Here is a 134,222-nt window from a genome sequence, read left to right on the forward strand (position 1 = left end):
CATTCAGTTTAGAATCTAAATAATGCTGAAAAGAAAAGGAGAGGACCCATTCCGTCACACCCCGCCCCCCATTCCTTCCCTCCCTGGTGCATCCTCACTCCTTAACTTGGAGGCAGTCAGCCCCAGCAGCTGTCCACCTACGCCCTGACCCTGTATAAGCACATGGCCACGGTGGACAGCAGGACGGTGCTTGTGGGTGAGTGGCAAGGCCGGTTCCTCTGATGCTCAGGTGGGGGGCGGGGCTGGAAGGGAGGACGCTGAGGGCCTGGAGGCCTGGCGGGGCAGGCAGCACGGGGCCCGTTCCTGTGCTCCAGCCTGGGGTTCCAAGCTGGCCCGTGTGCAGAAAGAGCAGCATGGTCTCCGTATCATCTTCCCCAAAGGGTTCCAACTGTCAGTGAGGTGACAGCCCTGCCCCTGGCCAGGCCTCACATCCCACCCAGCTGTGGCCACCATCTGCGGTCATCCCACGGGGACGTCGGCCTGGTTTTAGCCTTGGAGGGCCCTGCATCTTGGGGGATGGAGCAGGGGGGCGTCTGCCTTCTCCCTCTTGGGCTTCCTGTCTGCATTCTCCGTCCCTCTGGCCCGTGTCTCCTCTCACCCGCCCACATGCACACAGCGGTGCGCAGGCCTGGCGGGCCATATGCAGGCTGCCCGGGTCCTGACAACTCTCACCTGCATGCTGCGGGGTCCCCGTGACTCTGCACAGAGACCTGCGTGGAGATGCACGGCGTCTCTGCCCTCCAGCGCCCATCAGGCGGTCAGAGCTGTGTTCACGTTGCAGACTTTTGGGACACAGCGGGCCAGGAGCGGTTCCAGAGCATGCACGCCTCCTACTACCACAAGGCCCACGCCTGCATCATGGTACGAGCCCAGCTGGGAGGCAGGCAGAGGCTCAGGGAAAGTCTGGCCTGAGGGCTGGGGGAACAGGGGCCCAGCAGTGCTGAGGGGGCTCCCAAGGCCTCCCATGACCACCACCTGGTGCTCTCGCTAGGGGCAGACGCTGGGGCTGAGAGGACCCTCCCTCCCCAGCCAGCCACTTCCTCTCCCTCCCAGCCTTCACTTTCTGTGCAGAACACAGCCTTCCGCCAGGTGCCCTCGGCCAGGGAACAGTGTCACAACAGGACAGGACTCAGCCGTGGGAAGAGCCAGCACAGGGGGAAAGATTCGTGTCAACCTGTGTCCTTTAGGGCCTGCCCCTGAACTCAGTTCTCAGTAGGGCTCCGTTCTCAGGCCCTACTATCCCTTAAGCACAAAAGCCCTTGAAATCTTCCAAACTTTTAACTAGCCCGTGTAAGGGGACAAAACCAAAGAGGATGACAGGGCGAGGCAGTGAGGGCAGCGTCGTGCCAGAAGCCAGGCTTGGAGGCTTGGGTTCCCAGCATCGGGGGCTGGGGGAGCTGGGAGGCGTCCTGGCCATCCCAGGTCAGTTCTGCGCTGGCCTTCAGTGCTTTGTGCTCACTCCCCCCTTCCCCCGGGGAGTGACCTCCTCCTGCCTCTGACGTGTCTCCAGGGACTTCTCTTGGACCCTCTTCTGAGGCTGGGGGTGCCCCAGCCTGCTGCATGGGACCTGCCTCTGATAGCCCCAGAGGGAGTTGGGGTCCCGCCCTCCCCCTGAAACCCCTACAGGGGCAAGCAGCATGGTCACCCCCAGAGCCCAGCCCCCTCCTGAGTCCCAGAAGGAGGCCTCTCCTACCCTCCAGCCTGATACCGACCCTTCCACCATGGGCCCCTCTAGTACTTCGGGCTAGGAGGGGCCAGCCCCAGCAAGCACCCTTGACAAAGGGAAGAGGTCCACCCCAGGCCTTGAGGCAGAATGAGGGACTGGCCCCGCCCAGCAGGGTCTACCCTGAAGAGCACAGGGGGCGTGATTGGTGTGTGTCTCAGATAAAAGGAGACGTAGGTTGCTGTTTTGTCTCCCAGAACTGACCTCAGGGCCTGTTTGTTGCATCTCCACCCAGGGCGTGACTTCTAACCTGACTGCCCATTCCCATCCCTGCAGAATGTAGGGGCTCCATCCTTTTCCACTTCCAGTTTCCCAACCTACCTTAAAAAAAAAAAAGATTTTATTTATTTTTAGAGAGAGGGGAAGGGTGGGAAAAAGGGAGAGAAACATCAGTGTGTGGTTGCCTCTTGTGTGCCCCACACTGGGGACCTGGCCTGCAACCCAGGCATGTGCCCTGACTGGGAATCGAACCAGTGAGTCCTTGGTTCACAAGCTGGCACTCAATCCACTGAGCCACACCAGCCAGGGACCCAACCAACCTTTTCAAAGACTGGTTTTGAGCAGAAAGCTGTTCATGCCATGGATGTTTCTGGAGCCCTTCTAAGTACAGCCACCTAGAACATGGGTGCATGGCCAAGGTCACAGGCACAGGTGTGCCATCAAAACCCAGTGAGCAGGTGGCAGGTGTGCCGTACTCGATGCACAAACGAGGGTCAGAGCAGCCCCCGCGAGGCGTGCCGCGCCGTTTTGGATGAGAGACTCTGCAAGGGGAGCGCGGTTGAAAAACCCGACCGCAGCGTGGAAGCCCCGCTGCCCCGTCCACGTGCCCCCACGCCTGCGGCTCACTCCTGGGTTTTGCCGGTCATTCTGTGTGTCGTCCCCGTTGTGTTTGTTCATTTTCTGTTTTCTTGTTCACAGGAGAGGCTGAATTACGTAAACGTGGAGCACGCGTGTGTGTCTTGCGCGTCTGGATGTCGCTGAGCAAACGCACAGAAGAACCTCCTCAACCTCGGGAGGGAGGGAGGCGGCGCCCAGGGTCGCCCGGGTCAACTCCCGATGTGCCGGAACGGGGCCGTCTCACTGCCATTCAGGGGCTTTGAAAGAAGGGGTAATGGGAGAAAGAACTTTTTCCCCTTTAAATTATGATATTTACAATTTCAGTTTAGGAGATTAACTGAAATTAATCTCTTAAATTAATTAAGAGCAGGGATTTTCAAGAATGTGTTACCCAGTTAAGGTGGGCTTTTAAAAACCACACACACACAAAACCCACCCAGGGTTACTGTACATAACAAGCATTTTAATAACATAACGGCCTTACTGAGGTCCACCTCACACACCCTCGCAGTCGGCCAGCGCTGCTTTCACAGAACCGTCCCGCATCGGGACCCCTGGAGGCAGGGCCCGAGAAGGCAGTTCTAGTCCACGCACCTCCCCGGGCCGACCTCTCAGAGGGTGGACGGGACCAGGGCGTCTGGGAGCCGCCCCTCGCAGAGCGACCGGGGCGAGTGCTGGGCAGGATGCCGGCCAGGCCACGGCCACCACCCCGACGCTGCTCAGATTCACCTGCTTCTTAAAGTTCACCCCGCCCTGACCCACCCAAGGAGCGCCACCCCTGAACTCTTTTACAGTGGAATTTATGTAACAAAATTAGCCATTTTCAAGTAACCAATACGGTGCCATATATACAGGTATAATGTTGAGCAACTATCACCTCCAGTTCTAAACCATTTCCATCACCTGAAAGGAAAACCCTTTGCTCATTGAGCGGTTTCTCCCTCCACCCCTGGCGGATACGAGTCTGCATTCTGGCCCTGGATTTCTCTCGTGGGCATTGCATATAAATGGAATAATACAATGTGTCACCTTTGGTGTCTGTCTTTCACGAAGCATAACGTTTTCTAGATGTATCCATGTATCCCGTACCTCACTCCTTTGCAGGGCTGAATAACGACCCAGTGTAACTAAACACAGCGATCCGTTTCGCTCCCGCTGGGCGGGCGTCTGCTGTGGCCACCGCTGCTCTGCTCGAACGCGCACTTCCGTGGGCACGGGCTCTCAGCTCTCGGGGTCGAGCCAGCTCGGGCGGCTGTGACGACTTACCACGGACCGGATGGCCTACCGCAGGTGTTTGCTCCTCGCTGCTCCGGAGGCTGGGAGCTCCGAGGCGCTGGCGAGGCGGAGTTCACGCCGAAGCCTCTGTCCTAGCTGGTGGGCAGCTGCCGACTGACAGTGCCTTGCGTTCAAGCCGGGGGCTGGGGGGGGATATATCTTCGTGGAAGACCACACATCCGATGACCCCATCTTGACATCTGGGTTAGGGGTCCACCCTTAGGACCTCGTTTAACCTTAATTCCCTCCTAAAGACCCAAGGTTTATAGGGAAGCTGTGTTCAGAACACGCCCCCTCGTGATCAGGAAACTCTGAAACGCGCAGAGGCCGTGTGGAGGCCCGCGGTGCTGCCTCCAGTGACGGCCGCGCGGGCCCGCCCCTGAGGGGCGGTCTCTGTGGAAGTCGACTGGAGAGGCGGGGAAGGTCTGGAGCCACCTTCAGCTGTGCGCACGCTTCTTTCCACCAGACATGGCCACGTGCAGCTTTTACGACCAGAACAGAAACACCCTGATCCAGACTTTTCTACTATGAAGTAAATGCCCAAATCCCGAGGCGGGAGAGCCCATGCGGGACTCTCTGTGAGACCCAGTGGTGGCGGCAGGACTTCAGGTGCAGGGCGCAGGGATGTGTTCTCGGAGCGGGGCGGGGGGAACAGCTGACGGTGTTTTTGTGTCAGCCACCACAGCCTCTTCCAAAATTCTGAAGCCAGTTGCACTTCAACAGGGGCTTCGTTTTGAAGAAACATTACCAGGTTTTAAATGGACTGGAAGTCAGTAAAAGGCCTACAAAATGGGGAAAAAGTCCTTTCGCATTTACAGTCTATTGGTTTTCTGCGCCGAACTTCACTTCCGGAGATTAGCGGGTGGGCGGGGACTTGTTGTGGGCGGAGCTAGTGTGGGCCATTGGGCTCGTGCGCCGGAAGTGCGTTAAGGCCTCAGAACACAGGGCCGCGGGGTGCCGGGAAGTGTCCGCCCCTTTAGTGCGTAGTTCCGGTGCGCCGGTGCGTGATCACGGGGCGGCAAGTACCGGTCGTTGGCTCGGAGGCTGTTCCCTGCAGCCGGAAGCAGCTGCAGTTGGACTCCTCTTCCTGGGCTCCGGGACTCAGGTCCCTGCTCGGCGCTAGGGCGCGATGAGGCTGGGCTCCGGGACGTTCGCCGCAGGCTGCGTAGTGATCGAGGTGCTCGGGGTCGCGCTCTTCCTTCGCGGATTCTTCCCGGCTCCTGTGCGTTCCTTTTCCGGGACGGAGCATCACACGGAGCCCCCCGCGCCCGAGCCCTCGGCAGGTACATACCCCTTCGTGGCGTCCCGCTCCCTGGGCCCCTGCTCTCCGGCTCTTCCCGGGCTCCTCTTCCATCCCCACAGCCCAGGACCCCTTTTCTTACCGCTCCCGCCTCTTTTTCCCACGACTTGGCCACCTCCACTATCAGCTTCACTTCGACCCTCCTTCCTAGTCCCCAAAAACTAAGCTTCCCGCGGCCGGGCCCCCGCGTCACTCTGGCTCTCTTGCCTGGACGCCCGCACCCCTCTTCTGAGCCAGACTGAGCCATGCTCTTCCCGGCAACTTTTTTTGCTCAGTAAGTCACAACAGATAAAGATCCCTTCTTTCTTTTTCTTTTCCTTTTTTCCCGTTTTTTTTTTAACGTTTCTCCAAGACCTTTTAACTAGCCAGCAGAGAGGACCGCCCCGCATGGACCCCTTCCTGGTTCTCACCTACAGCAATGCATACCAGGTAGAGGCGCTCCCGTTTTGGACAACAGGAGCCCCTGACCACGTTCACACAGTTTGTAAATGCTTGCCCTTCCACTTAGTGAAGGACTGTGATTCCAGGTCAAGCTTCCTAGATGGCCCAGCCAGGCCCTCAGGAAGACTCCCCTGTCCCAGACTGCCCACCATGCCAAGGGCAACTGATTGCTTAATACCGGGGCTCTCTGAACTTACTCGGAGTGCCCCGCTTACCTGCACTGTGTGCTTTTTTCTTTGGGCTGGCACATATATATGTGCCCAAGAAGTAGGCAGGAACTGGATTATAAGTGATTGAATGCTAAATGAAGTTTAAAGTTCAATTTCCTTTTTTCTAGGAGCCACTTCCAATTGGACCAACCGCCCACCACCTCTCTTTAATAAAGTTGTCATTATGCTGATAGACGGCTTGAGAGACGATTTTGTGTTTGGGTCAAAGGGGGTGAAATTCATGCCCTACACAACTTACCTCGTGGAAAAAGGAGCATCTCACAGTTTTGTGGCTGAAGCAAAGCCACCTACAGTGACTATGCCTCGAATCAAGGTAAACAGTTTGACTTAATGTTTTATAAATCATGGTTTGGCTCTTCAAGAGGTGTAGAGGGGCTCTGTGTAGTCTTACTTGTCCAGGTTTTAATTGTGTGGTACCGTCCACCTGGCTGGGCCAGTAGAGTGCTGACAAAGCCGGACAGACAAGCTGGAACTGAGACCCATGATGTGCACCCCTTTGCAGGCAGCCAGAAGCCATGCTTGCTGGGGAGCACAAAGGATTTAGCGCCCAGTCGTCCAGGCCAGCCTGCTCTCAGAGGTGCCGTCCCCCTTGCCAAGCTGCTCTTTTCTTTCGTTGACATTAGGTCAGTTCCAGTCCTGGAAAGCCTTCAGGGTTGTCTGGTTCAGTCTCCTGACTGTGCAGGTGAGGAAGGAAACTAAGCCTTGCCCAGCCAGGAAGCATGCACAGTGACCAGTCCAGCATGACTGGGCCCAGGCAGGTCTCGCTGTCCCTGCTCTGGAAAACACCTTTGGGTGTTCAGCCTCGTGAGCGTGGCTTTGAAGTGCACGGTGCTTTACCCGGGAACTATGGGTGAAGAAAAGACAAAGCTTTATTGATTGGTTTAAGAACTATTTATTGAACGAATAGGGACCATTTTCCAGATGAGGAAACAGGCTTGAAGTGCCAAAATCACACCACCGCAAACGGTGTCTCTGCCTGGTTCCAGAGTCTCTGTTGACCCCACTGTGTCACATGGCAGAATAGGGGTCCAAAGCACATCCCTTTCCAGTTATCTCTGCAGAGCCCTCCTTACTCTCCAAGGCAAGAAGCTAATGTTCCCAAGGCCACAGCCACCATAGGGAATCCCCACAGAGATGACAGACTTGAGCTCTCACACTTCGTGACCCCTGGCTGCAACTCAGTGGCTGCCTGCATGCACCCTTGGGTGAAGGGAGTGCCACATTGTCCCTGCCTTCCTTAAAATGCCAGTAGGAATCCAAGCTAGTGTGAGAAGGAGGGGAGCACGTTGTAAAAGCCCCAGAAGAATGATGGACAGATTTGTCTGCATGAAAATGGGACATTGTAAACAGAGTCAGCTGACAAACAATAAACTGGAAAACATATTTACAGTTGACATAAAAGACAAGATGCTAAGCCCATAACATGTAAAGAGGATCCGATCAGACACAGCAGTCCAGTGGCAGCTGCACAAAGGATATGACGAAATCAAAAAGGCCCGTGAACGTGGGAAAAGATTCTTAACTTTACAAGTGGTCATAGCAAGGTAAACGAGAACCACCCATAAGGCCAGATTTCGTCTATCACCTTGTAAGTATTTCAAGATTGATGATAACCTCCTCTTCACAAGAAATGAGGTGAACAGGTGCCTTAACACTGCGGACATCACTGGGCCCAGCCGCTGCCCCCGTCCGGTCCAGGGTGGCCCCCTGTGGCCTCCGCACCCAGGGTCAGGGCTGCACTCCCGCCCTGTTCCCCTCTCCACCTCCATCCTAGCAGCTCTCCCTCCTTGGTGATCACACACAGCTCTGCTCTCCCATGTGCTAGGCACTCTCCCGCGCGGCCTTCGCAGTTTCCTCACCTCCTCTCTCCCGGACAACCCTTCGACCTTCGGGTCTCAGCTCTACATGGCTCTGCCGGGAGAAGGCTTTCAAAGTAAAAGTTCATTAAAATGGTCTTGGTTACAAATGTTAAATGTATTGTACACTGAAACACAGGTATCAATATATTGTACGTTCAAGTATTAAATACATATATAATAGCTGATCTGTTGTTAATTGGTCAGCAAAATCAAGTTGCAGAATTGTTTACATAGTTTGTTACCATTTTGGTGCATAAATGTATCTCTGTACATTTGTGGTTTTGCACATACAGAAAAAAGTACAAAAGGGGACTCACCAAAAGTAACTGGTTCTGTTTAGTGAGCAGAATTCGGGGGTAAGAGAGAAGGTTACTTTTTAAGAAGCAAGCTTGTTGAGTTAGACTTTTTGTGCCGTCTGGCACGTGCACCCGTGTGTGTGCTGAGGTGAAATACAACATGTGTGCACCGTGTCCCCCACCTCCACTGGGGACCCCCACCCAGGGGTGGTGGCTGTTCTCGTCATTTTGTTTGTGGGTGTTGCTTGCCTGGACTGTGTCTAGAGAGTGTCTCCCCAAGTGTGCAGTAGCTGGTGTCTCTGCTGGGTCACTTCCCAATCCTTGTTTTTATTTTCAGGCTAGTCTCTCTAAGGGCCACCCAGGTCAGCATAGGCCAGCGACTGGTCAGAGGTTGTGTGCAAATACCCTACCCATGAGGTTTCCCCATCTGCGGGGTCACGCGTGGGGTGGGCCACACGCTCCCCACCCGGGCATTTCTATGTCTGCCCCGACTCTCACCCTCTCTTTGAGCAGGGACTCTGTTCAGCCAGAAGGGAATGGTGACTGGGCCCTCCCTAGCATCTTCTGAGTGGACACGCAGCCTTCCGGATCCAGGGATATGTGGGGGCTTATACCTGTCTCGCTCCCCAGGTGCCCTGTTCAGTTTGGGGCTGATCTCTTACCACAACCAGTCTGGAGCCTCAGAATTGGCCTTCCTGTTGATCTCACGTCCCTGGCGTGGTGCTGTTCCCTGGGGCGGCCTCCCCGCGTGGTCGTTGGCTGCTGCAGCTCAGGGCTGGGGCTGGGGGCGGATGGGCCATGGGAAACACCACAGGTGCTCCGCATGCTCAAGGAGCTTCAGTGCTCCGTCTCGAGGAAGCTCTCCTCGATCGGCTGTTGGTTGTCTATCCTTGTGAGTTTTCGAAGTCCAGAAATGGTGGTTTTTGACAGTTTAACCCAGTTTTGTCGTTGCCCTTGGTGGAGAAGATTTGTTGAGCTTCCTGCTTGCCGTCCAGGCGTTCAGTAAATGCACCTTTGCACTCGCTGTTCAAGAAGTCTTGGCAGAATTTTTATGTCTTTGGCATGATCCAGGTTCCCGTTTGTTTTCAGCGCACAGGTGCCTGGATGCTAGTGTTGTGGGTTGTTGGAAAACCCAGAGTGTGGAGACCATGACCCATCCCGTGGCCTCTCAGACTCTGTGCTGAATGAGGGAGGCCGCTGCCTTACACCTCGAGCAACGGCGAGGCGTGAGGGGTGTCACACCCGCCCTCTCCTCCCAGAAACTATGGTGCCACGTCAGACTGTGGGGGGCGGGGGGGCCCACCTGCATCGATGGGCCATACTCTGAGCACCCCCGCGAGCTCTCATTCCGAGACCACTGTCCTCCCGCCCGTGTGAGGAGCTGCTCCTTCCCTTGGAGTGGACATTAGAATCTTTGGCTTTTCTGTCAGTGCGTGGAGTTTGCAGATTTGAAACTGATGGTGGGTTAGAACATAGAGGTTTATTTTCTTAGCAGGTCCCACACTTCGCCACTTGCTTGGTTCTTAGAATCCATAGCTTCTCCTCTGGCCACCGCTGGCGCCTGGCTGCCCACGGCCTCCTCCCGCAGCCTCTCCTTGGCTGGGCTATGGCCAGGTACTCACGACGGGGCTCTCTGGTTCGCAGCTTCCCCCCGTCCGAACACTGACCCAGCCTCCAGGATAGGGCGGCCTCATTGTGTGCCTGCATTTTCCGTCCGCACCGTGGTCCTCGGCATCCCTTCCCCTCTGTGCTCTGGACCCCGAAGTCTAATTGGGCGTGTCCCCTCCTGCAGGCCCTGGTGACGGGGAGCCTCCCCGGCTTCATTGACGTAGTCAGGAACCTCAACTCCCCTGCACTGCTGGAAGACAATGTGGTCACGCAGGCCTGGGCCGCGGGGAGGAGGATCGTCTTCTATGGGGATGAGACGTGGGTGAAATTATTCCCACGGCATTTTGTGGAATATGATGGAACCACCTCGTTTTTTGTGTCAGATTACACAGAGGTCAGTTTCTACGGTAAGAAACGTAAGTCACTGTAGGTGGAGCGGGAGTGTTGGGCCATGCTGCGTCACGGTGCTGGGAGTGGCTTGGAGACGGCGTCAGCATGCTTCCTGCACACACACAGTCACAGCGGGGGGCAGAGACCCCGATGCCAGGGTGAGGACAGTTCTTGGGAGCCCACAGCCTAGAACAGCTGAGCACCCGCGGACGAGTATGCAGGATCTGGAGGGGGCTTCCCGGCAAGGAGACATTTGAGCTGGGTCTTACAGGTGAGTGGGGACTTCTGAGGAGGATAGCAGATGCCCGCACCTGTCCAAGGCACAGCCTGAGGGCTGCCCAGGGCTGCCTGGGACCCCCATTTCTGCGAATTTCACGGCATGTGGCATGTGGCATGGGGAGGGCCGAGGGCCAGCCTGGTCCTAAGGGGCATCCGCCTGACGCTGGGCTTACAGCCCGGGTCAGAAAGTGGAGCCTGGGTGCAGAGGGAGGCCCACAGGACAGTGGCACCCACACATCTGAACTTGGCATGGGGATGGACAGTCTCTCACAGTCATGCCTGTCCCTTTGCCGGGCCTGGTGAGGCACCTGAGGGCCTGCTCACACTGATGCCCTGGGCTGCAGTGACCTGTGCCGGCCCCACAGTACAGACCAGCTGGGGCTGGGTCTCCCCACCCTGGGCCCGGTCATGCAGACACGTCATTGTCGTAGACTTTTCCGTGGGAGGGAGAGGGGTCCAGGCTGAGGGGCTGACGGCTCACCGTGGAAGGCCACATTTCTTCCTCCCAGAATGGCCTCCTGGCAGGATGCCCACAGGGCCCTCCACTTCCCCCTGCGGTTGCTTGGGCACTGGCTCCTCCTGTCTTCACTCTCTGCCCTGCAGCCGCCATCACCTTGTGGTGACCGAGCACCTGTGTGACGCGGTCATTTGCTCAGGCCTGAGCAGTGGCCCCACAGAATCTCTGAGAACACACCTCGCTCATGTACATGACCCGTACAATATGTTCTGCCTATAACCTAGAGACAGAACAGCAATGTTAGTAAAACCGTAACCTAATGCTGATGTTTGTTTAATTTTTTATGGAAGTTTTTTTTTCTGAGTCTTTTCAAACTGCAAGTCCTGTCACCTAAAATGAACCCAGTAGTTGATGACGGCCCCACAGTGTTTCTTGGGGAGTGCCAAGGAAGGGAGACAAAGGGGCTCGTCATGTGCACTTCCCCCCCTTTAAGGTGGATGACAATGTCACGAGGCATCTGGATACAGTCCTGAAAAGAGGGGACTGGGACGTGCTGATCCTTCACTACCTGGGGCTGGACCACATTGGCCATGTCTCTGGGCCCCACAGCCCGCTGATCGGGCGCAAGCTTGGCGAGATGGACAGCGTCCTGATGAGGATCCACACCTCGCTGCTGTCACAGGTGAGCCGCGCCCTGGTGCGTCCTGGGGCTCGGATGTCCTGGTGCCCACGTCCCGTAGCAGAACTGAAGTGGGAATGTGGCCGAGGGTGGCTTCCCTGTGCAACTCACTGGCACTGACTCGGTCTCCACCATCACCGTTTATCCAGCTTATGCTTTCTGAACACCAGCTGGGTCTCTGTGGAACTTACGCTGCAGCCAGGGGGCAAACAGGAGGCCCAGTAACTGAGTGCAGAGGTGTTCTCAAAGGTGCCATGGGAGAGCCAGGCCAGGGGGTGGGGATGGCCCCGGAGAGGCGGTGATTTTCAACACCCCAGTCAGAGCAGACATGTGAGATGTGAGTGGAGGCTGGAAGGGAAGGAGGGTGGATAGGCTTTCCCCCAGCCAAGAGCCGGGGCAGAGGCTGTTGGCTGGAGCAGCTGGAGCAGGGAGGTGGCTGCATGGGATGGAGAAGGACGCTGACGCACGCAGACTAATGTGCCCGCGTGCTCGGCTTGGGGGTGGCAGAGTAGTCCAGACCCAGGCCCTGGGCCCCAAGAGGCCCTCGTCCGAGCCTCCTGTGCTCTGTGACCCTCGTGTGGTTGTGTGTGTTTCGTGTATGACGTGTGACTGAAACCCTTTGATCTGACTCTAAGCTCGTAGGTAAAAAGGAAAAACAACTAATTTAGAAAGAGCAGTTGTTCATAAAGCTAAAATCTGAAGTTGATGTCTGAACGAGATTACGTGTTCTCGGTATGAACACAGTTGGACTGTTTCCCTTTGCCTTCTAGGAGAGAGAGACACCTCGGCCCAGTTTGCTGGTCCTGTGTGGCGACCACGGCATGGCCGAGCGAGGGGGCCACGGGGCCTCTTCCACGGAGGAAGTGAGCACCGCTCTGCTCCTGATCAGCTCTGCCTTTGAAAGGGCACCCGGTGAGGAGTTAGGGATGATTGACGTGTCGGAGCCATCTTTTATTTTTGCTTTATATAATCTGATTTTAACTTTAAAAACTGTGTGTGGAAGCTAAGTTTCAAATGTCCTGAGTGATGGGAGGATGTAAAACAATGGGGCAGGGGCAGTCAGGGTGGGAGGGGGGGCTTCTTGCCCTGATTCTTACAACACAGGCACCCTTGGTGGGAACTGTGCCATGTGCGTGTCGGTGCCCAGGTCTCCGGGGCAGGCAGCTTAGAGACACCCGAGCCACACAGACACTTCAGCTGTGTACGAAGTGTCCGTTGCTGGGACTGCACATTGCGTGGCCATCAACAACCGTCAGGGGACCAGTCCCAGCAGGACTCACGGAGGACCTGCCTGTCGTCACTGACACACCCAGCTCTGCACCCAGGAACACACAGGTCCTCGGGCCCTCACCCTCCACAGGAGCCTGCCTTTGCCTCCTCACCTCTCTTGCTCTCTGGCAGCTCACTGTTATTTCTATAGACCCTATGGCTTCTTCTCCTGGATCCTCAGCATCACCCAGCACTGCGGGAGCCTGTCTTCCAGTGAGCGGGCACAGCACCTACCAGAACACTGGCCTCCCCACCCCGCTGTCCCCCACTCAGGCCACAGCAGGGTCTGCGTGGCTGCTGAGCCAAGTGAGAGCCCCAGGGCCGAACCCGCCTTCTCTCCCAGCCGCTTGTTCGTCCAGCGCAGGTTACTGAGCTCCTGAGGTGGGCCGGCCCCGCGTGGGAGGAAAGCAGGCAGCTGACCTGGTGGATTTGTGCTGTCGGGTTGTCTACCGAAAGTGTGCATCTCACAGTCTCCTCCCGCCCAGAGGCCTGACTGTGTCCCCACAGCCAGGAGGGCCCCGGGGGCTGCTCGGCGCCTGACCTGAGTCCCAGCAGTGGCTCCGGTGCTGCGTTTTACTTTGCGCATTTGCTCTAAGACCAGCTGTCTTGTGGAACCTGCTCACACTCACCGTAGGGGCCAGGACCACTCCCCTGCCAGCCCACTCGCAGTCGGGCAGCGCCGTTGGTGCTGCTCCGGACATTTCATCACCTCCTCGGTGGCCACTCACCGCCTCCTGCCAGCCCAGGGTCCCCACCCCCACCCTGCCGTCTTTCTGCCTCTATCAGATTTAACTCCTCCGGTGCGTCCTGGACGAGGAGCCCAGGAAAACGTGGTCTTGTGTGGCTGGACACTGGTTTCAAGGCCCACACGCAGTGCTGCACATGCCCAGTCTCCACGCTGCCTCCTTGCTGCGTGACATCTGTCACTTGTCCGTTCCTCAGGCGGTGGGCCCTTGTTCCCATGCTTCGGCTTCTCGTGAGCGTCTGTGAACACGTTTCTGCATAGACGTGTTCTCACAGGGCGGCCTTCGTTCTCCAGCGCAGCTTTGGCTACTTTCCTGCTCTGGGCTGCGTCACCAAGCACACTTCTCTGAGGGACGACTGACAGCAGAGTCGCATCCGTGCCCGGGGCCCTTGTGCGACAAGGGCTGGCTCATGGCTTCAGAGTTCAGGCCGCGGAACAGCAGCCGGCCCAGCACCCTTGGCCAGTTCCCTGCGAGGGCGTTGTCTTCGGGCTTCGGTTTGTTTCAGACCAGTGCGCTCAGTGGAAGAGACTGCTGCAGGGAAAAGGCAGCGCCATCGGAGAGAAAACCTTTCCCCAAGTCTACCCAGGGGCCGTCAGTGGAGGGTCAGTCAAGAACAGACAGTAAAGTTGACCCAATGAAAAAGAAAAATTCTGCATGACTGAAAAACGCCACAGACAAGACCGATCATCTACAAACACACTGCAGTGTCTGTAAGACTCCCACCAGGCCCGCCTCCCTGGTGGGCCCTCCTGGTGGCCCCGCAGCCCCTGCTGGCCTACACAAAAGCTCCCGCGGTGCTGGTGCTGGGGGCCCCATTCACAGGCAGGATGCTGGCCGCATGGAGCTGCTACTTTTTTTTTTTTTTTTTTTTTAATTATTTTTAGACTGGAAGGGAGGGAGAAAGAGGGAGAGAAATGTGTGGTTGCCTCGCCCCCCTACTGGGGACCTGGCTCACAACCCAGGCCTGTGTCCTGACTGGGAATCGAACCAGCGACCCTTTGGTTTGCAGGCCAGCACTCCATCCACTGAGCCACACCAGCCAGGACTGCACGGAGCTTTTTGTCCAAGGCCCTGCACTGGAGGGTGCAGAGCTAGGTAGGGCTGGAGCCCAGTGTCCTGAGTCACACCCACCTCCTTGCAGGAGTTGGTAGGGTGGGGACAGCTAGCCACTGCTGGGACTGGAAGCGCTTCAGGCTGGCAGCAGGCAGGGCTGGCTCTGGGACACGCTCTCCCTGTAGCGGTCCCCGTACTGCTGCTCAGGAGCCGTTGGGAAGTCAGTGGCTGCTCCGTGGGGCTGTGTGGACCACTCTGAGTCCCAAGGCCAGGGCCACCAGAGACCAGCCCTCGCCTTTTTCAAGGGTTTGTTGACTTTGCTGAAGGGGCCATCCATCAGGTGAACATCTGCTGGGCCGCCCGCTCGCCCTGTGCCATGCCACACTGCAGAGCTCACTCAGCATTGCGGGCATGTGCCGGAGCCCCACAGGCATTGCATGCGGGTCTAGGGAAGGCAGCACACCCCTCCCCATGGGTGTTCAGTCAGTTTACTGACATCAGATGGCCAGTGCGTTCCACGTGAACCACAGGGGAGGGTTCGAAGAGGTGGGCACTGTGACCTACCTTCATTGCAAAGGTCAAACTCAAGAACGACTGCCGTCCTGTGTGTCCTAGAGCCTGTCACTCACACGGCTTCTTCCCCAGGTGACGTCAGACGGCCACAGCACGTCCAGCAGACAGATGTGGCCGCAACACTTGCAACAGGGCTTGGTCTGCCGATTCCGAAACACAGCGTGGGCCACCTCCTGCTCCCTGTCCTGGCGGGGAGAGCGATGCGGGAGCAGCTGAGGCTCCTACATCTGAACGCGGTACAGCTCAGCAGACTGCTGCGAGAGAACGTGCCTTCCTACAGAAGGGGTGAGTCTGCCTGCATGCTCCGCGCTGGTGGTGTCCTGATGTTGCCGTGCTGGCTCTGGCGGTTTGACCCTGACCTGCCTGCGCGGGTGTGTCTGCGCCCTGTCTGTGCGACCCTCCTCCTCCCGCAGAGCCTGGCTTTGAGCAGTTTCAGATGTCAGAGAGGCTGCACGCCAACTGGGTCCGCCTGTTCCTGGAGGACAGCCACTCCGACCTCCTTCTCAGCCTGGGAAGCAAGGTCCGCAGGCAGTACTCGGATGCCCTCAGGACCCTGAGCCTGTCCCTGAGTGCACAGGGTGCCCACTATGACATCTACTCCATGGTGGTGGGGGCTGTCATCGTGCTGGAGGTACGTGCTTGCGTGGCTCATGGCTCAGCTGTGGGACTGACCTGGTGACCTCGCCAGGACGTTCCAGTTTAAAGTATGTGCAGCTTCCCTGTGCCCGTGTGTCCCTGAGCGCACACACCGCGGCAGGCGTCTGTCCGGGCGGCGCCTGCGAGCCCCGTGGTGGTGAACGCGCCCTACTGTCCCATCCCAGGTCCTTGCCCTGCTGCTGCTCAGCGTCCCCCAGGCTCTGGGCGCCGCGGCCGAGCTGGACGTGCCCCTGTTGTCGCCTGTGTCCTGTCTGCTCTTCTATCTGGTGCTCCTGCTGCTCTGGGCCGTGCACGTCACCGTCTGCACCTCAGCTGAGAGCTCCTGCTGCTTCTGCAGCCTCGCGCGGCCGGCCGCGGCGGTGGTACTGGCGCTCGTCTCTGCCCTGCTCTGCACAGCCGTGTCGGCCCTAACCAGGACGCTCGTGGGTGGAGAGCTCCTGAGGAGGGTAAGCCTGGTCCTCGCGGGCGCGACCCTGTCTTTCCTCGTGGGCCGTTCTTGGTTACGTTAGTTGATCGGTCACTCCCTGGCAGCGCTGGCTGGGGAGGAAAGGCCTGTGAGGGCAGCTTGTCCCCGAGCGCTGAGCGCCAGGTCCCAGGCACACCTGTAGGTGGGGAAGTAAACGCCTCCATGCCTGTGACTGTCGCACGGGGGCTGCGCAGTGCTGAGGTCACAGGTGGGTAGGCAGCTGGCTGATGGGGAGGCATGTGCATCCGACCGGCTCCAGTGGCGCTGGGGGTGGTGCAAGGGGAGGTGGGAGGAAGCTCAGCCCTGTCACGTGTTGAAGCACGTCAACAGCCTTTCATGTGTTACCTGCTACGAGCCTCAGTCCAGAGTGAAGTCCTGCCCTCCCCCAGACCCATTCTGCCTCGTCAGGCGCAGCTTCCCCTTCCTGGCGGGCACCTTCCACCCGGGCGCTCAGAGCCTTCAGCCTCTCGCCCTTCAGCCCCTAGCCAGCTGTGCTGGCAGGGCCGTGAGGAAGAGGTGGGCAGGTGGGTGGTCCCAGCACCCAGGGGACCCAGTGCAGGGCCGCTGCCCTCCCCAGCCTGCCGTGTCTGAGGGACCTGTGTGGTGCCATGAGAGCAGGCTTTCCCCAGGCCTGACCAGGCTCACGGTGTCCATCTGCCGTCTCCTGGCCGGACGCATGTGGAATCCGCATGAGGGGCTACCTAGTGATGGTCACTGACTGGTCATCTTCCTTTTGGTTCGTGCATTTCAGGGATGGTGCCATGATGCCAACTTTGTCATTTCAATAGAATTGACCACTTTAGTGGAAACTTCTGGGGTTTTGGAAAACTCATAGAGACATCGGGGGTCAGGCTTGGTGGGAACTATCTGGTAGCAGGATCTGGCTGTGGCCCCATCACAGCTCCGGAGGGGGGGCTCTCTGCACCCTGGCACCGCCGAGCAGTTCGGGTCTAAACATCCACCATCTTGCTGCCACTTGGCCTCGGACGGGCAGTCCAGGGTGGGGACAGCCTGTGTCCCCCGCAGGTACTGAGGGGAGCAGGCCGTCTCTGCAAAGCAGTGGCGGGGCGTGAGGAATGTGCAGCGGGTGCCCCCGTGGGCTGTGTTCTGTGGTCGGCAACTTCCAGGGTGTGGCGTGGGATTTGTGCGACATTTAGGGTTTTTCCCTTAAAGAGCACTTCTTCCTCTTTACAGAGTACAGTGCGTTCTGGCTCCAGGTGGTCAGAGTTAGATCTCCTCATCTTGCTGGGGACGCTGGGCCACGCTGCGAGTCTGGGTGCGAGCAGCTTTGTGGAGGAGGAGCACCAGACCTGGTACTTCCTCGTCAACACCCTGTGTCTGGCCCTGGGTCACGACGTCTGCAAACACTGCTTCCCAGGGGACGATGGCAGCGGGGCAGGGGGGTTTGCCGGTGCGGCCCCAGCTTGGCCAGATCAGAGCCCTCCCCATGACATGTTGGACCTGGACCAAAGACACAAGAGCCCCTCCTCCTTGGACACACTGCGTGGCCGTGAGAAGTGGATGGTGCTGGCAAGCCCGTGGTTGGTGCTTAGCTGCTGCCGGCTGCTGCGGTCCCTGAACCACACAGGGGTGCAGTGGGCCCACCGCCCCGACCTGGGGCATTGGCTCGCCAGGTGAGAGTGCAGGCCATGGCCACTCACAGTCTCCCTCTGCAAAAGGTGGGCCCGTTCTTCATGTTCGGGACGCAAATGGTTTTTGAGATCACAAGGAATGGGAAAGTGTGCCCTGGCCCCGGACTGGTGCTGAGAGGTGCACTTACGTGGGGCCAGCCTAGTGTGCTTGGCTCTTACTGCCAAACCCTCGTGATCGGTGCTGTCTGCAAACGTGAGCTTGCAGTGATGATTGCGGCAAGGATGCAGTTCTGCCCCTCGCCGCCCCTCCCACGTGGGGGGAGAGGCAGAGGGGAGCTGCCCTGTCCACCCAGCGCGGCCTTGTCGGGCGTCCCGAGCCCGAGCACGGCAGCCACTGGGACAGCATTATGACCCACTTCTTGTTTTTCCGGAAAACTGCCTCCACGCAGGAGAATTTGCTGACTCCTGCCACAGAGACACTGCTGTGGGTACAGGGGCACCTCCCCCAGCAGTGCCCACGGCCAGGTTCAGGCGTTGTCCGCACACTGGGCCCGGCCCCCCTCTGTGTCACAAGCTGTTCGTGCCCCTTTGCAGAGGCAGCAACATGACCCCGCCCCACCCTCCCAACAGAGCTCGAGGGGCAACCCAGTCCCCTTTTCAGTTGGACAACGAACAACCCAGGGCAGAGCGTAAAACGCCCAGTTCAATCCGCCACAATGAATGGATACCCATGTGACCACCCCCAAGAGCAAGGGCCCAGCCACAGTGTGGTCCCAGGCCACCTGCTGTCCCTGGGACCTAGATCCTGACCGTGGCTACGTCTGTCCTTGGGGTGTCCCCAGGCGTCTCACTCATGAGTGCATATACCTGTGCGGAGCATTCACCTGGCTACTTCCAGCCTCTGTGAGTGGGCAGCCCTCACCGGGCAGCAGCGAGGCCAACCCTGCCCCATGAGCCTCTGACCCTCTCTGGAGCCCCCCACCCGGGAAGAGGGTCACGCCAGGAGGTGTGTGTCCCCCGGAGAGGGGTGCGCCCTGGGAAGCACATGGTTTGCCCAGCACCTGTGTTTGGGAAAGTATGCCCCGGGCAGGGCAGGGCTGCTGGTTGGGACCTCGGCGCATAAAGCATGTCAACAGCCCTCACCTGTTGTTACCTCGCACAAGCCTCAGCCCGGGTTGAAGTCACCGACGGTTTTCTTGTTTGCGTTTCTGGAGTGCCAGCTAGTCTCGGTGCAGCTCTTAGAAAGCCACTCAGTGTAGATCCACGACGCCAGTGGTTACACCGGCCAGTAATTCCTGGCACTTTCCGATTCATTTCAGCGCTGATCACAAAGCCGAGCTCTCCGTGCTGACCGCCCTGTGCCTCCTGGCGATCTTCGTGCTGGCTCACCGGCAGTGCTCCCTTGTGTCCAGGGCGGCCATGGCACTCGGCCTGCTGGGCGTCTACTGCTACCGGGCAGCCACTGGCCACCTGCTGCTGCCATGGCAACAAGACAGCCAAAGCATTTCCAAGTACGTGGTCGTGCGGACCTGAGGGCTGGTGTCTAGGCCTGTCCACGTTTCATGCACTGAAACGGGCCATGCTGCCTCTCGGACGTCGGAGTCCAGTCTGGGCGTCAGTGCCGCCAGCAGTGAGTAGGGCCTCAGCGAAGGGCTCTGCTTCCCTCTTAGTTCCGGCTGGAGAGAGGCGGGGACCCTGAAGGAAGGTGTTTGAGGGTTATTTTGTAAACAAAGCAGTTTTTAAAGATAAGGAACGTATACTCTGGTTTCTTTTCAGATGGTGTAAATGTTTTGCCTTTTACTAAAACAGGGGATCTAGAGGGTTCGGGTTGGTTTGGTTGGGAAGCTGTGAGCAGGTAGCATGTGGGAGTTGCCTAGCAGTTGGCAAGCGCAGCACAGAACTAAACTGTCCAGAGCGCCGGCCAGGCAAGAAGGCCCCCGGCCGGTCAGCGGGGCAGCTCCTCTGTGTTTAATGGAGACAAGGTGGGGAGGGTGATGGCCGCAGGACTGTTTGTGAAACGTGCGGAGCCTCGAGTGTGCCCAGCCTTTGACCCAGGCGTCCTCTGCACAGCTCATCTCCAGAAGAGAAGCTGAGATGAGGCCGAGGTTGGGGCACAGGGTGAAAGCGAGGCCGGTTGCGGCTGTGGCGGGTGAGCCCCTGAGTTAGGGGGTCTTGGACTCTCGTAGCCACCGAGTAGCTTGGCGAGTGGTGGGTCCTTGCGGAGCACGCTGAGGCGGGGAGCAGCAGCTGGACTGCCGTGTGGCCCGAGCCCATGGCCTGGGAGCACGTTGTCACGATTGTGTGACAGACTGAACAGTGTCACTGATGGTGACAAGTCTCCAGTGCTCAGACCATCTAACGGCTGCTCTGGGTTTCACTCGGCTTTGTGTTGTCTTCCCTCAGAGGTCAAGGTGAAGGCCACAGGCTGGGCCAGGCCATGTGGTAGCTGGGGGCCCGAGGGGCACCCTGAAAGTGACCCGCCCGCGGGGGTGGGGATTCGAGGGCCTAGCTGGGCGTTGGGCGTCTGCCTGAGAGGGAGGCTGTACGGGGCAGCGTGGCGGCTTCGGAGTCGGAGACTCTGGGCCCAACAGTGCCATTTCAGGGTGTTGGTCTAAACCTCCAAGTGCAGTACATGCGTGCATCGCACACTTCCTCTCGGATCGATGTGCCTGATTTCTGCATCACCCACGTCCACACCCGGCTCCCTCCTCTCTCCTTCCTTGGAGGCAGCAGCCCTGTGGGCCAGCGCCCCCTGCACTCAGTCTGTGCTGCTCCGTTCCCCTTCCTCCTGTGAAGCCCTGCTGGTTCCAGACTGTGGTTCTGCTTCCCCGACAGCTGCCTCGCCCCTTTCAGACCCCATGTGCTGCTCCCCACCAACGCGTGCCCCTCTCCACACGGAAGCTCGGGCCCGCAGCGCAAGAGGCCAGGCTGGGCTGTGCACTTCCTCCATTCCCCACTCTGCCTGCCCTGGTGTCTCCAGATGCAGAGCCCAGCCCCCTTCTGGAAACTTCTCCGGCTCCTCCGACTTTTGCCGCCCTCTCCTCTAACCCTGTGGGCCTGTCGTGAGCCCTTGCCTGGGCTGTGAGTGCTGGGACCTCAGCTCTGCTGCACGGGGGCCCGGGGCTGCTTCACGCTGGCACACGGTGGACGGTGCTCGGCTACTCAGATTAAACTCATCACACTAAAGAGAAAATTTTTTAAAAATGCATAAACCTTCCTAAGAAAACTGAGATATGAAAATTCCGATTTTCAAAACACACATTGTTACGGTGATTACTTCATTATAAAATTTTTACTTAGCATTACTTTAAATGATCAGCTCTTCCAGTACATATAAAACGTTTGACTTTTAAAACCTACTCGAGTGTGTCTCAGGGACATAGGAGTTTCACAGATGAAGCGCAGAGAGTTGTGTCTCTCCAGACGGCTGGGCGGGACGTGCTCAGACTTGACCACGTGTGCCAGACCCTGGACGTGCAGCCTCTGGCCTACTTCCCGGGACAGCCTTCTGAGGTGTGGGTGCCCTTTCTCCTTACGTCCGAGTAACGGAGCTCAGCGTCACTTGTCTCCACTAACTAACTAACTAGCTACCTCGCCTCAACCCGAGCTCGGCGCTGCAGGCCCAGACTCGCCGGCCTTTCCCCAGGGTGCGTGGCCGGGGCACACTGCTGGATGTGCACAGGCGTGCAAGCAGTGACTCACGTCTGCTCGGTTGTGAGTGTGCAGCTGTATCCTAGCGTTCGTGAACTCGGGAGAGTTCACGGCAGAGCTGGGCCTTGTCAAGTGAACAGTGGCGTGTACCCAGGTAGTGCTCGGGCAAGAGGAGGCTGGTCTCCATGCGCCGGCTCCGTCACAGCAGGGCTTGCCATGAGAGCCAGCGCCGGCCCCTGGGCAGGGGCCCCGGGCCAGGCACCCTGGGCGGCGGGCGGCCTTGTGGCCTGGGCACTGAGTAGACGTGTGGTCATCACGGGAGAATGTGCATTTGGGTTTGGGTGACGCTAACACATCTTCTCTGTTCCGGTGATTTTAGGGGCATCTTTGAGGCTCGTTTTGTCTATGTGTTTGTCCTTGGCCTTCTGTTCACGGGCACCAAAGACTTGCTTAAGTCTCGAGTCCTTGCTGCGGACCACACACGCCAGCCCTCGGGCCTGTGGGACCTTCACAGGGGCCTCGTGCTGCTGGCAGCGCTGCTGGTCCGGCCGCACAACCTTCCTGTCCTGCTGTGCAGCCTCTTGGTCCAGGCCGTGATGGCCAGGTTCGTCTGGAGGCCCCTGAGGCACAACGCCGCGGAGGTCACGGCCATGCATTATTGGTTCGGTCAAGCGTTCTTCTATTTCCAGGTAGGTTTTCATTATTATTGTGGGTAGGAGACCACCAGCTCTCTATGCCACTTACCTTTCATGTTCTTTGAGAAGATCTCAGCCGAGCTGGGAGGCTACGGCGTCTGTTCGGTGAAAGAGCGGTCAGTGTGGCACAGTGGGTGACGCTTCAGTCTCCGGTGGCTGTGTCGGGTTCAGTGCAGCCAGTTCTTCGGCCGACGCGCTCGGCAGACTGTGGCTGCTGAGATGGCCGCGGGGCTGGGTGTGTCCCCACAGCACACTGGGAATGCTGTGCGTCCTGGCCTCGTCTCACGGTGGGGTGCTGTGCTGTCGCGGCTCAGCTTGGTCATCTGTCCCCTGGGTCCCCAGGGTTGTCACACCTGCTGTCCGGTGATGTAGGGCTCCCAGAGGCCGGGCCAAGCTACCTCCAGGATACACCTCAGGGTGTGCTGTGCACCTGGAAGGGTGCCTGGACAGGTGGACAGGGGTCCAGCTCCGGACCTCAGAGGGACCTGACTCCATGCCAGCTGAGCGCTGCCCTCGACCTGGTGGCGGCCAGGAGCTCCCGCCCCCCGCCGTCGACTCTGCACAACTGCTGTCTTCGCCTCACCCAGGTTCCCGGTCGCACAGCGTTTCTCTCTGTTCCCTGGAGCCCAGAAGGGGTGGGGGAGGAAGTCCTGGGCAAGTGGCCTGACAAGGACCTGCTTCTGCCCCTAGTCCATCCGTGCCCCCTGCCTCAAACCCATCTTCCCTCTGCCTCCTGCACTCCAGCTGCAGCTGCCCCGCGGGCCCTTGCTTCTCTCTGCGGCTGGGCCTGTGGCTCGCAGGGGGCATACTCCTTTCAGGGGCCTGCTGTGCCTTAGTGTCCTCAGGTGTGAAATGCGGATGAAATTAACAGCCCTCAGGGGCCCCAGTGCCCCTCCCCACTTGGCCTCGTGGTCCACACCGGACTGAGAGCAGGGCCTGGCGGCTGAAGAGACGCGGAGCCACAGGCAGGTGCGGTGACTGAGGACGTGCAGTCACCAGAGTGCTGGGGGGAGTCCAGTCGCTTGGCCCCACACAGCCTGACTACTGTGTCCCCAGGGTGTCGGCACCCGAACTTCAGAGGCCCCAGCTTGTTACCTTTCAGAAGAAACCTAGAAGCTCAGGACCGTCGAGGATGTGGGGCAGTGCAGTTTTCCCAAGACTCCGAGAGCGCCCATTGGAAGTAGAGAAGGCGAAGCCCCCGGCTGTGTGTGTGGCAATTTGGGCACTGGGCAGGTTGCAGGCTCCTTCCAGCCCGGCCACTCCCATCGCCGTGGAACCAGGGGCCCTCACGTGTGGGCCCTCCAGCACTGGGCCACTCGGTGCTACTTCAGTGTCGCTGCAGGGTCCCCAAACAGCCTGTCGGCCTGTCTCCTCTCTGTACCTGGGCGTTGCACACAGGACTGTGCCTGGTGGCTGCCTCCAAGCAGAGGTCCAGGAAGGAGCCCCTCACTCTCGGACACGAGGGTCTTGGCAGGGAATGCTATCACCGTGGGAAATCAACACGTCCACCCTTCCCCGGGCTGCCAGGCGCTGTGCCGGACGGTCAGCGTGCTTGACGGACACAACACCCTGCCTCAGGCACCTGCCAGCCAGCTCCCGCCCAGCCACAGCCCTCAATGTGTCCTTGTGTCTGCGGACGAGGACACAGCAGCCCCTGCTGCTCCTGAGCCACGACGCTGGTCTGCAGCACGACCAGCCCTGAGACCTCGGTGTCAGGAAGGCTGGAGCGAGGACACGGCCTCACGTGTTTGCTGCTCCATGGTGTGCAGCCTCGCTCCTTGGGGGCAATGGTGCTGCACCTCAGGGGCCACCCGGGGTCGCCAGTCACATGTCCAGTGGCCTCTGGTGTCCCTGCCATGCTCACCACTCCCATGCTGGGATTGTCAGCAAGCGAAGTCCATACTGATCTGGTCCTCGGGCTGCAGGCCCTGTGGCATATGGGACAGTGACAAGCAGCTGCCCCTCGGTCAGCTTCCTGGGAGAAGACCAGAAGGCTTCCTACCCGGTGCTTCCAGCTGACTCTACGACGGCACCTCCTCTATCCCGGGGTGGTCTGGCACAGGCGCTGGGTTTGTCTGCCTCGGTTTCCCCCCTGTGCACTGAGTCCCATGGTACTGTGTCAGGCCTGTTGAGGGTTAAACGAGTTCATGCCAGAAAGTCCCGGCAGGTGGTACCTGCCCGAGCTGCACCCACAGTATTACATTGACCCTTCGTGGGACCCCCAGCTTCCAACCTCATCACGTCCCCCCTACTCAGACTCTGTTCTCCCCCCAGCAGCTCAGGGGGTCTCAGTCTCCAGGGGTGGGGGGCTGCTAATAGGCTTCAGGGGAGCCCAGGTGGTTAGGGGCAAAGTGGACTGAAAGGGAAGCCAAACACAGGATGGCTGTTGAGGGCAGGGCTAAGGTCAGATGGTGAGGACGGGCTGTGGGAGCTCACCACCGTGACCCCATGACCCCGTGACCACCTGGAATGACGCCCAGCCCAAGGAGGGCAAGTGGGGTGGACGACTGAGCTTGCAGAGCTGTGGACGCGCAGGAGTCGTGTCCTGGGCCGCTGGTGACCTGCTCTGTGGAGGGGCCCTCACTGGGCGGGTGTGTGGTCACATCTGTAAACGTCCCAAGTCTCTGAGGAAAGGTCGCCAGCACTGAAAAAGACTGAAGGTGGGAGGAGGGGCTGAGTCTTAGAAGACCCTCCCTGGACCCCGAGGCCCACCCATGCAGGGGCAGCTGGGCGGCAGTGGGCTCTTCACTGGACCTGGTGGTTCTCAACCAGGTCTTGGGTCCCACACTCAGCTGGACACCAAGCCCTCCCGGCGGCCAGCCTGTGGCCTAACAACAGCGCCTGCCCATCCAACAGGCCCTCAGTGGTGGCCCCGCCCTCTGTCCTCAGCCATACCGCTTTCCAGGGTCGCATGCAGCCCTTGGATGGGGTTTCAGGCAGGGCGGGGGTCTCTTCATTAGGGGGACAGATCTCAGGACATGTGGGGTTGGCCACAGATCAGCAGGCTTCATCTGTATGGTTCCTGACTGGTCAGACCTTCCACCTGCCAGTCTCTGAAGGAGGCGGCTGGTGGAGGGACAGTGTGTCCAGGCTCAGCGGGACAGAAGGGGGTGGACGGGAGGCCAGGGCTCCTGTGCATCCCCGTCACCATGGCCATGCTGTGAGTGGCCATGTCAGCGCTGTCTCCCTGCCTTCCAGGGAAACTCCAACAACATCGCCACCGTGGACATCTCGGCAGGCTTCGTGGGCTTGAACACCTACATGGAGGTGCCCGCCGTGTTCCTGACGGCCTTCGCGACGTACGCAGGGCCCGTGCTGTGGGCCAGCCACCTGGTGAACTTCCTGAGCTCCGACACCCACAGGTGAAGCCCCTGTGTCTCTGGGAGTCTGCCGCGCGGCTGCCGTGCACCTTCCCGAAGCGCAGATGGCCCCTCACCGAGGTTATGGGAGTGGCGACCCTGGGCTGTGGCTGCGGGAGTCCCCTGCTCACTGGGATGGGGATGGGTGCACGGGGCTGAGGCCTGGCTATCCACAAGGCTTCTCCCAAGTTTCCCTTGTGCCGTGGCTCTGGGAGGGGGTTAGCTCCCTGGGGTCCCCTCTATGATGGGTTGGATGGCTAGCGCAGACACTGGACTTGCTGCAGGAGCTTGTGGTCCAATAGGGCCACGGCTGAGCCAGAGCTTGGGAGCCGGGAGCGTCTGCAGAGCAGGGCGTGCAGGCAGCAGGCATCCCCACCTGGTTGGGGGGTGGGGGGGCAGGCCACGTCGGCGTGAGAGAAGGAAGCAGAGTACGCTGGGGGCCGAGGGTCTTGCCTTTGAGTCTTCCATCCGTTGCGAGTTGATCCTCACGTGGTGCGAGAAAATGGTCTGGTCCGTGTTTCGCTCGTAATCTGTCCAGTCTCCCCGCACCATTTTTGGAGGAGACTGTATGCTCTTGCTGCCTCAGTCACAGGGTGGTCGGCCGCGTGGGTGGGGGTTGCCTCCCGGGCTCCCTGTGTAGCCTTGGTCACAGTGGGTGAGCTTTTCGACACTTCGCTGGGTTCGGTTTGCTGATACTCTGTTGGGGATTTTAGGATCTATGCCCATCAGGGGTGTTGGTCCACAATTTTCTTTTTTAGTCATGTCTGTGTCTGGTTCTAGAATTAGGATAATACCGCTCTCAGAAAGTGAGCTGGGGAGCCTTCCCTCTCGAATTTTTTGGAGCAGTCCAAGAAGGTGTTAATTCTTCTTTGAGTGTTTGGTGAGATTTGCTGTGAAGCCATCGGGTCCAGAACTCTGGTTGCTGCTTCGATTCCATTAGCAGTTATCAGTCCCTTCAGGTCTTCTTTCTTCTTGACTCTGTCTTGGGCGATGGATTTCTAGGAATTAGCCCATTTCTTCCCGATTGTCTTGGCATATAGTTGCTCATAGTCATGCGTGATTTTCTCCTCATTGTTTATATTTTCTAATGCATGTGAGAGTCCAGCAGTACACGCATGTCATTTCTGAATAGGTAACTGTGCAAACCAGGGGAATGCGTTTTTTCAAAACTACACCAGGGGTTGCGGTGGAGGTGCCTGCCGGCAGCCACTGCCTCGGGCCCCTCGACCGACTGGACGCACGTCAGGGCTGCATTCAGCCTCGCTCACAGCCCGCTCCCTCCACAGCGGTTCAGCCCTGAGACACGCCTGCTTCTGCTACGCACTGCTCTGCTCTCTCCCGGCCTCTGCGTACATCCTTCTGGTGACGGCCCTGCGCTACCACTTGTTCATTTGGAGTGTGTTTTCTCCGAAACTTCTCTACGAGGGCACGCACCTGCTCCTCATGGCGGCTGTCTGCCTGTCCTTCGTCGCCTCGGATCGGAGCCATGCCAAGTCTTAGACACTGGAAAACAAGATACTTTCAAAGTCTACTATTTAATCTGTGGATCTCATTAATAACAATATGTTTAAATGCAAGAGCGTTCTAAAAAAAGGAAGGTGTGACTTCTACGATGTTGACGAATACCTTCAGTTTCTTGGACTGCTGTGCTTGCGTTCGGGTCCGGTAGCGAGCAGCTCCCTTTGCCCTGTTTACAGTCACTCCAGCCACCTCCGAACTTTCAACTTCCTCTGGATACGTGAGGGTATGGCCCAAAGTTGTGCGTTTAAATTGGTGCCTCGAAAGGTTGCCAGGGTGTGTATGTGACCTTCAGAGCATCCCTGTGGGAGGAGGGTCCTGTCTGGCCCTGTATGACCCTGGACACCAAGGGGGTCCTGGGGGCTCTGCTGTCTGGGGTCATCATGTCTGTCGGCACGAATGGCTTTTGAAGCTAAAATTAAGACTTTTCAAAAAATTTATTCATTTAAAAATAAAGGTTCAGGGTTAACTTATAACCCTGTTGTAAGTTAATATAACATTTTTAAGAAAAATAACTATTTTCCAAAACAAAAATATTTAGCAAGAAGAGTGGCATTATTTTGTATTTTTGCAACTCTCCATGTCCGGCTTCACCAAGGACAGTTGGGTTCTGTGTCCACTTGGCTGTGACCCATGTGTTCAGGGGAACTGGTCATGCAGACCGGTCTGTGGGAAAGGGAGGGCATTTTCATTCCTTTTTCTGGTCACCGTGGGTGTTGTTTTCGATACTGCACTGAAACTCGACCAGTGGGAGTCTCTTAAAGGTCTGTTGGAGAAAAGTGATGGACGTGGAAAACCAGCCGGGACCTGCGGGTCTGCTCCCCGTCACCACCTCGCTCGCCGGGTCTCGTCAAGTGCTGCGGTCCGGACTGCGCTGCAGGGGAAGCCGGGGTGTGAGATGCGGGCTCTGCACTGGTCTTGCAACTTCATGTGGTTTTTAAACTCCTTGAAAATAAAGTCATTTGAAAAGGAGAAGCTCAGTTGTGCTGTGTGATCTGAAACCACATCCCGGAACTGTGCTGGCTCCATTGACCACCTTGACCTGCCTGGTACCCTGAGGCCCCCCCAGGTGTGGTTCCACCACACGATCACCATAATGGTCCCAGATGCGGACACGGCTCATTATTCAAAGCCAAAAATCACTGGTTATGTCACCAGCAGAAATCTCTGTAAATACTGGAGGCACAATGGTAGGTGCAAGTTTTCCAAAACTGTAACTTAGTGTGAAAACTGGAATTTCACGGCCGTGTCACTTGGTTTCCAAGTCGGCCACTCACCCAAACAACCAGGTTGCCATTCTGTCCTGTGAAAGGGGCACCGCTCTCAGCACCCGCGTCCTTGGGGTGCCCGCCCTCCTGTGCCTGCATCTCCAGGGCATCTCCTCAGACAGCACCGGACACGGCAGTTTGAGCCGCTGTTGTCTTTGCCTTTGTAACTTCTGACCGAGAAAACCAGTGCAGCCTAAGACCAAGGAACAGATGGAGCTCAGCCCTCCGTGGGCTCGGCTTCCTCTCCTGCTCGCTGTGGGTGCCGCCAAGGATTCCTGCAGTGGTCTCTGAACCTCTTCTCCCCCCTCAACCTCGGCACCCCAGGGTGAGCCCAGTCTTTTTAAGAAATAATGACTTGGTATCACTTGTAATTTTTAAATGTGAATTTAAATACTCAAAGAGCAAAGAAAAAAGAAAACACCACATTTTTAAAAGGAAGTATTTTTAAGTATCACCACCCGGAAGCAACATCGTTAGCACTTGGTAGGCACATCTCTCTGAGGGGCCAGGCATCCATAAGGCTCTAGTATGTATTGCTATTTTTAATCTAAACTGTTCAATTTTCTGAAGTTAACAGAAAAGAAAGTGAAACCAAAGAAAGTGCTGAACTTTGAGTAACTTTTTTTTATTACAAGAAGTACTAGTTCATAACATATGCCTATAAAATTAAGGGGGGAGATTTTAAAATACTCATTTTAAAAATAAATTCTTTCCTATTTTAGTCCATATCTATGGATTCCCTTCTATAAAACATGACAAAATTATCACACATTTTTCTTCCTTCCCCCACTTGCCAAATTCTCTTACAGGATTACCACCACGGTTTTTGACAACAGATGTTTTGTTGTGTAATTTACACAACTGGTCAGTTCTGATTCCAGAGTAAACGGCTCTGGCTCATCCCGTCCTTTCCGCACTGCTCATTCCTTCCTCTCCTCCATTTGCAGGGCGGTGTTACTGTGTGAATTTTGTTCAGAGAGGGATCACGGATGCGGACATGAGGCATGTTGCATCCGTGAAGTGTCTGCTGGAATTCTTGTGCGGCCGCAACGCCTTCGCGCGGCGGGCAGGTGTGGGGGCAGGTGCCCGCGCCGCGCTCCCTTCCTGCCCTCCGCTCGAGCCAGCTTGCTCTCCCTGGTTCATTCCTTCTTTTTTCTGCCTTCTTCCCTCTTTTCTCCCTCTTTCCTTTCTTATGTTTTCTCCTTGTTCCTCTGGATTTTTCCCTTTCCTTTCAAAGGCATTGTAGGAGGTACTTTTTCTCTGTTTTTTATTATTTGCTGTCTCCATAATTTTGCCTTTTCCGGGCTGTCGCATAGGTGGAAACATGTAGTGTGGAGCCTTTTCAGTCTGGCTTCTTTCACCTAGCAGTAAGCCCTGGAGTGTCCGCCATGTCTTCTCGTGACTTGGGAGCTCACGTCCTCTTAGTGCTGAGTGACGTTCCGTTGTCTGGACGGGTCGCAGTGTGTGTGTCCATTCGTCTAGTGGGGGACATCGTGGGTGCTTCCAAGCTCTGGTGACTATGGGAAAGCTGCTGCAAGCGTCTGTGAGCAGCTCCTGGGGGCAGGGCCTCAGCCCCCTTGCCGCTCAGAGACCTGGGGCACCACGCGCAGGTGCCTGCCACTGATTGGGCGAGACCCACAGAGCCTCTGTCCGGTCACAGGAAAAGGCCTCCGGGGTTACCTTTGATGACACGGGGAATGTTTTCACCTCTGTCAAAAGTGGGGGTTTCTGGGCACAGATTCATGGAAGAAGCACAGGAAAGAAGGTGGTCACGGACCACCTCATAAAGCACCTGTGAACCTTGCCTGTGACCCTAATAACATGGGATACTGACTCAGGAAAAAAAGGCAAACTGTACTGGGAGGGTGGGGGGAGAAGGCTGTGTGTCTGTCAACTTCCGGGGTAAGAAAACAAATGGCAGACCTCACTAGTGAGAGGTCAGTAACCCCGTCCCAGCGGAAATACCTGGAGCAGCAATGTCGTCGTTTTCCGCAAACTTGGGGACAGAGGGCGGAAGACAGTGGTGCTTTGGGGTGGAAATGCAGAGCCGAGGGGAAAACAGAAGCACACCTGACTTCTAAGTCAGATGCAGCATTCGCTTGACTCAAGTCAAATACCTATTAGTGTAAATTACCCCCGTAACAGATTATTTCCAGAAAAAGCAAATGAACATAATTAATACAAAAATAAAAACAAGGGCAGTGTTAAAAACAAAACCCAACTGATTACATTTGATGATCATTGGCCTTATTAATGATCCCTGAGCTGGGCTGCTGCCCACCCCCCAAGCACAGGAGAGGCAGGGACTACCCGCGACCTCCTCTTATAGAAGGGGGGTGGGACAGGAAGTCTCAGCAAGAGAAAAGGGAAGTTCACTGGGGGAAAGGAAGAGTCCAGGTGACCGAGGCTTCTCACTGGCTGATCTGCAGCCACAGATGCTGCTTGGGAACAGCTGTGGGCCTTGTGGCTAGAAGGAGGCGGGGTCCCACCCTAGCACCAGGAGGGACAGCCAAGCCTTCCGGCTCTCACACAGTCCCGAAAGTGCTTGGCAGGCGGGGCCTGGCTGTGAGGAGCTCCCAGGACCTATCAGCACCCAGAGTCGAGGGGTGCTCTCCAGGTGTCCTGCAGGGTCCCAGGGGCTGTGGAGCTTGTTGGGTGGGCAGGTGAGGGAGGGGCCTATGACTGCAGGTGGAGCCTGGAGGGAAGGCTGGGAGGGACGGGAGAAGAGGGAGGGTGGCTGTGCCTAAGTGTGTGGGCACTCCCCTGGAGCAGACAAGCTGCAACACGGGAGAACTGAAGTCATGCATTTAAGAAAAAACAAGAGTCAGCCTTGTTAGGCAGAAGGGACTCTGAACGAACGAGCAGGCCCCCTGGGACCCATGTTAGGAGCCCTGGGCAGAGGGGCCAGCAGAGCAGGCCCTCCTTTGCTGGGAGCCACCCTCAAATCCTCCGCACTAGCTGGTCAGGAGAAGAGGGCCGGGGGACAGGGACAGGAAATGGACTGGGGGCAAGAGAGGAGGCACAAAAACAGCCTCTAAAATGAACAAGACAGGCCAGCTCACAGTCCTGCCGGCTGGGCTGGGGTGGGAGGCCTGGGGGCGTCCCCATCAACAGCAGAGGGTCCTGGCCACTCCTGCCCCAGCCCAGCGACAGAGAGGAAGGCAATCTGCCAGTGTGGGTTTGCAAAGTAAATCAGGTACTATCTGAAAATATTTGCAAATAAGCCAAAGGAAGTTTTCCTCCTTGGACATTCAGTGTTAACGTTTGAACTTTTCAAAGAATATTTATCTAGCTGTGACTGGTATGGCTTGGTGGGCTGGGTGTCATCCCACAAAGCGAAAGGTCACCAGATCGATTCCCAGTCAGGGCACGTGCCTGGGTTGTGGGTTCAGTCCCTGGTTGGCGGTGCCTAAGAGGCAGGCGATTGATGTTTCTCTCCCTCATTCTCCCTCCCTTCCCCTCCCTCTAAAAATAAAATCTTAAAAAAAAAAAGAAAAGAAAAGACAGTGGGTATCCACCGGACAGGAGTATTCAGGTTCATGAACACCCTAGTCCGACGAAGCTCCCATTTCACCCTTGGGGGGCCCTGGCCCAAGCAAGGGGTGCCTGGCCCCTGAGGCCGTCAAGGGCAAGCCCCGTGCAAGAAGAGAGGAGCGAACCACTAACTTTGACTGAATTACATGCTGGGTTCAGTATCATCCGCCCAAAACGCTGGTCCACCCAGAACATGGCCTTATTTGGAGATGGGGTATTTGAAGACCAGACTGGATTCGAGTTGGACCTACATTGAGTGACCATGTCCTTATGAGAGACAGAGAGAGACACAGACGTACAAGATGGCCACATGAAGGCAGAGATGGGGGTGATGAGTCTACAAGCCAAGGGACACTAACCAGCAGCCACCAGAAGCCAGGAAAAAACAGGGAATGTAGCTCTGAGGTGGTCCAGGCCCCGAGGTACTCCAGGCCCCGAGATACTCCAGGTAGCACCAGCCTCCGTCACCAGACCTATCACCTATTTATTTGCGCATGGGGCCCCACAGGTGAGAGCACCTGTCCATTTGACCCTGGCCCCTGGAGGCCCACAGAGAAAGCTAGAGGGTCAGGCTGGGCCAGGGTCAGGAGGTCTATTACTTTCCTTCAGGAAAAGGGCAGTTTTGGAAAGTTTCTGAATAGGAAAGTGGTGAATCAGGAGTCGGGATCAGGCTGGTGCTTTGGGGAGCGTAAGGACCGTGGCAGATGCGGAGACCAAACCCAGGCCTGGGGGGGCTGGAGAAAGGCAGGCAGGCGGGGGCCCTTCTCCCAGGTGTGGGCAGACCCAGGTGGGGCAGAGGGCCAGAGTGACTGCCATTCACCCGCTTTCTGCCCACCCTCCCGCCCTCGGTGCCTCCAGGCAGGTCTGCAGGGCCAGGACAGGGCCACGGGCGGGGAGGCAGGCTCTGCGCTGCGTGCGAGTGCCTGGCGCCCGGACCCAGGTCTGGCGGGCCCTGTGGGGACAAGGGTTTCGCTGACGGCAGTCGAGGACCCACGGCACACAGACAGAGTGGGGACTGAGATCGGGGCTTCTCTAGACAGACGCGTGTGTGTGAGCAGATTCCCGCTGGACGGGGACCTTGTAGGGACACTGTGGCAAGCCCACCTCTGAACGGGGATCCTGAGGAGAAGTCACGTTGAGGACATAATGACACACGCAGGCTTGTTCCCTGAGTCACACTACGTCCTTCCACTTTGTTGGTGTTCCATTCCTGTGCCAAAAAGTAGCAAATGAAGCGAAGACATTAGGTTGTGTGGAAAGTACGCCGACAACCCGGCTTTGTCTCTGCCTTATGAATAAAAACAGGCACGCAGGTCCGTGAGGTTCATTCCTAACCATGAATTCTCTGTTCTCAAGGGCTCTGTCATCTCCCCTCGGTTTGCGCACAGCCACTTGGGAGGGCTGTGTGGCGGGTGCCAGCCTGTGCTCAGGCAGGAGCGCCACCCGAAGGCGACCCCAAGGGTCAGCAGCAACCAAACACTGTGCTACACAGACCCACCTGGGAGCCCGAGACTCACCGGCCTGGCGCTCCAGTGCACCTGCTGCCCGGGTCCGCGCTGTTACTTGCTGAGGGGCACGCCCCCGCCCTCCCTGTCTGGCTGTGGCAGGGCCACCGTGCAACTTGCACCCACAAGCTACCCTCCGGGACATGCTCTTCACGCACACACCTGCAGAGCTGCGGTGGGGGGCCCCTCCGCAGGTTCCACCGGAGTCCTGGGGGCCCCCAGGCAAGGCTGCTGGCCTGGCCCTCAGACACACTCAGGAGGCAGTGTGAGCACACACACACCTGTGCACGTGTGTGTTGTGCCCACACGTGTGTGCACCCATGTGGTCTTGTGTTTTGTGTGCTCTCCTGTGTATGTGTGCACGTGTGTGCATGTGGGCGCATGTGCGCGCATTGGAGGCTTCCGCCTGCACTGGGCCGTGACTCCCGCCAAGGATAAAAAACGTAATCACCAGCGGTTTGATCTTCACCACCACCACCTTCCGGAGGATTTTTAAAATTAAGTGATTGTTTCACTAAATTCCAGTCAGAAAGCCAGTCGTAGGGTCTGGGTTCGTGCTGCCAGGGCAGAGCCCCTCTGGCGGAGGGCAGGCGCCCGAGGCCCGGTCTGGCCGCGCACCTTCCTTCAGGACACGGGCTGGTCTGGCCAGCGTGTCTGTGTCAACGTAACAAAGAACTCCCTCAGCAGGAAACACCCTTCTGTGCGTGTGACGACTTAGAAACTCGGCAGCATCAGGCCGTGCGACAGCGCTGACGTGTGTTTCACCTCGGTGTTTCATCGTCGTCACAAACTCTGGTCTGACCCCGGCACACCGAGAGTGCGCTGTTGTCCCGAGAAGCGGAATAAGGCCCCTTTGAGGAAAGGCCCGGAACTGGTGCTGTTTCCCAGGCAGGATAGAAAACCGGCTCTCAAAGGGCTGACTCACATTTTCCAGGGCAGCGTGAGCACGGACGGGGGGCTGCCGGCGGTGCAGCGGCCCCGAGGCTGGAGCGCTCCGGGGAAGCTGGTCCTGATCACAGGCGGCGGGGGACCTTTGGGACCCCCAGTGCTCCCTGGGGACTGCACTTAGGAACAACGTCAGCTTAGGGATGTTTGGGACTGTGTTTCCTGTATTAGACTTCAAAACTAAAACTCTGGTACCTCACGTCCTTGTATCAGTCTCTGTAAAGAGAGGTTAAGAGTATCCATGAAGTTAGAAACACTGGCACCTGGTTCGCTGGTCACACAGAAGTTCGCTAGGGGGCCGGCAGCTGTCCAGGCCCAGAGGCTGCCTGCACCTGGCCAGACGCCCCTCGGAGCGGGTGCTGCTGGCGCAGGCCCCGCAGCCCCGTCGGCTCCGCTCCGCCTTCTGCTCCGTCGCAAGAAACTTCCGACACTTCAGAGAGGCCACTGGTCCTGATGCAGATTTGGGGGTCGTACGGCATCTACTGTGTGAGCTGCACAGAGCGTGTGAAACGACCACCTCAGAGTTCAAGGTCTGGTGAGGTCTGATGCCTCGTGTCTCCGCGCCCGTGTGCCCCTCTGGACCCAGCGCCCCCCTGGGGTCTCGCTGACGGGACCCCACCTAGCAGACCTGAGCTGCCCACGGAACAGCAAGGGCCCGGCCGTGCCTGGCTGGTTTGCCTGAGGCAGATGGGAAGCACTCCTACAGCCACTGTGGCTACCACTTGTCCCATTTGCTGCTTTAGGTTGATGCCGGGGTGGGGGCGGGGTGCAGGCCGCAAGGACCAGCGGGGCTGCGAGGCCATGCTCGGCCTGGCCGGTCGGGAGGCCTGATGTGCACACACGCATGTGAAGAGGCCTGTGGGCGAGAACCCAGCACACTGGATGCAAGTGACCATTTCTGCTCTGGTGGCATTGACGTGTCAAGGCGGAGACACTGGCTCATCGCCTCTTCAATCGGATACTCGAGTTGCACAGACAAGGGATATCAGGCCTGTCCCTGCTGCATGGTGACGGGTCTCCACTCCTCTGCAGCAGTGCGGCAGCCTGGCCAGGTCCCAGCCAGGACGGGGCCTTGGCCATCGGGGTCCAGGGGACCTCTGGCTCTGCACACAGCACCTGGGAGCTGGGGAAAGGTCTCAGCCCAGAGCCTGCACTTGGAAACTCCCCCTCACCCCCAAATCTGGGCACTTTCTCACAATCAGAGAAGTGGACACCCAGCACTGTCAACACATCTCGTTTCTTTTGCTTTCCTCACCTAAGCAGTTTGCAGGGCGCTCACCCCTGGCAGAGCACCGGCGTGTCCCCACCTCGGTCCACAGGAGATCCCGCCCCCTCGTGTCAGGGCGGGCTCTGCTCTGGGCAAGTTCTGAGTCAGCACGGTTACCTGCCTGACACCACAATCCCAGCGTGTCCCAAGACTCAGCCGGCCTGGCTCCCGGCCAGGCTACCAGACGGACACTCCCTTCCCAGCATCTTCACGGTCACCCGAGCGCATTTCACACGGTGCGTGTAAGTGTGCACACACATGTCCTGACAGTTTGAAACTATGACCTTCACATCAGTTAAGTGTGTATTTAAAATGAAATGCTATGAGGTTCCAATTCCCAGATTAATGAATTAATCAACAGGAAAGTAATCTTTGCCAGAAAAACTATGACTGTGGTTTTCCAAAATAGGATTGGGTTGTTCACATGTATTAACCAAAAATAAGCCCAGTTTTGCTGTAGGAACCTCATCACCAGCTTCCAAAAAAAGACACGTATGGGACCTGGTACAGCACGCTCCATCACAGGAGGCCAGTTCCGCCCGCGGGACACAGCTGCCAGGGTCCACATCTGAGCAGCCGACTCAGCCATTCCTCCCACCTGGGTCCGTGTGCAGACACCCTCCAACTCCAACAACACAGTAACCGATTTAATAAAGGAACTCACCAAGCTTAAATTGCAATAAATTTACCAAACATTTCCACTGTTTATGGAGCTTTACAGTAAGAAAGTATCAACAAAGCAGGCACATCCGTGTACAAAGTGTTGCTGTCGGGTGCTTCCCACGCCTTCGTTCCTGAAGTTGTCCCTCTGTCCTCTGCGCCGGAGGGGTCTTCCTACCGGGGAATCGCCCTGCGTGGCAGCTCTCACCCGGGACCTGGGAGCGTCGCCCCAGGGAACGGACTTGCCAAGGAGAAGTGCGGTTGGGGCGAGCTAACCCCAAACATCGATTGTAAACTTTAAAATGGAATCCAGATACGAAGAGACACAGAAAAGAAGAGAAACCTCCCAGACACAGAAATGACAACACCGGAGGGCCGTTCTTGCGGCGGGGAGGCCTCGCGCTGGGCCAACAGCCCGTGGAGATGCGCCCCCAAGGCCGAGGCCCGACTCTGCGCCCCGCCAGCCTCGGTCTCCTCGGGGTGGTGGCGGGCGGGGAGGTGCGCGGCGTGGTCTGTCCGGGATTTAGCAGGCCCGGCCTGGCTCCCAGGGGCGCGCCGCCTCGCAGGGCGGCCGGCAGCAGTAGGGGTAGGAGGCGTTGAGGTCGGGGTCCGAGGGCGCATACCCCGGGAGCTCCACGGACGGGTGCCCTCCGCAGCACACCTCCACACCTGCCTCGTCCGACGCGTGGAAGACGCCCACGTTTATGTAGGAGACAGCGTGGTGCGCCGCGAATCCCACGCAGTCCCCCGGGGCGGCGAAGTCCGACTCCTCCGGAGACAGAATGGAAGCCTCGCTAGGGCGCGGCTGCAGCCGTCGGCCCCGCCGGCCCCGCCGGCCCCGGCGCACCCGGGAGGCTGGCAGCTGCACTCGGAGACCCGGGCCGCCCCGGGGCCGCGCCAGGGCCCGACTGCCCCTCCGCCGGCCGCGCCGGCCGCGCCGGGCCTGTGACGACCTGTAGTTCTTGACCAGCAGAAGGCTGAGCAGGCCCAGGAGGCACTCGAGCGAGTTGAAGACGGTGGACAGCACCAGGCCCCGCTGGTAGTCCTTCAGCTGGCGGCACTTGGCGGACGTGGCGCTGTCCAAGGTGCTGCGGGGGCGCGGCGCGCCGGGGGCTGGGCCGGGGGCGGCCGCCGCGGGGCCCGGGGCCGCTGCCGGCGCGCGCGGGGGCAGGCAGTAGTGGGAGTACTTGCGTTCCACTAGGGACACGGTGTCGCCGTCGATCACGGCGCCCGCGAAGGCGCTGAGGACACCGAGCATAAAGACGAGGACGCCGAGCAAGAGCAGGTTCTGGCTGTTCACCGGCCCCGGGGGCCCGACTGCGGCCCCGGGCTCGCCCGGCGCAGCCTCTGGAGAGCCTCCCGGGGCTGCGGAGACCCCGAGCCCCGGGCCCGACCCCGGCCCCGCTAGGGGCGCTTCTCGGGGCCCGCAGCAGAGCAGGGCGGCGCCGAGCAGCGAAAGGCCGGCGGCCAGCAGCAGCCCGGAGTAGAAGGCGCCGGCGGCCGCCCCCAGCCGGAACGGCTCCCCGCGGAGCTCCGAGCCCAGCGAGAAGCACTTGAGGCCGACGGCGGCGGCGCTGAGCGCGCAGGCGAGCAGGAGGCAGGAGGAGAGCGCGGCGCAGGCCCCGCGGATGCTCCACTTCATCCTCCGCGCCGGAGCCGGCCCGCACCCCGCGCGCCTGCCGCCGCCCGCCGCCGCCCCCGCCGCCTGCGCCTCCTCCCGGCGCCGCGCGGCCGGACCGCCGGCCTCCTCCTCATCCTCCCGCGTCCTCCCGGGCCCGCGCCGCCGCCGCCGCCGCCGGAGCCCGCATCCTCCGCCTCCCGCCGCTGCCGCCGCGGCCCCGCGCCGGGAACCGATGCGGCGCGGAGGAGCGCAGGGCGCGCGCCCCCTCCCCAGCCCGCCGCGCCCCTCCCAGGACGCGCGGCTCCCAGCACCCCGCCCGCGCCCCGCACGCCGGGACCAGGCGCCGCCCAACCCCGCCCCCCAGCCCCGCAGCCCCTAGGACGCTCCCCTGCCGCTTCCCCAAGCAGAGGGCCCCCCCGCGCGTCTCTCCACCTTCCTCCGGGTGCGCGCGCCCCTGGCCGCACTGGCAACGCCAGTCCCCGCCCCGGGGCTTTCTACCCAGGCGCCCCAGGCCCCACCCGCAGCACCTCCCACCTCCTGCGCGGTACGTCTACGGGTCTCTGACAGCGCGGACCGGGCCGCCCTCCTCGTTCACCCGCTTGCCGGAGGCCACGAAGCCTGAGGAAGTTAGCTGGGGTGCCGGGGAGACCGGAAAGCGGGGAGCCCGGTGCGGGACGGGGGGCGTACGTGGGAGAGCCTGGAGGAAGGGGAGGGGGGAGGAGAGGCGAGCCCGGGGGAGAGGCCGCCCGGGTACCCGGGTCTGGGCGGAGGAGCTCGGGGGCCGGGACCAGCCCGCGGGGCTTGACCCGCACCGGCTCGCGCACGCGGTGGGAGGGTGTTTAGAGGTGAAGTCTCACGCAGAACCTTGGATAAGCCCTTCTCTCCGGGTCAGGCAGGTGTTTCCTCCCCCAGACGCCGGTGGTTGTGAGATAATTTCATTCGAAAGCGGTGCAAGGCCTGAGTGCACCTGGTGGAGGGGATGGGGGCTTAAATCGCCTCGTTCCGACCGAGAGATCGCAAGGTAGGTGAGAGAAAGGCGCGCGGATGGGGGCGGGGGAGAGATGGCCTCCCCCAGGCCGCTCTGGGCTCTCCATCCGTTTCCCAACAGTAGGCCAGGGGAGGGGGGGGTCTCTGGAAGGTCCGCGGAGGTCCCACGGGCCGAGCGGCTAGGCCTGCGTCCGGTCCCTTCGGCGCCGTCCCTGCTGCTGCAGCCCGAGGCCGAGTTAGACTCGCCCTGTCCAACGATCGCAGCGGTAAATAACTTTGGGCTGGATCCGGGAGAGGCAGGCGTGGCTGCCGCGAGAGGACGCGGGTGTGCGCGCGCGCGTGCCGGGGCACCGTGAGAACACACCTCCGCTCCTCCGCCCACTAGCAAGCTCGAGCTGTGGAGACGCCCCCGGGGCGCACAACCTCTTGCCCTCCGCACGCAATGCCGTTGGCGTTTCGTGAGCAGCGACACGGCCCTCGGAGGCCCCTGGCGGCCCCTGGCGGCCCGACAAAGCCGCGTTCGCACTCGCCAGCAGCGCGCGCGCAGGGGCCCCACGCCCACCGTTCGCGGAAACCATCTGCCTGGTGGATCTGCAAAAGCCTTTCCGCGGCCATCGGCACATTTGCGTGGGACTAACCAGAACGGCGGCCGCGGCGGGAAGGAGCAGGTTTCACAGCAGCAGCTGAACCTCCTCGTTCTGCCCCCCTCCTTCCCCCCCCCCCCCCGCCCCCGCGCGAGGACTTCCCAGAACCGCAGGGTGAGCACACTTCCTTTCACTTCGGTGCCCTGCGGGTTTTAAAAGGACAGTGTGTAAATCAGCTTGTCTAATAACCGTGACACCCACGCGCGTGAGCGGAGTTGCCAGGAGCTGACTTCCAAAGATTATTTCAGTTTCCAGGGCAACGAGGTTTACAGCCCGATCGATTTGGCTTTGGGGGCGCAAGTGAGCCGGGCGTGGGGGCGGGGCGCTGCAGGCGGCTGTGTGGCCGGAGAACCCACACCGAGCTGGCGGCGGCAGCAGGGGAGCATTTCTCCGAGCACTGACCTCTCTCTCCTCCCCAGTCCCCTAACCTTTCACAGGGCACTTCCCCCCCACCCACCTCCCTCTTCCGCACAGTCGCCCTGCCTCTCCCTGCCACGCACGAGCCTGCCTGTGCGGCTCCTTCAGTCTGCAGCAGGTTCCCCTTGCCACATCCTTGCTGACGAGTAACTAACTTCCGTGGGCTCTGGACGCTAGCGAGAGCTTGGCGTGGGCCGCTTACTCCATCAGTGCCTGTCGCCTCGTCATCCTCGCAGAGGCTCCCCTGAATGCCCGCCCTGTGCACACCTGCCTGCCTGCACCCCCTGCACCTCCCCACCTCCCTTCCCCTCAGTAATGCCCTGGCCTCAGTCGCTGGCAGAGCCTCCTCCCACCAGACAGGGTCTCCCTGGGGGTCCAAACTTCTGTGTCCCCACCAGGTTGAGGACTCAGAGTGGGCGGGGTCCATCTCCAGCTCACCCCCTACCAGGCCTTCGCCCAGCCTGGGCCGCACAGAGTGCATGGCGGCCCGCAGCCAACCCTGGGTCACTCTGTCCTGTGGCAGAGTCTAAATGTCAGCCTGCTTCTTCTCCCAGGGAGCACAGGCCAGGCCCAAAGGCACCACCTGGAGTTGAGGTGAGGGAGCGTGAGGAGGGAGAGCAAAGGCCCTGGGGACAGAGGTGGGGCTTGAGGAAGGTTGGAGCCGAGAGTGGCCAGCAGCTGCCCATCAGGAGCATCTTGAGCTGGGCCAGTGTGGGCTTCATCTGAGGATGGGGAGAGCCTGGGAGGGCAGGGGGTTCTGGGAGTGAGTTTCACACGCAGCACTGCCACCGCGCCCTGTGGGCTGGGGCGGTGGAGGCCTGTGCAGGGTGGGGGTGGGGGTGCAGGTGGTCTCCCACACCATCACACTGCTCGTCCTGTTGACTGAAGTCCTGGGTTAGCTGCTGCCCCCTGCAGCCAGGCACTCAGCAGAGAGTCGGCTGTCTCCCCCCCTCGAACGCCTGTGTCCACAGGAGGATGGGTGGCCGTGGGTGGGTCTAGGTCCTGTCATACGAGTGTCTGTTGGGACCCAGGGACCCTTAGCTGCCCCTCTCACCGCAAGGCCCTCTGCCGCTTCCACACTTCTAACCAGCGGTGTGCATGGAAACAACCCATGCACAGTTCGAAAGCTGATCCTATTGCTTTCTGGGGGAACCTTTCCCCAGCTCCCTGACCGAGGCCTCTTCCCTCCAAAGCACCTGCAGCAGGCTGCCCCGCCCCGGCCCCAGGGACCTCAGACAGGTGAGTCCACTGTCAGGTGCCTGGGCGGGTGTTCACGCCGGAAAGAATCTTCATCCTAGTGAAAAATGACTTTCTGCAGGTGGTTGGGTAAAGAGGAGTTACTTTAGAAACTGCAGAGGCCACCGCGTGCCACGCACATTTCCAGGCCCCTCCAAGCACCACCAGGTGGGATATGTCGCCGCCCTTCTGGAGAGGGACCTGGCCCGAGACGAGGGTTCTAACCCTGAGTTCACCCTCCCATGCTCTGGGTAAATGGGGTGGTGCACACACAGCACCTATACGGACGATGTCTTACAGAACTGCACCCCCGGAACCTGCATAACTTCATTAGCCAGTGTCACCCCCCGGAAATCCCGTAAATGAGTCAGGAAGCCGTCATGTGGCTTTCCTGATGAGGCAGGCAATGGTCACACGTCAACTGAAGACTGTTTTCCCTTCACATTTAAGTCACATTTTACTATTTATGCATCTGTCAGTGTTTAAAATCCCACCTCCCAGGTACTGGCTTCAGTTAATTTGGCTGATTGCAATTATTTTTTAAATACATTATTTATCTTTCAGTGTTATTCACCTTCATCTTTTTAACAGACTAAACACTCAGAATTTTCTTTATTACTAACTGTCAGCCCTGTGTTGTGCAGGAACGACCGATGTTGATCGTCACTCACCGGTGGGGCCTGTGCACGTCAGTGCCACCTGTGCGCAGGTGAGGATGAGTCCGACGACCCCTCTCACGACACCAGAGCCAGCGAGTTCTCGGGGACGTGAGAATGTGCTTTGTTGTTTAAAAGCCTTTGCCTTGTGAGATACAACAGAGCCACGGAAGCAAAGTCCATGAAACCTGCAGGTAGCAGCATGCTCAGAGGTGGGCGCCCCCATCACTCGACAGCAAAGCAGAAAACAGACCCTGGGAGGTGAGCCCGCAGCGCCCCCTGCCGGCCGGCGCGGGGTGGCGACCTCGTTCCCGGCCACTCCGGGTCTTTGTTTCCACGGCTCAGTTTGGTCGCTGGTCTTCCCAACTTCATCTGCTGGGACTCGGAGCCAGGCGGTGCTGTGCCGGCTGCTTCTCTCGACTCGACGTCTGTGGAATGTCTCCGTGTTGCTGGGCCGTCCGCAGGATTGTTTCCAGCCTGGGGACGTTACAAACAAAGCTGTTGAGAGCTTTCACACGCGTGTGCACACTCGCACCTGGCGTGCATTCGTAGGGTCCTCAGGAATATATGTACGTTCAGCGTTCTCTGTCCCTTTTCACTGAGGTGCCGTTTATGTCCTTGAGATAACAAGCTCTGCATTTAAGCGTACAAGTCAACGGCTGTAGACAGCTGTCCGTGTCGGGCTGAGTCTCCGGGCGGTCGTGACCGAGGACTGCCCCACCTCAGCCCAGACTGCCCCGCTCAGCTGTCCTCCGCGCCACCTGCCTTCTGCGGCCATAGTTTTCGCACAAAATTCCTACCCCTAGACCCGTAGAGTTCGCAGCCGTTAGGTCTGGCTGCTTTTACTTGGTATAGCGCTCTGTTTTCAATCGCTGCATTTTACTGCTGGGCAGAATTGCACCAGGATGAGTCTATCCACTCACAAAAACACGGACATTGCCGTCTTCCCCCCTTGGGGCTGTGAATAAAGCTGCCATGAACACTCAGGGGCAAAGCCTTTGTGAACATAAGTTGCAGTTTATATGCTTAGAAGTGGGATTGCTGGGCTGTACCAAAGTTATCCCTAACTCCGCAAGACCGTGGCGGACCTCCTGAGTAGCAGCACCCACCGCCTGTGGGACTGTGCCCCTCGCCCCGCTCCTGGGACCGCCAGCCATGTTCCCACCCTGTCGGCCGCTCTGTGCCAGGAACTGGACTCCCTGTGGTTCCCATCTGCGTTACCCTGGCAACTCCTGACGCCGGTGTTTTCCCACATCTTCTTTGGAGAAGTATTTGTTCCTGAGGGTTTCTAAGAAGGTAATAAGTTTCTGGCCTTTCATCCATCCTTTCCAGTAAACTGTCTTTCCAAATCTTTCACTGATTTTTAAAAATGGGGTTGCCTTCATGTAATTGAGTTGTAAGACGTCTGTATATAAATCTAGATACAAATTGCTTTATCAGACAAATGTTTTGCAAATATTTTCTCTCAGTCTTCGATTTGCCTTTTTATCTTATTATCAGTATCTTTTAAAAAGCAAAACTTACAATCTTGATGGAGTCCAATTTACTACTTTTAAAAAATAAAATTTATTTATTTTTAGAGAGAGGGGAAGGGACGGGGAAAGGGAGGGAGAGAAACATCAGTGTGTGGTTGCCTTTCGTGTGCCCCCTTCTGGGGACCTGGCCCGCAACCCAGGCACGTGCCCTGACTGGGAATCAAACAGGCCACCCTTTGGCTCACAGGCGGGCACTCAATCCACTGAGCCACCCAGCCAGGGCCAATTTACTACTTCTTTATTTTATGGTTTTTGTACCTAGAAAACACTTGCCTAAACCAAGGTTACCAATACTATCTCCTGTTCTCTAAGGAGTTTGTAGGGTTAGTTCTCATGCATTTATCTGTGACCCACTTTGAGCCAATTTGTGTGTGTGGTATGAAAGCGATGGCCAATGTTTTCATTTTCACACGTGATGTCCGGTTGTTCCAGCACTTTGCTGAAAACAGGTGCCTCTGCCGTCGAACCACCTGGGCCCCTTTACTGAAGATCAGTCACCTGTGAGACGTGGGCCTGTGTCTGCCCCTCGAGTCTGCCCGCTGGGCACACACCCCTGTCCTCACTGCAGCTCCACAGTCAGTCTTGAAATCACGGGGGGAGTCCTCCAACTTTTTTGCCTCCAAGTTGTTCTGGCTACTCTAGACCCTTTGCACGTCCATGTACACAATGGCACCAGCTTGTCGCTGTCCACAACGGAAAGGCCGGTGAAGGTCTCGGCTGGGACCGTACGGAATGTGGGTTCGTTTGTGCCAGACACGTTGGCGGCATTGGGTGTTCTGACCCACGAACGTGAAGTGTTGCTGGCGCGTGTGTTTAGGTCTTCATTAACGCCCCCAATACTTTATAGTTTTCAGTAAATAGGTCTCGCACATGTTTTTTCCAATTTACCTGTAAGTGTTTCGTGTATTTGATGCTTCTGTATATGTTACTTTAAATTTTTCATTGTCCAATTGCTTGTTACCAGTATGTGACGACACAATCGATTTATTTTAATTAAAAACTTTATCTCAAGACGGGTGAAGACGCACACAGCGGAAGATGGAACGTACACGGGTCCCTTTCTGTGGTTCAGCGGTGACTCATCAGGACACCAAGCAGCCCGCACCCACAGCCAGGACTCCAGCACGGTCCCCGGAGGGACTCCACATCACTTGCATACACTTGATTTTTAAAAATCGCCTTTTTGCCTTACGACGACCTTGCTCATTCCACTCAAGTGCTGGCGGCTACTTTTGTAGCTTCCTTACCATGTCGCGCCCAACGTCACAGGAAAGGAGAAAACGCTCGCAGCTTCCTCCCCCACCAGCGTGGTTCTACATCCTTCTCTCCCCAAGACCGTGGCGCCCACAGCAGTGGGCAGAGTGGTCTCAGGGGATCCTTGGGTCTCCCGCCCTCAAGTGTGACGGGAGCTGTAGGTCTCTGGCAAACAACTTGTGGCAGGCTGTGTCTGTTTCTGGTCTCGGAGAGTTCTCCCCCGACTGCGTGGACTTGGTCTACGTTATTTCTGTTGTTCTGCTGAGGTTATTGACGGCTTTTCTTTCTCAGTCGTCCATGTGCTGGCTGACGTTCGTTTGCTGAGTTGGGGGTGCCCACCTGAGCTGAGTCCCACATGGTCCCTGTGTGCGTGCAGTGCCGCTGTCTGTGACCGGGACCCACGCTGCAGCCCCAGGGCCCAGGAGCAGGGTCCAGCTCTGCCCACACAGACACGTGCCAGCTGGTCCGCTGGGGTGGCTTCCTGGGGATTAGCGGGTAGACGCCCCCAACCCCGCCTGTGGCGCTGCAGGAGGACCTGCCCCTCCCTGCGTGGGGCAGATGGGCGTGGGCTGTGGGCCGTGGGCCATCCAGGAGCACCTGCAGGAGGGAAGGACCAGGCTGCTCGCGCAGTTTGAGGGGGTGGGAGGACCATGGGCTCTGCCCTGTGTCTGTGTTACTGAGGGACCTTGTTTTCCGTTTTCTCCACGTGGCGTTTCTGCCCCGTTTTAGTGGGTTTGGGGGCTGATGGTGTAAAATGGGGGGGGCGGTCCCCCCTCCACCTGCTGTAAGAGGCCGCACAGCTGGCGGCGGTGCCTCCTCAGGTGTCTGACAGAGCTCACCTGAGAGCCTGCCCAGGGCTAAGGCATTTTTTCTGGGGTGATTGTGACAGTTTAATGTTTAAACACGTATAAGGACGTTTGAGGGGGGTTTCTGGAGTGAGTGGTGTCCTTCGAGGAATTTGTCCTTCGAGGAATTTGTCCGCTACGCTTTTTAGATTTGCTGGCATGGAGTTGTCCCTGCTATTCCCTATAGGTCGATACTTTCATTGTGTGAAAAATATTCCTTAATAAAGCTGAAACAATAAAACAGTTTTTAAAACCTTCTCATTCTTTTTATGTCTCTAGGATCTATAGTGAAATGCCCTCTTTCATTTCTGGTATTGGTGATCTGTGTGCTTTTTCTTGATAAATTTGGCTATAGGTTTATCAATATTTCTGATCATTAAAAAAGTAGTGTTTGGGTTTATCATTTTCTTTATTCTCTGTTTTCCATTTCATTGATTTCTGCTCTTTATTGTTCCCCTTTTCTCTGCTTACTTTGGCTTTAGTTTGCTCTTTTTCTGGTTCTATTTGAGACATTTCTTCTTATGTAATCGCTTAATGCTATAAACATTGTTTAGTGGCTTAAAATAACAATAAGTAAATTAAATCCCTTAGTGTGAACTTGAATTCATAAAAGAAAAATTCACTTTTTGTTTATACGCCCCCCTCAACTTTCTCAGGTGCTATGTGGTGGCAGATGCTGGAAGGGTGAGTTGAACTTGCAGACAGGAGCTGGGAGGACGCGTGGACGGACGGATGGGGGGAGGTCAGTTACACAGGGAGGACAGACCGACAAGACGCAGGAGAGGCCCTGCAGGGATGACAGCGTCGGACAAAGGGGAGGACAGGAGTAACTCAACTCTCCCGCCGACAGCAACTCATGTACATTTCACCGTTGCGGCACAGTCCGTTGTGTTCTCTCCGTGCTAGGGCCCCAACCGGGGGAATGGCCCCCTGGGGAAGCAATGGTCTCCCTTCCTCCTGCCCGCCCACATCCACTAGCCAAAGGCCCAGGCCGGCTGTGAGGGGGGTGGGGGGAGCTTAGTCCTCTCAGCACAGTGCTAGCCGCTGGGGTCCCAGTCCATCCCGACTCCAGGTCCTGAAGCCACTTCACATCTGGCTGCAGTCCCTTCTGAGCAGACGGGTCCTTGGAGCCAGAATATTCAGTCACGGAGCTTTTACGTGTTCCTCCTGGCCCTGGGGTCTCTGATCAGCCCTGGGGAGTTCCGGCCCCTTCTTCCCTCTTTGGTCTTGGTCCTGATGTGTTCAGTCTGTCTCTGACTCCCACTTCCCCTGCCAGGCTGAGACTCGGGGCTCAGGACGCGCTGGCCTCCCTGCCTGGCTGCAAGCAGGCAGAAGAGGGGAGCCGAACTTCTGTGGCCCCAGCAAGGTGTCCCTCAGACCCCATCCCTGTCCAGGTCACTCGGGGTGGGCTCTGCTTCACCCCTGCGAGGGTCAGTGGACGTTTTCCTCAAGGGCCTGTGGGGAACTGCCTCGGGCTTTGCGGCCAGGAGCCTGCGTTATATAGGCTCCACTGCCAGCTTCTCCCTGGGGCCCCAGCCCTGTGGGGGGTCCCTGTCTGCTCTGAGCTGGACACTGCTGGGCTCTGACTAGCTGGCGCCCAGGCTAAGCCCGGCAGCACATGGGGTCTGCTGGAGGCCCTGGGCGCTTGCAACCCTGACAGCCACCGGCAGGGGACCCCCCAGAGCCACAGGGACCACAGGCCACTACTGGTCCCCTCTCCCGCCTCTGCACGTGGGCTGTGTGAGGTGACACATTTGGTTACTGTTTAGGGCCATGAGAGCTGATTTCTTCCACCGCCCAGCTGCTCGGGGCAGGGCCTGGCCACAGCGGTGAGCGCCCAGGTGCAGGACCCCGCTCAGCACACCTGCTCCCGACCCAGGGCCCTGCAGCTGCATCCGTGGGGCTGTGCAGTGTGTGGCGGTGTTCACCTCCTGGGGGTGTGGCTCTGGGGGCAGCCTCAGGGTGGCCTCCCAGGCAGGCTGGAGCCAGGGGCCTCCCCTGGGACGATGAGCAGAAGAGAGGAGAAGGCACGTCTACAACCAGGGCGGCTCAGCCCCAGCCAGGGCGCCCCGCGGGGGTACAGCCTGCACGACCGTGTCCCGCCTCAGAGTGCAAGTGCCTCCCTGTCACGGGCTGAGTCCCACTCAGAGGAGCCCGGTGATCAGAGCTGCCCTGTGGGGTCGAATCGCCGACCTTTAGTAACCGCGATGTTTATTTTTGTATCAACTAAACATTATTCTGGGTGGGTCGGTGAGGGTCTTGCCAGATGAGGTCGGGAAGCAGACAGCCTCACCCAAAGAGTGCCTGGATAGGGCAGGTGAAAGATGGACAGCTGGGCTGGGAGCCCCTGTCCAGCACCAGCTCCCCAAGACTCCAACTGACAGATGGCTCCTGGAGGGACCTCTCGGCTCCAGAGCCACCTCAGCAGTTCCTTCAGGTTTCCTTTCTCTCTCTCTCTGCCAATGGTTCTGTTTCTCGGAGAGGCCTGCAGCCAACGGTGACTGAACTGGACGCAGGGGAGTGGCTCACAGGGCTGGCGGAGGAGGGCAGGCCCCACTCGTCCCTGCAAACCATCCTGCTCTGCCTCAGCCTCGCGGTGCCTAGGCTCCCGGGTGCACCGGGCCCCTCCACGTGTGGCCAGAGCGGAGGGAGGCTAACCGGCCTCCATGGCTGGCGGTGGTCGGGAAGCCATGAGGTGGCTCGGGCCTGGCCCGCAGCCAGTGGCTGGACGAGAGGGTGAGGCTGTGGTGGCTCAGCCTTGGCAGGCGATGGCCCAGAGGCCCACTTGACCTGCTGCCTGCGTTAGTGTCCGAGGGCAGCTCCACCACTGACAGCGAGTCCGGGGCTCAACGCCCCGGGCATGTGCTGTCTGTCTCTGGGGACAGCGCCAGGGCCAGTTCCCTCTGGGCACCGGAGAGGCACACGTCCCCAGCCTCTCTCTAGCCAGATGGTGACCGGCAGTGCTTCCAGACGCGTCGCTCTGGCTCTGCCTCCACCGCCAGTGGCCTTGCGCCCTGTGCCTCTTCTCAGGAAGACGCAGAGCCTGCAGCAGGGTCCAGCACGACCCGGCAGCCCCTCTCACACTGCCTACATCGGCAGAGACTTTATTTCCAAAGGAGGTCACTGGCAGATTTATGGTTAAAAAGTGAAAGGCAGGAATTAATTCACCGCAGGCTTCTTAGACAAGTCCCCGGGCGCTGAGGGACATTGGCTCGCACTTCCCTGCCCCCAGGGACCCCCATGCATGCCACTAGCCCATCCCATGCCGGCTGCACACTGTCTGGCTGGCGCTCGCAGCCTTGGTCCTTCTTTGATTGAGTGAAGTGAAACCCTCAGAATTCTGTGAGTCTGAGAGGTTCTGCCTCCTTCCCTGGACGGCGTCAGCTGATGTCCAGCCAGGGGGCAGGCGAGGTGAGCAAGGCCCCGGCTGGCTGTGGAGCACTGTCAGCCACGAAGGAGCTGTGTGTTTGAGCTCCTTTGTGTGTCCAGCGGGTGTGTGTTTGAGCCCAGGCCCTGGGTCCCCTGCTGCGCCCCTCATGAGCTTTGTGCCCACTGCCTGGCCGCCCGGCCATCTGCATGGGGGAGGAGAGAGCAGAGGAGGATGGCTAGCAGGGTCTGGAGGGTGTGCTGAAGTACCCAGAGTGGGCCTCAGGGTGGGGTCAGCTGAGGGTTTGGGGAGTGCTCCCAAAGACCCAGGTTCCCAGCCGCCCTGTGCACCCAGGCCCGGACACAGGGTGCGTGGGGACAGTGCTCCAGAAGCCTCTAGGGCTGAATGCAGTGCGAGGTGACTGCAGCCCTGGCCCCGGATCCAAGCGCCTCACAGGGCCACCCCACCACTCCCCCACCCCTAGTCAGAGCCTGCTATTTTTAGGAGAAGTGGGGCCTTGGATCAGAGCCCTGAAAGGAACAGGCTGCGTGACTCGGCAGAGGCAGGAACGTCACAGCGCCCGCGCCCGCCACCGGCCAGCTGGGCCATTGTGGCCGTCACAGCTGCAGAGCCAGAGCCCCCAGAAGGTCCCCAGGACCCAGCACAGGGGGCACCCCCGGCCCTGCGTGCCCACTGCATGCACACACACGCACACTCCCAGGTGCGTGCACATACCGCTGAGTGCCGCAGACGTCAGAATCACACAGCAGCCCCGTACCCTGATGAACAGTGGGGTGACGGCACAGACACGGGCCACGTGAGGAAGAGACAAAGCCGCCACAGCCCGTTCTCCTCCATCAAGGTCTGTGGCTACGAGGAGCCAGCATCCTTCTGCCTGAGGGGCTTTGCTGGCCCCTCTGTGACCAGCCCGGTCAGCATGCTTCACAGCTGCTGCTTCAGAAGGTGAGTCCCAATGGCAGGTGCCACCAGGCCCTGCTGAGTGGTGTGCACGCTGGTTCCCCCCGTGGACAGAGCTCCTCTCCACAGCCTTCCAGCAGCCCACGGGTCCACGTGCACACGCACACTGGCACACACTCATGCACAGTCTCTCTGTGCAGAGAAGGACACTCCGGTGGTAGGAGAGTCAGACCGACATGGGTGAGTCCTCCCGTTGTGACTCAGCCTCCTCCCGAATCGCAGTTCACAGGGGAGCTGCCGTCTGCCAGCGCCCAGGGCAGGTGGAGGGAGCTGGCTGCAAGGGGCCCGCCGTTGTCCTGTGCGAGGCACAGATGCTCAGGAACGGCCTTGTCTGTGGAGCACAGCACTGCGGCTGTGGGCAGACAGGTGTGCACAGTTAGCAGGAATCAGGCAGAGGAGCGGCCGTGGTGGCGTTCATCCAGACCACTGGACGGAGGGCGCCAGCTCAACAGAGAAGCCCTGCTGTGCGCCCTGGTGACCGGCTCTCCTGCGCAGACTCCTCGCCTGCAAGGCTCAATGCCCAGGGAGCCTCTTCACCAGCAAAGAGGAGGGACAGTGCGTGTGAGCCCTCCTGCCTCCACGCCAGGTGCTGGCCCACCTTCCTCCCTTGTCCCCAGCTGCCTCCGTGGGAATGGGGCCCAAGCTGCACCTGCACACCTGTTGCATCCCCGAGGGGACCCCTCCCCCTGCCTGGGACTGGGGTGCATCTCTCCAAGGCAGGCTGGTGTCCCACCTGGCCAGCACACCCAAGCCCAGGTCTGGGCACCAAGGAGACCTGGGGCTACCTGAGGGACCAGGTAGAAAGGGTCACTTCCCTCCACAGGAAGCCAGCACCTGCCCCAGCTGCGCAGGACACCTGCCACAGGCGAGAACCTCCAAACTGTCTCCCAAAGCCCCATTCTCCCTGGGAGGCAGCAAGTCCAGGACCAAGGCGAGGGGGGCAGGCGCGGGTGAGTCAGCTGGTATCCTCCCTGGCCTCTAATCATCGCTAAGAAAGGCTTTGCTGATGACAGAGTCTGCGGGGAGTCCCTGTGCCCCTGGGGACGGCAGCGTTTCCAGGACAGGCGGCCAGACACCATGAGCCTCAGCGAAGAGCAGGTGAGGGAGTACCTGGACCAGAACCCGGGCTTTGCAGACCAGTACTTTGAAGGGAAGAAGCTGAGCCCTGAGGATGTGGCCCAGGCCTGCGGAGACGGGCTCCCGGCGGCCGGCGCCAGCTTCCGGGAGCTGTGCCAGGTGGAGGAGAGCGGGGCGTTGCTCGAGCTGGTGCAGGACATGCAGGAGAGTGTGAACATGGAGCGCGTGGTCTTCAAGATCCTGCGCCGCCTCTGCTCCGTGCTGCACGCCGACTGCTGCAGCCTCTTCATGTTCCGCCAGCGCAACGGCGTGGCCGAGCTCGCTACGCGACTCTTCAGCGTGCGGCCGGGCAGCGCCCTGGAGGACTGCCTGGTGCCCCCTGACTCCGAGATCGTCTTCCCGCTGGACATCGGGGTCGTGGGCCACGTGGCTCAGACCAAGAAGATGGTGAACATCAAGGATGTGACCGAGGTGGGTGCTGGGCCATGCCTTTCAGGGCCGTGAGGGTCCCCCAGGCCCCGTGGGACAGGTCAGCCATGGCTGTGTGGGGGTGCTTGGGAAGGTGGCAGGGTGGGGGGCAGGAGCTTGTGGGAAGGAAGGAGTCCCTCAGGCACCTGGGAGGGTGGCCTGGGCAGGTCCCGCGGTCCCCAGGCTGGGGCTCCCTGGACAGGGCTTGGAGGGAGGGGGTCAGAACTGGGGGGGTCGGCAGCAGGAAGAGGGGTGGCAAGGGGCAGAGGGTGGACAGCAGCATGGGAGCTCCGAGGTTCAGGAAGACCAGTGCTTGTGGCCCAAAGGAGCCGCGTGGGAGCCTCACAGCTGGGCCCAGGGTGAAGAGTGTCAGGGGCCAGGGAGGGGATATCATGTGTAGGAGGGTTAGGGTTAGGGAGAGGCCTGCCCAGGAGCTGGAAGCAGGAGCCATGACCTGGATCAACCTCTTCTGCTCCCTCGAAGGAGTCCAGAGGGGCTGAGCCCCCATGCAGCAGCTGCCCCCTTGTCACTGGAGACACATGGATGTGTGAGCAGACCCCCAGGTCCCTGGTGCCTGGAGAGGAAGCAGCCGGCTGCAATCCTCTTAAATTTATCTGCTCTAAACATCCTGCGACCTGAATAGAGTAATCTCGGGGATTAGCCTCACCTTCACTTCCTTTGTGAGGAACAGGTCACCCAAGAATCGGAATATCAGCAGCAGAGTTTCAGGGAAACAGAGCAGTTCAGCATCGGGGTGGGGCAGGGGGCGGTGTTCCAGCGCTGCCTGGGTCTTGTCCCTTCCACCCAGGGGCGCATCCTCCAGCCATGTCCAGCCAGTGCTCTGGGTGCCCCGTGGGCTCTCCAAGGGTCTGGTTCAAGCTTCGGGGCCGTCCCAGGCCATGTCCCTCTCCGGCAGGGCCATCTCCCTGGGGCCTTCCGGCCTCTCTCAGATGTCTCCCCAGCTGCCTGGCATCGTGGACCAGAGCTTGCGGGGTAGGCCCAATGCTGGGCTCATCTTCAGGGCCACTCGGGGCTTTGTCTCAGGTTCCCTGGAAGAGAGACCAGTCAGAACCCACAGAAAAGCGAATTTCCATTCAACGACCCCTGCGTTTCCAGGCGTCAGGTTTCCAGGTGGTTGTAACAGAGGGGAGACTGAGGCGGAGCCCGGGCTGCACCCTCAGTGCTGGCACCCTGCTCAGAGGGCAGGAGCAGCAAGGGGCTGTCCACGGGGCCAGGTGTGAGCCTGTGCATACAGCAGAGACACCTGGGGTGCAGGGGCCAGGGCGGGGCTGGGGGACCCACAGGGCTGCAACGTCAACTCTCCTGTGCAGCTCCCAGACCCATGAGGGCTCGTGGCAAAGCAGTTGGCAGAAGGTCATGGAAGGGCCGTGGCTCAACTATGGCCATCAGCCCTCTGGCAGATCTAGCCCCAGGTCCTGGCTCTGTGGTCCCTGACCACCCTCCCCACCCAAAGGGCTGCAGACCACAAATGCCTTGCCATGGGGTCCTGCACGTAGCCAAGGAGTCTAGGCCCAGTTGTGGTGGCTGGCAGTGTGCAGCTGAGGGGCACAGGGCTGGCGTTAGGGACAGGGCTTTGCAGGGAAGCTCCCAGGGGCCAGGACAGCTCAGCCGCTGGGAGGAGGGGAACAGCAGGACCAGCCAGCTGTGCAGAGCACCGAAGGCCCAGGAGGCAGGTGGAGGCCCAGGGATGCTGATGTAGGTCTGGGCAGTGGGAACACAGTTGGGGACACTTTAGAGAACTCACAAGGTTTGGAATCTTCCTGGGTCAAGGTGGGAGGGAGATGCCAAGGCAACACTGGGGCCCCTGTGGGGCGGGGGGTGGGTGCCAATCCCTGGAATGGAGCCACAAGAGGCACGGGGTTCTGGGAAGAATGTTTAGGGTGCAGTGGGTCTGAGGCTGCTCCACTCTGCTTAGAGACAAGTCTGTCCCACGTACAGGCCACCAAGCAGACTAGTGCTCCCCACACACTGAGCTCACACCTCCTGTTCTGAGAGGAGCCGGCAGGGCTGTCCCAGGCGGCTGCCTGCTGCAGGAGCAGAGACCTGGAGTAGGAAGGGCTGGGGAGGGGTACCCAGGCCTGCCTGAAGCCTGGGGGCCGGGTGGGCACAGGACAGGAGGTCCTGTGAGGATTCTGCAGAGTCTGGGCTGCAGAGTGGGGTCACTGGCTCCAAGCTGGGGTGACAGGGTCTGAGCCAGGCCGGCATCCAAGGACAGGCCAGTGCCGTGTCCTCTCATACCTCCTGGGCTCCTGCTGCCAGGGGCAGGGGCACGGGTGTCAGCACTCCCCGGGGGCCTCCGTGGAGGTCACCCCAACCCCAGGTCTCCAGAGCAACAGCCTCTGTCCTTCCTCTGGTTGCCTCACAGGACTCCCACTTCAGCCCCTTCGCTGACGAGTTGACCGGCTACGTGACCAGGAACATCCTGGCCACCCCCGTCATGAATGGCAAAGACGTGGTGGCCGTGATCATGGCCCTGAACAAGCTGGACGGCCCGTGCTTCACCAGTGAGGACGAGGACGTGAGTGTCGGGGCCTCTCTGCCCTGTGCTGGGGTGCGTGTGGCTATCAACATCCATCCGTCCGTGCGCATGCTCATGCAGGCGGGCACCCGTGTGCCGTCCACAGCTGCCCATGCTGAGACCAGCAGACATGTAGCTGCACACACACCTGAAAACCCGGCTTTCACGCCTGTTTCTGTGACTCCCATTCCAGGTTTTCTTGAAGTACCTGAACTTTGCCACGCTGAACCTGAAGATCTACCACTTGAGCTACCTGCACAACTGTGAGACACGCCGCGGCCAGGTACATGCACCACCACCCCGTGGGCCCCGCCTCCCGGCCCTCCAGTGGGGGTTCCAGATCCCCGCTCTCCCTGGACAGTGACGGGCGGGGCTGTGCTCACCTGCGCAGGTTCCCAGGCCCAGGCTCCAGGGAGCGGGTTGGGTGGCAGCTGTGCGGTGTTGTGGGTGTGGTGCTGACACTGTGCCACCCAGGGCGTCACAGGCGGGGCCCCTCCTGGCCCGGGCGGCTGTGAGCACCGGCATGTGCTAAGGGCACTGCCCTGCCTGAAAGCCGCCCTGAACCCTCTCTGCAAGGAGCTGGGGGAACTGTGGACGGACAACAGAGTCCAGCTGCTCAGCAGGTCGCGATCCCCAGCGGTTTGGCCCTGGCCACAGGGGACATGGGACAGCATCCGTTTCCCCCGAGTGAGGGGCGTAGGGGCTGGAGGGAGTGAGGGAACCATGTGCTGTGAAAAGGGTATGGAGCTGATGGGTGCACAAGGGCCCGTCCCTTCCGGTCCTGCTGCCTCCACGTGCTGGTCCGCAGAAGCCCTGAATACACAGTAAGTGCGAGGGGGGAACTCACACCGTGGGTCCAGGGCTGAAGAAGCTGCCCATGTCTTGGCTGAGTCTCAGAGGACACAGCGGGCGACTGGCCACCTCCACGCCATCCCACCATCTGGGTGCCACGTCTGGGTCGCCCAGTGCAACCCTGTCCAAAGTGATGAGACGTGTCTGGGCTTGTCTCCACCTCGGCAGAGAAGGGCCGTTTGGGGGATCCCTCTGATCTATGGACTTCACGGGGAGCAGCCTGGGCAGGTGGTCCAGAGGGTCTCCTAGCCATGAGCTGTCCCTGTGATGGGCACCTGTGACAAAACCCTTCTGGATGGACAATTGCCAGGCTCAGGGACACATGGACACAACGCCCAGTGTCCCAGTGCTGACACCTGGCCTGTGCAGAAGGGGCCGGGGGAAGGAAGTTCTGAGCAGAGGAAAGGTCACAGGTATGACCTGAGGCCACAGAGCAGCTGAAAGCCAGTGGGCAGTTAGGGGCTGAGTGTGGCTGTTGAGAGCAGGGGTCTTGCAGCGTGAAGCCGGGCTCACCGCCAGGGGGTTCTGACCCAAGGGCCCGGAGGTCAAGCGACATGGCCAGGGCTGCATCTGGCCACTGGGTGCACTGTGCTGCTGGGAAGGAAGTTGCTATGGCCCGCTGTCTGGGAAGGGGGTTTGCAGGGGACATTTGTCTCTGCTGACCCGTTTGTCGATTTGTGTGGTCATTTGTTCGTATTCGTCTGGACTTGGGGTTACCCGGCTTAGGTTGTAACCCAGCGCGAGGTTACTGATTCGGTGGCTCAGCTTCTTCCCACTGCAGCTCCTGTGCCCTCCCCCCTCCCCACCACCCCCACTCCTGCTGTGGGGTTGCTCGTTTGGTTGGCTGTTGGTGGTTGTCTGCACACCATTACCCTCTGTGGCCACCAGGTGCTCCGGGCTCATTTCCACATTTCATGGAGCGAGCCACTTCTCAAGGGGTCCTGGTGCCTGTCACTGCAGAGGGGTGTGCCCACTGCTCCTGGGGCATCCGAGCTCCCCCGCCCTGTCACCCCACCCAGCAAGGACAGGTGTGAGCAGGAGCCCGTGCACACACACATGTCCTGTTTGTGCACAGAACCCCTGTGTCCACACAGAGTGAAACGTGAGTTCTGGCTGCTGTCTCCTGCCCTTGCTGTGTGCAAATTTCACTCTGACAGTGAGGCCCCTGCTCCTACCACACACCAACTGCACTCCTAGTGGCTGGATTCCAGTGTGTGTGCACGGCGTGTCTGAGCTGTTGCCGACATCCCCCTGGAGCACCGGAGGACGGTGCTTGTGGGCAGTGCTTTCTGCCTCGGCGGTTGCTGACTCCACGCATCCTGGAGACGGAAGTCGGTGCCGTTTCCGGCCCCTGCAGAGAGGCGCCTGTGTTTCACTGCAGTGAGACTTGTGTCGTGGTCCACACTCTGTTGGATTCTCCCAGCCCACTAAACGATGTTTTTACTTCGTGAGCGCTGAGGTTAGTTCTTCATGCTGTGATTTCGGTGGGTCTTGACAAATGTGTCAGGACATGCATTCACGGTTATGGTATCATAAAGAACAACGTCACTGCCCTAAAAATTCTCTGTGCTCCCCTATTTATCCCCCACCTCCCGAACCCGCCGGGGCAACTGCTGATCTTTCCACTGTCTCTACCTTTCGCTTTTCCAGAGTGTCCCATAGCTGGCATCACACATGGAGCCTCCTGAGACTGGCCTCTGTCACTCAGTCATGTGCACTTATGGCTCCTCCACGTCTTCTCCAGGCCTGGCTAGCTCATCACTTTTTTATGCTGGGTAACTTTCCGCTGTCCAGATGTGACCACGTCCTTGTCCGCCGCCTGCTGAAGGGCACCGCGGCGGCTTGCCGTTTGGGGCAGCCATGAATGAACCTTGCACTTTGTGTGGGCCCGAGTTTCCAACTCAGCTGGGGGTACACCCAGGAACAGGCACTGGGGGTGACGGCCTGAGCGCAGGAAGCGGACAGAGGTGCCGTCACTCTGCGTCCTGTCGCTCGGCCTCCTTGCAGCTCTGGGTGTGGTCACTAGTTTGGGTTTCAGTCACTTCTCTCCTTGTCATTTCCACCTCCGAGTCCCTCGGGGCCTCTTCTCAGACACACCTGTGCCCTGTTGCCCATTTTTAAATTAGCATTTTGACAGAGGGGAAGGCATAGAGGGAAGGCATAGAGGGAAGGCATAGAGAAATAGAGGGAGAGAAACATCAATGTGTGGTTGCCTCTCACTGGGGACCTGACCTGAAACCTGACCTGAAACCCAGGCATGTGCCCTGGCTGGGAATTGAACCCGCGACCCTTCAGTTTGCAAGCCGGTGCTCAATCCACTGAGCCACAGCAGGCCTGTTATTGTTCGCTTTTAAGAGTTTGGGGTACATTTTGGATGTAAGTCCTGCATTAGACTTGTGTTTTGGGGACATTTTTTCTGAGGGTGCAGCCTGTGTTTTCATTCCCGTGACAGTGTATGTAGAAACACGGACATTTTCAATGTTCACGGAGTCCAAGTTCTGGATCTCACCAGCACGGACTGCGGTCTGGTGCTGTTTCCTGAAACGCATCGCCAAACCCGAAGCCGCCTCGACTGCCTCCCACGTCCCCCTGCAGCGTGGCGGCTTGGAGCATCACACTCGGGCGTGCGAGCAGGCTGGCTGTGTGTTTGGACACGCGGCCATGCACGCGGGTGTGAGGCTGTGGCCGCCACGCGGGGAAGAAGGTGGCCCTTCCCCCACTGAGTGCCTCTGGATGGCGTCACTCTTGCGCCCGTGAAGCGCCGCACCACATCACTCCGTCCCTGCGTCACGCCGTCACGCTGGCCCCCCGACCCCGCCCCCTCGTCACGCCCCTTCCGCCTCACGCAGGGCCACGCCTCTCCTCGCTGACAAGAGCCTGCTACGCTGCGGGTCGAGGTTAGCGTGTCCGCCCCGTCTCTGCGATGCGGTGCCGGCCAGTCTGTCTCATCGCCCTTTCGTGTGCGCTTCAGGGTCGGGTTCCCACCTCCACAGACCGCTTAGGGGTAGCTTCACGGAGGCGGCGTGAACTTCCGCATCAAGTTGGGAAGAATAGGCGCGTGAACAGTGATCGGTCGTGGAGTATAGTCTTTTTTACGCGACTACATTGTTTTGTTACTGTTGTAAGAACTTCCGTGTCTGGGTGCACGAGCGAGTTCGGTCTGCAGGGTTTTTCCCTTGGAAGGTCTTCAGCGGGTTTCGGGGTTGGCGTCGCGCCGGCCTCACGGAGTGGCCTGGGGAGCGTTCCCTGGCCGCCGCGCTTTGGAGGAGGTGGTAGCCACCCGGCAAGTTTTCCCTGAATGTCTGCTAGAATTCACCAGAGAATTCGTTCTTTTCGGAAGGTTATTAATTGCCATCAGTGGTTATAGTTCTGTTCCGATTATTCTATTTCTCCTTGCGTGGGTTGTCCAAATTGAAAATTTCATTTTAGCCCTGGCTGGTGTGGCTCAGTGGATTGAGCACCGGCCTGCGAACCAAAGGGTGGCGGGTTCGATTCCCAGTCGGGGCACATGCCTGCGTTGCGAGCCGGAACCCCAGTAGGGGGCGTGCAAGCAGCAACCACACGTTGGTGTTTTCTCTCCCTTTCTCCCTCCCTTCCTCTCTCTCAAAAAATAAATAAATAAAATATTTAATAAATATATAAACTCTTTAAAACTTTCTTTTCATCTAGGCTATTTTATCTAAGTTATGAAATTTGGGGACATAGAATTGTTAATTTTTATTATTGATTTCATCCCGCCTGCTTCAGGCTTACATTAATTTGGCTTTTCTAGTTTATTCAGATTACATGATTGGCTGTGGATATTTTTGTCTTTGTGACATCTGCCTGTCATACAACATACCGCCCCCGCCCCAGCACGCTTCTGTGGCAGAACACAGATTTTGGTAGGTTGTATTTCCATTCTCATTTAGCTCAAGGTGTTTATAAACTTCTCTTGAGTCTTCTTTGTTGACCCATGTGCTGTGTGGAAATCTGTTCTTTAATCTACTTTGGAACTTTCCAGCTATGTTCGTGTGATTTTTTTCCTTGTTGCATTCCCCTGTGGTGTGACAAGGCATTTTTATGATTTGTTTTCTTTCCACTTTGCTGAGATGTGGCTCGTGGCCAGAACGCGGCCTGGCCCGGCGAGTGCCCACGTGGCGCGAGGCGGGTGTGCTCTGCCGTCGCTGGGTGAAGCGGCCCTCAGCGAGCCCGTGCCCAGTGTTTGCTCCAGGCTCCTCGCTGGTTGTCTGCCTGCTGAGCTATGAGTTAGTGAAGGAAGAGTGCCCTTGTCTCCTGCTCGCAGTTCTCCCAGGCTTCGCCCCGTGCGGTTCGGCGCCCTGCCGTCTGGTGCGCACACGCTAAGAACTGTGCTGTCTCCTGGAGCAATGGCCCCTTCATGGCTGTGTGACGTCCCTCCGCACCCCTGACCGCTCCTTCTCCTGAAGGCTGCTTCGTCTGAGGTTGACGTAGTGTAGAGTGTGGTTCCCTGTCTCTTCCCTATTTTCTCGGTGGCTCTGTTGTGTGGTGACACACGGAGCACAAAACTTACCACGCTTGCCCAGGCCGAGTCTGCAGCCCGGTGACTCGACCCCTGACCCCTCCTGGGAGGCGCACCTGCAGTCCTAGTGGTGTTCGGTGTCCAGAACGTTGGCTGTCTGGTCAGCTGTTTCTGCGTCTGAAGAGCAGCCAGTCTGTTTCCCACGGAGGCTCGCATGGGTCTCGCCAGCAGTGCACAGGCTTCTGGTCTCTGCGCGGGGTCAAGCACACCGATTCCCTGTTTTCCCACAGCGGTGGTGCTAGCGGTGTGGCGTGGCATGCTGCTGCATGTGTGACCCGCATTGTCCTCCTCACTGGGGACATCGAGCATCGCTTCACTGCTTCGCAGAAGTGTCCATTCGAGGCGCCGACGCATTCTGAACCTGGTTGTCAGACGCTACCCCCGTATTGGATGTACAGTGTGCAAATACTGTGACCCGTCCTAGGTCCGAGTTTGCCCTCTGGTGGTGCCTCTGACACACGGAAGTCTGCGACTTTCAGGCGCCCGATTTTTTGGTGCTTGTGTCTTTGGTGTCAGGAAATCGCTGTCAAATCCAAAGCTGTGACGCATTTGTTGTGTGCTTTCTTCTAAGAGTTTTGTAGTTTTAAATAGTATACTTAGGTTCTGACCCATTGCAGTTGCTTTTGCACATGGCGTGAGGTGAGGCTCCCCGTCCACTCTCTTGCACGCCGATGTCCAGTTTCCCAGCACCGCCGCTGGAAAGACTCTTTCCTCATTGAATGGGCTCAGCACTGTTGTCGACAGTTATTTTACCATATATGGAGGGGTTATTTCTGGACTCTGCTCCAGACCACTGATGTGTAGTTTTGTCTCTATGCCAGTACCACACTGTTTTAGTGACTGCAGGTTTGTAATATGTTTCCGGATCAGGAGTGTGACTTGTCCACGTTTGTCCTTTTTCTTTGTTCTCTTTGCCTCTTGAGGTTCTGTTGAGAGTCCATATAACTGTTAGGATGGGCTTCCTCCTTTGTTGAAATTTTGGTAGGGATTACACTGTGTCTGTAGATACCTTGGGGTACTATTGGGATTTGATAAGATTAAGTTCTCCACCAACAGTATGGGAAAACACATTTGCCAGTGATACCTCAGACAAGGGCCTGATCTCCAAAATATATAAAGAACTCACACGACTCTACTCCAGGAAGACAAACAACCCAATTAAAAAATGGGCAAAGGACTTGAACAGACACTTCTCCAAGGAAGACATACAGAGGGCCCAGAGACATATGAAAAGATGCTCAGCATCGCTAGCCATCAGAGAGATGCAAATTAAAACCACAATGAGGTACCATCTCACACCAGTTAGAGTGGCCAACATAAACAAATCCACAAACAAATGTTGGAGAGGATGCAGAGAAAAGGGAACCCAGTGCACTGTTGGGGGGAATGCAGACTGGTGCGGCCACTGTAGAAAACAGTATGGAATTTCCTCAGAAAACTAAAAATGGAACTGCCCTTTGACCCAGCAATTCCGCTGCTGGGATTATACCCTAAGAGCCCTGAAACACCAATCCAAAAGAACCTATGCACCCCAATGTTCATAGCAGCACAATTTACAATAGCCAAGTGCTGGAAGCAACCTAAGTGACCATCAGCAAATGAGTGGATCAGAAAACTATGGTACATTTACACAATGGAATTCTACACAGCAGAGAGAAAGAAGGAGCTTATACCCTTGGCAATAGCATGGATGGAACTGGAGAACATTATGCTAAGTGAAATAAGCCAGGTGGTGAGGGACAAATACCATATGATCTCACCTTTAACTGGAACATAATCAACAAAAGAAAAAAGCAAACAAAATATAACCAGAGACATTGAAATTAAGAACATTGTAACAATAGCCACAGGGGAGTGGGGAGGGGATAGTGGGGAGAGGGGTATCTATAGGAGCTACTATAAAGGACACAAGGACAAAATCAAGGGGGAGGATAGGTGGGGGAGGGAGGTGGGATTGGCTGGGGTGGGGTGGAGGGAAGGGGAGAAAATGCAGACAATTGTAACAATAAAAATAAATTAAAAAAATTTGAGTTCTCCAATTCAGAGGGAAGATTTTTTTTTTTAAGATTTTACTTATTTATTTTTAGGGAGAGGGGAAGGGAAGGAGGAAGAGAGGGAGAGAAATATCCATCAGTTGCCTCTCACATGCCCCCTCCTGGGGACCTGGCCCACAACACAGGCATGTGCCCTGACTGGGAATAGAACCAGCGACCCTTTAGTTTACAGGCGGGTGCTCAAACTATTGAACCACACCAGCCAGGGCTGGCTCTCTGTGTGTTTACATCGTCTTCGAGCTGCTCTAAGCAGTCTGTGGTTTCCATGCTGCAGTGGGGCCAGGTTTTAGAGTTGCACAGGCGCTTCCCAGGAGGCAGGGCTGGGTCTGTGTCCGCGGGGGCCCCCCCCCCCCCCCGAGCTCTCGCTGCAGGGCAGCTGTGTCAGCCGCAAAGCCATTCAGGTTCTGTTTGCCTGGAAGAGTGTTCATTTCTCCCTCCGCTTTGAAGGATAGATTTGCCACGTATATGAGTTTGGGTCAAAAGGCTTTTTTAGTGCTTCCAGTATGTCAGCCAACTGCCTTTTGGCCTCCAAAGCTTGTGAAGGGAGCCTGCTGACACTCTCATTGAGTTTCACTCATAAGTGACAAGTCCCTTTTCTGTGGCTGTGTTTGAATTTGCCTTTTATGGGTCTCGGGATAGGTAGCCTTGAGTTCATCCTAGTTGGAATTTGTTGAGCTCATTGGATGTTAATAGTTATCTCTTTCATCAAATTGGGAGGGTTTCCAGCCATGATCTTCAAATACTGTGTCCGCGGACCCCTGCGGCCTGGGGATGGGGCTGTGAAGGGCTCTCCTTGAGCCGGGTTTGCTGGCTCCCCTCTGATTCCCCAAGTGGGCAGTGCGACCTCCCCTTGGCCAGGCCCTGTGCTTACCTGGTGTGGGGGTTGTACAGATTCGCGTTTGGACTCAGGTACGGATTGAAACCAACAGTGAGAACTGGGTAAACACTGTTCTTGGGATTATGGTCATGATAAAGGCTTATCAAATTATAATTTTTATGTAATGTGGACACATCTTCCTCTTATAAATATATGCGGTTGGCATGATTAGTAGAGTTAGTGTAAGTAGTGAGATTATGGTTGAGGCAAATAGCTTCACCACCAGTGTCTGAAGTCCTGCTGTCTCGCGTGCTAACACAGGTGGATCCTCTCCACCCTTCAGAAGTTTTGAAAGCTGTGCGTACTGCCACAGGGGAGCCTGAGTGAGCGTTTCTGCAGATGTCCTCGGCCAGTAGCACTTTTTACTTTGTGTTGTCAGACAGACTCACGTCCAGTGTTTCTGGGAACCTGCACTCACCGCACAAAGCTCACGAAGTGACGTGGGTTTGGTGGCCAGAAGTGCAAGTAGCAATTGTTGGGAAGGTGTTTTCCCGTGTGGCGGCAGCGGTTTTGTGTGGCTGCCGTGGCATGTGGCTTCCCTGCTGCCTCAGCAGGGGGGCTGCGCTCGCAGTGACACTGCCGATGTGGGCACCGTAGGAAGGCGGGCGGTGTGCAGCCACGAGCTGCGGTTGTACTGCAGCTGAGAACTTGTTCACCCTTCGAGTTTTCCGGGCAGGACCATGCTGAGAGTGACGAGCCGTGTGGGATCAGGACCCTGCCCCCTTCCCATTCTGCGGCAGCCACATGTGTCTGTGCAGGGCTGGGTGGTGGCACACCGTGGGCCTAGAGCCGGCCACAGGGCTTCCGTGTGCCCTTCCAGGCCTCCTAGGCCAGTTCTGCAGGGGCAGTGTTGCTGTGAACCCTCCGTGCAGACTGGTCATACCTAAGTGGCAGGTGTTGTTCTTTGGGGGACGCACGGGGCCTGGACACAGATCTGTGTGGGGACACCCTGGTGAATTGGAGCACAGGCAGGAAAGAGCCACTTGTAACCGTCCCCTTCACTTCCTGAGTGAGTGGCTACAGTCACAGCGGGCACTGGAGCCCTTCACAGGGACCGTGGAGGGCCCACTGGGTGGAACTGCTGTCTCGGGAAACGCTGGCAGTCTGACCAGTGAGGTGACAGGTGCTTGCTTTCCCACGTGTGATGACAGTTCATGTGCAGGTGCTGCTGTGGTCAGACAGGTGTGCGGGTGTGAACCCAGGCCCACAGCTGTGCCGCTCCCGCAGGTGCTGCTCTGGTCGGCCAACAAGGTGTTTGAGGAGCTGACGGACATCGAGAGGCAGTTCCACAAGGCTTTCTACACAGTGCGGGCCTACCTGAACTGTGAGCGGTACTCGGTGGGCCTGCTGGACATGACCAAGGAGAGGGTGAGGCCGCTGCTCCTGGGGCTCAGGCCAGCCTGCCCCCCGCCCCTGGGTGGGCTCACTGACTCCCTCGCTTCTCTGCCCAGGAATTCTTTGACGTGTGGCCTGTTCTGATGGGAGAGGCCCAGCCATACTCAGGCCCACGCACCCCCGATGGCCGTGTGAGTCATGGTGGGGGAGGGACAGGCTCTCAGTCCAGGGTGGGAAGGGGCCCATCCCAGCCCAACCCAGGAGGGCAGTGTATGGGGAGCTGGGCACCAACGCCTCATCTCCCCAAGGTTTCCCCTGGGTGCAGGCACGAGGCCCCTCACCACTGCTGTGGTCTGTCTCTCAGGAAATCCTCTTCTACAAAGTCATCGACTACATCCTCCATGGCAAGGAGGACATCAAGGTCATCCCGTAAGTGCCAGGGTTTTACGAGAAGTGTCACTTGTGCTGTGGGTGCTACACCATGGGGGGCAGGTGCTGACCTGCCAACCTGGGCGAAGGTGAAGGGGATGAGCAGGGAGCTGACAGCTGAGGCTCTGTGAGCGTCATGGTGACCATCCCGGGACCCAGTGAGCTGTCCGGGTGGCCCTGGCAGCAGCAGCTGACCTTGCAGGCCCTCCCGAGCCTCCCCGGCAGGTGGAGACCCTGGGACACATGTGCCTAGTGGGGCGGGATGGGAGGGGACGCCCAGGCCAGTGAGCAGCACAGCCGGGAGGGCTCAGGGCAGGACTCCAACCCAGAGACTGGGCCCCAGCCTGTCGGCCATGTGGCCACAAGGTCCTGCGCCCTGCAGGCCTGTCAGAACCCCCACAGGCTCCACGTGGGGACTGGCAGCTGCAGGTCACAGCCAGGCCCTGGGCTGGGGGGGGCACCAGCACTCAGCTCCAGAGGCTGGGATGTGGCCCTGATAGGGGAGAGGGTTCCCATGGGGCAAGGGCCTCGGTGTGGGCAGAGGGGGGATGAAGTGCCCCAGCCCCCACCCTCGCCTCCCTGGCCCCCATCCCCCCACCCCTGTGCCCCCTGGAGTTCAGAGTGGAGCTGACCTGAACACCCAGACTGCACCGCACCACGTCGCCACCCAGGGGGCCGGTCCACCCGACTCTCTGCTTCCTCCCCAGCACACCGCCGGCGGACCACTGGGCCCTGGCCAGCGGCCTTCCGACCTACGTGGCAGAAAGTGGCTTTGTGAGTCCCCGAGGCCCTGCCCTCGCACCCCAGTCATCCCTCCAGCCTGTGCACCTCCACCAGCTCCCTGCTCCTAGCTTTGTCCACAAAGAAGCTCCCAGGCTGGCCCGTCCACTGGGCTGCTTCGGCTGAAACCACTTTCTGGTCCTTCCCAGATCTGTAACATTATGAACGCCCCCGCTGAGGAGATGTTCACATTTCAGGTATCTGTCTGTCGATAGAAAACGCATGGCACTCAGGAGCCGGGGCTCAGCAATGGGGGTCTGAGCTGGTTTTGCTGCTTGAGAAGCCACCTCAGAGCCTCAGTGACAAACAGCAGCAAACACATGTTCCATGCCCACGTGTCTGTGGGTTTGCTGAGTCCAGCTGGACCCCAGCAAGGGCTCCCATCTGCTCCCCACGTCTTCCCCGGGGGAACGCGTGGCCAGGGCTCCTTTCGGGAGGAGGCCGAGGGTCCCTCGTGCCAGTGGAAGTGGGCTCTGTCTGTGAGTTCTCCGGGCGCCAGCCAATGTCTGTGTCTCACTACTGGGTGTCAATGGCATCGAGACAGGACTGGCTGTGCAGTTCCTGAGACCCTGTGTGATGAAGCGCTGGCCTGGTGAGGCTGCCCTGCCGGGACAGCGCACTCTGCCTCTGTGGCAGAGGCCACGATACAGACGTGGACACGAAGCTCCCCTGTGGGTGGGCGTGAACAGACCACAGAGGAGCCATGACCCAGGGCTAAGACCCGAGCAGCAGCCATGTCTGTCCACCTGTCCCTGCAGGGAGACGCCTTGGACAACTCCGGGTGGGTCATCAGGAACGTCCTGTCCCTGCCCATTGTCAACAAGAAGGAGGAGATTGTGGGGGTGGCCACGTTTTACAACAGGAAAGATGGGAAGCCTTTTGATGAGCAGGACGAAGTCCTCATGGAGGTAAACACCTGGGCACAGATGTGGCTCTGGCGAGGACACCCTGTGACAGGACAGGACGCATCATCCACTTTCGCCCCCTGACCCAGCCCCAGGCTGAGGGCAGTGGGGAGGAGGGGGCAGGAGGCCCCATCCCGGAGCTCTCTGGTGGGCACCCTGCCACCACATCAGGAGCTCTCACAGCCCTGGGGGCCGCACACTGGACGGCCGGTGCTGCCGGGAGGGTGACGCACCACGCTGTCTGCAGTCCCTCACGCAGTTCCTGGGCTGGTCAGTGCTCAACACCGACACCCATGACAAGATGAACAAGCTGGAGAACCGCAAGGACATCGCCCAGGACATGGTGCTGTACCACGTGCGGTGCGACAGGGACGAGATCCAGCTGGTCTTGGTACTGCTCCCGGCACCCCGACTCCTCCCTGCCCTGAGGGGACGCACGCCCCGCCCTGCAGGGGCCCATCCTGAAGTCCCACACGTTTCCCGAAGCCCAGGGTGGGTTCCTCCCCGGCCATGTCCTCGGCTGTGTGCGGACAGGGGCCAGCGCCCTCCTGGACGTGGTTTGTGAGGAGGCAGAGGCCGGGACAGGCAGGGGTGTGACCCGCCATGCACACTGTCACTGCCCTCTGAAACCAGAGGCCCGGCTGGGGCCTCCTGCAGCAGAAGTTGCTCCTCAGTGCCAGGCACCCCCTTGCCCCCCAGTCACAAGGGTTGGTCACACTGTCACTGTCTCATAACACATCTGTTGCTCTCTCAGCCGACACGGGAGCGCCTGGGCAAGGAGCCGGCTGACTGCGAGGAGGAGGAGCTGGGGGCGATCTTGGTCAGAGTCTGACCCCCACCCTGAGGTGGAGGCTGGAAGGGCCCGCGGGTGGGGGCAGACTTCTCTCTCCCCAGGAGACTGAGCGGCCTAGGTGTAGCGTGGCCCTGTGACATGGCTGCTGTCTGCACACGTGTGCCCGTCACGCATGTGTGTGCACCTTTGCACGTGACAGCAGCGCTGTGTCTGCCCAGTTAGGCATGCCCTTCTCGCTGGGTCTCAGGGGTGGGGGAAGGGAGGGGGCAGGGCCAACACCAGGGATGGCTGAAGCTGGACTGAAGGTCCCAGAGGAGAAGAGACGAGGAAGCAGTGAGGTTTGGGAGGCCTGCCCCCTTCAGCCCCACATTCCCCCTCACAGAAGGAAATGCTGCCGGGCCCCACCCAGTTTGAGATCTACGAGTTCCACTTCTCCGACCTGGAGTGCACGGAGCTGGAGCTGATCAAGTGCGGCATCCAGATGTACTACGAGCTGGGCGTGGTCCGCAAGTTCCAGGTCCCCCAGGAGGTGAGGGTGCTGGGCAGGGGTCCCGGGTGCTGCAGGGAGTTTGCTGCAGGCGCGCTCACCACAGGGGGGTGCCGGCCGGTCACGCACAGGCAGTGGGCCGGCCTGGAACAGTGGCCACAGGGGAGAGGGGTGGGAAGTCGCATGAATGGGAGTTCCCGGCGGTGTGGTCAGTCGGTGCATGGCTGGGCATTCGTGGGGTCCCGTGTGGGGCTGAGAGGAGAGCCCTTTGTTGGGCAGAGAGCACAGCTCTGCTTGGGCTCCAGCTGCCCAGTGGGTTCCTCCCCTTGCCACCTGCCTGCGGCCCCTGACATCATGGCGGCAGGCCGCATTTTCAGAAGACTTTTTACTAAATACTAAGGGAAAGCACAAAAGGGAAAAAGTCACAGAAAATAGTAACAAAAAGTTATTTCCAAATAACTTTCTGGCCCTAAAAATCGCAGAGCAGCCAGAGGCTCCCCTGGGCCCCCCAATCCGTTGTCCAGAGACAACGGCTCTGCCCCCGCGGCCTCTCCACCTCTGGGCCTTCCCACTCCCCATGCTGGGTGCCCACACATCGTACTGACTCGATGCCTAAAACGGACAATTTCCTCTAAAACGTGCCAGACCCCTTGCGGGGGTGCTCTTCCCAGTTTGGGGCTGCACAATAGGCCGGAGGCCCTGGGAGCCCTGTGCAGTGGCTCTCATGCCCCCGGCAGGACGCGGGGGCCAGTCCCAGGCTGAAGGCCAGCTGTGGGGCAACCTGCCAAGAAACCTGGGTGGGAACCCCGTCCCCAACCCCCTCAGGTCCTGGTGCGGTTCCTGTTCTCCGTGAGCAAAGGCTACCGCAGGATCACCTACCACAACTGGCGCCACGGCTTCAACGTGGCGCAGACCATGTTCACGCTGCTCATGGTGCGTAGGCCTCTGGCAGTGGGGCGGGAGGTGCCTCCACCTGCGGGGGAGGGGGGGGGGCTGCGCAAGACCAGCCGAGGGCTGGGAGGAGCGCTCCCTGGAGACACAACTGGACTGGGCGCCTGACTCTGCAGACCGGGAAGCTGAAGAGCTACTACACGGACCTGGAGGCCTTCGCCATGGTGACAGCAGGCCTGTGCCACGACATCGATCACCGTGGCACCAACAACCTGTACCAGATGAAGTAGGTGTGCAGGGCTGCCCGGACGTCGGGCATGGCTGCCAAGAGGCCTGCACAGCGGGTGGGGTCAGCGGGGGCCCTCCAAGGGGCTGCAGCATCCACAGGTGGCCCCTCTGGGCAGTGCTCAGGACTGCTGACTGCTCGTTTTTCTGCGACCCGGGGCAGGTCCCAGAACCCCTTGGCCAAGCTCCATGGCTCCTCGATTCTGGAGCGACACCACCTGGAATTTGGGAAGCTCCTGCTGGCGGAGGAGGTTTGTGACCCGACGTTGCTCGCCACGGCCCCACCTGGCTGACGACCACCCTAGGCGGTGGCCACACCACGCGGCCTCCTCCAGGGATGGGAGTTCTGGCAGCGCACACGAACCCCGGGGTCCGGAGGGGGTGCAGGCCTGGCTGAGCACGGCAGGTGGACTCAGTCCGGTAGGAGGCCGCCTCGCTCCAGTGCCCAGGACCCACAGTTAGACCCTGGGGTGGGGGGATGGAGCCAGGGCCACCCAGAGACCATGTCCCGCCCCCCCGGCCCCCTGCAGGACCTGAACATCTACCAGAACCTGAACCGGCGGCAGCACGAGCACGTCATCCACCTCATGGACATCGCCATCATTGCCACGGACCTGGCGCTTTACTTCAAGTGGGTGGCCCGCGGGCTGCGGCCGAGAGGGTCGGGCAGGGGTCCTCTCCTGAAAGGGCCACGGGGTCGGAATACGCATGTGGCCGGGTCCTGCGTGGGGGTGAGGCCAACCCTCTCCCCTTGCTCTTGGGGTCCAGGAAGAGGACAATGTTCCAGAAGATTGTGGACGAGTCTAAGAACCACAAGGACAGAGCGAGCTGGGTCGAGTACCTGTCTCTGGAGACCACGAGGAAGGAGATAGTGATGTGAGCCGTGGCGGGAGGGGTCAGAGACACTGGGGGCCCCAGGCGCTGAGGCAGGAGAACAGCCTTGTGCCTACCAGCTTCGACACCCCAAACAAGCGCTCCACCTCAGTCCTCATTTTGGGGGAGACCCAGGCCAGCTCCTTAGTTTGCGGGCTCTGGCCACAGTGTTCTCACTGCAGGAGCCTCACCGCTTCATGTGCAGTCTGGGTTCAGGTGTTGCCAGGGAAGCCCAGGGGCCCTGTCAGGGAGCATGTGCGAACCAGCCAGGTGCCGGCTAACCGCTGGCTGACTGCAGTGTGCGGGCGGGGGCAGGGTGGGGGGGCGGCATGGAGCTGCCTCCAGCTCCCTCTGCTCACAGGGCCATGATGATGACGGCCTGCGACCTGTCCGCCATCACCAAGCCCTGGGAGGTCCAGAGTAAGGTCAGAAGGCACGTGGGGCTGCCCGGGGAGGCGGGGGGGACTGCAGGCTGGTGGTAGTGCTGAGGGCACCACCCTGCTCTGGCTCTGGCACTGGCAGCTGCTGTGGTGGAAGGTGCCCCTGTGCCCACTGGGCGGCAGACTGGGGGCTCCCAGAGGGTCCGGGGTGGAAAAGACTGAGGGCGCAGAGCCTCCTGACAGGTCCTCGGGACAGTTACTGGCCAAGCACCGAACTCTTAGCAGGTGACACCCCTTTGTGTGCCCTCCAGGTCGCTCTGCTGGTGGCAGCCGAGTTCTGGGAACAAGGCGACTTGGAAAGGACTGTTCTGGATCAGCAGCCCATTGTGAGTGTTGCTTCCAGAATCTTCTGCTCCCGTCATGGTCCCTTAGAGCCTCCATGCTGGCGTGGCACACAAGGGAACCTGGGGCTCTGAGGTCCTGGGGCCTCCAACTCATGTGTGGGTCACGCGACACGATCCCAGCTCATTCAGGTGGCTTGGGGTCTGGGTGACGAGGTGGTGCCTGTGCCAAGGTCGCCTCGGGGAGAACTAGGCTGCGGCTCCCCGCAGACAGGCTCCACGAGCCAGGCAGCTAATCAGGGGACACAGCGGGGCCTTCAGCTGCCCCAGGGAGGCCCAGGCTGGACAGTGCAGTGGCGTCCAGCAGACACAGAAGAGATGAAAAGAGGGCTTGTCTCACAAGTCAGCTCCAGTCAGGGAGGGGCTGCCTGAGCACGGGCTTGAGGAGGCTCTGGGCAAAGACAACAGGAAAGGGTGCCCTGGCCCACCAGTGAAGTCCCCCAGAGGAAAGACATGTAGCTGCCTTGTCCCCTCCGGGCCAGGCCTCTAGGCTCCTGCCTGGCCCACCCTCACCACGCTGAGCTCCAGGCCAAGCGTCACTGGGAAGGAGAGGCTGGCAGAGGGCAGCTTGGTGGGTCCAGAGTGTGTGAACACCAAGGCCCATGCACTAAGCCCCGGGTCTTTTTTCAGGACCACGGAGAGCTCCCAGGGGCCAGGAGCCTAGGCAGGGCTGTCCTGGAACCAGGGCCGGGGACTCTGAGGGGTCTGCGTCCTGGCTTTCCCCTCCCAGGGGCCAGGGTCTGTCAGACAGGCTGGGCCCTGGGGCCAAGGACTCTACATTCCTCCCTCCCGTGTGTCTCCACGAACGTGTTCATTGGAGCTGGGTGGGGCTTGGGGAATGTGTCGGGCACCCCTGCCCTAGCCCTTCACTGTGCCCCTCCCCACCCCCAAAGCCGATGATGGACCGGAACAAGGCAGCTGAGCTCCCCAAACTGCAGGTTGGCTTCATTGACTTTGTGTGCACCTTCGTGTACAAGGTGAGTGGGTAGGACAGCCATGCTGGGTCGCAGGAGGAGGAGGGGGCCGGTGGGGTCACAGATCCCCGGTGCCGCCCTGGCCCCACCCTCTGCACACCTGCAGTTGAATCCGAAGTCGTCAGTGTGACCCCAAGTATGTCCCTCCCCCTCCTCTGCACTCGGCCAGCTCCTCAGCAGCTTCTCCACCAGCCTTCTTCCTCCGACGTCCTCGCAGCCACCTCGAGGTCTCGCCTGAAATGTCTCTCCCCCAAACCCCATTTGGGGCACCCTCCATGGCCTTCCCATTGTTCTCGGGGCCCTGGCTGCAGGTGTGTCTGTGGGCACATTTGTCAGTGTCTGTGAACCCTAGAGAATGGGGAGGGGGTCCTCATCACAGCTGAGTATGCTTCACCCAGCAAGTACGCACCACATAACTAACAAGTGACAGCTGGACAGCAAAGACGGGGAGCCGTGGTCTCACCACTCAGGAGACTGGCCGGAGACCAAATGGGGCTCTGACTGCACAGCCCTTCCTGGTGACACCCGACCTGCCAGGGGCTCCCCCTGCCCCCTCGGGCTGCAGCGCAGGCCCCATGCTCTGGTTCTGAGTGCAGTAGTCCCTGACTGGACCTGTCCCATCCCCACCTCAGCCCCCAGGCCACCACGCTGCCCTTCACTGAAACCGCAGCCCCCTTTCCAGCCTCCACAGCTGAAGGGCTGGGGGACAGAGGTGGAGGAGGCAGGGCCAGGATGTACCCTGCAGTTCTGTGTCACAGGTCACAGCGCCACTGCAGTGTCCCTTCTGCCACACACCTACAGCTGTGTGTTCACATGCATGAGTAGTGTGTGTCTTGTGTGAGCGGTGTGTGCATGAGACATGGGGGAAGGCACACAGGACCCCGAGTCCACCGAGTCTCCCCACCCCCTCTGCAGCTGATGCTGTGAACTCCACTTGGGCTCCGGGCCCGGCTACGACGGCCATGTGCGTCGTAAGTGTTCACGCCCGCAGCTCCTGTTCTAACTTGAAAAGCTCAAAGCCCTTCTCCCTTTTCAAAGCTTTGCTGGGAAGTGGTGTCTCAGCAGCCTTCCCTCCTCCCACCAGGCAGGCCCCTCGGGGTCCTCAGAGCAGACCCAGGGCCAAGGCAGGGGTATTCGAACTGTCCCATCCATCCAGGAGCACTCGGGCCCTGCTCTCGATTCCTTTTCCAGGAGTTTTCCCGTTTCCACGAAGAGATCCTGCCCATGCTAGAGCGCCTGCAGAACAACAGAAAGGAGTGGAAGGCCTTGGCGGATGAGTACGAGGAGAAAGTGAAGGCCCTGGAGGAGGAGAAAAAGAAGCAGGAGGAGAGGACAGCAGCCAAGAAAGGTCTGGGCACAAGGGTGTCAGACAGGTCGGGGGGCAGACGCAACAGTATTAACAGAATTGAAGAAAAGACAGGGCTCAGACAGCCTTGCAGTTGGCGTTCTTGGGTCCTCACTGCAGAGGTAGCTGGAGGGAGGTGGCAGGGGGAGGCCCGTCCACAGAATGGGTCCTGCTGATTCAAAGTGGCTCACAAGCCTGGTCCTAGCCGGGGAGCTCTCTCACGTTCTCCGAGGAAGAAATGTTACTTCCTTTCTGAGGGGGAGGGAAGCCTGGCTGAAACATCATGGACTCTTAATAGATCTTTGGTTCAAAGAGCAGCCCTCCCCTGAGTCACGCAGAAAGTTTACCTGTGCTTCCATGCCACACACACACACAGGAAAGTGAGAGCTAGAGCCAGGTGTGCATGGGTCCGGAGTGGTGGTTTGCCTGTTCCTCTACCTGCATGAGATGGCGTGGCTGCACTGGAGCAACCCAGGCTGGAACCAGGCCATCGTGCTGCCTCCTATTCACCTGTGCTCTGCCACCTGGGCTCTGGGAATCTGTGGTTCTCCCTGCAGTGCCCTGTTGTGGTGACGGAACCAGCGTCAACAAGGCAGTTTCAGGGTCATGGGAGGTCAGGGCTGGAAGTGTCACCAAGGGCTACGATCAGAAGGCTGAGCCCAGCTAAGCGGCTTAGGTTGCCTACAGGTACCTGTGGCCACCCTTCCTGCAGCAGGGCTGCTGGAGGACACGGGAGGGGCAGGAAGGATCCCGGCTGGGGCACACGTGGCTCATACCCACATCTTGTCTTCTCTTGCAGTGGGCACAGAGATCTGCAATGGTGGCCCAGCACCCACATCCTCAACCTGCTGCATCCTGTGAGCCCCTCGGTGGGGCCTGGTGGCTCCCTTACACCCACTGGACTCTGCTTCCCACCACTTGGTACAAGTGTGCGAAGCCTGAGAAAATGAAGACCATTTTGGAAATTTTGAATTTAAGGTTTATGTTTCTGTCAGCTAAAGCCTATTACAAATAACACACAGTGTAGCCTGACCTACACTTACACACATCCGTCTTTGGATACATAGTAATACAGAGACCTTTGAAAGTCTGTGAATGTGTCTAAAGCATGGGTGAGAACTCTGCACGTGTTTGTGTGTATATGGGTAGACAGATGGCTGCAGAGATGCTGTTTCCCATCTGTTTTAGGAACCAATATATGACCAGAAATCTAGAATAAAATGCAAAGAAGACAAATTGCCCTTCTCTGTGGTGGAAATTACAGCAACAGCACATTGCATACGACCAACTAGATTGTTCTGGCACCAAGGCCAAGACCATGAGTAGGGCAGGATCAGATTTGAGTGAGCTGTGCAGAAATCTCCTGTGCTAAAAGCTCTGTTGTTGCTGATGGACCCAGAGGTCAGGGCCAACCTCCCTCCAGTGCCTGCAGTCTCCCCAGTCCCCGCCTCTGCGGCAGGGGGCCACTCACTGCAGTGCTCCATGCCTCCAATGCCTTCACGTCTGAGCCAGGAAGAATGGCATAGTCACCCCACACTGAGATGGGTACCAGTTATCTTGCAGAAATTAAGGACTTTCACCTCTAAGTGTGTGCGCCTGTCTCTGACACTGGATGACAGTTCACCCCATGGGAAAGTCCTTGCAGCGTGGGTTTAGGTCAGCTGTTACCAGGCCCTTCCCCATGCTCCCAGCAGGGACTGGGGGTGGGGTAGGGTGGACATGCCCCACTGCGCCAGGCCTCACAGGAAGGAGTATTTCCGTTTCCATCTCAGCGGTGACACCTGGTGACTTGGTCCTGTGACTGGGGCCCAGGTTCCCCGAGGAACTCGGCACCAGCTGACTGCTCGCCTCAGGTGGGCTCACTCAAACCAGGGCTTTGAAGTGTGTGCACGCGGCTCCCCAGGTTCCCTTCCACTTGCACGTGAGCTCCTTTTATAATGGGTCTGGCTGAGCCCTCAGGTTCTGGGGCCGAGCCCCCTGAACAGCTTGCGCAGCACCCTGTCCTGGTCCTCAGGCCACACCCCCCCCTGGGGCCAAGGGGAGGATCCCCGAGGCAGGCTGGAGAGCCACATCTCCACTGTGAGGCATCAGCCCTACCCCCCACTTTTGCACTGTGGGCCCCCTGCCCTGCACGTCCATTGTCTGGCCAGGGCTCAGAGGGGTGAAGGTCAAGTAGCACCACAACACACAGCTGTGTCTGCTACAAATGACCCCTTTGGGGCTCCTACCTGGATGCCCCAGAGAATGGGGTGGAGTTGCTGTGCTTCCCTCCCCTTCCCCACATCTTGTGCCTGTGGTGGGTGACAATTCTTCTGAAATCTGGCCGTCCCCACCCCCACACACTGGGGACAGAAAGGAGAACCAGAGCAGCACACGACACAGGAAGCTTTATTCATGCACGTGTCTCGGACAAAGGCAGGCTCACTTCAGTATGCTGTCATCGCGGGCTGAAAGGTTGGAAGGAAAACACACGTCACTGCCTGGTCAGGCAACTCAAAAGGAGCACTTCAGCTGTTTGGGTTAAACATTCCACGTCTAGTTCCATGGAGCCCGACGATGCTCTGCTTAAACTGTCCTGGGTGGTCCTTTCCCACGAACAGCAGAGGGATGAGTGTGCGGGTGCGGGTCCCGCAGCCTGAGGGCGGCCAGGACAGTTCACATTCCCCAGGCAGTTAACCTCCAGGGCCTAGAGGCCTGGGCCTGGCCAAAGGCAAGGTGCCCCCATGTCCCCCCAGGACCACCCGCTGGGCCAGTGCTGGGTAAAAGGTGGCCCGGCCCCGCCCCACCGCTGTGGGTCACTTGCAGCAAACGTTTGTTCCTGAAGATCCGAGTGGAGGGCAAATCTGTAAGGTTCAGAACACCAGTACCTTCCGCCAATTCTCTCTCGATCCGTTTGAGTTCATCCTGCTTCTTTTTCTCCTCGGCCGCGATTCGCCTTTCCTCCTCCGCCCGAGGTTTCAGGTAACCTGGTGAGGGAAAGCGGGAAGGGAGGCGCTTCCACTGAAATGCTGTGTGAAAGCAACTCGGTCCACACGCAACGTTACCTTCAGGTCCAGCGTGAACCTTTAATTCTCCCTAACCTCGCCGGAGGTCAAGGCCTGCCAGGCCCCCCTCACCGGGGAGCAAGGCAGGGTCCCGAAGGGTCCCGCCACCCAGCGCTCCACCGACCCCGCCCCGAGTGCACCAGATGTTAGCAGCCCCCGAGTCCCAGTTGCCGGGCGGGGCCGACCGGGGCTGCTTCCGGCTAGGCCTGCACCCGCCCTCCGAGCGTACACTCCCCGGTTCACCGGACGGCACTGCGGGGCACGAGCGAAGTCCGCGATCACTCACTGTAGCGCTTGGCTCCGTAGGTCACGCCGAGGAACAGGGCAGAGTAGCGGCAGAGCTGAGGGGAGAGGGTGGTCAGAGACGGCGCGGCGGAACCGGGGCCCCGAAGCCGCCCGCGGAGCGCGGTGGACGGAGAAGGGGGATCGCGCTGCGGCGTCGGGAATCCAGGACGCGGGGCCGGGAGGAATGGGGCCGTACTCGCGGGGTCGCGGGCGCGGAATCGGGAGCGCGGCGAGCGCGGTGGACCGAGGAAGGAATCCGGGGCGCGCGGCAGGGGTGAGCAATGGGGTCGCACCCGCGGGGATCGGGGTCGGGAGTCCCGGGCTCCGTAAGGTCGGACGCGCGGGGGCGCCCCCTGAGCCGAGGACCGGGAGATGGCCACGAACCCTAGTTCACCTTGATGAGCGGAGAAACCTGCACCGGCGGCACCATGTTGTCCGTGACCTTTGCACCGGAAGCACAATCCGGAGCGGACGAGGACGTCACGAGGCTTCGGAAAGCCTTAGAGTTGCGCGCGCGCGCGCGCACACACACACACACACACACACACACACACACATAGACACAGAAAAGGGTACCGGGGAGAGCGCATGCGCCGTCAGTGACGAGTGAGCGCGTCACGGCGCTCCCGGCGGCCAGAGGGGGAACGGCGCGCGCCCGCGTGGGTTGCGTGTGACGTCACGGGGCGTGCACGAGGTGCAGGGCGCGCGGCTCGCGACCCGCGGCGCGTTTGCGAAGCGGGTGAGGCGGGAGGGACGGCGGCGCATGCGCGTTCCCGGCGGGCGAGCGCCCCCCGCAGCCCCTGCGGTCGCCGGGCCCGGTGGAGCACAAGGCGGGGCCCGCACCGCAGGCCCAACGTTTGAGAAGTTTAAGTCGCGCTTACTAGGGGTGCAGCGGGCTCTCTGCCCCGCTCCCGGGGGCGGTCCATTCACCGCCGGGCCGTCGGGAAGGATCCGAGCCGCACGACTCGAGTGTCCGCCCCTGTCAGCCCCGAGGATGGCCCGGGGAGGGGGCCCGGTGTCCAGCTCCCCTGGGCAGGCCCCTGGCCGCCATACCCCTCGGACGGTGCAGGCGGGTGGCCGCACGCTGTCCAGTCCCCCAGCAGAGCTGGAGCGCCCTTATCCCAGGAGCTTCCCGGGAAGACCGCCCCCGACCCGCCCCCCCAGTAGAGCCGGCTCCGGGGGTCTCGCTGGCTCCTGCCCTCAGTACCCTGCAGTCCAAGCTCCTAGGTCCACCTCGGGCTGGGCCTTAGGGGCCACGGACCCCCAGACCTCATGTACGGAAAGGAGGGGCGCATGGTCACACCGCAGGGCCCGGAGTAAACCCTCCATCTCGGCCCTCTGCGGGCCCCTGGGAGCATCCCCCTGCCTCCCTCAACTCTGGTTAGCGCTGCTGAAGCCTGGCCAGGTCAGGCCTGGTGTGCAGAGGGGCCACCCAGAGATGGGGCAGTGGTGGCCGGGTAGCCTCCTCACTTCTCCGCCGCGCTGGCGCGTGGTGCCCATGGCACGGGGCTCCGGGCGTGGCCGGTACACTGTCCACCCCCCCACCCCACCCCCGAGCCGGGAGCTGCTTTGGGAGAAGCTCCCTGAGAACTAGGGCTTGGGACACACTGGGGTCCCCGCTCTGCTGAGGGGGCGCCCACTTCTTACTCTTCACCAAACCTCCTCCTGGAGGAGTTGGGCAGATGACCTCAGGTGACAAGTGTCTTTGTCCTTCCCTGAATTTTAAAATAAACCAGGCTCCTCAGCAACTCCTGCTTCCAGAATCAAAAATAAGTGTCTCTGGGGTGGAAGGTGGGGCCAGAGTGCTGGTGGGGGACCACACACCATTAGCTTCCACCAGGTGGAAGGTGGTGACCCCTGGGGACATGCACAGGCACACACACAGCATCACCCAGGAAGGCCCCTGAAGCCGGGAGGCCCTTGGCCCAGGGCCCTTCCTGGGGTCTGCTGGGGGGGGTTCCCCACCTGGCTCAGGACACTGGGACCGCCTGCGGACACCCTGCACCTGTCAGGGCCAGCTGTCCATGTGGAAGCCCGATACCCTCCCGGGAGCTGGGCTCCGAGGCTATCTTTAGTGCTCAGACCCCGGCCGGCCCCAGGAACCCTCGCTGGGGCCTCTGCCAGCCCTCCGGCCTCCCCTTCAGGGGCCTGTGAGCACAGATTCCACGCGCCTTCCCCTCTGCAGATGGCACTCCCCACTCCTGCCGGGGTCCTTCCAGGCCCAGCCAGACCCCACCCAGCTGGGGACAAGGAAAGCCCTGTCCAAGGTGCAGGCCAGGCCCAGGTCCTCACCTCAGGCACATGTTCTCCCTCTGGGAGTCCTCTAGGTAGAGCCCTGTCCCCTGCCCCAGTCCCTGCAGGTGGAGCACACTTCCCCAGGTCCCTCAGGGGCCCTCTTGTCCCACATTCACTGAGTGTGCCCCTGGGGGCAGGGCCCCCGCCACAGCCCCCACAGAGGCAGAGCTTCAGAGATGTGCCCACGGAGACAGCCCCCGCAACTGCAGCTGCGGGGACTGCACAGCACCCTCACCCCTGCCCACTGAGGGCCGAAGCTGCGGCCCAGCCCTACCAGGGCCAGCATACCTGGCCTCTGACTTTGCGGTGACGGACACCCACAGGGACGTGGCAGAGTGGGAAGGCCAGGCTGAGTGCTAGCTTTGGCTGGCCCATCTGGCCCTCTGTCCCCTCCAGTGTGCCTTCAGAGGGGTGGCCCCAGCACCAGGGTGGGGGGCCTGGGACCTCTCTGCCATCCAGGCAGGGAAGTGAGGGCACACAATATACTTGGGGGCACTTGGTGACTGGCCACTAGGTCCCCACCTACAGGGACCTTGTGCAAATCTGAGAAAAGTGCCTTCTTTTTCTGGCTCCTGCAGCTCCCAGGCCCTCAGCTCACCTGCACATGGCTAGGGAGATGTGCAGAATCCAGGACAACAGGGGCCCTGAGTGGGAGCTGTTGGGAAGTGCCTGGGAAGTTGGGGGCCCTGCTGGGCGGGGCAGCATGGGGCACCTGAGTCACTGCTGACTGTCACAGCTCACTCTGCAGCTATCTGGTCCCCTGGGGGGCCCTGAGCCTGTCCTTGTAGGGAGTGACAGCCAGCATGCAAGCCATCCTGGGGGACTGGGCAGGAGCTTAAGAGAGCCGACCTGGGTGGGGAGGGTACAGATCACCCCAACGGGCAGACCAGCATGGTGAGTGGGCACCAGGCAGGCAGCTGGGCGGGGCATGTGAGTGACTGTGGGTGCAAGTGCGTGTGCCCATGAGGTGAGTTTGTGCACGTGTGTGCAGGTGTGTGTGCACTGGGGGGAGGGGGACATCAATGCCCCTTGGCTGCCCCAGAGACATTCTGGGGCTAGAAGAGGGAGAGGCCTGGCCTTCACCTTAGCGGGATACCCAGAACAAGCCCACCCACCCACTGGCCACTTGCACAGTCCGTTTGCTCCTCGGACACCCAGCCGGCTCCTGGGTCTTGGACTGCAGACCTGGCAGGCCAGAGTTCAAGGTGACCCCTGGGTGCTGTGTGGTCAGGGCCTTCTCACCGAGCATCTGCAGCTGGCCTAGCCTGGGGACCCAGGACCCAAGTGCCATGGCCCACCCATCCTCTGCATCAAGTCCCCCCAAACCTGGGCTGGGGGACCCTGAGCCCCAGCACTCTCATCACAGGCCAGCAGGAAGACCAAGAAGAAGGAGGGGGGCGCCCTCCGGGCCCAGAGGGCGTCCTCCAACGTCTTCTCCAACTTCGAGCAGACCCAGATCCAGGAGTTCAAGGAGGTGAGGCTCTGCTCCTGCCCAGCAGGCCCTCAACCCAGAAGTCCCTGCCCCGGGGGCGGGCCCTGGGAACCCTAAAGCAGGCAACCGAGAGACCCCAAGTGGGCCTTGCTCCACGGCCAAAACAAGCAAGTGGGTGCCTCTGCTCACTCGGGCGGCCTGTTCCAGGCCTTTACACTGATGGATCAGAACCGAGACGGCTTCATTGACAAGGAGGACCTGAAAGACACCTACGCCTCCCTGGGTAGGTGCCCGACGGGGCTCTGTCACAGCCCCTGCCTTGACTCTGGCCTGACAGCCCATAGGCTGTGACAGCTGGGCTGGCAGGGGTGTTGTTGGGCACACAGGGAGGGGGGCAGCCTCTGCTCCCCACCTGTAACATGCTTTTCTCAGCCTGAGGAGGTCCTGCCCTCATGGCCAGGGGGACAGGCTGGCCTCCACCTGGGGGATTTGCACAGACCCGCCTTCCCTCTGGGCCCCCCTGATGTCCAGGTAAATAGGACACAGACCCTCCCGGCTCCATGTGGTCTCCTGTCCCCACTCCTGGCAGTCCGCCTGCCTGGGGCTCAGGGTTTGGGGTTCTGCTAACATGCACAACCCATACCCACCACACCTGGGCCAGGCGTCTCCCCATTGGCTGGCCTCCTGCCCCAGTCTCCCCACTTTATTCTGGGGCCCCCTGGAGAATGACGGAGGGGGGAGGCCCTGCCCAGTGACCCCACATCTGCGACAGGCAAAACCAACGTGAAGGACGACGAGCTGGATGCCATGCTGAAGGAGGCCACAGGGCCCATCAACTTCACCATGTTCCTGAACATGTTCGGCGAGAAGCTGAGCGGTGAGCCCTCAGGCCTCGGCCAGGCAGTGTGCATTTATTTAGAAATGCAGATGCTCCGTACACAAATCAGGATTTTCAGATCTCCTGAAAAGCCCTGGGGCCCGGCTTTCAGGGACCCACACGTGTGACCCCTACACCTCGCGTGCCCTTCCCCACTCAGCCGCAGCCCTGCCTCCCGTCTGCCTCTGCCCCCACTCCCTGGGCATGCACCCAGCCCTGGGCCTGGGTGGGACCCTGAGCACAGGCGCCCAGGGCAGGGGCTGCTGGGTGCCAGGTACTTGGGGGCAGGAGGGCCCTCTGGGCTGACGGCACAGGGTGGCAGGAGCAGGCCTGGAGTCTCTGTGGGTAGGTACGGATGCCGAGGAGACCATCCTGAACGCCTTCAAAATGCTGGACCCCGAAGGCAAAGGCAGCATCAACAAGGACTAGTGAGTGTGGCCCAGGCTCCCAGAGCCCCAAGCCCACGCCCCACCCAGCTTCCCCCGAGCCCCTCAAAATAACAGAGGGTAAACCCGTCCTGCCGGAGCTAGGTCCAGGGCTCCCTGGGCCAAGCCCTGGGGGGCGGTGTGCCTGTGTGTGTGTGTGGCGGGGGGGAGGCTCCGGGTGCCCATGCTCTGTGAGCCGCCTTCAGGCACCCCCACCCCCATGGAGGAGCGTGCTGTGAACTGCCCAGGTCGCAGCCCCCCCCCGCCGTCACTGTCCAGCTGTCCTGTGCTGACCCCTCCTTCGGAGCAGCTAACTTGGGGCCTCTCTCCTCGTCCTCAGCGTCAAACGGCTGCTCATGTCCCAGGCAGACAAGATGACTGCAGAGGAGGTGCGGCCCCTCGCCCCACCTGCGCCCTCTCCCATGGCCCCCAGGACTCCAGGGGTCGGCTGGGGGTGTGCCGCAGCCGAGAGACGCTGCAGCACTGCTATGGGAGGGGACACCCCGTGGCCGAGCCCCAGCCTGCCCCTCGCTCTGCAGTGACCGCTCCTCCCCAAGTGTGGCAACAAGGCCAGAGCCAGCTAGAGTTCAGGCCCTGTCACTCACCCTCGGGCTGCACTTTTGCTGATCCCCTCCTGCCTGGACCTGACCTCCAACACCCCGCGTGCAGGTCGACCAGATGTTCCAGTTTGCGACCATCGACGCTGCAGGCAACCTGGACTACAAGGCACTGAGCTATGTGCTCACCCACGGGGAGGAGAAGGAGGAGTGAGGAGTGAGGGGTGTCCCCACCCCAACCCGGGCTATGACCAGTTCAATAAACCTGAACCCACAAACCTGCTTGCAAGTGTCCGTAGGGATGGGGACATGTCCACCTGGGGCAGGAGGGCCTGGGGGGCACATGCACCCATGGGCCCTGCCTCTGCCACTCCCCTGGCCCTGCCTGTCAGCACCCAGGCTGAGGGTCGGCTCACTCAGTGACTGAGGTTGAGAGAGGCTCTGGGAGGGGCTTCTTCAAGGAAGGCTCCCCCACACCTGTGCACTCCAGACATCTGGGGCCCTCAGGAACCCCAGCTGGACCAGCTCCCCGGCAACCACGTCCCCACACACCCCTGTGCTAGCCATCCCGCCATTTCCAGGCTCAGCGGTGGCTGTCACAGCCCAGGTGACCAGAACCCCAGCGCCCTCCACACCCCCCAGGCTAGCTTCTCAGCTCTAGGAATGAGCTGCCGCAGGGCCTCCTGCAGCTTCGGAGCTGTCGGGGCCCCCAGGGTGCTGGGGCGGGGCCTCAGGGAGGGTCTGCCGTTGGGCTGCGTGGTCCCTGTTGTAGGGGCTGGCGCCAGCCTCAGCCTGCAGGCGCCGGTATGGGGTGTGGAAGAAGAGCACCAAGCAGCAGCTGAAGAGGGTGCACAGGCCGGCCATCAGCAGCATGGACACTGCGGGGACACAGACAGTTCTGCCGGGGCTCACCCACAGTCCCGGCCGACCCCACTCACTGGGAGCACAGGGTGACCGCTGGGACAGAGCCCCCTCGGGTGGCCACACCCGTGCCTGTCTCTCCGGCTGTCCATCTCCCTCCCCCTGTCTGTCCAACCTCTTTATCTTTTCCCCATCTCATTTTAAAAACGACTCATGCAGGGTTTAGAGGCTGGGCTTTGTGAGGGTCTCAGGGCTGCTCCCACCAGGCTGACCCAAGGGGTTCTGTCTGTTCTGGCCCCTGATCTCGCCTCATGGGTGCCCAGCACCCGCCCACAAAGGACAGCACTGGGGCAGGTGAGGGAGGTTCCCAAGGCTGGAGTGGGTGGGTCCCAAGCCCGGCCCTCCTCACCGGGTGCTCTCCGGGCGCCCATGGGCTGGGACACTCACCCTCCCAATCCAGGGAGTCCTGGTCCCCGCGGCAGGCGGAGAAGCCTGGCTTCACGCGGCGCACGGTCAGGGCGGTCAGCAGCAGCATGATGAGCATGCCCTCCACCTGCCTGGGCAGCCACGAGGCCCTCAGCACAGCCAGACACTGCTGCCACCCCAGTGCCAGATGCTCAGGGCAACGTGGGCCCGCAGCAGGCGGTCAGCACACGCCAGCCTTGCAGGAGCCGGCGGGTCCCTGCTGTGTGGCCTGGGACATGCGAGGGCAGGGTTAACAGGGTCCCCAGGGAAGCAACAGGGGTTGCACACTCACCCCAGCACAAAGACCAGGCCAGCAGCGGCGCCCTCGCCCACGGGGAAGGAGCACTCCACCGCCAGCTCCATGGCGACAGGCGCCACGGAGAAGCCGAAGAACCCAAGCAGCGAGCAGATGGTGGCCAGCGCGATGGTCTGTCCCCGCAGCTGGGACACCTGAGCGCAAGGTGCACCGGAGCCGGCAGTCAGATGCGCCCCCGCCCTAGATTCAGGCCTCCAGGCCCTGCGCCGGCACCGGCACCGGCTGGCTGAGCAGGGTGAGCAGCGTCGTACCCAGGGCCCCCCACCCCCACGGGCACGTCTGTTCTGGCCAGGCTGCCAGCTGCCCCCCCGCAGACTGGTCTCAGCAGCAGGGGACACTCACCAGGGCAAAGGCCACGCAGACCAAAGAGGTCAGGCAGAAGCCAACCTTGACGGCTTCCATGAAATGCCTGGTCCGGTCCACGTACAGGCCAAGGCCCAGCGCCCCCAGGATCCCAAACACGATGAAGAGAGCCCCACAGAGGCCTGCGAACTCCTGGAGGTGGCGAGGAGGCCGGGCAGCTGTCATCGTCCATCCTTAGGCACACGCCATCCCCAGGGGCCTCAGGGAGGCCTCAGGGCCCACGGTGCAGGGCCACTGAGCGTGCTGAGGCCCGGGCAGGACCGCAGGGCAGGTGGGGGTGCAGGGGGCCTACACCCTCGGGAGGGGCCTCTTCCCGGTACCTCCCCTGCCTGGGACTTAACCACTGCTAAGGGAAGGGCCTGGTCACTGCACACACCCCTCCGTCCTTGTGCCCCTGAGGAGCTGGGAACTCGCGGGGCTAATGCCAGACAGCGCAGGGCACAACCGGGGCCACCGTGAGCAGGCGAAGGTCCTTCCCTCAGACTGTCCAGCGTCAGAGGGGGACCCTGCCCCAGAGCCTACAGCTCTGGCCATCCTGCGCGGCCAGAGAAAGTCCTATTGCCCGAGCAGGGCCACCCTCCGCACGGACCCAGCCCACCGTCCACAGGCCGCGTCTGGCACCTGATACTCTTCACACATGGCAGCTCAACAGTGCGCATAACAGGAGGTCACCATGGCCAGGTGTGGAAACCCGGGGCTCGGGGAGATCATGGGCCATGCCACAGCCACAGGCGGGAGGCGCAAAGGCAACCGGCCTGCAGGTGGCAGCTTCCAAAGCCAGGCGGGCACTCACGTTGGAGTAGCCTTTCACACAGAGGACCTGCTGCAGGAGGACGGAGAAGCTGGAGAAGATGCCGACGCCGCCCCCGAAGCACACGGCCAGGATGATGTAGGCCTTGTTCCTCAAGAGCTGGAGTGGAAGGGCAGCTCAGCCCAGCAGCCCCACCCAGCGGGACAGACGGAGAGAGCCCCACCCACCCCCTTCCTCTCCGCCTCCTCCCAGCCCCCAGAGCCTCCCCAGCCCCAGACCCCACAAAACCAACCAGCTTCAGCCCGTCCAGGAACTTCTCCGAGGTGGACTGGGCCGCTCCCGCGGAGGGCGGGGTGGGGGGCACACTCTCCCAGAGGCACGCGGTGGCCAGCAGGCAGGCGAGGCCGGCAGGAATAATGTAGATGCCCAGCTGGGGAGAGGGTGTGGGTGCAGGCGTGTGTGTGCGTGCAGGCCCGCATGTGTGTGCACACGCAGGCCCCAAGGACGCATGTGCCAGCACCAGCTCCATGGGCTGGTCGCTCCAGGCTCCAGGACATCCCGTCCACTGTTCCCAGGAGGGTGTCAGTGAGCCCAGGTGGACCTGCTCAGCTCTGCTGCACTGGAACCCCAGCTTTCAAAGTGCAGCCCAAGGACAGCTCCATGGCGACAGCCCTGCCCTCTCCCGCAGCTCCAATCACCCACCCAACGGCCCTCCGGACCCCTCTTCCTGCCTCTGCGAATGTCCCCATGGCACCATGGCACAGCTGGAAGCCCCTCATCCCTCACCACCCCGGAACCCGCAGCCTGAGCCTGCCCCACCTCCCCGACTCCTCGGGATGCCCAGCCACACCCTCACGTCCAGGGCTGTTCCAGACACGACCGAGCCACCCTCCCGCTGAGACACCCGCAGAGCTGTCTCCTGCCAACACCAGCCTGGACTGACCCTTCCTCCCACCCTCCCCGGCTCCGCCCCACCCCCAACCTGCATCCACCTCCAGGCCTTTCTCTGCCTGTCCCTCGTCTTCCCCCCCCCACACCCTCCCACGCACGCCACTCTCCCACCCTCCAGCCACTCACCTCCCACCTCGCTGAGGCCTCCCCCCACAAGGAAACCGCCTGGCACTGAGAAGGTGCCGGCTCTTGCACACTCAGAGAAGTCCTGCGTGCACCTAGGGCACTGCCCCTTGTGGCCACAGGGAGGGGCAGGTGCACACTCACACACAGGTGTGGACTCGCTCGTGCGCACTAGAACCCATCAGGCATGCACACACACCACACACTTTGCACATGCATACAGCACAGGGATGCACACATGCAACACAAACGTGTGCGTGCATGTGCACACACAACGTGAAGACACAGGCTTGCCCACATCACATGCAAACTTGCACGTGCATGGGGGCTGTGCCCCATGAGCTCCCTCACCATTGTGGGGATGCCGCCCTCCTCCTTCGCCAGGGCAGGAGATAGCACGTTGGCCACCAGGACACCCAGGGGGTTGGCTGCATGGACAGACAGAGCATGCACAGATTGGCCACAGAGGCGCACCCGGCCCTGCAGGAGCTGGGGGTGCAGAGGGGTGAGGAGTGCACGGGCCAGAGGGGACGGGAGCCTCGCCCTCAACTCACCCATGGTGCCGATCATGTTGGCCGTGGCTCGCTGGTGCTCAGGGAACCACAAAGCGGCCAGCTTGGCCGGAGAGAAGATGACCAGGGTCTGGGCCAGGGCACAGAGGCTCTGGCCACCCATGAGGAAGGCAAACGGGTCCTGGACCCTGAGAGGCATGCAGGGCAGGGCACGGAGCACACTCCCGACGAAGTTCAGCCACGCGCACAGGATGGTCTGAGGGGACAAGGTCAGGAGCTCGGCGGGCCAGCTCATGCCCTTCCAGCTCTCCCGGATGGCTCTGCCCAGGGACCCTGGCCTGGGGAGGGGGTGATGGCCCTCCAGCCCACACCCGGGGGCCCCACCCCACCCCAGACCCGGCCCTGGCGTGGTGTCTGACTCACCGCCCAGCGGAGCCCGACTGAGTCCAGCACCCAAATAGCCACCAGGCCAAATGGGATGGACACCACAAAGTAGACCAGTGAGAGCCAGTTGACCTGGTTGGTGGACAGGCTGAAGTACTGGGCGATGGTGTCAGCCACGGGCGCAAAGCTGAGCCACAGCTGTGGGACACACACTGGTGTCAGCCCAGGGCCAGTGCCACAGGCACCGAAGCCGCCTGCTGTCCTGGGCTTGGCTAGCCAGCCTGAGAAAAGGAAGTGTCCTGCCGTTCCACGGTGGCCAGGGTCTTCTCCTGACCGCAGGCCTGGAGTGTGGACAGAGCTGTCCTTGAGGGCCTGGTCCTGGGGGCAGAAGAGGGCCAACAGCCTGGCCAGAGCCTGCAGGACCATCAGCCCTGCTGGGGCTGACCCACCGAGGAAGAGGCCCGAGGGCTGTCCGTGGGGTTGGACCTTGTGTGCGGTGCACTGTGTGGCAGGTGGGTGCTGGGTGTGGCTGGAGCCCACATCTGGCAGGTGTCGGGATGGGGGAGCCAGCGGCCCTGGCCAGGCAGACATGCGGACAGGGCGACACTCAATGCTTTAGTGGATGCCCAGGTGGACAAGGGCAGGAGGCGGGAGGACCAAGAGCCATGGACTGGCAGAGTGGAAGAGACTGAGGGAGGGCCGCGGGGAGGGGAGACAGAGACAGCCCAAAAGACACCTCCAGCCTGTCTGCAAACTTGGTCCCAGGTGCAACCCCCTGGACTGTGGGGGGGCCCTGCCCACCCCCCACCCGCCACAGGAGATGAGTGTTCGGAGGTGAGAGCTGCCCAAAGCCAGAGACGTTCCCCAGCTGTAGGAGCCTTGGCATGCAGGGCCCTCTGCTCGGTAGGCCTGAAGGGAGCAGTGGGCATGGCTGGGTCAGCCTGGAGTGCTTCCTGGAGGAAGCGAGACACCATCAGGTCCCTGGAGGGTGGGTGGGACAAGAGGGAGGGCTGCAGAGGGGAGGAGGGAGGTGGGCCAGCTGTGGATCAGACCCTGAGTGTCACAAATCCAAGTTCCCGGTCCTCCACATCGGAGAAGGCCCAGGGACTTGGCCCAGGCCACGCCCTCCACGGCATGGGTGGCAGACCCAGGCTTCCTGGCTGAGAGCTCTGACCACAGACCCTCATGTGACAGCCAGCTTTGGCAACAGCTGCCTTTCCTTCCTTCTTTAAAGGACAGAGCAGGGGACAGATCTGCCAGGGGACAGAAAGGGCTCCCAGGAAGGCCTGGAAGCCTTCTGCCCAGCCCAATGCAGCTGAGAGAGCATGGAGTATCTCTTCCAGACCTGCCCTGCGGAGCGGAGCCCGTCCCTCACTGGCCTCCCGCCACTTGCTGGCCTCAGGTCCCTTGCTGGCCTCACCCTCTCTGAGTTCCTCCCCAGAGCTCGTGGCAGGCAGAGCAGAGGCGGGCCCTGCTGCCGACTAGCTTGTCGGCACATGATTGCGTGGCAGCCAAATGCTACCTGACCAGTCCCTGTGGTTCTGTAGGAGGCTGGGGAATCACCCCCAGACCTCCCGGCACAATGGGAGGTGGGATGCCATGCGGCCCAGGTCAGCCCCGTGGGCAGTGCCTCTGCAGCCTGACCTGCGAGCAGGCAGCCACGTGGGGGTCAGGGCGGGCAGGGCAGCTCCAAGCCCCTGAAGTCCTTCAGAACAGGTTCCCCAAGACGGCCGTGGCCGCTTTGGCATGTGAATTATTTTGAGCTGAGGGCAACTGAGTCCCTGCAGGCTCCCGGGAAACTCTTATCCCTCCCTCAAAGAACAGAGGTTAGGGGCCTTGCCCGGGATTAGCTGCTGCCAGAAACGACTTTCCATCCTCTCTACAGAGCCGGGCAACATCTCGTCCCTGGGCCTCTGCTCCCCGACTGTCCTGCCAGGACGACCTTCCTGCCCTCTGCCACCCCCGCGCCTCCCCTCGCCACCCTCAGCTCAGAAGGCCCTCTGCGCCTCCTTCCTTCTGCCTGGAGGCTCCCTGCGCGTGGGCCCCTCCCACAGGTGCCTGTGTAATTGCATGTGGTTACTCTATCTTGTTCATCTGTCTCCTGTCGAGCTGAGGATCAGACCAGAGGGGGGAATCTGGAAGGGGAGAAGAGAGATTCTTTCTCCCCCACACCCCACTCTGCTGAAGTGCATGTAGGCGCCTGTTCAGGGGACCTGCGGGCGGCCCAGCTGGGGTGTGTAGGTGGAGAAAGGGTCACCCACTGAGCCTGCCTGGATGTTCTGGCCCCTGGGCTCCAGGCTGAGTCCTGCCAGCAGTGGGGACAGTTCTAGAACAGGTGTTGGAGTCACCCAGGACCGCAGCTGGGGAGCTGGGGAGGAGGGTGGCTGGTAAGGAAGGCCTTTTAAGGGGCCTCAGAAGCGAATCAGAATCCCAGGAGGGCACAGGTAGCCAAGGAGGGTTCCTGCCCCGGTCCGGAAGGGGGGCCTGGAGCCGCATTGGGAAGGCCTGTCCCACGTGCGGGGTTTCTCAGAGGAGGTGGGCACGTCTGGAGGGAGCCTCTCATCTGTCCACAGGGACTCCTACCCCAACCTGTCGCAGGAGGGGGACACTTTGGATATCACCTTAGAGCACAGCCCCTAGGCTCCCCCCACCACCCTGCGGGGACACCAGCCCTTCTCTCCAGCCACAGTCAGAAGGGGATCCTGTCCCGGCGCCCCAGCCCCTGCGTGGTGGCAGGAATCCTCTGCCCCTGCCGTCCCACTGTCCCTTCCGGTCTCCGCGAGATCGAGCCCAGAGCCAACGCGCACCCAGGGCGCCCCCAGGCACCGCAGGCGCCGGAAAGGGGCTCCAAGTTGCGTGGCCGCCGCTGCGGCCCCAGCCCCGCAGCAGGACACCCCCCCCCCCGCCCCCCCTCGCCCCCCGCCCCGCCCCGGCCTGTACCATGGCGTTGGAGTAGCTGAGCAGACTGACCACCAGCAGGAAGACCCAGCGGCGCGCATAGGCGCGGTAGGCCCGCAGCTCGCCCAGGGCCAAGGACTCGGCGGGCCACTGCGCTCCCCCCGCCGGCCCTGCCATCGCGCGCGGGACCTCGGGCTTCACGGGTGGTGCGTGGGCAGGGCCGCCCGCGGAGGTGGGGCCCGGCGCGCGGGGCGGGGGCTCAGGATCAGTCCCCGCCCAAGGGCCTGGAGTCACAGCTCCGCCAAGCAGGAAAGGGACCCGTGGTGAAGCCAGACCTGCCCGGTCGGCCACGGTGGGAGGGACAGTCCCGGTCACGGCCGCGGTGTGGTCCCCGCTGTGGACAGGCCCACGTAAGTGGGTGCGGGAGAGGGCGAGACTCTGCTCGGCAGGAAGGCCGCATTTCCCGAAGGGGTGGGAAAGATCTCCATCGGTGTCCCTCGACCCCAATTCCGAACAGGTCCCAGAGGCCAGCCTGGAAGAGGCGGCTGGGGTTTCAAAGAGTGTGGGATGAGGGAAGCAGGAACCGAGGTGGAGGTGGCGCTGGACCTGGGCTGGCGGGGGTGGGGTGATTCTTATCTGCAAATCACAGCTGAGGAAACAGCAGAGGGGAGAGTCCCATTTCTGTTTGTCCAAGAGACCCGAGGCCTGGAAGGAAGAGAGGGGACTGTCTCTTCTCCAGCTTCATTCCCACCTGTGGTCCACCTAGGACATGTCTCCCTACTGACCCAGCGCAACTCTTCCCAAGGTAGCCTGTGGTGTCCCTGGGGCTGACAGAAGCGGACACGGCCGCTGGCCTGTGGTCACTGCTCTGGGACTGTCCTGCTCCACTGCTGGGCCTCGCCCCACCCCGGGGCCCTTATGTGGAGTGTGCAGCTCAGGGAGGGGGCAGAGCGCTAAGGCAGCCCGAGGATCCATGGCCTCTGTGCACACCAGCCACGGGTGTGGAGACCACAGCGAGAGACACATATCATTTACAGTTAATTCACAGGAAATTACATTCTTGTGCATAAAGGTAGCACTCGATGCTAAAAATTACACAACAAAAATCTTAAAAACGGAGGCATACCATGCTCATGGATGGGAGCACGCAGCAGGGTGAGACTGGGCAACAGGGTTAATACAACCCCCAGCAGGAGGGCTTTGCAGGCACAGAGTGGGGAAAGCGCTCACACACCACACACCCAGCGAAGGACTGGGGCCTTCAAGGTGCAAAAAGGCCTCAAAACTCAACAGTAAAAACAACAAAAACGCCCTAGTAGAAAATGGCCATCCCTGGCTGGTGTGGCTCAGTTGGATGGAGCGTCGTCCTGTAGACAGAAGGAGGAGTCACGGGTTCGATTCACGGTCAGGACACATACCCAGGTTGTGGGTTCGATCCCCCATCAGGGCGCGAGCAACAAGGCAACCAGCCGATGTTTCCCTCTCACATCGATCTCTCTCTGCCTTCCTCTCTCTAAAAAGCAATGAAAACACATCCTTGGTGAGGATTAAAAAAAAGAAAATGGGCGAAAGACGTAAAGAGACCTGCCCCCGAAGGGGACACACAGATGGCACACGGTGACACACGGCTGCCATCGTTGGCCTTCAGGAAAACGCCAGTTTTCACCACTGTAAGGCATGGCCACACGCCTCTCCGAATGTCTGAGACTAAGAAGAGTGACGTCACACGCTGGCGAGGCTGCAGGTGCCTCGGTCACTCACACGTCGCCAAGAAGACTGTAAAATGTGGGAACCAAAATTCTTGAAACTCACGTCATGTGGAAGGTGTATTCCCTTGGGAACAATGACTTCTTGTACTCCCAGTGGGACTGTTCTATTTAAACCTGGACGAGTGTCTGCAACAGAAGCGTGTAAGCTATTCAGACTCGGAGTGCAGGTCGGGCACCATCCAGGAAAGCCGCACCTGAGCCCAGGCCCACGCGCACCCTGAGGTCTGTCAGTGATCACCCCACAAAAACCACCCACGTCGGGTTCTTCCAGTTGTTGCTAAAGGCTTGTTTACGATGCCATTCAACACGCGCAGTCGAGGCTAAATCTGTTTCAGTTTCTTTACCTCCTTTTTACTTAACCAGATGAGGCTCCTGTCAGTGTCCCAAACAAAGGAGCACCCTCAGAGGCTTTTTCAGGTGAGTGTGTCTCCTCTAAACAGTGTTGTTCAAAACGAAGCCACTGAGAGCCGCCCTTTGCCAAGGCTGGTGCAGAGTCACCTCGGTCTTCCCTGAGGACAATGTCGGGGAGGGAACCTCACCCTATACGTGAGGTGCTGGCCGCATCCTGCTTGTGTGGTTTTCACGCACGTTTTATCTGCTCTGGTCAAGAGAGTATCAGTGATGTGGGGACAGGAGCCAGATGTGTCCTCTCCTGCGTGCCCGGAGTCTGCATGTGGCTGTGGCTGAGGATAGCGGCAGGGGAGGGGGGGGTGGCAGGTGACTCTCTGCCTTTTGCCCCCGCGTCCCCCACATGCTGCCCGGCAGGTTCTCTATGGGTGACCCATTCACCCCATGCATGTCCTGGGCCCCAGCCTTCTGGATCCAATCCCAGGAGGCACCCCACGCTCCAGGTGTCCAGGCTGTCCCTCGTGCCTGCTCGTGGCACTTGCCTCCGGGTCACCACTGCTGACAGCCCACACACCCTGACACTGTCCACGGCAGGAAGCTGAGTTGGCAGCTCAGAATCTGGATTCTCAGGCTCCTCAAAGATGACACGTGACTCCTGCCTTCTCCCTACAGAAGCTCAGGCAGTGACTGGTCCACCGAAAGCAGTTTGCTCAGGCGGCAGGCGGCCAAGAAGACGGCTCTTCTCACTGTGGTCTGTTCTTCCCGCCAGAGAGAAGCCCTTGGGGTCGCCCCGCTCTGCCTCCCTCCAGCATAGCTGGGGACAGGCCAGCGCAGGGGCTCACATACACCCCAACTTTGTGGCAACAAGTACCTGGGACCCAGATTGCTGGCCCCACCCCGCGCATCAAGTCCCCAAGTCCCACTCCATCCTTCCTGCTCAGACCTGTTCAGCCTGTGAGCGTGGAAAGAGCTGGTTTGCTCACTTCTGCGAGTGTGTGTGTGTGTGTAGTGTGATGTGGGTATGGGACAAGGACTCTCTGGGATGCGTGTCTGTGAGAGAGCAAGCGAGCAAGTGGGCAGGAGGGATACCAGACATTTTGGGGTCCTGATGGCCCCCATTTGTGTATGTGTGTCTGCTGTGAGTGGGGGTCTGGTGGGCTGTGGCACTACGGGGTGAGATGGGTCTCTCTCTTCTGTGTCGTGTGGGTGAAGTGGTACCCTGAGTCCTCTGTCTGAAGGGGAAAGGGTGCATGCCTACTTCTTCGGTGTGTAATGCATGAACTGTGTTCACTGTGAGTGTGTCTGGTGTGAGACTTGTGTGTGTTAAATCCAACACTGTGAAGGGAGTGAGATTTCTCGCTGTTGCAAGCCAGGGAGGGAGCCTGCCGTCCCCACGTCCCCACATCCCCACGTGTGTGTTCCCCGGACACGCGATGTGGGGCTAGAGGTAGAGAGCGTCTGTCCTGCTGGGGACAGCCACGCCTGCATCTGAGTCCTCCAGCCCGTCCCCAGCGTCGGTGGCACCTGCCCCTGCGGTGCCATGCATTTCAGAAGAGCCTTGATATTAGGAAACTCACCCACCTGCCTTCTGCAGAGAGGATGCTTCTCTTTACTCTGGACCATAAGCAAATCTCCCCCAGGGGGGGACAGCAGGCGGCGTTTTCCTGTCCACCCTGGACGCCTCTCAGACAAACATTCTGAACATGGCTGTGAATGACTTTGCTCTGAGGACCGGGACACGCAGACACAGACACATGAGATATCCGTGGACCGCTGCTTCCCTGTGGGATCTATTTCTTAAAGAATATTTCAAGGTGGGTAGCCATTTTTGGTGGACGATGGATCGTCCGGCATAGTGCCCTGACGTAGGCAGTAAGTATTGTGTGTGTGACTGAGCGTCTACTTTACTTGTGTGAAGTGCGAGGACGTCTAACTGTGTCCTCCATGTGGTTGAAATTAGTATCTCATTTTTCTGTCTAGTGAGTGGCATGAGATTCTGCATACGGCACGAGACAGTTAACGGGCTTTTCTGGTAGATACTGGAAATGCGTGTCGACGTCTGTGGATACCGGGTGAGGCATCCACTTGCACACACGTGCGGTGAGTTGAAGATGGAAGGCTCTGTAGGTGGGTGAAATGGGCACCTCACTTTTGGTGTGTGTGGTGAGAGTGGGCATGTAACCCTTCAGTGCTGTGTTTGAGATAAATGTCTGTTCTCCATGTGGTGTGAGGTCATTGTGTATGTGTATGCGTGTGTGTTTATGGTATGAATTACTTACCTGATTTTACATTTTTCCCGTGAGGAAAAATGTGCAGCACTTTCATTTTTATTAGTTCTAAGAATTTTGTAGTTTCTTTGTAATAAGGGCTTTACTGAGGTAGAATCCTCACATCACACAATTCATCCATAAATGTGTACAAGTCAACAGATTTCAGTGGATTTACAAATGTATCAACCGCAACGACGATCAATTCCAAAACATTTCATCCCCCAAAAAGAATCCTTGTGCCTGTTACGGGTAACTGCCCGTTCCCCCAGCTTTCCAGCTCCCGGCAGTCACCCGTCTGCTCGCGGTCTCTTTGGTGTCGGGACTGTGGTCATTGCATACAAACAGAATCATAGTACATGGTCTTTTGTCATGGTTTTCTTTCCCGAGCCTAATGTTTTCAAGGTTCATCTATGTTTACTGTGTATTAGTACTTCCTTAATTTTTTTCCAAATAATACCACTTTATGGATATACCACATTTTATTTACCCGTTCAACAGGTGACCTATGCGCTGTTTCCACCTTAGAGCTACTACGGGTGTTGCTACTGTGAGCGCTGTGTCCTGATTTTGGGGTGGACGTACGTCTCTTCACGTACCAGCATCACACTGTCTTGATCACTATGGCTTTGTAGTAATTTCTAAGTCAGGAAATACAAGTCCTGCAACTTTGTTCTTCAAGATTTTCTTGGTTATTTTGGGTTCCTTGAATTTCCACACGAATTTTAGGATCAGCGGTTTCTTCAGAGAAACCAACTGGGCTTTAATATGGTTTATGTTGAATTGGCAGATCAAATTGGGGAATATTAATATCTTAACAATATTGTCCGCAACCCATGGAGACGGATATCGGTCCGTCTATTGAAGTCTTCTTTAATTTCATTCTGCACTGCTGGTAGTGTTCAGGCCCTGAGCGTTGCATTCTTCCCTTACAGATATTCGCAGGGCTGGCTGCCTCTGCGCCCCTTCGGTTCACATCCGCCCTACTGCACCCCACTGCCTCCCCACCCAGCTGTTTCCCTCTGTTATTGTCCCCTGCACAGTGTGACCCTCACCAGGGCGTAGATGTCAGAGTCACTGATTACAGCTCCAGAGCGGGGCCTGCACAAAGGCGGGCACAAGGACCACAGCACCCCGGACTAGTGCGCGGAGGGCGCTCGGTGCTAGTTCTCAGGAATTCGAGAAAAACACCGCCTCCGCCAGAGGAAATCCTGATCCAGGAGCAGCAGAGAAACGCACTAGCCGCCTGCAGAGTGCGGGGTCTCGCAGGCTAAGGTAGTGTGGCTGGTGGAACGCCCGCCTCCAACAGGCCCCGCCTCCACCAGGCCCCGCCTCAGCTTTGCCCCGCCCCTATCAGGCCCCGCCTCCGGCCTAACTCCGACGACCTATCCCTGGTCACATTCGCTCGGCCAAGTTCCTCCACAGAACTGCTCCCTCCGACCCCGCCTATAGCACCCTCTGCTCTCCGGAAGCCTTTGAGCCCTGGCTGAACGCGCTTGCGCCCTATGACCACGCCCCGGACCCGCCCCCGCTAGGACCCGCCCCCGCCCGGCTGCAGGGTGGGAGCCCAGCCACGCGGTGCGCATGCTCCAAGCGCGGCGCCCCCGACTCGGCGCTCGGCTGCGTTCGGGCATTTCCGCCTCTTTGTTTTAAACTCCGGACGGGTTTTTTTCTCCGGCTCTTGGGGGGGACCAGGAGGCAGCGGCGCCCCCTCCCATCCCTTCGCTGCCCCCGCGTGCGCCCCGCTCGTCCGCAGCCGAGACGGCAGGTCAGTGAGCCCGCGCCCCGCCCGGCCTGGCCCGCGGCGCCAGCTGCTCAGGCCGCGGCCTCGGCCCGTGAGGCTCCGAACCCTGGCCCGTGCCCTGCGCCCTTGTCGGCCCAGCCCGAGGATCGCGACACCGATGCGCAGGCCCCCGGGGGCCAGGCTCCACGACCGGTCACCGGGCAGGGACCCGGAGGACTGGAGCCCGGGACGGGCCGCCGGGGAGGGCCGACCCCGGGACCCAACAGGCAGGGACCAGCAAGCGCCGGACTCTGATGAGACGGGTCACTGAGGAGCGTCCAGCCGTGGGATGGGGCATTGAGGACGGTCCGAGACCAGTACGGGTCACCAAGGAGGATTGGGACCCCAAGACTGGTAGACCCTGAGACCCGTCACCGCGGAGGGTCGGACCCCAGGACCAGACAGGATCCAGGGAGGGCCGGGGCTCTGGGAGGGGTCAGCGGGAGGTCTGGACCCTGGGATAGGCCAGGACTCGGGGATACACCCGCTGGGGAGAACTGGGACCCTAGATCCAAAGAGGCCAGGGATCCTGGGAACAGTCCCTGTGAGCCCTTCCTGACACCAAGACAGCCCCTCCGCTGGAGGCTGGGACCCTGGCACAGTCCAAGGGGTCAGGGCTTGTGCCATGTGACAGGCTCCAGCAATGAGCAGTGCCCCAGACAGGTCCCTTAAGAGGATCAGAATGCTGAGGCAGGACCCTGAAGAAGGCCAGGCTCACAGGGAGGCCAAGACCCTGGTAAGAGCTGGACTTGGAGGCAGATGTCCAGGGAGGAAGGATCCCCCGACAAGTCACGGGGAAGCTCCCAGGCGTCATGAGTAGACCCTAAGGAGTGCTGAGACCCAAGCCAGGCCCCCAGGAGTTGGCGCCCTGGGACAGGATCTAGGGGTGCTCCAAATCTCCCCAACCCACTCAACAGGACCCCCATGCTATGAAGGCTCTGGGGCATCAGGGATCCTAGTCACCTGGGCCCTGTGGGTGTACACCCCCCTCCCATGAGGCCCCCACGCATCCTGAGGTCTGAGCCCCAGGGCCAGCCCCACGAATCTGACCTTCGGCAGATGCTTTTGTCTGGCTGGAGCCAGGTTGGGGCCCATCTCCCTGCCTCCGGGGAGTCAAGGGAGGCTCCTAGTCCACACTGGCTCCCAGGCCAGCAGGCACGATGCCCACTCCCAAAACCCCCCACTCCCAAGACCCAGAAAACTGCCCCCTGTTCTTGCAGTCCCTGCTCCCGCAGTCCCTGCTCCCGGGCTATAGGCCTTGGCCCTGGGGCCAGTGTCTGGCGCCTTCATGGCGCCTGCCCTCCTCCCCTATGCCGGTGTACCCAAACCAGCCCCGCACCCCAGCGGGTGAGCCCTCCCTCCTGAGTCTGGAAGTGTTTTCTGTGCCAGGAGGGGTGGGTCCAAGCCAGGAGTGTGGGCTTCAGGGCATGTTCTGGGGGCAGTTGGCTCCATGCAGAAAAGTCGGCTGACTTGGGTACCTTCTCCTCTCCAGGAATGGGACATAGCAAAGGACCTTGGGCTGGGGCCTTGGCTTCTCTGAAACCTTTAACTCAGACTTTCATCTAGAACTTGCCTGTGTTTAATTAGGAAGTGGGGGTGAAAATGTAGGGTGTGGTGAGCACACTCTTCGCCTGGGGAAGGGCTCTGGCGTGTGTCCATTGAGGTACTGCTGGGGGCTTGAGAGAAGGGGCCCTGTAGCCGGCCCAAGATCAGCAAGCAGCCTTCTGGCAGCGAGTGTGTGGACGAACACAGGGGAGCAGGAGAACTTTCAGAAAGATCAGTTGCCTTAGGCTTGCAAACTTACCTAGCAGGTGGGCAGGAGGAGATATAAATCTTACTCTGGGCTGCTTGGACTCCCAGGAGAGACACTTGAACTTGTCAGTTCAGTATTTCATTTTGTGCCTTAGTGTCAGTTGGCTACTTGGGAGAAAGCACTTTAGATTTTCAGCTTAACATTTCCTAGTTGCAAATCTTAACTAGTGGAGTCCCTGAGTAGTCCAGGTTAGAAACTTTTATTTGCTAAATGTAACCACTCATCTTACTCAATGCTTGCTTCTGGTTTTTTTTTTTTTTAACATACACTTTACTTATTTTAAAACTTAATTTGCTCTGTGAACTTTTAGAAAAGACTTGCAAAACTGGGTATTGGGTTTGGTCAGGCTCTTTATTTTCTCACTTTTGGCATTTTAAAGGTGTGATCGTGCTGGGTGGTTGTATTATTTATATATTGCTGTCAACAAATTGTCCCAAAACTTAGCACCTTAAAAAAAATCCGTCATCATCTCCGTTTCTGTGGGTTGGGAGCCCGGGCACCACTGAACTGGGTCTCCTCGCTGGGGCTCTCAGGCTGCAGCTAGGGTGCCAGTAGGGCTACCCGGGGGTCCCCTTATGAGAGAGGCAGCTCCTTTCCACATGGAGCTCCCCGTCTGGAAGCTCAGAAGGAGCAAGTGAACGAGAAGGGGGCCAGTCTCCTGACCTCATCTCCGCACTGACATTCTCCCTCCTGCCGTATTCTGTTGGGAGAGTCACTGGGCTGGGTCCACGGGGCGGGGGGTGGGGGGGAGCTCCACAAGGGTGCGTGCGTTGGTCCCCTGGGCTGTCCTAGAGCCTGGCACTTGCCCAGTGTCAGCTAATGCAGGGCCTGTACCTGTGAAGGACCCCGGACTCCCGTGAGCACAGAGGAGGGTGTTGCTTGAGTTGCGTAGGTTCCTCTGATGTCGCCCTGAAGCTAAAACTGCTGGGAGGCTTGGCGCTCCTGCGAGGGGCGGTCGGTTGCAGACAGGGCAGATGTTCAGGACTCAGGCTGTAGCGAAGCCTGAGCCCCGCCAGTTCAGTCGTAGGTGCGTGTGCCAGTGGCACTGAACCTGTCGGAGCTTCGAGCGCGGTTGTCGAGTTGTGTGCAGACCACCGTTACACTCCTGCCAATGGTTTTGCTCCGAAAATCGTAAGCTGACCTTTGTAAGCAGTTTTCTAAGATGTGAGGCCCTAAGGCGTTTGGGGTATTTAACGTGATGCTCCCAGAACCGGTGTCCAGGGGCTGCCACGCTCAGGGCCGTGGGGCTGTGGGGCGCCGACGCCTCTCCCTGGTGTCCTGGGCTGCAGCTGGAGCACCAGGCTCTGAGGGGCCCACCCAGGGCCCACGTGGGCGCCGTGCAGAGGCACCCGCTGCTGCCCGCTGCCCTCTGGACCCATGAGTGGGAGGAGGTAAGTGTTTGGGTGGTTGGACTCAGATCATAAAGCGTGGGTGTTTCTGGCCTGTACTCTTTCTCTCTGGTCCATGAAATGGCAGGATTTGTTGTTTATTTGGTTAATGGTCAGAACTGAATCTTAGTAAAAATGCAGTTTTCTTTTACTCTTGAAGTAGGCTGCGGTTCGGGAACAGTTCCTTTTCCCGTTCTGGTGTTTGCCGTTAGTGCCGCAGAACTTCTGCAGTCAGCGCGCCTCCTCCCGATGGAGCCGTTGTTCCTCAGTCCTGGAGGCGGGAGCTTGTCGTGACATTTGGAACGGTAAGACCGTTGGGAACACCACGGCTGTCCTTCCTGACGGGTCGAGTCTCCCCCTCCAGGACTGACTCGCAGGAGGGACGAGCCGGCCAAGAGCCCCGATGAACACTTCGCGCTCAGCGAGAGGGTTAGGGTGTGCTCGTCACCTCAGATGCATTTTCAGGGTTGTCCATTGAATGTGCAGAACTTTCATTGATAAAGTTCTTATCAATGAAACTAAAACTCACTAGAAAATAGAGTTCTTAAAAACCAATTGTTAGGTTAATTGGTTTTTTTTGAAGAAAACTTCTAATATGTAGGTGAATTTAGAGAGTGGAGGTTGAAAGGATCTTTTTGCAAATACATCAATGTTTATGGGACTTTGCTACATTAACAGCAGATTCCAGATGTTTGGCAGGAGGTGTGCAAACTGTAGGGAGCTGTCAGAAGACCCCCTGCCACCCCTACTCCCCCACCCCGGCATTCCCGGCGGGGTCTGGCTGGTGTCAGGTGCTCAGCCCAGGGGGACTGAAAGCTGCTGCTAGTGGGTCAGCCCTGGAGCTCTTGGAGCCTGCGGGGCAGCTGCCAGGGAGGAGGCCCAGTCTCGGGTCGGCAGTGAGGGCAGAGACAGTCTCCCTGCTCCCATTCTTTTACTTCAAGTGATGTCATTTTCTTCTCTACCCGTGCTTTCTGTGGGGAAAACAGTGGGGGGGCCATCAGCTCTGTGAGCACCCATGTACCTCCCCATGCACCCAGCAGGTGTCCGGTCGGCCCTGTCTGCTTCACCTCTTTCCAAATACACCTTCCTTGTTGTTGAGTCAGGCCGGTGGCTGCAGCTGACCTGCAGGTCCAGGAACGGGGTGGGCTCCACTCTGCTGCCGGCCCCTCTCCCACCTGGACTGGATGCTTTTTCTCGTGGTGGCTACTGTCCTGTCCACTTTCGGATCTCCTGGGTGTCCCAACGTCGTCTTCCATGGCGTCATCACCATCCCCTCCCTGGGGCCCGCCCTGTCGGGCCCCTACTCCCCCCTGGCGCCACCTGCACAGACAGCTGTCTGGGCGGTTCTGGTTCTGCCCTGCGGCACTGTCCCCTGGCGCTCCGTGGCTGCACTGTCTGGGGACGCTGTGGTGCTTGGGAGTCACTTGGGTCACTGCTGCTGCCACCCTGTCGGCCTCTGTCTGGGGCCCTGTGGGCTGGTGAGTCCATAGGAAGCCCAGCACCTCCGTCTGGCAGATCTCCCTGTGTCTCCCAGGCAGCTGGTGAGGTGCCCCCAGGCGGCTTTGGAGCCTTTAGCAGACTTTGCAAACGGTTCAGGGGGTAGAAAGTGCTTGAAGTTATTCATGGAAATACAACTTTTGCTGTCAGCTACAGTAACTGCCTTTCCCTCCGCAGAGACAGGCCACACTAGAGGCAGGTCTGCTGCCCCGGCCTGGCGAGGGAGGTGGACATCAGAGACCAGAAGAGGGGGCGTGCTGGTCTGCTCAGCTGCCATAACACAGCACCACAGATGGCCCAAGGTCGAGGTGCTGGTCGGTTTGGCTCCTGGTGAGGGCTGCCTCTCTCTGGGGGCTCACAGGGAGCCCATTGTGCCCCACCCCCACAAAACTAAGCCTAGTCACCCCCAAAGGCCCCGTGTTTGGGGCCGAGTTCAGTATGTGTCAAAGGGCTCCAGCCCCTGCCACCTGTTCACCAGCTTGTCTCTTTATCTCTGGGGTTGGCAGGGTCATTGCTAATGAGAGTTTTTCCAGAGTCGGTGACCACGCTGTATTTTACTGCAGTTCTTCTAAAAACTATTATGTTCACTTTCTATGGCCACATAACACACTGCCACCAGCCTGGTGGCTTCAGAGGACACCCCTCACCAGCCACAGTCCTGGAGTCGGCACAGCGTGTGCGGGGCTCCCTGGCTCTGGGCTGTGGACATGGGTGCTGTTCTCAGCTGGGCCGCAGGACTCGGCCCTCGGACCCGCCTCTGTGTCACAAGGCTAAGCCGTGCGCTTGGGTCAGGCCACCCGAGACTCGCCCTGTCCTAGGTCTGCTGATTTGGGACCATAGTTATTCCTTCCAAAGCCCCTTTGCCACAGTTGCTAGGTAATAAGGGTGGAAGCTTGTGTCCAGCAGGGCCCTCGATCTCAGGGCCACCTCCAAATCCTGCCCCTGGCCTGTCCCTCCCCTGCCCCCACGCTTGTCCCTTCTTCGGAGGAGCCCCTGGGTCTCCTGGTCAGGGTGCTCCCTGAGGTGCAGCTCCCGGGCACCTGCAGACCGAGAGACCGGTGCCTTCTGCCCCCCTGCACAGCGGGACAGTCTTGGGATGGCAGGTGCCACCCTTCCGCCTCAAAGGGAGCCGTGGGGGGAGCAGGGAGTCCCAGGTCCAGCGCCATTCTAAGCTCGGGGTGACCTGCTGGCCCCCAGCGTGGCCCTTTGGGCCCCAGGGTCCACCCTCAGTGGGCCTTTTCCATGAAGGGGTTCACACTGCAGCAGGTGCCCTGGCAGCGGGGCCCGGGGGCCGACAGCCCTCCACCGCGCGTCCCTCGTGCATCCGCAGAGGCGCATCTGGGAGCTGAGCGTCGCTGTGGTTGCGGAAACGTGTTTGTCATTCTCTTGGATTCCGGCTCGCCTGCCCCGCTCCTGACGTTGCCTGGTGTGACTCTCCTGTTCCACGTCCTCAAGGATGCTGTCTGAGCCCGGGCCTTCCTCACACCCCTCCAGCTCACCCCCACCCCCCTCTGAAAGCCTCATCTGGGTTCCCAGAGTAGGGACTCCTCAGCCCAGGCAGAACAGAGAAGGGGCTGGGGGACTGCAGGACTCCCAGGGAGTGGCAGAAAGGCTGCCTGGCACTGTCGAGGCTGGGCCGTCACGGGAGGCCGGCCTCCAACCTTCTGGCCAAGGCAAGGCATAGAAGGGCTGAGTGGGCCTGTCAGACGAGGCCCGGCCCAGGCGCGGGGGTCGGGGTCCGGCAGGCCCAGTGCATCCACATGCAACACCCGCAGTCGGAGGTCTCGGGGAGGGGTTTGGGCGGCAGGGGGTTTGCAGGTGACGTCCCAGTGGTGCTGGGACTGTTGGTCATGGCTAGTCTGCGTCCTCAGCAGAGGACACAGCAAAAGGACAGGCATGCAGGTGAGGTCCCAGGGAGCCAGGTGCAGCCTCCTGGGTCCTGTGAGCCCCCTGCCCAAGTTACTGGCAGCGCAGGTGGAGGCCGGCACCGTGTGGGTCGCTGAGAGAAGCCTCTCACAGAACCTCGCTGTGCGGCCCCTCCCCGCACAAGGGCCCAGCAAGCCACTCCCAGTGCTCGGGAAAGTGTCAGTTGACCCGGGGAGCTGTCACCAGCCAGGTGCCCAGGCGCCAGCCCAGGGGCCGATGTGCTGGCTTCTCAAAGGACAGGAAAGGTGGGTGGGACTCAGTCCCCACATCAGCCACGCCTCAGCCTCGCGTAGCGCTGGACAAGCCCTGTAGCCTGCACTCGCGGGCGGTCGCAGGTCCAAGGTGGGCTGGACTGCTAGCCAGCGCAAGGTCTGGTGGCGTCTAAAACGTGCCGGTCCCCTTTTGTTTTATGTTTAATTATAAATTATTTTTTAGTGTTGATAGGATTAAGTCTTTTATTCACCCACATGTGTAGTTACGAATGGCAAGGAGTTACCCTGGGCCGTCTGGCCCCCAGCATGCAGGGGCTGTGGTGCTGGGCCTCTTTGCCCAGCTCTGTGGCTGCTGCCGGACAGGCTGGAGTCCCAGCAGGTGCTCTTCATAGTTCACCTCAGTGAGGACAGTCTATCCGCAGGGCCACCTCCACTCTGGAGGCTGCAGGGCCCCCTTTTCAACTTCGCACTTAACCTGGCGCAGGCAGGAGGCCGACAGGTGAGACCTGTGAGGAGGTGCTGAGGGACTCGGGTCAGGGAGATGCACCTTCCAGAGACAGCCGAGTTCCCACACGTGTTCTTTGGGATGCCTCCCCGCTGTGGGAGTGGGCTGTGGGCTCCCTGCCACAGCTGAGCTGCGCTCCAGGACGCACACCCCTTCCTCTGATGTTGGGGACCTGGGCACCAAAGCGTCCATGTGTGTGAACCGAAGATGCATGTTCGCCCAGGCGTGGGCCCGCGGTCCCTGCAGGTGACGGTGGGAAGAGCCAGCTGCCGGCCCAGGAGGTGGCACCAGCCTGCCACTGCGCTTTCTGGAACCACCCCACTGGGCTCCCGGGTGCACTGCCTGCGTCCGTGATGCAGGGGAGCAGGGCGCAGTTTGAGCTTCTGTCTCGTGTGGAGGGGCTGCCCGCGTCCTCTCACACGTGGAGCAGGGTTGGCAGGGCTTCTCTCCGCAGGACTGGACAGCGCAGCGCTGTGGCCATGTGATGGTGGGGCCCTCAGTTCCAGAGCAGACTGGACACGGGCATGGGCACTCGGGCCGCATGGACGGCAGGCAGCTGCCGAGCCCTGAACCGCCTCCCCTGTCGCGCGGCCTTGTGGCTCACCTCCCCCCACACCCGCTCTGCTGCCTGTCGCCCGGACGCACTGGCTCCCTCTGTGAGCTGCTGCTCTTCCCTGTCTCCGCCTCTTCCTCGCAGAGGCCACAGCGAGGCCCCGGCCCCAGCCCCTCTAGAGGGTCAGAGCCGCACCTTCACACTGGTCTTCGTCCACCTGGATCAGACTCTTTGGGCGCAAAAATGGTCCAGGTGGGAGTTTGGGGTTTCCTCTCCGACTTCACCCACTAGGAACGGTTTCCACTGCAGTTCAGTCGTAAAACACGCTTTCCTGGGGTGCACAGTTGCCACACCCTGAGCTTCACAGTTCTGTGGTGGTTGGTGTCCTTTGGCGAATGTCTGGTCATGTGACCACACCCCAGTCCCAACCCAGAGCCCCCACTCGCCCCCACCCCCTGCGGCGCTGAGTGAGGCTGGCCGTGTCGCCTCCCTCCCTCGGGGGTGGCCCTGGTCTGTGTGGCGTCTGTGCAGCTCCTCCGTGCGGAGGTCTTGGCAGGTGAGGGCACCCCGTGCTGTTCTTCGTTCGCTGCGTTTTGTAAAGACCGAGAACAACAATGAATTGTATCAAATGATTTTTATGCATTTAAGGGAAGATCTTACCGTTTTTCTCCTTTTGGGGGCACAAATTGCATTTATTTCTCACACTAACCCCTCGTACTCCAGAGAGGAAGCTAGTGTGCCCAGTACAACTGCCCCTGTGAGCCGGCTGTGTGGTTCCCGCCTTGTCGGGCCTGGTGCGGGGTTACCATGGCCTCGGCACAGGAAGCGGGAATGCTATCCCCCCACTGCCACCGGGGCTGCTGGTGAGCTGGCCGTTCCCCAACGTGCAGCTTGGTCGACGTGAAGCTGTCCGTAGCATTCTGCTGTTACTCGCGTGTCACTTCCCCAGGGACACGCTGGCCAGCCCCCTGCGGCCCTGCTCTTACCCACAGCATTTGCTGCCCGCCCCCTTCCCCGCCCTCTGCGGTTGCTCTTCCTGCGGCCGCCTCCCCAGAGTGCGGGCACTTGCTCCCTGGTGGCATCAGGTCCGTGGTGGACCTGGCAGGTAGCCACAGCCACGCTGGCCCCAGCGTGTGGCCCCCCGTCAAGGCCCTCTGGTGAGGCCTGCTGGTCGCCTCCCTCCCGTCCGCTGCCTTTTGTGGAAGGTCATGGAACTGTAAAGGCTAGTTAGTAACAGATGCAGTTGTGGGGAAACCTGGGCAGAAACGGCGTGACTTGGATGCCACATGGACGTGGTCGAGGTGTTTGGCCCACTGCTCCCAGGGCGCCACCCTGCTGTCCTCAAGCCGCAGCGTGTCTGTGGTGCCAGGGCCCTCCCGGTCCCACCTCAGACCGGGGTGCCTGTCGTCCGCCTCCCACCAGAGCATTGTGTCCTCGTCCTTGTCCTTCCCGGGGGCCCCAGCCTCCCACCCAGTCACCCCTGAGAGTCATCGCCCCACCTGAGCTTTCACAGACCTTCGTCCTGCCTCGCTGGGCACTAAAGCCAGGACGGGGCCCCCCATCCCCCGCGGTCCTGTGCATGCCCTCAGCCCCTGGCCTCAGTGCCACCAATGGCCACGGGGACCTGCCTGCATCTCCCTGGTCAACCCTGGCTCTTCCCTGGCATTAATTCTTGTTTCTCTTCTGGTTTTAAGCAAATAAAGGAACAGGCGTATTCCATGGGCAAGGCCCAGGCGCCGGCGAGGCGGGGACACGTCCTGGACAGCAGGCCCGGCTGACGCCCCCCTTGCCTTGTGTCTCCGCAGGCCTCAGGATGTAGCGGAGGCTTCCTGGCCCCACATCCAGGTAAGTGCAGCTTCCCCTTCGATTTCCTCTTCTCCCGGCGCACAGGCCACATTCGCGGAGAGTCACTCTCTGCTGGTGCGTGGCAGCTCCTCGGGCCCCGCGGGCGGGCTCAGGCACGCACTTCAGCCCGGACCGCCCCTCAGAGAGCGGCTCCGATGGATGTGCCCTCGGTCAGCCGACGGGCTGTCTGGAAACTGCAGCCAGAGCGTCACTGCGGGGCGGGGCGCCACGCACGGGGTGACGTAGAGTGAGACGAGGGGTTTCTGTGCCAGAAAATGGGAAGAGAGCAGAGGACGGGAGGACGGCGCAGAGGTGAAGACTCGGCGTGCGGACTGGCCCGGCGGCCAGCAAGCGCCAGCGCCACAGCCGAAGCCTGAGCGCCCATGCAGAGGCGGAGGGAGGGGCCGACAGCGTCTAGAGGAGGTGAGGCCGTGGGGTGGGGGCCAGTGGCACTCCCCCTGCCCAGGCTTCTGCGTCCGCCCTGCTCTGCTCCTTGTCCAGGTGGGCAGGCCCCGCGGGCAGCAGGTGTCCGGTGTGCTGCTCGGGCCAGTCTTCTGGCCTGGTGGTGACGGGCCTTTCGCTTCCGGAGTGCAAGCCTGTGGGTCCCAGTGCTGGCCGGGGACTGGCGGTCTCATCTGCCAGTGGGGGTGGTCAGTGGGCACAGGCCTCTCTCCTGCCCTCCGCCGGCGCCACCTCCGGGTGTCTCGCCGCCCTGTTGTTGCCTCCTTGGCACGGCCCTGACGTGGTGGACAGCCGCCTCCCTCATTCAGGGCTTCTCTGTGCTTCCTGATGGTGAGATGCGGCTCTGCCACCTGTCTGGTCCCTGCCCGGGTGTCACCGGGCCACGCAGTGACTGGTGTGTGTGGGGTTCCCCCGCCTGCGCCCCGCTCTGCCTTGATGGGCACTGTGAGGTGGTGGATCTTCTGCTCAACAGAGCCTCGCCGCAGGCGGCACCCTCAAAGGCCTGTGGCACACACCGCCCTGCCGTGGGCAGGGGTGCCTGCCTTCTACACGCATCAGCTCGAGTTCTCCCGTGAGGAAGCATGTCCCTTGTTGTGTCTCTGTCACAGCTCGGACGGTCTCCTGGCATCTGTGTCGATCTCCAGATTACAATCCAGTCCGTCCTGACGCTGCCTCAACCCCAGACGGCAGTCACTGCCGACTCCTTGCTCGGTCCCCTGTGCCGCGGGCACAGTGGGTGCCCAGGGTCTGCCACCTTCCTTCCCCGCCCCGGTCAGCTGCACGGCCAGCACCCCAGGTCCCTCACAGCAGGCGCGGTGTGTGTGCACACAGGACCGGGCTGCGGGGCACGTCCCCCTCAGGCAGAGCCAGGATGTCGGGGCGGAGTTCCTGCATACCCGTCGGCATCTGCAACTCCCCCACCCCCTCACCGAGCAAGGCACACTGACCATGGTCCCCAGAAGAGACGAGGATGCTGCTCTCCGCAAAGAAGCCTTGGTCTCTGCTCCCAGTGAAGGGGATGCAGGCCTGACCCCGTAAAGGAGACATGGACCCCAGTCCCCACTGAGGCCAGAGACCCGTCCTTGCTGATGTGACTGTGGAGTTTGTCTCCAGCTTTAGTTTTGTCGGGCAGCTTGGTTTCTTGGTGTGGGGGAGACTGCTGTTCTGAGTGTGCTGCTGTGTGGTCGTATTTGCACGTGGCCGAGCACGCCCTCCTGTTCTCAGCAGCCGGCGTGACAGCACCGCCCGACCGGAGGTGAAGACACAGCGCAGCTCTCGGGGGCGCCCACACGCAGGGCCTGGGCAGTGTCCCAGGGGCACATGCGCCAGTCCGCACGCCCCTGCCCTCCGCCCTGCTTCGCCTGGGAATGTTCTCAGGGTTTTCATCCCTTAGGTAGTTTCTCCTTCCCTCCAGCTCTCCCAGGTGCTGCTGGGTCCTTCACTGAGCCCCTTCCCAACAGGTCGGAGTTGCCCGGCCAGGGCTCTCGCAAGTGCTTGGGGAGGGTGACGCAGGGCTCAGAGCGGCCACGCTGCGGCACCGGTACGTCCTGGGGCGCTGGCGCAGCAGGGCCTGGCCCACGGGGGCCCTGTTAGCAGGCTGCACTGCTCGCTTGCGCAGGTGCCGCGGCTGGGGAGCTGGCCTGGCCTGGGCCAGACGTGGCGCCAGGCTCCACCCTCCACGCAGGCTGGTCTTCTGGAGGGACATCCTGCAGCCTCATTTACCCTGAACCTGAACCTTTGATGAAAAGCACCAGAGCATTTCAGATATTAATTCCTGTGCATTCTCTTGCAGAAGCCAAAGATGTTGACCAGAAAGATTAAACTCTGGGACATAAACGCCCACATCACCTGCCGCCTGTGCAGCGGGTACCTCATCGACGCGACCACGGTGACCGAGTGTCTGCACACGTGTACGTGGCCATGTTCTGGGACTCGGCCTTCTCCTCCCTTTCCCCCACGTCTCCCTCGCACACCCCTCCACCCCCACCCGCTCCTGTCCCGGCCTTGCCACGCTGTGGTGCCTGGCTGCGGGTTCCCGCGTTTCTGCTCGGTCCGCCTGCTCTCCCGCAGGGAGCCTGTCCCTGTTCTGTGCATTTGTTCAGTCCGTTTGTTAGATCCCGCGTGTGAGCACCGCCACAGGGCACTCGTCTTTCTCTGGCCGCTTCCTTCACCGAGCGGAGTGCGCTCCAGGCCCACCCGCGCCGTGACAGAGGGCGCACTGGCCTTCTTTTCTGTGGCCAAGTCAAATCCCACTATGTGAGTGTCCCACAGAGATGGGCAGCAAGAACACGGCCCTCGACAGCTGTGTGTGTGTGCTATCTGGCCTGGGGTCTGTGTCTGTGGCTGTGAGAACATTCCAGAACTCGGCCTTGGACAGTTTCCAGCTGTCTGTTCTTTGACGTTTTGGCCCTTTCTTTTTTCCCCCAACAGCTTCTAGCTGAAGCACAAGGCAGGATACAGACGCCGGGATACAAAGGTTCTTGAGCTCTGGCTGGTTTGGCTCAGTGCGAACCAAAGGGTGGCCAGTTCGATTCCCGGTCAGGGCACATACATTAAATAAATACACAAAATTACCTTTAAAAAAAGAAGTTCTTGAAGATAAATCAGAAAAATTATTTCAAATTAAAAATACTGTGGATAATGTCAGTGGAGGTGTCATTTAAGAAAGCTAAATGCTGGGAAACTGAGTTATTCTCCCAACAGCTGAGTGTGTGTCCCCAGTGGTCAGAGTGCTTGGTTCCTCAAACCGGCCGCCTCCGGGTGTCAGCTGCTGCCTTTCAGTTTTCCCAAGACTCAGTGTGTGCTGAACTGGTACTTTTGATTTTTTAAGCACAGCTTCATCTGAGAAGCAGACATCAGGGTTTGCCTGGAAATGCAGTTGCCAAGGTCATCGAAGAGAAGCACTTTCCTTAGACAGGAGGTTTACACTAAAACGCACACCTGGAAGACCCTGCACTTTTTAAAAAAGATTTTATTTATCTTTAGAGACGGGGAGGGAGAGAGGGAAACATTGATGTGTGGTTGCCTTTCGCGCCCCCTACTGGGGACCTGACGCACAACCCAGGCATGTGTCCCGATGGGGAATCGAACCTGCAACCTTTCAGTTGTTCGCTAGCCAGCACTCAGTCCACTGAGCCACACCAGCCAGGGCTGGAATACCCATAACTTTCTGATCCTGTGTTTTTCACTTCAGAAAGAAAATACTTTCCAATTTTCATAGAATTTCTATTTTAAAGTTACTTGTGTTTTTAGGTAATGGTGGGCATAACTTACATTGTTCTCACTGAAATTTTGGTGTGCAAAGGAAGCCCCGTGTTGTCTCAGGTTCTTAGAGCACGTATGAGCCTTCGCCTCGAGGTGGGAGCGTGCTCAGCAGCTGCGCCTCCTGCGCCTCCTGCTCCCGAGCTCCCAACCTAAGTGGGAGGCCGAGAGCATGCGGCTGACAGTCGCCCCCATTGGGCCAGGGCCCGAGCGCCGCGGGCCCTGACCCGGGCCGGCCCCCGCTGAGGGCGTGCCTCTGCCCACAGTCTGCCGGAGCTGCCTGGTCAAGTACCTGGAGGAGAACAACACCTGCCCCACGTGCCGGATCGTCATCCACCAGAGCCACCCGCTGCAGTACATCGGGTGAGCTGCCCGTGCCGCCAGCAGGGCCTGGGCGGGGCTGGGGCCGGGTGGGGCTGCCACACGCCGCGCCGCGCCTGCTGTGCGCCAGGCTCGCCAGGCTTGAGAAACCAGCAGGCAGAGGGCACGGGCCACCCTGCGCCGCGGTCTGCAGCGCCGCGAGCAGCTGGAGCACACACTGCGTGCTGCATTGCTTCGGGCCCCTTTGCCGAGGGGGCGAGTGGGAGGGCCACGGGCGCCCTGGCTGACCTCTCCGTCCTGTCCCTTGGCAGTCATGACAGGACCATGCAGGACATCGTTTACAAGCTGGTTCCAGGCCTGCAGGAAGGTGAGTGTCAGGGCGCCGCGCGGCGGCCTGTTTGGGACGGGAGGTGCCTTGGTTCTTGCGGCCGGTCTCGTCCGTCGTCTCTGTCTTCCTCCAGGAAGTCCCAGTGTGGGCACCGTGCATGCCTGTGCCTGTGTGGGGCCCATGGGCACAGCGGGCACAGGGGGGCCGAGCACTGTGGCTGCCTCCAGGGTCAGAGCTCACGGAGAGTTAGAAAGAACCGTCGCGCACCACATACCCCTGCAAATGGAAGTGGCCGTTCTCTTCGAAGTGGTGCCCAGTGCTGGGCACGGAGGCTGGCGCTGGCCTCATTGATGGGGGCACGGCCAGTGCCCCGTTTCTTTGGGGCGGTGGGCTCAGGGGCTGCCTGCGGAGGCCACTTGGGTGCTCTCCCCAAGATGAGGTGTGTGAGGAATTCTGTTTTCTCATTGTTAAATTTTAGGAGAGTGCTGTAATTTAAAATTCAGCTACTGTGTTACATCGTAGAGATTGTATCTGGCCTTTAATAGGTAACTTGGGATGATACTGTTAAAGCCTTTCGCCATTCACAGAACTGCCTCATACAGGAACTGAAATTTCCTGAGTACACGTAGCTAGAAATAGTTGTCTTTGGATGAATGTTTAGTCCTGGGAAAAAGCAAACAAGCATCAGGGTAAAATGCAGCCACCTTCGAAAGCCCTCAGACCACACAGACCTGCCAAGGCAGGCCCATCGATTGAGTTCGCGTCCCCTTATAGCAGCTGCCGGACTTCGTGGGCATCATCTGCGTCTCGAACGGGACGGTTGTGAACAGAACATCAATGTGGTTCATTGCCTACTTAGGGTTAAAGGTTATGTATTAATTTTTAATAGCGGAAATGAGAAAACAGAGGGAATTCTACCACAAATTGGGCATGGAGGTGCCTGGAGACATCAAGGGGGAGACTGGTTCTGCAAAACAGCACTCAGACCCCCACCGGAATGGTAAGGCGCGGAGGGGGTGCCGTCGGGCCTTTTCCTGAGGAGCTCCCTGTCCCTGTTCCTGTCCCTGTCCGCGGCGGTTTGTGTTACAGAGCAATAACCTTGGTGGGGTCTGCGTGGGAGGCGGGTGTCCTCGCTGGGGCGGGCACGGATGTGGGCTCCAGAGACCTCACTCCGGTGTTTGTGTTTTGCCGTAGAATGGCGGAGTAACGTTTTGGCTTTGGTAGGAAATTGATGGCATTTAAATCCGCACATGCCATAACAAATTACTGAAATCTCGGGTGCCCAGCTGTCTCCGGTGGGCCCCGTGGATCCCTAAGAACCTGGACATGGCCCTGTGCACTCCTCACTGTCCGAGGAGAGAGGGGCCCTGGGAGGTGGCTGGGAAGGTGTCCCAGCTGTGTCACCCATGGTGGGGTCCTCGTTCTAAAAGTGACGTCACGCAGTGCCAGTTCAAGGTGCCGAGCAGCCTGGACGCCGCAGGTGGGGGTGCTGTGTGTCGGGAAACGTTGGGGTTGCTGAGCCACCCGTGGTCCTTTCACCGTCCCATCAGGGCCGTCCATGCCCTGCACCGTGCAGCCACACGCGAGTCCCGGCTCCCGGGCCCTGACTGGAGGCCCCGAGTGGGGTGGGCGCTTTGTCCATCCCCCCCGACACGCGCTTTGCGGTGCTGGTCCCCCCTGTGCTGCCTTTCATAGCGTTCCAAGTGCGTGCAGAGTCAGCGATGACGGTGTGACACTTTGGATGTAGTAACACGGCGTGCTCTCGTTTTGCCACAAGGTGAAACCAAAGCAGATGAGAGTTCCAACAAGGAGACCGCCGAGGAGAAGCAGGAGGAGGACAACGATTACCACCGGAGCGACGAGCAGGTCGGTGGCCCTCCACCTCTGTGCCCGCACGCGGCGGCCGGGGGCTCCCTAAAAGAGCCGAGCGAGGCCGCGAACTGCCCCGGGTGTTTTCTCGTTTAAAAAAGAGAAAGACCTGAAGGAGCGAGGGTAGAGACGCGGAGTGGCGGTGTACTGCTTGGGGTTTTCTTGCCGACTCCTTGCTTCGTTTTCCTTCTCTTTTTCAATTGTCCAAGCAGTCTGTGCTCGTGGTAAAACATCTTATCTAGAGAAGGAGTAGAGGCCACGCTCCACCCGCCTCGGGGGGCCTCGGCCCCGCCCCTGGTGTCCCTGTGAATAACTCGGTGCAGGAGTTTTCAGTGCAAATAGTCGTAGAAGAGAATTTTAAATGTGACATTGAGGAATCTGTCCCTGTCATTTACTGCGTTGCTAGATTAAAAAGGAAACACTGAGCAACCCCAGAGATTCTGTAGAAGAATTTGATAAAACCCCGTGTCCATGTAACGTGGAAGCTGTAACAGCCACCACCCTGTGATGGAGCAGAGCCATCCCCACAGACACCAGAGACAAGGGGGTGTCAGCAGCTGCTGCCGCCGGCAGGATGGGCCGCTCTGGCCCCCGGCCACCGAGGGACAGAGGAGCGAGAGGCCGGGCGCAGAGGCAGCGCGGGACCAGGGCAGGGGTGGGAGAAGGGGTAGGGGAGAGAGACGGTGATGGAAAAAACTAATAAAGTGTGAAAAAGAAGCGAGATGCGTGTGAGACAGACACGCCACGTCCCGGGTCAGACCGGTGTCTGGCGTGCAGCCAGGTGTGCCACCTGTGAGGACTCGCGGTGGCTTGTAGGGCGATGAGGTTATTACGTGATCGTCGGTAGGCGAACCTTCCTCACGTTGCTAACGAAAGCTTTAAAGTAGCCTCACAAGAAACGTGGGGCCTAAACGAAGACCCTTCCACCTCATGGAGAGCACGAGGCAAGTCTGCATAACTGGATGGTGCCGGATTCTCCCCAAATTGACCTCACTGGCTGGCTGCGGCTTCAGCCCTTTGTTGTGGAATTTAACCATCTGCTTCTGACGCTCCCCTGGGAGGGGACAAGCTCAGGAACGGCCGTGAGAACCAGGGGGTGGGTCCTGTTAGAACATGCGTGTGACACGTGTGTCTGTGACCATGTTACACACTCCCACACATGGCTTTATATATGGTGATGAGAATGCACACACACATCTATTTGCCTAAGATGCCATCGAATGAGCATGGTTCCGGTGCGGTCACAGCACCTCGGACCCTCCCCTTCCCAGCATGCACTCTTCTGCGGGGTGGAAGGTCACCGTGAGCGTTTCAGAGATGCCAGCGCGTCTGTGAGGGAGACGGGGCGGGGGAGCACGTTCAGGTCAGTGGAGAAGAGGGTCCCTTTGAGCCGTGGGGTCACCCGCTTTCCTGGGGTCCCTCTCTGTAGCCGTGCACTCCGCCCTGCTGTCCAGCCTCACGCTCTGCCCCAGGAGCTGTGTCCATCCCTGCAGATGCTGCTGCCTCTCTGCCTCCCGGCTCCCCAGTGGGCGCCTGGCTGAGGGACAGGGCAAAGGGCTGGGAGGTTGGGGCTTCTGGGCAGGACGTGTGGGCGCGGCTGCTCGGTGGGGGTGGGAGTGCTCCTCCGCAAAGCCCAGCCCCAGTCAGCGCCCAAGTCTGAGGGCAGCAACAGGCCCCCGGCATCTGGCTCCCTGTTCTGTGGACCCCAGGCCGAGGCCTGGGGGGGGGGGGGGGGCGGTCCTGGTGCACACGGCGGAGGGAAGCTGCTGGCCTGGCCTTGTGGCCCCAGGTCCCCGCTCCCTCTCTATCCCCAGTGTCCTTGGAGCTCCCCTGGGAGTGGGTGTGGGGTTTCATCAGCTGCTGCTCAGCACCTGCTGTACAGTCTGCAATAAACTGCTGCGTGTTTCTCTGTTGTTAAAACCACCGTCGTGATCAGTCCTGGGAGGCACTGGGTTTGATCATGATTCTAAACCACGTTTCTGGATTGGCTAGTGTTTGGGTAAGTTTGTGCCTGGTTGTGCGAACTGACTGGCCCGTGCTTTTCTCGTGGGTGGGTGTGGGTGTGGGCGTGTTGTTTGGGGCCAAGGCCACTTGTCTCATAGCTGGTGGTCGTCCCTCTTGGCCTGTGTTTTTATTCTCCAGGAAAATGTGTACAAATTGAAATTTGTCGGTGTGTTGACCTTCGTTCCTTTTCTAATTTCGTGACTTGATCATTCCCACAGTTTCCCTCTACTGCTGGTTCTAAATACTTGTGAATTTTCATTATGGTTTTTTTTTTGAACCATGTGTTATTTTTAAAAGTATGTATTGGAAATTCTAAACATCAGCCCCAATCAGAAAGCCAGTTACCAGGTTGCTGTTTTGAGGGCCTTCGGGTCAGCGGCTGCAGATTTGCGGTCATCGGTCTTCAGCCCAGGGGTGACTGCTCTTCACCGGGAGAGGATAGGGTTTGGTTTGGTTTCTAAAGATTTTGTTTATTACTTACCTTTTAGAGAGAAGGGAAGGGAGGAGAAAGAAAGGGAGAAGAAGATCGATGTGAGAAAGAAACATTGATTGGTTGCCTCTTGCACACACCCTGACCGGAGAATGAGCCCGCAACCTGGGCATGTGCCCTGACTGGGAATCGAACTGGTGACCTCCTGGTTCGTGGGATGATCCCCAAGCCACTGAGCCACTCTGGTTAGGGCAGGATAGTGTTTTTAACAGATGGTGTGGGAACGCCTGCATGCAAAGATGAATTCATATCCCTATCTCACCCCGTATGTAGAAGTTAACTCAGAATGTAAGAGGTAAACCTTTGAAACCTTTACAAAGAAATGTGAGAGAGAATCTGTGAGACCCTGGGCCAGGCCTGGCGTTCTCAGACTCGGCGTCAGGAGCACGGCCCACGAAAGGGCAGTAACGCGCTGACCCCACCGTCAAACGCTGCCGTTCTGCAAAGACACCTTTAAGAAAAGGAAAAGATAGGCCACACACTGGGAGGAAACACTGCAAGTTGTATTTCTGGCAAAGGGTTTGTATCTAGAATACGTAATTCTTACATCTCAGTGAGAGGATAATCCAATTGAGAAACGAGCGAGAGTCCAGCAGACACGTCCCCAAAGACGCGAGTCCCAGCCACACGGCCAGCAGCTCTGGGCCAGCAGCTCTGCTCCTTGGGCGAGATACGCACCTCAGCCCCACGACTGCATGGGAATGTCCGCAGCAGCGTCCCTCACAAAACCAACGGGGTGGGGGGGACCTGATGCACCTGTGGGCCGTCCCTTTGCTGAGGGGAAGGTCAGGGCCCCTTCGGCGCCGTGTCGGGGGTCCTGCAGGGTCGCAGGTCTCCCTTAATTTCTTGGTGTTGGACTCTGCTCCTGAGTTTGAGGGTGTATGTCTCTCATTGCTTGGGGGTGGCCTCTCGGCGTTATTTCTTAACTTTTCCCACATTTTCTCCTTTCCTCTGGAACTTGTCTTCTGTGCCCGGCAGAACCTGCGGTCTTCACGTCTTCCCTTGGTTTCGTGTCTTCACAGACTGTCTCTGTGGCTTCCTCGCGTCAGTCTGCCGGGGCCGGCTCCCTTCAGCGGAGACTACCCTGTGGTCCAGCCACCCCCTGAGCTTTCCGTTTCAGTGCGTGCTCTTCGTTTTCAGAAGCTGTATCGGGCCGTCTTTTATATCCGCAGTGGTCACGCCCCTCGTGTTCTGCTGGGCCCCTAGCGGTTGTAGATGTGTGTGTATTTCCATCAGTTCATTTGTTACTTCTTTGCTCTGAACTTGGAGTGTGATTGAGCCATTTTTGTGGCAGCTGCTGGGGAGTTCAGGGCTGGTGTGGAGCATCATGTCTCAGGCGGGGCCGTGCCTCAGCAGCCCTGCGTGGCCCAGTCATCCCTCTTTGGAAGGCTCCCCAGGCCCCTGAGTCTGTCACCCGTGGTGCCTTGTTCCCACCACGCACTGTGGGTGTTACGAGAGGTGGCTGAACTCCAGACCGCCCAAAGCACTCTTTTCCTCTCTTGATGCCATGTGTCACCAGTCCCTGTGCATCACCTCGGTGCTGCAGGAGTGCATCTGGGTGTGTGGGGGTGTGGGTGTGTGTGTGTGTGTGCGCGCGTGCACGCACACGAGCACACCGTCGGGCTGCAGGGCGCCTAGCATGGCCTGAGGGCAGCCGCGTGCGTCCTGCACCAGGAGCTCGGAGAGCAGGGCTCCCGCCTGTCTGACCCGGAAGCTGCAGGGCGCCTGCAGGGGATACATAGTGTCGGACGCACTGTCCAGCCGATAGCATTAGGTCCGCAGTGTTAGAGCGCATTTCCCAGAACAGCAGCAAACCCACTTTAGGATAACGTGTGTGAAATGGGTTTGAAAACCCCTTTTCCACAGTGTCCAGGTCTGTTTGGTCTGGTTCCCAAGCAGGCAGTGCTCTCAGGTGGAGCAGCACCCGTGGGGCGGCGGTCGCCCGCCCCCCGCCCCTCCCGGGAGGCCGGCCCAGCTGTGTCCTTGCCCCGCAGGTGAGCATCTGTCTGGAGTGCAACAGCAGCAAGCTGCGCGGCCTGAAGCGCAAGTGGATCCGCTGCTCCGCCCAGGCCACCGTGCTGCACCTGAAGAAGTTCATCGCCAAGAAGCTCAACCTTTCGTCGTTCAACGAGGTAACAGCTGCGCCGTCTGTGGCTGCACAGAGGCCGCCTTCCTGTGTAAGGGGGGCTCAGGGTCTCATGGGTTTCATGTACCACTTTCTTTGGAGAGTTTAAATTTGGAAAAAGATCTCAAATTGTTTGGCCTGCCACCCAGTAGTGTACCAGGAAGCCACAGTGAGGGTAGTGGACGGCTCAGGGTCCGTGACCGCAGGGACCCACTGCAGACAGAAGAGAGAGCAGAGGGGAGCCAGGGCCGTGAGGTTGTTAGAATGTGTTCAGGTTTCAGCTTGGAGAGAAATTTAATGTCGCAAACCAATGGGTGGGTGGGGCTGGGGTGACAGGGTAGACAGGTGGGAAGATAAGACGCTTTGGGGCTGTGACAAATGACGAGAATGACATGAAGCCTGGAAACCCAGTGTTGCTGGGGGGGGGAAGGGGTGGGGGCGCATTCGGGGAGGCCTGGTGGGGGCGTGGTGGCCATTCGGCGCTAAGGAAGGGCCCTGGGGGCCTTAAGCGCAGGGCACTCGGTTTGAGTGCAGTCTTCAAATGCTCCTCCGGCTGCGAGGAGAGTGGGGTGTTAGGGTGCAGAAATGGGAGCGGAGGGCCCAGCGCGGTGCAGTGGGGACGCTGCGAAGTGTGCAGACTGGACGTGCGTGTCAGAGGTCAGCGGCGGCCCAAACGCAGGTGTGCCCTCCTTCCCCCCAGACCTGTCAACGTGGCCTTTTTTGGGAAAGGGTCTCTTTGCATGTAATTAAGTTAAGGATCTTTAGGTAAAAGGGTTTAGGGTTACCCGGTGGACCCTAAATCCAGCAACAGTCCCCCTCAGTAGAGCGCGTGCGGTGACACTCACAGAAGGGGCCCCTGGAGCTGGGAGGGGCGGAAGGCCCCCCACCCCGCTCCAGCCTGCAGGGCGGGTGGGCCCTGCCTGCCAGCGCCTTGGTTTTGGACTCCCGGCCCGCGTCTGGGAGCCAGTGCATCTCAGCTGCTGTAAGCCGTGCAGTCTGTGGCACTTTGTCAGTCGCCTTGGGAAGCCGAGGAGGAGTTGGCGCCAGGAAGCACAGTGCTGCGGAGCCCACGTGGAGGGGCGCGCCTGTCCTCAGAGACTAGGCGGGGGCCGGGATTCTGCGAGGCCCAGTCCGAACCTGGCTCACTGTGAGGGGGCCCCCAGCCCGCGGTCCATGACTCTGGAGCCGGCAGCGCCAGGGTGGGGGGGGGGGTGTGCCCAGGGCCGTGTGGCATCAAGCAGGGTGGTAGAAGCAGAGATGTAAGTGCGCCTGGGGTGAGGGCTCGGGAGGGACCGCGGAGCATGGTGTGGCAGACTGGGAGAAAAGGGGCCTGTGACGCGTGGCTGCGGCGTGGCTGGACGACGTTCTCCAGGTGTGTGGATGCAGAGCCTAGGTCTTAGCTGAGGAGATTCCCGAGCAAAGTGGGGGGGGTGCCTGAAAGTGCTCGGACACCTGGGACCCCGATTTTCCAAGGCGCCTCTCAAGCACCGAATGGCCTAAAGCAGCTCAGAGCCAGCCGGGGTCCCCGAGGCCCCGGCACCAGGCATCTGGCCGCCGACTGGAGCAGCAGCTCCGCGGAGGTTCCCGTTCCGGCAGAGGCAGACCATCGCCCAGCACCATTGCCGCCGAAGCAGCCGGGTCCCGCGGATCTGAGGGAACAGGAGCGCGGCCTTTCAATGACGACAATGACAGAAACACCCCTCCAAAAGGTTCCCAAATAGCGGCCGAGAGCCTCGGAACGGACGGAGCTGAGCAGCTCTCTGGGCGCCGGCCCTGTTTGTCCCCAGCCCACAGCCTTGGGGGGTCTTTGGATGCCCGACAAGCCCCTGGCACGTTGCCCATCAACAAAAGTTGGCCAGCCCTGGCTGCTGTGGCTCCGAGGGTTGAGCGCCGTCCTGCGAACCGAAAGGGCCCTGGTTCAGCTCCCTGTCGTATTCCCTGAGTTCCAGGCTTGGTTCCCCCACCCCATCCCCGCTGTCAGGGCTCAGGCAAGAGGCAGCTGATCCATGTGTCTCTTCCTCTTTTTCTCCCCTCCTTTACTCTCTTTCTAAAAACATAAAATAAAATTGTCCTGGCTGGTGTAGCTCAGTGATTTGAGTACTGGTCTGCAAACCAGAAGGTCACCAGTTTGATTCCCAGTCAGGGCACGTGCCTGGGTCACAGGCCAGGTCCCCAGTGGGGTGGGGTGTGGGAGGCAGTGATAGAGGGCAGAGGATGTGGTCCTCGGGGCTGCAGGTGACTGGCGGTGAGACCTCCTCCCGGACCCTCCCTTCCGTCGGGTGGAGGGTCTGCTGTGAGTGCTGATGAGCTCTACCAGGTGCAGGTGCTGGGCCGGCCGCCGCAGGAAGGCCCTTAATGTGCTTTTGGAGCTGCGCCTTACAGATGGTTACAACAAATTTTATCTGTAGTCTCCACAGCTTTAAAACAATAAAAATAAAAAGTTGTTACATATGAAAGAGCGGGAGGGAGTGTGAGACCCGCTGCTTTGTACCAGTTGAGGGCAAGACCCTCCCGCAGCACAAAGATTGCAGCTCGCCTTCCTGCGCCCGCAGACCAACACGCAGCGGCTCCGAGGCCTGTCTGCGCGCTCGCCAAGGTGGCCTATGCCTGGGGACCACCCAGCACCCGGACTCAGGGCCCTTCTTCAGGCCCTTGCCCTAGGGGACGTCAGAAACGCCTTCCGGGACCTCCTGTCACATGGGGAGACGCAGAGCGAAGCAGCAGGGAGACCCCCCACGCTCCAGGCAGGACGGCCGGAGCCCAGGGCCCCGGCGCAGCAAGTGCCGGCAGGATGAGGGGCAGCAGGACCGCGCCCTCGCTGCTGGGGGGCGACGGGGCTCGGTGACTTAGGCAGACAGCGTGGCGGTTTCTCACAAGACTGACTGTAGTACCCTCACCACTCTGCCCGGCAATGGGGCTCCTTCGTCATTTACCCAAAGGGGCTGGAGACTCACACCCACACAGAGCCCTGCACACGGAGGTTCACAGCAGCTTTGGCCACCGTCACCAGCACTTGGGAGCAACGTAATCGTCCTTCAGTGGATGATGGACGCACGCCGTGGTCCATTCAGGTGGTGGGGTGCTGCTCAGCGCGAAAAGGAAATAGGCCACCAAAGCCCCGCGAAGACAGGGAGGGGCCGCAAATGCACGTGGCTGAGTGACCGGGCCGGGCTGAGGAGGCTCCACGCTGTGACTCCAGCTGTGAGACACCCTGGAAAAGGCAAAACGGTGGAGGCAGTGGGAAGATCAGTGGGCGCCCGGGGTTGGGGGAGGGGGCGGACAGGCGGAACCCAGAGGGTCTCAGGGCAGTGAGACTGCCCCGTGAGGCTCTGTGGTGGGTGCTGGTCATCATCGTGCAGACCCAGGGGGCACGGCAGCTGGGTGACCCCAACGTGCAGGCTCAGTGACTCATGCGTATCCCCTCTGGGGGGATGCTGGCAGTGGGCAAGCCTGGCGGGGGGAAGGGGGCAGGGGCGTCTTCTCAGTGTTGCTGTGAACCTAAAACTGGCCTAAAAATAACCTTTTTTTAAAAAAGGGAGGGAAAAGCCTGCAGAGCCCATTACCTTTTTCCACTGAGGGGAGAGAGACAAGCTCCACAGGGGCGGGCTGAGGGTGGGGCCAGGTCAGGGCAGCCTGGGGACTGTCACGGAGGGTGTGGCCCCAGCCCCGAGCACCAGGCCCTCTGCGGCAAAGGGGGCTTCCTTCTGCTCCCTCCCACCAGCATAGCCTGGTGTGGGGCGCCTGGCCCAGCCAAGAGCCTCATTGGTGGAGACAGGCCGCCAGTGCAGAGAGCCATCCTGCAGGCCCACTGACCAAGCTGCTTCTCCCCACAGCTGGACATTTTATGCAACGAGGAAATTCTGGGCAAGGACCACACACTCAAGTTTGTGGTCGTCACGAGATGGAGGTTCAAGGTGAGACGTGGCCCTCTGTGGCGGGGGGTCCGTTTCATTTTTGGAGCCTGCCACAGGGGCGGCACTCCTCCGGCACGTCCCCATCTGAGAGTGTAGAGAGAAGGTTGGGCTCCAGGGTTGTTGGGAATCACGGTCAATTTTGACCCAGACCCAGGGCCGCCTCCCACTCACTGGCCGCCCACCCCCGCCCGCCCGGTGGGGGTGACCACAGGCTGTGGGGGGCGGCCTCCTGCCCTGAGAGGCTCTTTGCTCTTAGTGAACATGGGGACAGATGGTGGTTCCCTGTCCTCAGGGGAGGGGGTGCACCCCCGACACCCGGCCCCCTCGTCCTCCGTCCCTGCCTGTGACGCCCAGCGCAGTGTCTCCTGGCACCTGCCAGGCATCAGTGTGGCCGTCCTCATGCCAGCCTGTCTTACAGAAGGCGCCGCTCCTGCTGCACTACAGACCCAAGATGGACCTGCTGTGACGCGCGGCGGGCGCGGGAGCACATGCCCGCGGAGGGGCCTCAGGTCCTGGGGGCCGGACTTCTGAACAGAGTATTTATCACTTTTGTACGAGAGAACTGGCACTCAACACGACACTACCAGCAGCACGGCGACCAGGTGGCAACACCGGCACGGCCCCCGCGGCTGACCCAGCCTCAGCGCCTCCCTCGGCCCCTCGGGCCAGAGCCCGTGGCTGCGGAGGCCTCTCCCTCTGACGTGTGGCCCCGCCTGCTTCCAGGTCTCAGAACCACGGCGTTTTGGTTTAGTTGATGAATTAGGTTTCAGAATGAGCCTCAAAAATACTTGTACGTGTGTTGAATCCTTCCTAAGTTATTGAAAAAATATCTTTTCATGGTGAATGACGATATTTATGTTGCCTTTAGCTTCCCAAAGGCTTAGAAGATCTATAAAAAATTAATTTAAAAGCATCCTGAAAGGGGTTGCTGCTCACATTCCGCATCCACCGTGGTGTTCAGTGTCCCTGCTGTGAGACCCGGAGGAGGCGGCTCTCTCTGACCCCTCGTGCTCCGGGCACCGGCGGCCCCAAGCACTTGGGACCTGGTGCTGGTTTGCAGAGCGCCTTGTTGTTAGAAATCACTTCTGTTATCAGACAGGGCTCCAGGCGCTGAACCCCCTGCCCACTCTGCCCAGTCTTCCCCTTGTAGAGAGGGAGCTGGTGGCCTTTCGGGGGGGACTTTCCCGGCAAAGGAGGGGCTTGTGCCCATGGGGACTTGGCAGACCCAGGTTCCCCACCATATCTGTCCTCCCTTTAAGGGGGGTGTGGCCCGGCACTCGTGCCCCTGTTCATTGGGGAGGTTCTCAGCTTCACAGGGTGGGACAATGAGGTGGCGGCTTCAGTTGCTAAGCAGCCACAGGCGACTCACAGTGTCTAACCCCTTTCTCCTCCCGAATGTTAATATTTTTGTGGAATTAGAGAATAAACTTTTTGCCAGCACATAAACGTGTCCCTTTAAAGTGGTACCTTGGAACATGTGACATGAGATCAAGGAGAAAGACCATTCTCAGTGGCAACAGTGTTGTCCTGGATCTTGGCTGTCACCGACTGTGTCCCGCTGGTTCCTTGGTGGCCTTGCACTCTTGCTCCGTCACCTGTCTGGCCTGAGGGCCAGGTTTCCGTGAAGTATTTCATTTTAGCGACTAGACTTGATCTCGAATTTGCTCCCGCAGCTCCGGTAGGGCTCCCCAACCTGCTTCTCGCTTCATGTGCATGGGTGTCGGAAGCAGCTGCCAACATGCCCTCATCATAGAGAAAACATTCAAATCAGTTCAGTCCAAGCGATTTTTAATGTCAGGCCCTTGAAAAACATCAAGCACCTGGTTAGAAATTGGCCAGAATTCACTTTTTATTTCAGCCCCTTCACTCCCAGTTCTGTTCGGACGGTCCCGTCACCTAAGCATCCAGGTGGTTCTCAGTGGCTCTCCGAGAGCTTAGCGAGCAGATGTGTGTGAGTAAATATGACCTGTCTACCTCAAAACGCACATCACTGCTGACGCGTCTGTCCGACCATGGAGGGGCACGGCACGGTCTCCGCGGGACCTGAGGATGCAGGGATTTCCCCTGCAGGGCGAAGGGGGCAAACAGGTGAGCATCCAAATTCAAACAGAACCGGTTCCGGCTCAGACTCGACCAAATGTGTCTGTAACAATCTCCTGATGTATATTTGTAACTTTGTAGCTCTCTTTGAAATCACTTGAATTTGCTATGGTGCTAAGTTGATACATTTAAATATACAGAGAAATGGAGGTAGGTGGGGAGTGTGGACGTCACAGCTGACTGCCCACTGCTCTGGTGTGATCCCGCTTTTGTAACCGCGTAAACCGGACGAAACCTCAGCAGCAGAAGTACCTATTTTTCTAAGATTTCCTCGTGCAGACTGTTCGCCTGCAGGACGGTCCGGGCCACCTGCCTCCGGTCTACGGCAGCCTGGTCACGCCAGCAGGAGCCCGCCGCGGAGGGACACGTCGGGGCTGCTCCGCTCAACAGCTCCCCGTTTCCAGCATGAAAGTCAGGGTCAGCTCGCGATTGGACCCCGTTCGGGTTCACAGGTGGAGTTACTGTGAAGTTTCACGCGTGTTGGTGCTGCTGGAACACGGGTTGCTCTGCGGCCCGTGCCCTCAGCTGCCTGGGACTCACCAGATGGTTTTCGTGAAAATAGAAAATTCAGATAGAATATATAATATGGAATTTAAGATTTGGGGGGTTAAAAAAGAAAACTTAACTTTATAAAATTATTTATTCTATTTTAAGCCTTCTATCATACTTTCCCACCCGTGTTCGGTCCCCATGGCTCAGCTTTAGTTACAGGCATATAAATGAAATCAGGCGCTCTGCAAGCTTCCGCCCTTTCCTTTGAGTGGTTGCACCCTGTCTGTCTTTGTTTCTGCGGGGGAGAGCACTGTCGGTGCTCTTCATGCTTCTGTGCAATAGGCTCTGGCGCATCGTCAGGCGTCGTGTGGGTTGGGAGTGGCCTCTTCCCGCTACATCGAAAGGGAATGTCGGTGGAGTCTCAAAATCTGTACATTAAGCTCTTTGGTTTCTTCTTTCCCATTGTTATGATGAGAATGCTGTGCTTGGGACTGTGCGTGTGCCCGTCAGCAATACTTACGATGAGCGACCCGGCCGGCAGCTGAGAGGGGACCTGTGGCACCGTCCCCGACCAGCTGCGTGACCCTGTGGGCCTTGATGCCACCCCATGTCACCCGGGATGTGACCGTGACCTGTTCCCGGGTCTCGGAACCCCCCAGAGTGGCCTCGCTGTAAGTCCCTGGGGCCCCTCCCGTGTCCTCCGAGCACTGGGGCATCGCCACGGGCTGGAAAAGCGGCACTGGATTGAATGTCCTAGGAACAAGCCAGCTGACTTCCACAGTGCACGTGGATACCTGATGTGGTCTCCAATCACCGACGGTGACAGTAGCGCAGGTACCAGAGTCAGCCACTCTAAATCCTCAGGAACCCACTCGCACCCTGCCCGTCACCTGCCGCCTTCCTGGTGAGCACGCATCTGCCTCCCTCTGGCACATGGGAGCACGTGACAGGGTGGACAGCAGCGCGATGTGCCCTGGAGTGTGGAGCCTCCGCGCAGACCGGCCCCAGCACCGTCGGGGTGTGAGAGAACTGCGTGTCCCCAGACGGCGCCAGGCTCGGGCGGAGCTCAGCACCAGGCCTGAGTGTTCCGCGTGGTCACGCAGAAGCTGCCGTGGGTTATGGAGATGACGATGCAAATACATATTTCTGACTGTTTAATTTGAAAGTTTACATTTTTTATGCTTTGTGTTGGTGTGTAACTTTTGTATTATTGGTGGCTAGTTTTTGTCTAAAATCTTTTTTGGAATATTGCTTAAATGTTTTGATTTTATGACAGTGAAGCTTGTATTCAGTGTTTTGCCAATTAATATTATATGCTTGTAATAAAAGCAAGAGAAAAACGTAACCAAATTTCTCTCAGGCTGGACGTTTATGACCTTAAATGTCTGTAAGAGCCAAAGACAGCCCTGAGAAGCCTGGCCCGGCCTTCCCCGCTCTGCGGTTGGGAGCGTCACCTAGCGCAGACCCTCTCCATCTCCATCCGTCCAGGGTCTGGCGGGGGGCAGTGAAGCCCCTCGGTGCCTGTTTGCCCGGCGGGAGCTCGGAGAGGTCGGAGCGCACGTGCCTGTGAAGGGGTGGGAACCCTGAGCCCCTTGGGGGCACCTGGTGGGCGGAGCTCCTGCGCCCCGGTGGCATCTGTCAGGGTCTTGGCAGCGGACCCAATGCAGCAGGAGGGAGGTCGTGGACATGTGCAGAGCTCCGTGCTCACAGGCTCTGGGGCGCCTCGCGGGGTCGGGGGGCACAGGGGGGCCCTCGGCATCTTGGCTCTGCTTTCCCGCACCAGGGAGGGCTCGGGTGCACATGCTCCCCGTGGCCGGAACAGCCCCCCCACACACACACCTGGCACCCCACCCAGGGTTCAGTCGGGTTGACACTAGAAATCGGCCATCTCAGGCTATGTGGAGGGGAAAAGCACTGTGCTCGAAAACTTTTTTTTTTTAAGATTTTGTTTTATTTTTTATTTTTAGAGAGAGGGGAAGGGAGGGAGAAAGGGGGAGAGAGACATCAATGTGTGGTTGCCTCTCTCGCGCCCCCTACTGGGGACCTGGCCCACAACCCAGGCACGTGCCCTGACCGGAATCGCACCCGTGACCCTTCAGTTCACAGGCCGGCATTCAGTCCACTGAGCCACACCAGCCAGGGCTGAAACCTTAATTTCTTACAATAATGTTTGATTTTTCAATTACAGTTAAGGTACAATATTATATTAGTTTCAAGTACACAACACAGTGATTAGACATTGGTATAACTTATGAAGTGATTCTCCCAAAGAAGTCTGGCACCCACCCGGCACCACGCACAGTGGCTGCAACATTACCGACTCTGTCCCCGGTGCTGGACTCCATGCCCCTGGTGTCCTGTCACTGCCAGTCTGAGCTCCTCCGTCCCGTCACCCAGTCCACCCGGCTGCCTGACCGCCTTGCCCTCCGGCAGCCATGAAAGTGTTTTCTGGGTCTATGAGTTCGTTCCCGTTCTGTTTGTTTATTTTTGGGTTTTAGATGCCACATGTAGGTGAGACCGTACGGTATTTGTCTTCCTCGGCCTGACTCACTCCACTCGGCACCACGCCCTCTAGTCCATCCATGTTGCCGCACAGGGTGAGCTTTCCTCCTCCTTCCGTGGCCAAGTCGTACTCCACTGCGCAGGTGCACCGCCGCCTTACCCACTTGTCTGCCAGTGGACACTCAGGTTTCCGCCATCCATTGCTGTTGTAAGGAATGCCGCGGTGTAAATATGCATGTGGATGCTTATGTGCCTTTTTGAACTAGTGTTTAGATTTCTGCAGATAAATGCCCAGACGTGGGACTGCCAGGTCCTTCCTTGTCTCTTGTTATAAAGTCTGCTTTGTCTGTTCTTTTTCTTTTAATGTATTGATTTGAGAGAGAGAGGAAGAGAAACAGCGATTCGTTGTTGCACTTATTCACACATTCATTGGTTGATTCTTCTATGAGCCATGACCGGGATCGAACCTTCAATCTCAGCGTACCGGGACGATGCTCTAACCAGCTGAGCTACCCAACCAGCGCGGATCTCCAGAGCTGAGTTCTGAGAGTTCTGTGTGCTCTGCGCACACCTCCCAAGTTGGGTGTGTGGTTTGTGCCTGTTCCTCCCGGCTGCGGCTGGTGTTTCTGCTCTCAATACCCGCCAGTCTTTGGCAGAACGAATGTTTTTGATGTTGATGAGGTCTGGTGTGTCTCCCTTTTCTTTTATGGACTATGCTTTCGGTGTCCCGTCCAGAACGCTTTGGCAGATGCCAGATCACAAAGATATTTTTCTGCTTTCTGGCACACATTGTATGGTGTTAGGTTTCACACTTCCCTGTGCTCACTGGGAGTTCATGGTGGGGGGGGCGGGAGGGGTTCAGGCCGAGGCCCCCATTGGCTGAGAAGACGGGCCCTTCTCCACGGGGTGGCTCCGCATGATGTTCAGATCAGAGTGGCCGTGGTCACATGGGTCTGTTCCTGGACCCTCCATTCTGGCCACACTGTCTCCTTGCTGCTGTGCTTTGTGCAAAGTGCTAAAATCGGGTCGTGCGGTTCATTTCACTTTGCTTTTCTTTGTGGAACTATTTTAGCCCCCTGAGGTCCTTTGCCGTCCCATAAGAGTTTAGGATCGTCTTCTCTACAAAGTGTCCTGCTGGGGTTTCTGGAACTTTGGAGATTGATGTGTTGACTCCAGAGTCTTCCGATCAGGAGCATGGGGTGCCCCGTTTGTTCAGGTGTTCCCTCTCTTTTCCGGCACGTTGTGGCTTCTGTCACACATGCTCACATTTGGTTACATTCAGACCTAAGTCTGCCTGCCCCTCTCCCTTTTTTTCTTTTAAGGAGGCTGTTCTCCTTTTTTTCTTTTTAATTGCTTACATGAAATAGTAAGATTTACTTTTGTATGTTACCTTGTGACTATGATGTTGTAGTCTTAGGTTAGTCTGGCACTTTCTGTGTGGACGATGAGGAGGTATGTGAACAGGGGTAGTTTTATTTCTCCCTGCCATAGTGCGCTGGCCGGCACTGCCAACGTTGAGGAGCAGTGGTGAGAGAGGATGTCCTCACCGTGGCCCCGATCTTGGGGGAAGAGCTCCAGTATTTCACCACTGAGTGTTAGGCAGTTACCCCATTCTGTACACTACAGTCCATGGATCTGCACATCAAAACAAAAAAGTCTGTCTTAGTGTCTCATACATCTTTAAAAAGACCACTACCAGAAGTGAACAGTGGAATTTGAAATTTAAAACAAACTATCATTTACGTTAGTACCAAAAAGAACTGAAATACTTAGGTATAAGTCTTACAAAATCTGTAATAGGAAAACTATAAAGCTCTAAGGCAAGAAATCAAAAAGGAGTCCTGGCTGGTGTGGCTCAGTGGACTGAGCTCTTGCCTGTGAACCAAAGGGTTGCTGGTTCAATTCCCAGTCCAGGCATAGGCCTGGGTTGTGGGCCAGGTCCCCAGTAGGTGGTGTGCAAGAGGCAACCACACATTAATGTTTCTCTCCCTCTCTTTCTCCCTTTCCCTCTGTCTAAAAATAAACAAAATCTTCAAAAAAAAAAATCAAAGGAGAATGAAATCAATGGAGTGACTCGTGTTCGTGCACAGAAGACTCTACTGTCAAGACGTTGGTGCTTCCCAAGTTCACTTGCACCATCAGTGCAGTCCCAGCCAGAGTCCTGGCAAGTGATTTCAAACTTTTCGTGGCGGCAAAACACCCGGAACACGAAGGATGAGAACAAAGCACCGCCTCGCGCCACGGCCCCCAGACCTGCTGTGAAGGGCCGTCACCAAGGCGGGGGTGTCGGTAAGAGAGCAGACAGGCCAGTGGGGCCGGATAGATAGGGAGACGGAACTGGACCAAAGGAGCAAAGAGAGCACAACAAGGAAGGGGTCATCGTTCCCATAAATGGTGTTGGAGTCGCAGTGCATCCAGAAAAGAAAAAAGATAAACACAGACCTCGTACCCTTCCTCTGTAATGAACTCAAAATGGATTACAGACCTAACTGTAAATGCAAAATTGTAAAGTTCCAAACAATAACGAGAAAATCTAGATGACCTTGGGTTTGGCAATGACTCTTAGATATAACACCAAAAGTATGAAAGAAAAAATTGGCAAGTTGGTCTTCATTAAGATTGAAAACTTGCCTTGGCTGGTGTGGCTCAGTAGTTAAGTGCTGGCCTGTGAACCCGAGTCTCCAGTCTGATTCCCGGTTGGGGCACATGTCTGGGTTGCAGGCCAGGTCCCCAGTAGGGGGCACGCAAGAGGCAGCCACACACTGATGTTTCTCTCCCTCTCTCCCTTCCCCTCTCTCAAAATAAATAAATAAAATCTTCTTAAAAAAATGTGTGCAGCCCTGGCTGGTGTGGCTCAGTGGATTGAGCGCCAGCCTGCAAACCAAAGGGTTGCTGGTTCGAATCCCAGTAGGGGCACATGCCTGGGTTATGGGCTGGATCCCCCAGCAGGGGGCGCGTGAGAGGCAACCACACACTGATGTTTCTCTCCCTCTCTTCCTCCCTCCCTTCCCCTGTCTAAAAATAAATAAACTCTTTTAAAAAAATACGTGCAAAAAGACCTGAACAGACACCTCACCAAAGAGGATATACAGATGGCACATAGCATACAAATAAATGCTCGGAATCATGTTATTAGAGCATTGCAAATTATAATAATGGGACACAGATCAAAAGGGCCAACATCCAGGGCCCTGACCACAGCACGTGCTGGCAGGAGAGGAGCAGCAAGATCGCTCGCCCCCTGCTGGTGGGGGTGATGTGGTGCAGCCAAGTTGGAAAGCAGTTTGCTGGTTTCTTACAAAACTAAACATACTCATGCAATTGAGCAATTGTGCTCCTTGATATTTATCCAAATAAGGTGAAAACTTACATCCGCACAGACTTTTCACAGATGTTTAGCACAGCTGTACTCATAGTTATGAAAACCTTGGAAACTACCAAGATGCCCGTCTGCAGGTGACTGGGCTGTGTCACATCCAGACAACGCAGTATTATTCAGCTCTAAAAAGACGTGAGCTATCAAACCATGAAAAGACACAGAGGAGCCGCAAATGCACGTGACTGACAGAGGCCAGTCTGAAAAGGCTCCATGTGTGATTCCAGCTATGGGACCTCCTGGAAAGGGCAAAACTATGAGTTCGGTAAAAAGAGCGGTGGGTGGAAGGGTTTGGAAGGGGGAGTGAAGCTACGGCCCCATATCGTGGGTCTCTGTCGTGGTGCTTTGTCCAGCCGATAGGACGTACAAGAAAGAGAATGAACTCAACCTGAAGAATGAACTTCAGTGAGTGACAGTGTATTCATGTCGGCTCACAGTTTTTAAACTGTAGCACATTGGTGCAAGATGTTAATGGGGAAACCAGAGGGGGAAAGGGGAGGGGAAAAGAGCACCCTGTCAATCATCGGGAAACGCAAACAAGCCCAAATGAGATCCCAATGCAAACCCACTGCAGTGGCTGAAGCCTTAAAGACTTTATGGTCTGAACCTTTGCCTCCACCCCAATATTCACGTGTTGAAACCTTAGGAGGTGGGGCCTTCAGGAGGTGGCGAGGTCCAGAATGGGAACACAGGGAGGAGACGTGGGCTATGAACCAGGAAGGGGCCTCGCCACACATCGAACCTGCCAGCACCTTGACCACAGACTGTGAGACATACACGGCTGTTGTGTGTACCACTTGCGGCGTTTTTACTGAAGCAGCCTGAAGGGACTAAGACAAACACCAAGTGTTGCTGAGGGCATTCTGCCTGTTCGTGTGTTGCTGCTGTGAGCACTCTGGAAAGCTTGGAAAAGGTTGGTCATTTCTTCTAAAGTTGGACGTGGCCCCGCAAATCCACCCGGGGTATTCACCTGGGGAAATGGAAGCAGAGCTGCTGGCTCCCCACGCAGCCCCTGCAGGGACCCCTCTGGCCACGGCAAGTGCCAGCTCAGATGACAGCGTGGTGACGTTGGACCCCCTCCTCTGAGCCCCACTTGCCGGTTTCTGAGCGTCGGGTCGAGCGCTACTGGGCTTTTGATGAGCCTGCTGCTCTCTGCGGCTGGGCCAGGGCGGAGGCACCCGGCCCCAGTCGCTCTGGGAGCAGGAACGCAGCCCGCCCCCGGCCTCCACCTGCGGCGGTTGTTCTGTTTTCCTGGTGGTGAGACGAGGGTCATGGATTTGGGGGAGGAAGAGCACAGAGGCGAAGTGCCTTTGTCAACAGGACCTGTCGCTGTGTTGACCTTGATCTCCTGCAGGCGGTGTGTCGGTTCCTCCTCGCAGCTCCGTCGCCTGTTCCTTCCTAGCCCCTCCCCGACCCCGGCCCCGCGCCCGCCGCACTGGGAGGCCGCAGCTCGCTCCAGCTCCCGGGGGGGGGGGGGGGAAGTGTCCACGTAAATTTTTCTTCCCCGTGTCTGAGCCCAGTCCTGGGTGCAAGTCCCACAGCTCAGGAAAGTGCACCGAACGCGGGGACGCGCTCCGTTTCTCTCCCTTCGTCAAGGGCCTCACCCTCGGCCTGAGAAACCCGCGGCTGACAGAGCCCCACTTCGCGGTGGCAACCGACGGGCACCTCCGGAGAAACCCCAGGCCGACCGCCGACGGCCGACCGCGGACTCCAGGCCGGGCGCAGGGGCCGGGCGGCCGAGCACCGCGCGATGCCGGCGCGGGTGAGGCAGCCAGTCCCCCGCCCCTCTAAACTGGATAGTGCACGGCAGTGAACGGCGGTAGGCCAAGGCTTTTCCGCCTCCGGTCCAGCTGGGGCCCTTCTGCGCGGGAGAGGTCGCTTCACTGGTGTCACAGTCCGCTCCAGGACGCTGATTCTTTTTTCTTCCTTTTTTTTTTAAGGGGAAGGGAGGGAAACATCAATGTGTGGTTGCCTCTGGCGCGCCCCTACTGGGGACCTGGCCGCAACCCAGGCACGTGCCCTGACCGGGAACCGACCCTGCGGTTCGCAGTCTGGCCGTCAGTCCCCTGAGCCACACTGTTGCTGGGTTCTAAGGCGACACTGTTGTCTAGTTGGCCCTACTTGGGCCGCTGGCAGCTGGGGTCACAGTCCATCAGCAGGGGCATGTGCTCCTTGTTTTCTAGCCTCTCCTCGCAAGCACCCCTCAGGAAATGTCTCCCGGTGGGTGAGTGCTGATTATCTCTTTAGTTACTTAACTTGATTCCTCGTCGCTGTACAAGGAATTCACCGCAGGGGAGAGCACCTGGGTGGCGTGTCCATGCTCCATCTCAGCCCGGCAGTTCCCCCGCGCCCAGCCCCTCTTCCCTGGTTCCCTGGCCCCAGGCCTGGGCGGGCGGGCGACAAGGGGCCGGGGGGTGGGGGTGAGGGGATGGCAAGTGCCCTCTCCTCCCCCGACCGCACGGCCAGGCCCTGGAGGTCACGTACGAGCCACCGAGGCAGACTTCTGACCTTGCAGTCCAGGGACACCCGGACGCGGAGCACACGCCTGGCGGCGCGCACGCTCTCTGCGGCCGCCCACAGAGCCGATCCGCCGGTTCGTTCGCAGAGCGTGCGCCAGCCTGCAGGTTGCTCACGCACAGCGACATCGGCCTCTCCGAGGAGCGGAGTGCACAGGGCCCTTGGGACCTGGCGGGTGGAGTGGCTGCAGCTGCACAGCCCGGGGCCTCCTCGCGCGCCGCAGCCAGGCCCCCATCTCTCCAGACCGAGTCCTCGGCTCGCAAAACCCCATGAATCTCATTGGACCCACTCTGGGCTGCAAGGAGATGTGTTTTATTTTGTAGAAATCAATCCAGGCTCCCGCGCCGCCTCCTCTGGGGCTGGAAGAAATCACCGCGGGCTCCTCCCTCCAGCCGGGATAGGACCCAGGTGCCTCCCGCGGGGCTGCCTTCGGGCCTCGGGCCCCGCCAACCGCGTGCTCGGTGGCCAGTCCGGGGCAGCGGGAGGACAACCCCACTCAGAGATGCTGCCCAGTCCCAGGACGGCCGCTCAAGCTGGCCCGGCGAGCCCCCCGCCCGGCACCAGGCTTCCTGACCCTGTCAGCCACCCGGGCCCGTTGCTCCAGGGAAAACCAGGACCGCCCGCTCTGCTCGGCGTCTCCCCGGCTCTGATTGGCCAGCCTTCCATTACGTAACACTCAGAGCCGATCACGGTGGTCTGCCTAGCAGACGCTGATTGGCTCAGGCCGGTGGGGGCGGGTCCTGGAGGAGCTGCGAGGGGGTGGGGAACCCCAGAGCCTCTGCCTGGCTCCCTGAGCGTTGCATTTCGCACGTCTGGCCGTGTTGCCTCTTCGCAGCGCCCGGCTTGAGGGCCCCTGGTCTGGGGTCCTTCCCTGAGCCCCTTCCATCCTCGGGGCCACACGGATGGAGCCGACACCGAGCCTCGCGGCAGCCTGATCCCATCCCCGGTTGGAGCTAGCCAGGCTCCCGGGGACCCACCGCCCACGGACGAGCACCGGCTGACACTGGCGTAGAGCCGTTTCCAGTGCGGACAGGTGGCGCAGACGCAGGGTTCGCCGACCGCGCTGGCTGCGCCTTTGGACAGCAGGGTTCGTCTAGCTGCGGATTAGCAGAACTAGACAAATGGTCCTTAATTGCCAGACCTTTAAAAATCTATCCTGTCTGCCTGATGGTTAGTGGCTTGTGATGGCTTGTGACTCCAGCAGCTCACCGAATGCAGGTCTCCTGGGCAGAGCAGCACCTGGGGTGCCGAGGACTGGGGAGAGGTAGTCAGAGCCCTCTGGGGACCTGCCTGCACAGTGGAGGACGTCTGTGGAGGGTGGGCTCTGCTTTGTCACAGTAGTTAAATGTCCAGAAAGGAAAGAAACTGCTACCACGCAGTGTGGCCTAGAACAAGCTTCCCGGACAAGGCCATGGTCAGCTGGAGTCGTGGTCACCACTCTGAAGCACCCAGGGCAGCTCCTGCCTCGGGGCCCTGGCATGGCTGTCCCTCTGCCTGGAATGGTCTCCCACGGGGCTCCCTCTGTTCACATCACCCCTGCCGGGGAAACAGCAGCCTCACCAATCTCTCTGTCCCCTTGTCCTGGTTGACATTTTCCATAGAAGAAATCTCCACTTGGCTTTTGCATTGGTTTGTGGGACCTCAGTTATCCTCAGTGCCTGGAACTGAGCTGGGCACGTGGTCGTTCTCGGTAAACACCAACTGGGTGCTTTCCCTGGAGCCCTCGGGCCCCAGCACCTGAGGGGTCTGCCCACCAGTCACAGAGGAAGCGCTGTCCAGGGTTTCCGGCCCACCCAAGGCACTTCAGACCAGAGCTGGGCTCAGTGGGGGGAGGCTGAGTGGTTGGGTGCCCTGTGACGAGCAGCCATCCTGGGGATGGCCTGCAGAGCCCAGAGCACGGAGTTGGCTGCAGAGACTCACTGTGAGTTTTGGGGCCAGACAAGGTGGGTGAACGGCTGTTTCCTCAGCAGGTGAAAGGTGCACAGGATGGCTCAGTGTCCTTGGGGCTGGGAGCCACCCCCCACCCCCCACCACACCCCTGAAAGGGAGGGAGATGCTTCCCTCTCCACCCAGACCCCTCCCCACCCAGGATTTGGGGCTGGGGGAGGGGCTGAGGCTGGCTCTCTAGGATCCCTCCAGTGTCAGGGGCAAGGTGGTGGTGATGTGGCCTTTCTCCTTGCTGAGACTAGATGGGCTTTGCCAGACGCTCCCTGTGTTCTCCCAGCCAGCAGTGAGAAAAGGCCCCGGGGACCCAGACTTCCCCCTCCTGGAGAAAGAACCCCTGAAGCAGCTAACAGGCCTTTTTGGGGACTCAAGTAGCTACAGCACTGTAGGGTGGGCTTGCGCATGGGACGGACATGGGTGGGGTCCACAGGAGAGACAGTAGGGCTGTTCTCTGGCCAGGTTGGGGTTCCCCCAATAAGCAGGTCCCACTAGCACCTCAACCACCTCGGCCCAGAAGGGCAGGCATCCCCTGTGGGGTGGGGGACCCAGAGTGGCAGTGGGGCACCAAGGCCTCCCAGAGTACACAGGAGAGGGGCACCTACCACAGGACAGACTAGGGCAGGCCCCTGGGGCACTGCAGGAGGGCCCGGGGTGTGGCCAGCAGCTGGGACCCAGACCCCCAAGGCTGGAGTAGCTGTGGAGTAGCTGTTGGAGATGGGGGGTTGCTGAGGGGAAGAGGAGCTTGCTCTGGCTGGGGTTGCCTTAGTGAAAGGCAGCAGGGCTCAGGGTGGTGGGGAGACCCTGCTGCTGCCCCAGCGAGAGGGAAAGGCGCGTCCTATCTGGCAGGCAGGGGTGCGGGCCCCTGTGGGGTCCGAGGACCTGCCCTCACCTCCCCGGAGGAATCAGGACGCCGAAGAGAGTGTCCACACGGTGTGAAATCACGGTGTTGTTTATTGGCTGTGATTCCATCTGGAGAGAACACACGCGGCGCCCCCGACATGCAGGAGGAGGCGCAGGCGCAAGGACAGACAGACGGACGACATCCAAGGTCTACGCTAAGCTGGGCTGCCCTGGCGCCCCAAGCACTGGGATCGGGGTGCGGGGTTTCTGCGCCAGACAACGCCCTGGCTGCGCAGAGCTGGCCTTCGGGAGTGTGGGCGCGGGCACTGAAAAGACGGGGAAGCAGGAGGCGCCGTGCGCACAGGGCGCCCGCGGTTCGTATTGCAGTCTGGGTGTTATGGCTTTTCTAAACAGCAATGTGGGGCGCGCCCCTGGCCTGCGCACGATGAATTTCCCACGTGGATGCAAACGGCCCGGGGTCAGGCCACCGGCTTTCTGTCCAGTTAAACTCCCCGAATACGTTAGACCTTTACCTGAGATTCAACACGTTGTGATGCAAATTAATGAAGGATGGGGGACAAAGCAGGGCTTCAGGGGGACCCCCCGGCAGGCCCCTGTGAGGCCGCAGGGTCCTGCAGATGGGAGGGACAGGGACACACACCTCTGGCTGCCCAGCGCTTGAGGAAGCAGCTGGGCTCAGGCTCCCCCGCACTGCTGAAGGGGTGGGTGTTAGAGGTCCAGAGCCGGGCCACTCCCAGAGCAGCCGCAGAGGGGACCATGTGGACCTGGGACGGGGGGAGGCAGGCTGGCCGGGCCCAGGTCGAGGGGAGCTGACTTGCTAGGGTGTGTACCACTCTGGGAGTGGGGGGACTTCCCCCCAACTCGTATTGCTTTGTTTCCCTTAGCTTAGAAAAGGGCCGTGGCATTCCGAAGAAGCAAAGCCTTTCGGAGGAGCGAGCCAAGGGGGAGGGAAAGACAGGACAGACGGATGGACCATGAATGCGACGGGTTCAGACAGCGAGGGGTGGGCAGCCAGCGGACAGGTGTCAGTGTGGGAGGAGGGGCTTGGGGGTCCAGGTTGATCTGGACGGGGTGGGGCTTACTACCCCTGCCCCAAGGCTGGGCACCTGCCGCTGCCCTTCCCGCCCCTCCTGGCCCGCACAATGCCCCCTCCCCCCCACTATGGCTGTGCTCCTGAGTTTGGGGCCGGACAAGCGCGCATCAAGCGCTGAGGGATGGCCAGTGGCCCGGCCTCACACGCTGCTGGGTGGGCGG

General features: G+C 59.4%; 8 protein-coding genes, 2 long non-coding RNA genes and 1 pseudogene across 22 annotated transcripts in view; 7 read left to right on the plus strand and 4 right to left on the minus strand.

The window, feature by feature from the left end:
• LOC112316653 (rab-like protein 2B) overlaps window positions 1-912 on the plus strand; it is a 4,915-nt pseudogene extending 4,003 nt beyond the window's left edge.
• A 3,544-nt stretch (window positions 913-4,456) lies between these two features.
• On the plus strand, window positions 4,457-27,928 carry PIGG (phosphatidylinositol glycan anchor biosynthesis class G (EMM blood group)). The gene is made up of 13 exons (XM_024573778.4): window positions 4,457-5,118; window positions 5,914-6,119; window positions 9,754-9,963; window positions 11,189-11,377; window positions 12,145-12,286; window positions 15,088-15,300; window positions 15,429-15,646; window positions 15,837-16,118; window positions 17,333-17,772; window positions 19,050-19,241; window positions 21,761-22,070; window positions 25,275-25,438; window positions 26,722-27,928. The coding sequence occupies exons 1-13, from the start codon at window positions 4,965-4,967 to the stop codon at window positions 26,933-26,935; spliced, it is 2,934 nt and encodes a 977-aa protein (XP_024429546.2). The 5' UTR covers window positions 4,457-4,964; the 3' UTR covers window positions 26,936-27,928.
• An 8,110-nt stretch (window positions 27,929-36,038) lies between these two features.
• Window positions 36,039-38,011, minus strand: TMEM271 (transmembrane protein 271). The gene has a single exon (XM_053922988.1). The coding sequence runs from the start codon at window positions 37,772-37,774 to the stop codon at window positions 36,656-36,658; it is 1,119 nt and encodes a 372-aa protein (XP_053778963.1). The 5' UTR covers window positions 37,775-38,011; the 3' UTR covers window positions 36,039-36,655.
• Window positions 38,012-40,201: 2,190 nt separating this feature from the next.
• LOC123478044 (uncharacterized) lies at window positions 40,202-45,549 on the plus strand. Of its 2 annotated transcripts, XR_008426767.1 has the most exons (4): window positions 40,202-40,395; window positions 40,995-41,040; window positions 41,120-41,205; window positions 41,682-45,549. It is a non-coding gene; the product is annotated as an uncharacterized lncRNA (long non-coding RNA). The 2 variants fall into 2 exon arrangements; XR_006653146.2 differs by lacking the exon at window positions 40,202-40,395 and having other exon boundaries at window positions 40,846-41,040.
• A 2,744-nt stretch (window positions 45,550-48,293) lies between these two features.
• Window positions 48,294-73,193, plus strand: PDE6B (phosphodiesterase 6B). Of its 3 annotated transcripts, XM_024573753.4 has the most exons (22): window positions 48,304-51,220; window positions 53,604-53,756; window positions 53,950-54,039; window positions 63,307-63,447; window positions 63,531-63,605; window positions 63,779-63,843; window positions 64,551-64,617; window positions 64,773-64,820; window positions 65,382-65,531; window positions 65,776-65,919; window positions 66,283-66,348; window positions 66,704-66,850; window positions 67,634-67,741; window positions 67,876-67,985; window positions 68,148-68,235; window positions 68,515-68,615; window positions 68,753-68,860; window positions 69,219-69,282; window positions 69,549-69,623; window positions 70,532-70,615; window positions 71,804-71,960; window positions 72,757-73,193. In XM_024573753.4, exons 1-22 carry the CDS (start codon window positions 50,750-50,752, stop codon window positions 72,816-72,818), a joined length of 2,574 nt encoding a protein of 857 aa, XP_024429521.2. In that variant the 5' UTR covers window positions 48,304-50,749; the 3' UTR covers window positions 72,819-73,193. The 3 variants fall into 3 exon arrangements, with proteins under 3 accessions (XP_045038945.2, XP_024429521.2, XP_045038946.2); XM_045183010.3 differs by lacking the exons at window positions 71,804-71,960; window positions 72,757-73,193 and adding an exon at window positions 70,782-71,794 and having other exon boundaries at window positions 48,294-51,220; XM_045183011.3 differs by lacking the exons at window positions 48,304-51,220; window positions 53,604-53,756; window positions 53,950-54,039 and adding an exon at window positions 54,270-54,580.
• Window positions 73,194-74,327: 1,134 nt separating this feature from the next.
• On the minus strand, window positions 74,328-75,837 carry ATP5ME (ATP synthase membrane subunit e). Its single transcript, XM_024573782.4, has 4 exons — window positions 75,681-75,837; window positions 75,288-75,342; window positions 74,825-74,923; window positions 74,328-74,404 (listed from the first exon to the last, which is right to left on the minus strand). The coding sequence occupies exons 1-4, from the start codon at window positions 75,714-75,716 to the stop codon at window positions 74,379-74,381; spliced, it is 216 nt and encodes a 71-aa protein (XP_024429550.1). The 5' UTR covers window positions 75,717-75,837; the 3' UTR covers window positions 74,328-74,378.
• Window positions 75,838-78,464: 2,627 nt separating this feature from the next.
• Window positions 78,465-81,086, plus strand: MYL5 (myosin light chain 5). The gene is made up of 7 exons (XM_045182637.2): window positions 78,465-78,475; window positions 78,948-79,055; window positions 79,221-79,296; window positions 79,786-79,890; window positions 80,240-80,318; window positions 80,656-80,704; window positions 80,985-81,086. Exons 1-7 carry the CDS (start codon window positions 78,473-78,475, stop codon window positions 81,084-81,086), a joined length of 522 nt encoding a protein of 173 aa, XP_045038572.1. The 5' UTR covers window positions 78,465-78,472.
• SLC49A3 (solute carrier family 49 member 3) lies at window positions 79,909-88,759 on the minus strand. 5 transcript variants are annotated; one of them, XR_008426687.2, is made up of 11 exons: window positions 88,539-88,759; window positions 85,638-85,796; window positions 85,257-85,470; window positions 85,054-85,130; window positions 83,921-84,058; window positions 83,671-83,787; window positions 82,857-83,009; window positions 82,491-82,648; window positions 82,181-82,290; window positions 80,921-81,750; window positions 79,909-80,280 (listed from the first exon to the last, which is right to left on the minus strand). XR_008426687.2 is itself a non-coding variant. In XM_053922790.2 (10 exons), the coding sequence occupies exons 1-10, from the start codon at window positions 88,671-88,673 to the stop codon at window positions 81,530-81,532; spliced, it is 1,452 nt and encodes a 483-aa protein (XP_053778765.1). In that variant the 5' UTR covers window positions 88,674-88,759; the 3' UTR covers window positions 79,909-81,529. The 5 variants fall into 5 exon arrangements, 3 of the variants coding, with proteins under 3 accessions (XP_053778765.1, XP_053778764.1, XP_053778766.1); XM_053922790.2 differs by having other exon boundaries at window positions 79,909-81,750; window positions 88,569-88,759; XM_053922789.2 differs by having other exon boundaries at window positions 79,909-81,750.
• A 21-nt stretch (window positions 88,760-88,780) lies between these two features.
• Window positions 88,781-93,503, plus strand: LOC123477992 (uncharacterized). 3 transcript variants are annotated; one of them, XR_006653086.2, is made up of 4 exons: window positions 88,781-88,906; window positions 90,018-90,682; window positions 91,286-92,713; window positions 93,382-93,503. It is a non-coding gene; the product is annotated as an uncharacterized lncRNA (long non-coding RNA). The 3 variants fall into 3 exon arrangements; XR_006653085.2 differs by having other exon boundaries at window positions 91,286-92,427; window positions 92,594-93,389; XR_006653084.2 differs by having other exon boundaries at window positions 91,286-93,389.
• A 1,005-nt stretch (window positions 93,504-94,508) lies between these two features.
• Window positions 94,509-120,020, plus strand: PCGF3 (polycomb group ring finger 3). 4 transcript variants are annotated; one of them, XM_053922582.1, is made up of 11 exons: window positions 94,509-94,648; window positions 104,252-104,402; window positions 104,675-104,825; window positions 106,657-106,774; window positions 108,392-108,488; window positions 108,758-108,813; window positions 109,664-109,774; window positions 110,552-110,640; window positions 115,132-115,269; window positions 119,096-119,176; window positions 119,595-120,020. In XM_053922582.1, exons 4-11 carry the CDS (start codon window positions 106,666-106,668, stop codon window positions 119,640-119,642), a joined length of 729 nt encoding a protein of 242 aa, XP_053778557.1. In that variant the 5' UTR covers window positions 94,509-94,648; window positions 104,252-104,402; window positions 104,675-104,825; window positions 106,657-106,665; the 3' UTR covers window positions 119,643-120,020. The 4 variants fall into 4 exon arrangements, with proteins under 4 accessions (XP_053778557.1, XP_071077433.1, XP_053778556.1 ...); XM_053922581.1 differs by having other exon boundaries at window positions 94,550-94,648; window positions 104,363-104,402; XM_071221332.1 differs by lacking the exon at window positions 104,675-104,825.
• Window positions 120,021-133,009: 12,989 nt separating this feature from the next.
• CPLX1 (complexin 1) overlaps window positions 133,010-134,222 on the minus strand; it is a 22,515-nt gene continuing 21,302 nt past the window's right edge. The window contains exon 4 of the mRNA XM_024573834.4: window positions 133,010-134,222. This exon is cut by the window's right edge and continues 533 nt beyond it. The gene's annotated coding sequence lies outside the window, so the exon portion shown is untranslated.

The sequence above is a fragment of the Desmodus rotundus genome, chromosome 4, assembly GCF_022682495.2.
Source record: "Desmodus rotundus isolate HL8 chromosome 4, HLdesRot8A.1, whole genome shotgun sequence".
In the NCBI taxonomy this organism is placed as follows: Eukaryota; Metazoa; Chordata; class Mammalia; order Chiroptera; family Phyllostomidae; genus Desmodus; species Desmodus rotundus.

Coding starts and splice junctions, on each gene's coding strand:
- SLC49A3 (XM_053922789.2), bottom strand. CDS start 88,673: ATGGCAGGGCCGGCGGGGGGAGCGCAGTGGCCCGCCGAGTCCTTGGCC. Junction 85,471..85,637: donor CAGTCGGGCTCCGCTGGGCG/GTGAGTCAGACA, acceptor TTGTCCCCTCAG/ACCATCCTGTGCGCGTGGCT. Junction 83,788..83,920: donor TCCTGGACGGGCTGAAGCTG/GTTGGTTTTGTG, acceptor CTTCCACTCCAG/CTCTTGAGGAACAAGGCCTA.
- ATP5ME (XM_024573782.4), bottom strand. CDS start 75,716: ATGGTGCCGCCGGTGCAGGTTTCTCCGCTCATCAAG. Junction 75,343..75,680: donor AGGTTTCTCCGCTCATCAAG/GTGAACTAGGGT, acceptor CTCTCCCCTCAG/CTCTGCCGCTACTCTGCCCT. Junction 74,924..75,287: donor CTACGGAGCCAAGCGCTACA/GTGAGTGATCGC, acceptor TTCCCTCACCAG/GTTACCTGAAACCTCGGGCG.
- MYL5 (XM_045182637.2), top strand. Junction 79,891..80,239: donor GTTCGGCGAGAAGCTGAGCG/GTGAGCCCTCAG, acceptor CTCTGTGGGTAG/GTACGGATGCCGAGGAGACC. Junction 80,705..80,984: donor ACAAGATGACTGCAGAGGAG/GTGCGGCCCCTC, acceptor CCCCGCGTGCAG/GTCGACCAGATGTTCCAGTT.
- PDE6B (XM_024573753.4), top strand. CDS start 50,750: ATGAGCCTCAGCGAAGAGCAGGTGAGGGAGTACCTGGACCAGAACCCG. Junction 53,757..53,949: donor TCACCAGTGAGGACGAGGAC/GTGAGTGTCGGG, acceptor CTCCCATTCCAG/GTTTTCTTGAAGTACCTGAA. Junction 64,821..65,381: donor AGGAGATGTTCACATTTCAG/GTATCTGTCTGT, acceptor CTGTCCCTGCAG/GGAGACGCCTTGGACAACTC.
- PCGF3 (XM_053922582.1), top strand. CDS start 106,666: ATGTTGACCAGAAAGATTAAACTCTGGGACATAAACGCCCACATCACC. Junction 108,489..108,757: donor CACCCGCTGCAGTACATCGG/GTGAGCTGCCCG, acceptor GTCCCTTGGCAG/TCATGACAGGACCATGCAGG. Junction 115,270..119,095: donor ACCTTTCGTCGTTCAACGAG/GTAACAGCTGCG, acceptor TTCTCCCCACAG/CTGGACATTTTATGCAACGA.
- PIGG (XM_024573778.4), top strand. CDS start 4,965: ATGAGGCTGGGCTCCGGGACGTTCGCCGCAGGCTGCGTAGTGATCGAG. Junction 12,287..15,087: donor TGCCTTTGAAAGGGCACCCG/GTGAGGAGTTAG, acceptor CTTCTTCCCCAG/GTGACGTCAGACGGCCACAG. Junction 15,301..15,428: donor CGTGCCTTCCTACAGAAGGG/GTGAGTCTGCCT, acceptor CTCCTCCCGCAG/AGCCTGGCTTTGAGCAGTTT.
- TMEM271 (XM_053922988.1), bottom strand. CDS start 37,774: ATGAAGTGGAGCATCCGCGGGGCCTGCGCCGCGCTCTCCTCCTGCCTC.